This window comes from Saccopteryx leptura, chromosome 2, assembly GCF_036850995.1.
Source record: "Saccopteryx leptura isolate mSacLep1 chromosome 2, mSacLep1_pri_phased_curated, whole genome shotgun sequence".
Lineage (NCBI taxonomy): Eukaryota > Metazoa > Chordata > Mammalia > Chiroptera > Emballonuridae > Saccopteryx > Saccopteryx leptura.
Genome location: NC_089504.1, coordinates 254259093 through 254402023, shown reverse-complemented (window position 1 = coordinate 254402023; position 142931 = coordinate 254259093). Strand labels below are relative to the sequence as shown.

Here is a 142931-nt window from a genome sequence, read left to right as displayed (position 1 = left end):
AACACATTAACAACGACTGTTCCTTATTATTCATGACTACGTGACAGGCATTGTGCTAAATACACATCATTGGATCTTCGTAACAACTCACAGAGTAGGTATTTTTTTTCATTTTTATTACATGCATTGGGGTGACATTGGGTTAATAAGATTATATAGGTGTCAAGTGTCAATTCCCAGGGAATATGATCTGTCTGTTGCATTGTGTGACCCCTACCGTCACTTTCGGGTGAGAAAATGGATGGTCAAAGGAGTCAAGTGATTTGCCATGGCTCACAGAGCACTGGAGATGGGGTCGACCCCTGGGGTTGTCTCAGACCAAGTCCTGGCATCAGGCTCAGAGTTAAAATTTAAAATGAAGTCGTTCGCATCTCTCCGACCGGCTGTACGTGACCTCACAGAACCTTGCATGAGAATTTAATCCAATAACAGACGGTGTGTGGCGGAGGTCCTCCTGTGAATAAAGCACCCGGCAATGCAGAGATGGACTGACCCAGCCCCGTGAGGGCTCTTCGGAGGGCCTGACGGGGTTGCAGGAAAGAGGGACGGGAGCGTTTCCTGTTCAGAGGAAGCAGAACAGGAAAATGGGTGAAACAGAAAGGCTGCCTGAGCTCGGAGGGAGGAAGCAGTGACTTCCGGCAGAGCCACGAGGGGAGTCCCCGGGAGAAGTCAGCAATGAGCCTCTGTGCCCGAAGGCGGCAGGACTTTGATTCGTGGAGGAAGTCACGGGCTTCCAGGGGCTGTCGGGGTAAAAGGGCGAGTGCCCTGCATGCTGGGGGATCCAGCCCATGACCGGGGAGGCAGACTATAGAACACACGAACAGATATCATGGAAAACAAGGCTAGTACACCAGCAGGGAGTTCGAGCAGATCATGAGGCCCCAGAATGCCTGTTTGGAAGGATGACCTTTATTAAGAGGTCAACTGGGAGCCACTGAACATTTTATGAAGACACCTCGAGCGGCTGACTCAGACAGAGATGGGCCGGTAAAGAGGGTGACGAGGCCGGAGGGGTGAAGCCAGAGGACAGAGGCTCCCAACGGACAGGCCACTTCCTTCTTCCAGAAAGCTCTGCTCTAAGCCAGCCGGCCCCAAACACATTCGTGTGCCCTTGTGAAATGAAAGTTCTTTCCGTGACTCCCTCAAGGGGAGATGCCGGGGATGGAAGTGGAGAAGCAGGCAGGTGTCCGTGTCCCCGCTAAAAGCCTCCGGGGTGGAGATTTCCGCGATGCTTAGTGGCCAAGGCCAAGGGCGGGCACCCTGAGCATCCCATCCGCCCCCCAGCAGCCTCCGATGACGGAACGGGGCGGGGGGCTTGTGCTCACCGCTGCGCCCTAACGTCAGCACCCAGCGGAAGCTCAGTCTTCGTTAACGAGTCGACGGAGGCATGGAATGCCCTGGGAGACTTGATTAGGAAACAAGTATTCCACAGAAAGAAGAACAGGGAGGAAGAGAAAGGTCTGCAGTGCCTCTCCTGAGCGAACACGCTCGCCAACTCTCCAGAGATCCCATGAGAGTTTTGAACAAACCCGAGAGAGAGAGAGAGCGAGAGAGAGCGAGAGAGAGAGCTTTCTTGTATCTGACCTACATGTTTTATTCAGTAGCATCGGGCTCTTTCTTCCTCCCACTGCCATTGGTAAAAATATAAAGCAGAATGTATCGCTGTCACCTTCTGATGATTATTGGAGGCAAATACAAAACCCTGTTTCTTGCCGCTGCTGTGTCTGGGCCCTCATCAGACACTATGCCCCAGAATGGCACACCATACGCTGTGGGTGTAACGGTTTTCTCCGGGACAACGTGTTGGGAGGGCCACAGGGCTGGCGGTATCCTGGAAACCGGCCCAATCGAGACATCAAGGTGACACAGAACTCGTGGCCCTTCCGTGTCCTCTGCCTCTCCCAGTGCCCTCCTGACCCTGTGAAGGCTGGCATGTTTGAAAAGCAGCTGCAGGGTCAGGCTTCCTGTCTCCCCTGCTGGAGAAGACACTGGTCAGACTGTCCTAGACCCGCCTGCTGGTCCCCGGGGGGTGGGGGGCAACAGAGGACAGAAAACAAAGCTGGCCCCACTGATCTCCTGTGTGAAGGAGACTAACAACTGAAATTGACGTGGTCACCCTGCCGATGTCATAGTTAAATATCATAAAGAGCCGGCTGTTGTCCGCAAAAGTTGAGAGAGGAGTTATAATCACGGTAACCTGGATATAGATGACATAGCTGACTGAAAGAGATGTAGATAGAGATGATAGAGATATAGATTATATAGCTGGTATGGTTAGAGATATATCAACATATAGATGTAGGTATAAATAGAGATGGTATGCCTTGTAGAAACAGATATATAGGTGATATATAGATATAGATATATAGACATAGATATGTAATAGATACCCATGTACACCTGCTGTCCCACCCCACCACCATCTTCAGCCTAGGGGACACTAACAGGTCCATGAGGAGGTATCTCCCGCATCTCAGAGGCTCTTTTTAGGCCGAGAAGAGAGGCTTGGTCATCACAAGTAGAAAGCCCCTCCCTCCACAACCCTTTCTGCAGGACATCCGCTTTGTCAGCACAAGGCTGCCCTGTGTGGCCCGATTTGCCCCAGTTTATATACTGTGCTGGGTTGTAGGGTGCCAGCCGGGTAGCTCACACGCCCCGCTCCCCATGTGTCGGGTGAGCTATGTGTGCTCCCTACACAGGCACCGGCCTGCTGGCTGGGGGCCCTCCTCCGATGAGTTCTACTGCAGCACCTTATACACACCCTGTGACCATCCACAGCTATTGGCCCTGTCATTTGAGGCTCACAGGCTTCTGTCCACATGCATCCATGAGCTCAGTGACAGCCGCTCCTGCGTCTGCCTTACTAAAAGCTGAGTCCCCAGGGTGGACCCATACCACCTGACCACCAGCAGGTGCTCCACAAAACACTGGCGAAGGCAATGGGTGTGGGTGGAGTTTCTGAAGGCCCCAGCGTCAGTCTGAGTCTTCTTCTCCTTGTGAGTAGCTCGCTTGTTCAGAGTCAACCGATTGTTCCAGAGAACATGGCCCGGTGACTCCTGAAGTGACCTCACACAACTTTCCCCAGAGGAAGCCTCACGATTTAGCAGACCTCTTTTTTTTTTTTTTTTGTATTTTTCCGAAGTGAGAAGCAAGGAGGCAGTCAGACTGGGATCCACCCGGCATGCCCACCAGGGGCCGATGCTCTGCCCATCTGGAGTGTTACTCCATTGCAGCCAGAGCCATTCTAGCGCCTGAGGCAAAGGCCATGGAGCCGTCCTCAGTGCCTAGGCCAACTTTGCTCCAATGGAGCCTTGGCTGCAGGAGGGAAAGAGAGAGAGGAAGGAGAGGGGGAAGGGTGGAGAAGCAGATGGGTGCTTCTCCTGTGTACCCTGATGACCGGGAATCAAACCTGGGACTTCCACACGCCGGTTGACACTTTACTTCTGAGCCAACTGGCCAGGCTTGGCCAGGAAGCCTTCACTTGTGTGGAATCCAATTATCACCCAATGCCAGGGTGATAATCGCTTGCAGGAGTCATGCCCTCATTCAGAGTGCCTCCCCGCCCTTTCCAACGGTTCTCAAGCAGCTGGCGCACATAGAAGTAGAATCAGCAGTGGGGAGGGGTCTGTTCAAGATACATTTCAGGGAAAGTGGGCTGAGCACCATCAGGAGATAGGTGCGCAGTGTGGGGAATACAAAACTCTGGCATCTCCCACTGAGCCAGCCAGGTGACCGACTTGGGAGATGCTCCAGGGACTGGGTCTCTCCCCATAAAATATGGGTGACTGTTGTCCTCTGTCTTAAGGTACTTTTAAAGGTTCAGTTTACCAATCGACAGTAGCACTTTAGCATCAAGGGGGCCGTGCATCCAGATGTTCAGCAAATATGTTATGGCTAACATCATTGCTGTGCAGATATAAAATGTAACATAGCATCTGTCCCTGCTCCCTTCCTACGCCCCTCTGAGTGACACGTCTGTCTGTCAGTTACAGCAGTGGTCCCCAATCCCCGGGCCGCGGACTGGTACTGGTCCGCAGAGAAAGAATAAATAACTTACATTATTTCCGTTTTATTTATATTTAAGTCTGAAAGATGTTTTATTTTTTAAAAATGACCAGATTCCCTCTGTTACATCCGTCTAAGACTCACAATTGACGCTTGTCTCAGTCACGTGATACATTTATCCGTCCCACCCTAAAGGCCGGTCCATGAAAATATTTTCTGACATTAAACCGGTCCGTGGCTCAAAAAAGGTTGGAGACCACTGAGTTACAGGACGTCCACCTCACAGACAGAACTGGATGAACCCTTTCTGCCCACCTGCCTCCTGCACCTGCCATGCAGACGGGCCCCTGCCCTCGGGTGACAGTGGAAACGACCCTTCCTGAGTGTGCACACCTGCCCGTCTCACAGAGATGGCCCTGCCACCCGGACCGCATCAGGCATCTGCTGGTCACCCGTCGGCAATACACTCACAGATCATCTCTCAGGGAGCGCTCTTCTGTCAAAGCTTGCCTTCCACTGATTTTTAGCTAGGTTTCACTTTCTAAGTGAGGTCTCTGCTAGCCTTGTTCCCTTTGGGGGTGGATGAAATCAGACTGCAACCATGACTCAAAACTTTCCAGTTCAAGGGTAGCTTTTTCTCTCCCCGCTCCACCCCCTACCCGACCCTGCGATCCTTCAAGGAGTGCACAGACTGGCAATCAGCTGACCGCTCTTCCGTGCAGGGCATAAATCTTGCTCTCCTCGATGACCAGATTGCTTTACTCAGCAGGAAACCCTGGGCTGGGTGATTTATAGACCAAAAGATGCTCTGAAGCCTTTGTCTGCTTTTTATCTGATTTCCCAGGTCGACATCGTTTCGGTCTTTGTCCCCTCTGCAGAATTCAGTGCACACAGCCGGACGGACAGAGGTGGCTCACGACACCGGTCCCGTGGGAAAAGGCATCGAAGTGCCCGAGAATGAGCTTTGAGGCCTTCACAGAGGCTGTGTCCTCTTCCAGAAAGACTCTCTGTTACTCAGCAATCTGACGGCGGGGCCAACAACGTTCGTCCACTGCACATGCCGGACCAAAGGGCTCATTCGCTGAGTCAACTAAACTCTCAGGCCTCTCAGTGCCAAGAGGGGTCACCTGAGAAGGAAAGAGCTGACAGGCTCTTTGTGTGAGTGGGGGTGATTTTTTTTTTTAGTGGCTGTGGGGTTTTTAGCAGCATGGAGGAGGCCTGGGTGCAGCCTGGCTGGGGACTCCTGGGTTCTCAATATCAGGGACCCGCCTGCCTACGCTGACATCACCAGGGAGCAGGTCAAAAGGCAGTTCCCTGGACACCCCCAAACCCCCTATTAGATGTTGAGTTAGTGGGTCCAGATTGGTCCCTGGAATTTGTATCTTCTACACGTTCCCCAGGCTCTTGGAACAGACAGCCAGGTTTGGAACCAAGGTATCTAACCGAAACCTCTCGGATCGCCAAGGAGACCACCGGCCGTGGAGGTGATGATTTAGGCACCATGAGCCTTGAGAGGAAGAGGCAGCCAGTCTGACCAAACTAGTGCCCCCAGCCGAGGCATCCACATAACCGTCCCCCAAATCACCAGAAAAGAATGCTCGTGTGGTGGGCTCATGGGGACACAATGACTCAGAAAGGTCGGCCACCCGCATCCAGGCTCAGGCCACATTTCAAGCCTCACAAGCCCCGAAGACTAAGGGGAGTCCGACTCTGTCCATGTGCAGGGGCAGAGATCCGTCCTGCCGACTTCTTTAAATGCTTCCCTGTCCCGAGCTGCTCCTCTCCCTGTTCTTCAACCACCTCTGGTTCTTGCTGGGGACCAATGAGGAAGAGCTTGGTTGTTGCCATGGTACCCTCCTAGGAAGCCGTTGCCAAGGGTAAAGCGTTCTGAAAGGACAGGCTCTGCTTCGAGAAATAAGAACACCGAAAGGGTTTGGTGAACAGTGCCAACCTTCAGCTCTCAACAGGTTGTCACTGATCAGCAGTGTCACTCCAGCGAGACTTCGTTCCTGAGACTGGAGAACGTCAGTTTTGACCACCTCCCAGTGGGTGTGAGGACAGTTCTGTTTTCGGGCTATGCACACTGCTAAGAGGAGTCAGCCAGGTCGTGACCGTGACCCCTTGGAGTTGCCAGTGGATGTTTATTCTGGGACACGAGGCTGATGTCCTTGGGTCTGGGTCATGGAGAAAGTCCTCGTCCAGTGGAAAATAACCACCCTTTCTTTTCTGTGTTTTTTTTTTTTCTTTTTCTTTTTAGCTTGAATGCATCTCTGCCACCACTGACACAAAAGACAAATGAACTTCAAGCCCTCCATGCCCGGGACAGGATGGACAAATAACACTAAACTCTTAAGACCAGTGTTGTGGGCACGACCTCAGAGCAGTCGAGTTCCTCAGCCACGTCTCTGTTTATCCCCCCATGCCCTGGGGAAAAGTCTTCCTCTTCGCCTAGTAAAGTCCTCAAGGGCGGCGGTGGTCGTGGTGCAAGCAGTCCCCTCCAGTGCCGGGTCTGGCACCTGTTCAGGACTCATGTGTGTTTGTTAGGCTCTGCTGCACTGGGAAGCATCTCCAGGAAAGATTCACTTGAAGGGTGACGGGTGCTTAAAAATGAGGGGATGTGCCTTTCAGTAAAGTTGAGTAGGTGTCAGCAGGTAAAAGCTACACATACCAGGGCATGGCCGGTTGGCTCAGCAGTAGAGTGTCGGCCAGGTGTGTGGAAGTCCCGGGTTCGATTCCTGGCCAGGGCACACAGAAGAAGCACCCATCTGTTTCTCCACCCTTCCCCCTCTCCTTCCTCTCTGTCTCTCTCTTCCCTTCCCGCAGCCAAGGCTCCACTGGAGCAAAGTTGACCCGGGCACTGAGGATAGCTCCATGGCCTCTGCCTCAGGTGCTAGAATGGCTCCGCCTGCAACCCGGCAATGCCCCCTAGTGGGCATGCTGGGTGGGTCCTGGTCTGGTGCATGCAGGAGTCTGTCTCTCTGCCTCCCCGCTTCTCACTTCAGAAAAAAAAAAAAAAAGTTATACATGTCAGACAACCAGGCAGGGAGAGAAACAAAAGAATGGAGTCCACGTTGAGGTGCAGAAAGACCTGCTTCAACCTGAGCCAAATCCACGCTGCACATGAGGGGCCTGGTTGCTGGGGTCCTGCCCCGGGGGGAATCCAGGGGTCCCACAGGAAGAGACGGCGTCGGCGCGAATCAAGTGAGAGAGCCGAATTCTTTTTTTCCTCTTTATTCTCTCGTTAGCATTTACTGCCAGGCATCTCTCCCAATGACTGGTCTAGCTTTCTTTTTATACACACACACTAAGTTACAATCACATGATATTCAGAATACATTGATCAATCATTGTTTTTGTTTCACTATGCTTACATTTTTTAGGTAACAGTTAATTCATTTCTATAAACTATAAATCAGGTGGTAAGTCATTCAAAGTACAGTTATACAATAATTTGAACAGCAATAACAATGTTGGTACAAACTTCTAAAAGGTCAGTACTGATTAACAACTCTACCTTACCTATGATGCTATTGTCTAGTCAAATTTTATTTATTACTATATTCATACACTAATTAAGTTCTAACTCTATTCTTCTCAGAGTGTTCCACCACCTGCAGGTCAGGTATGCAAGAAGAAAGGAAAGTTTCTTTACTCTACTACATGAAAAGGCTAGGGAGGTAAAGTGATGAATTAAGTGAAGGCTGAAAGGTGCTCTATGTATAGTTACTGTTTCCTACCTATTCATAAGTCACAATCTATTCTTTCTAACATGATTAATAAGAAGAAGTTCTCCTACTAACTTAACCCTTTACGAGGGATATCATAGCCAGCCTCTTATGTCTATGAGCCCAGCTCAAGGGGCTTACAGGCTTTTCTGTGGAACTTACACCCTCTGTCTCATTTCCAAAGACATTACTACGAATCTATAGGGAAAGCACGGTACTATTATCCCTGTGCCATAAATGATAGCACACACCCAGAAAAGGGGGGATATAAGGCCAGATTAATTCAAGAAGGTCAAAGGGGGAAGTATCATTGTGCCTTTCCTTTGCGGTGACTTTGTCAACCCGCAGCCATTAGTCTTCACTGTGGTGACTTTATCAACCAGCAGCCATTGGTCTTCTCTGCTGTGATTTTGTCAATCAGCAGTTTTTGATCTTCTTCTGCTGTGACCTTGTTAGCCAGCATTAGTGGATCGGCTCCCAACACCTGGTGGTTCTCAGACACCCTCCTGGAGGACTTCAGGAGAGGTGGGACTTGAAAATGGGTCTTTCGTGGAGAGGAGAACTTTTCTGGGCAGAGATGGAAGGGTCATGTCTGGACAACAGTTCCTTAAATCCACCGCCCTATGAAACTGTGGAAGGTCTATGAGCTAGACTGCAACTTGGGGATGCACCAGACAAGAAATGACATCCTGTCCTGCTCCTGACCCCAACCTGGGCGTGAGGGGTCTGCCTGTTTGGCGCCTGCATGCTGATTTCTGAACAGTCACCATCCCCCCAACCCCCACAGTTCCCTCCCAGGCTGCCGTTTCGCCACGTCAACCGAAGTCTGACGGCGACAGACGGGTGGATGCAGGCAGAGACATACATGCCGATGGCCGTGGAACAGACGTTGGTACTAATAAGGTGACCAACTTTTTTACAATGAAAAGGAGGACATAAGTAAATTGAAGAAAATAATATTGTAAATAAAAGAAACATTTTATTCATTGCAACAATAATACACTATAATATGATAAATTCATAATAAAAACACTTGTAATATTTTATATTGTAATTATGCTTACATGCTTATAAATTTTTAATAATTGTAAGAAAAAAGTACTCATTTAGATACAAGTATGTCACATCACACGCAATGGATCGACTCTGCATCAATCGAATACAGACATTTACAGATTAGTCTTCCAATATCAAAAAGGAGGACATGTAGGAGGACACTTTTCAAGGGAAGACAGAACTTACAAAAGAAGGACTGTCCTCCCTAAAGGAGGACAACTGGTCACCTTAGCACTAAGCGCCCCGTTCAAAGGGAAGCGGCCTTTGTGCACCTTCGTTCCATTCCTGACCATCCTCGAAGGCTGGTCCCTTGGGGCTGAACCCAAGGAATTCTTTTCAAATGGCCGTCAGGGGACAGGAAGCAGGAGCACAAGACCAGAAGCAACCTGTCTGGCCTTCTAAACACCACAACAGCCTCAGATGTCGAGGGGTCAAACAACCATTTATGCCTGGCGAAATCGGAGAGAGCAGGGTAAGAATCTGCCGCGTCTGGGAAAAGCTTGCTCCCACCTGCCACCGCCTGCCACAGCTCGGAGGAAGATAAGGAGAGGAGAGAGAGGCTCAGGAGGGATTAGGAGAGCAATAAGGGTTATTTTATAGAGAAGAAAAAAGCAGCGCAGACCTAAATCCACTGACAAACGGGAGGTGTATTAAATAAACAATTAGCACAGAAGTATCCACATGCCAAGCGTTACCCAGAAAAAAGACAGACAAGGAGCCAGCCGTGTGGGCAATTAAGAGCTACTCTGATGTGATCAGAAGGCCGTGGGGGCAGCGGCTGCCAGAAAACAGGGTGGGAGGGTGGGGGCTTGGACAGCTGGGATGCAGGCAAATTAGCAGCCCCTCACCCTCCGCCCTGATCTCCAGAGAGTCCAGGGACTCGGTAATGAACCTGGACCTGTCAAAGCTGGCTCATCAGAGCAAATGAGGAGGAGAGGTGGGGTCCCGGGGACGGGGACTGCAAAGAGCATCATCACGACTCCAGATATTCCCCCAGAGACCCCAGGAAATTCAGGGCCAGGGCCAGGAAACCGTGGTGTCCAGCGGCATCATTAGGCACAGCAAGTCCACGGCCACTTCGTGTGACGGCACCTCCTCTCCGCAAGTAGATGCTCCCAAAATCAAGGCTGGCCTGCCTAAGTTCCCAGAGAAAAGTAGACCAGCCACGAGGCTGGTAGGTTTCTGTCCTTGGGCTCGAGCACCAACCAACAGGAGCGAGTCCTTTATCAGAAGTCAGGGGGCGAGGTTGCATTTCCTTGTGATCCTCCCCCACATTACTGAAAACAACTACATCTAAGTCACCACTTACCACGGGCCGGGCACTAGAGCTAAAAGCCCTCTACATGGAACAAGCTCCTCGAACCCTCAGAGCAACAGCCTTATGATCAAGTTTATTCTCATTTTACGAATAAGAAAACTAAAGCTCCCAGAGATGGAGTCCATTTCTAAACTCGCGACACAGCAAAGGGACAGCCCATCTCCATCTGCCCTCGTCCAGCCTGACGGCAGCTGAGAGTAGAACCCTGACCGGGGGTTGGGGTGGGGGTACCTTTGCCTCCAAATATCCTTGGTTTTTCTCACCTGTGTCATGGGGTGGAGGTGGGGGGTGGTCCCACTAGAAGTCCTTTAATAGTAAGAGGGTGGTACCCATGGTAGAAAGAACAAAGTCTTAGAATTTGAATAGAGCTAGGCTTAAGTCCTCCTACCGCCAGGGTAATGTCTCAGCGCCTCAGTTTCCTCATTAATAAATAAGGAAAGTCACACCTAACTAGTAGGGCTCTTGAAGGATCTAGTAAGATGCTAGGCTTTCTAGTCTATTATTTTACTCTAGTTGTAAACTGACCTGTAACTACAGGTAGACCTAAGATATGAGATGGTAATTCATGGAAGAAAAACCTTTTTAAAAAAAAAATTAGTGTAATGTAAGACCAGGAGCCGCCATTGTGGCCATTCACATGCAGGTTTGCATTGGATTCGGACAGATGGTAATGAAACAATGGAACCAAAAACTGGTGGGCCATCATCTTTAATCCTAGCTTGCACCCGGCTGGCAAGTAAAACACACACTGGGCTCCAAAACCCACTCATTCAGTGCTCACAAAGCTACTGACTTATCCGAGTTTCCTAGAATCAAAGGTTTCTAGCTCACCAGACTTATTCACCTCTGTTCCCCATCTCCTTCCTTCTCCCTGCACAAACTCTGCACAAACTGGCTTTTCCTTCAGCACTCCACCATCTTGGCTGCTTCTCCTGTCCTCCTCAAGGTGGCCTTTCTCTGCTCTCCTCTCTAATGCTAATCTCAGGAACCGAGAGAGAGCAAGCTCCCGGTCCGCCCCACTTTATAGTGCAGAAATCAAAACCTTTAATCCAATATACAAAATAGGGAAGTCTGTAATACAAAGTCAATTATCTGAGGCATGATGGGATTGCACCACCCCACATCAAAAAGAGTGGGAAAGGCTTACTCCTAAAACTAAAAACCAAGCCCCAGGCTACAAGGATCCTGCCTGCCCACAGCCCACCCCCAACACACATTAATATCACCTGGGCGATGGCTTCCACATGGGCAGCACCATCTTTAACAAAGTGAGCATAATATATTTTATCTGCCCAACATGTAATAAATTTATTGCATAATGAATAGTTTATAAATGTGGTATATAGTGCTATGCAGTGAGAGGTTATAATAAATTTTATTTATTATTTATTTTTAGGTAAGAGGAGGGGAGATAGTGAGGCAGACTCCCACATGCGCCCCAACCAGGATCCACCTGGCAACCCCAGTCTGGGCCTGATGCTCGAGTCCCAAGCTGCTTTTAGTGCCTGAGGCTGATATGCTCCAACAGAGCTGTCCTCAGCAACCGGGGCCACGCTGGAACAAATCCAGCCACTGGGGTGGGAGGAGAAGTGGGAGAGAAGGGGGAGGGAGCAGGGGAAAAGCAGATAGTTGCTACCTATGTGCCCTGACTAGGGATTGAACCCAGGATGTCCATACGCTGGGTTGATGCTCTATCCACTGAAACACCAACCAGGGCTGTAAATTATTTAAAAGGGAATGTTCAGCCTTTGCTCTTCCATAATTTGAAAAGAAGAGTGATAAGGGCTTTATCTCTGTAAGTCCCTCAAAATTGAATTCTTAATCTAATAGCTGATTCCAGAGCCTCTGAGGATAACGAAGAAATCATCTTCTAAAGAGAATTTGTTTCCAATGAAGTGCCATATCATGTTACCCACTCCCTTCCAATAAAGGTGTGCATTTACGACGTAACAGAAATATTTGAGGACATTTATTATGCCTCTTTTTTTTTGTCTTAAGACAGTGAACTCTTCTTGTTTTTAGCTGCAGCAAAACTGTATCTTTCTTCACGTCTTCCCCGTATCCACTTACACCCTCCATCAGCCCTCATCTTCTCTGAGTGAGCAGACTACATGACAAATTGAATTTAAGTAGTTTCCTGATGTCCCTTATTAGACTCAATTTGGTCAAAATCAGTTGTCTTCCCCTTCATCAGTTTTTGTGGGATCCTTGTAAGGAGACAAACAGAAATTGCCAGACAGAAGCCCTGGCAAATGAAGGGACTGTGGTGGGGACTAAGACCGCCGTCCCCGAGGGTGGTGTCTTCTGCTCCCTTGTATCAAGCAGTCCAAGAGTGTGACAAGGACCACTAGGACTACTGAGCTCTCCCTGTGTGGAAGTTTTTCAATGACTAAGAATTCATGGGGCTGTTGTGTCACCACCTCTGATGCTCAGAACAACCCCACGAGGCGAGGGCCATCTGTTACCCTCACTCTGCAGCTGAGGAGACTGAAGTGCAGACAGGTACCAGCTTCCCAGGCCTCACAGGCAGTCAGGGACAGACAGGGATTGTCACCCAGGCGGTTTTGCCCTGGAGGCCAAGCTTCCAGCCACCGTGCCATGCCTGGGCCACCTCCAGAGTACTCAGAGCTAGCTCCTGGCCTGGCTCAGCCACAGACACCATGAGTCTTCTAAAGGTCCCCTGCCACAATTCTAATTACCATTGTATCACATACTATTTTTTTTTTTTTTTGTATTTTTCTGAAGTGAGAAACAGGGAGGCAGAGAGACAGACTCCTACATGCGCCCGACCGGGATCCACCCGGCATGCCAACCAGGGGGTGATGTTCTGCCCATCTGGGGCATTGCTCCGTTATAACCGGAGCCATTCTAGCACCTGATGTGGAGGCCATGGAGCCATCCTCAGCACCCGAGCCAACTTTGCTCCAGTGGAGCCTTGATTGCAGGAGGAGAAGAGAGAGACAGAGAGAAAGGGTAGAGAAGCAGATGGGCTCTTTTCCTGTGTGCCCTGGCTAGGAATAGAACCCAGGACTTCCACACACCAGGCTGATGCTCTACCGCTGAGCCATCCAGCCAGGGCCTCACATAATATTTTTATTAACACTAACAATGCTCGTATTTGTGTCTTGTCTTATGACTCACAAAGCAGTTAATATGCACCCATTTCCTGGGACCCCCACGACACTGGCAGGTACAGACACTGACCATTCAGATGAAGAAACACTCTCAGAGGGCCGGCCGGACTTGCCCGTGTCAGCCAGCTGGCCAGTGGCGCAGAGAGAATAAACCCTGGACTCCCAGTCCAGTGCTCCTTCTATGACAACAGCTTCCCTGGTAGAAGCCAAACCTTGGACTTGGCTGGTGGCTCTGCACCTGGGACCCAGCCGTTCACCGTGTAGAACATCATCCCCTGGTGGGCATGCTGGGTGGATCCCGATCGGGCGCATGTAGGAGTCTGTCTCTCTGGGGCAGGGAGGCAGATCCTGAGCACTTACTGTCCACCAGGGACTACGGGAAACATTTTATTTCAGTCCTGTCTCTGAAGCCACTTCCTCCACCCTAGATCGTGAGTCCAGTTAACAATTATATTTTAAAAGTAAGGGAATTGGACCTCAGGTAAATGAAGCAACTCACTCCAGGCTGCACAGCTCTTTGTTGACCCAAGAACTACAGAACCCGAGAACCAGGCTGGACCTGGTGTTGGGAACACATGTCCACCGCATCGCAAAGCCAGCAATGAGCCTTCCACACTGAGCTATGAGCCTGATGCAGACAGATGTGGCCCTGTCCTCACAGAAGCTACACAGAGCTGCTGGCCACAGTCTGTTTCCAACACAGCCCTGGCCATCTCTGTTGGTTAATGTCTGATGAGTGACATCACCACGAACTTAGCCACTCAAACAACACACACCTGTCGTCTCACGGTGTCTGTGCTCAGAAATCTGGGTACAGGTTGGCTGGGTCCCCTGCAAGGTTGCAGTTAAGATGTCATCCAGAGCCATGGTCTCATCTCAACACGTGACTGGGGAGAGAGCCACGTCCAGGTTCAGGGGTGGTTGGCAGGATTCAGGACCTTCTGGGCTATAGGATCTAGGGGCTCTGTTCCTCACCAGCTGCTGGCCCGAAGTTGCTGTCAGTTCCCGAACAGTTTTTAGCCAAAGCCATCCTCCATCCCTGACATGGACTTCGGCCACTTGGCCAGCAGCTGCATCAAACACTGCAAGAGGCTCTGGAGTGACAGGTGACAACTCTGTGCAACATAATCTTGAGAATAACATCCCATCCTCCTCGCCACATTCTTTTGGGAGGAAATAAGCCACAGGTCCCACCCACACCAAAAGGCTAGGGGGACGGGGTTCCACAGCTCAGGACCCACCCCCCGTGGAGGCCAACCGCAGCCTGTGCTGCTACGAAGAACAGATTTCTGCTTTGAGCGTGCTCCCCCGAACCACAAGATAGAGGCCAGTCCCCAAATTACAGTACAGGTCTCCAAGGGGGTGCATGACTGCCATGATGGTGCCCACAGCTTTAGAGTTTAGACAGACCTAGCAGCAATGAGTTCCTGATACAGGGACACACCACCAGGAGCAGAACCCCGGGTGGTTGGTGCCGGAACTTCCCATCGATCCTCGCCAGCACAAATCCTTGGGGAGGTAGGGAGTGGAACCACATGGGAACTCACCCTGACAAGCCACGTCCGCCAGGACAGGAGCAGTCTCTTGGGATGGCAGGAGGGAAGACAGAGACCTCAGACTGGGGACATGCTGTGCCCACCTGCTCCGGCTGGGAGAAAGGGAGCCCGGGGGAGGGCACTCACCAGAAGACGGTTCTCCTCCTATGGATCAGTGAAAGGCCAGCACCCCAGTAACCCAATTTCTTAGAAGAGAGAAGCCAGGCTCTCCACACAATGATGATGTTGGGCAGATAAAATGTATTATGCTCACTTTGTTAAAGATTACGCTGCCCACGAGGAGGCCGTCGCCCAGGTGATATTAATGTGTGTCTCTGTGGGCAGATAGAATCCTTGTAGCCTGGGGCTTGGTTTTGGGATTAAGCCTTTCCCACCCGTTTTGATGTGGGGCGGTACAATCCAATCATGCCTCAGAAGTGACTTTGTATTAGAGACTTCCCTATTTTGTATATTGGATTAGAGGTTGTGAAGCTACAATATAAAATGGGGGTAGACTACACGAGGGGTGGCGCTCTTGGTTCCTGGGATGATTAGCATGAGAGAGTAGAGCCAGCAGCGGAAGGAGGCCACGTGGAGGAGGCCAGGAGAAGCAGCTAAGATGGCGGAGTGCTGAGTGAGATGCCAGTTTGTGTAGAGTTTGTATCTGAGATAAGGAAGGAGATGGGGAACAGAGGAGAATAAGTCTGGTGAGCTAGAAACCTTTGATTCTAGGAAACTCGGATAAGTCAGTAGCTTTGTGAGCACTGAATGTGACTGGGTTTTGGAGCCCAGTGTGTGTTTTTACTTGCCCGCCTGGTGCAAGCTAGAATTAAAGACTATGGCCCATCAGTTTTTGGCTCCGCTGTTTCTTTACCGACTGTCTGAATCCAATGCGAACCTGCATGGGCTGGGCTGCTGTGACAGTGGCCTTGGCCCTGCCTACTGACTTTACAGATGACGTCTGACATTGTTCTCATGAAGGAAGGAGACAGTGAATGCTGGACCTTCCGGGCCACAGAGCTGATGTAAATATGCAAGTGGTGCCAGCTGCAGCATTCATTATCACACCACTATATTGCCATACAGATCACTCGTTGATCGGTGATCATATACCAGTAACCATTTTTCATGGCGTCTGCTACATAAAGGTTGACATGGACATTCATGAGAATTGGGAAGAAGAGCCCGCATCAGACAACGTGCCTCGACTGTTGCTTTGAACCACAGCCAGTGTGGTCATAATTCTGACACACACACATACACCCGTGTTGGGCTTGTATTCGCGGTCTCCATCACAGCCGCCTGGCCAACGCAGGTTCGCATTTGATTCAGACTAATGGTAAGGAATCAACAGAGCCAAAAACTAGTGGTCCATTTTCCTTTAATTCTAGCTCACACCTGGCAGGCGAGTAAATACACACAGCAGGAAACACTTCCCTTTCCATTCAGGGCTCCCAAAGCCACTGACTCATCCGAGTTTTTCTAGAATCAAAGGCTCCCACCTCACCAGCCTTATTCACCTCTATTCCCATCTCCTTCTCTGTACAAACTGGCTTTTTCTTCCCCATTCTGCCATTTTGAGTGCCTCCTCCACGTGACTTCCCAGCCCTGCCATACCAGGGGCTCATCCTGCCTACAAGAACAAGATCACTTTCCCAAATGGCCTCCTAGCTCCTCTTTTTAAAACCTTTTGGTGTGAAAGCCCTCCCTCAACATATATTAGCATAACCACACCCCTTCCAAGTAAGAAGGGCAACTAGCTGTGTCATGTGAGGGCAGTGGCCATCTTTAACAATAAGGGTGAGAAAAAAATAACTTGATCTGCCCAACACCCAGTGTAAAGCCAGGAGCCGGGGCCAGGGCCACTACCAAAGCAGCCGCCTGGCCCGTGCAGGTTCGCATTGGATTCAGACAGTCGGTAAAGAAACAGCGGAGCCAAAAACTGATGGGCCATAGTCTTTCATTGTAGCTTGCACCCAGCGGGCAAGTAAAAACACACACTGGGCTCCAAAACCCAGTCACATTTAGTGCTCACAAAGCCACTGACTTATCCGAGTTTCCTAGAACCAAAGGTTTCTAGCTCACCAGCCTTATTCTCCTCAGTTCCCCATCTCCTTCCTTATCCCAGATACAAACTCTGCACAAACTGGCATCTCACTCAGCACTCTGCCATCTTGGCTGCTTCTCCTGGCCTCCTCCACGTGGCCTTTCTCTGCTCTCCTCTAATGATAATCTCAGGAACTAAGAGTGCAAACTCCCGCTCCGTCCCTATTTTATAGTGTAGAAATCCAAACCCTTAATCCAATATACACAATAGGGAAGTCTCTAATACAAAGTCACTTCTCTGAGGCATGATAGGATTGTACCACCTCACACCAAAAAGGGTGGGACAGGCTTAATCCCAAAACCAAGCCTCAGGCTACAACAATTCTCAACACACATTAATATCACCTGGGCAACGGCCTCTTTAACAAAGTGAGCATAATACATTTTATCTGCCCAACACCCAGTTTATACAAATCGGGATTTCCAGTGGCCAAGACCATTGTACGTCACCAGCTTGCAGAAGCCTTGGAGAGGGAGGTTGCTGGGGCCAACAGCCCAGACAGGGAGTCCCCAGGGAAACCCTTCTGCACCCACAGGTGAGGGGCACAGCCTGCAATGAGGGGGGAGGGGGAGTCAGCCTCGGGCCTTATTCTAGCCTTATCAGAGGGACAGAACAAGTTCTGCTGTTTAATGCTGTGTCCCTGAGGGCTTGAGAACATTTGTAATCAACAAACAAATCCAAAGGCTCAGGGCTACCCTGCGACTCCCAGGAGGGGCCCTTTCCTCCATAAAAGAGAAAAAGAATTTTAAATTACATTTTATGCATTGGTATAAAGATGAGTATATTCATACTGTCTATTAAAACATTTTCTTTGGCCTCAAAGTCCTTTTTCTTTTTTTCTCTCTTCTGATTTTAAAAAGGAAATTAAAACAGTTCTGGGGGCCCCAGGCACTGCACCTACTGTGCTCACTGAATAATTCAGCCCCCCCTCCCATAGGGTGAGAATCAGACTTAAGAGGTGATGACAGGGAGCAAAGAATTGGAAATAGAAAGAAAATAAACATCTCACTGGGAACCACAGGGTGGCGAGTGAGACAAAGCAGCAAATAAGTGACTTTCATTCTGTCAAGGTCCCCGAAAGCAGTCTCCGTTTCTCAGAGGTTAAAATCTGCAGGTCTCTGAGAATTCTGCTTGCTCCATAGTCAGGCCAACTGCTGCTTAATGCAAACCACCGCGGTGATCACTTTTCAGAGGCAAATGTGTTTCCTGACTACTTTGCATTGGTGTGTCTGAAACTGGTCTTCCAACCAAACCGCTAACCACCGCAATTTTGAGTTCACTATTGAATTGTCAAGCGGTGACTTTGTTCTCTCTTGTCACTTTCCATGTCACGTGGTAAACGTTCTTCCGCTTTTTTTTTTTCCTTTCCAGAAATACCCATGTGTGTTTAGAAGCTGCCAACGGACCCAGAGGGGGCTCCACGAAGAGCCAGGTTGGGGGGTCACAGAAACCTCAGACAGCGCAGTGAGAAATTCTACTCTTCGTCTGTCCATCCACCTGGCCTCTTCCAGCCCGAGAAGTTAAAACAGCCAACACCCTGGCCCTCTCACCTGCCAGACTGAGTCACACCAGGACCTCCCTGGAAATGCTTAGTAACCCTACAATGTGGGCAACCCAGCCACCAGCCAGGAAGGGGAGCTCCCACCTGAGATGCTCCTTCTCCGTTGGGTTACAAAGGGAAATAATTTTCCTAACAGCCTCAGAGTTCATATGGAACAGGCTTCCCCCACATCCAAGTCCAAATGGAGCAGGATGTCGCTTCCCAGAAAGAAGGAAGACGTGCTCCCAATATACAAGCGTGCGCCAGTCTCTGACCCTGTGAGAGGGCACTCCTGCCCCCTGCTGCCACCTCTGTGTCAGGGCACCTGCTCTGAACTGCTTCCCCAATTGTGAGACAAAGTAACACAGGGACAATCCCCTCTCTTTTCACCAGTTCATACACCTATGGCATCTGGATTTTTTTTTTTCCTTTGAGGACAGAGACTGATACTTTGTGCTTACTATTGGCTACTCAGAGGTGGAAGTACCAGTCCTTTACAGATGGGGAAGCTGAGACTCAGGAAGTAAAGAAATGGAGAGAACTCAACCATAGATGGGAAAGGAAAGAAAGGAGTGAATGACTAAATGAGCCAGACAACTAAAGACAGGATTCTGGCCAGGCTATTGCAATAAGAATGGTCATCAATGAGGAAGACAAAGAATGGGGCCCAGGGTTTTGCAGAATCAAGTCGACAAGAGAATCACCTAAGAGTCTGATGGAAGTCCAGAGGAAGGATGCGTCTTAGAAAACAGAAGGCTATGGTGGCCCTTTGGGGTTAGTTGCTCCTGGAACACAAACGGATCGGGGATTTCCTAACTGTTGCAATTTTCGGGAGTGCAACACTAAAAAAAACCCAAAAAAACATTCAACATCATCAGCCCCACTCCCTTTGTTCAAGACGAATGTCATTCATTGCTGGACAATGCAGAGGTGATCAGAAACCTGCCAAGAGGGTGAAGCGGGTCTAAAAGACAGTCTCCCAAGGACTCTTGTTCGGGCTGCTCCTGCAAAAACTAGCCAGATCACCTGTTTGGAGGTGGCAGCAAAGATGAGTTGTTTTAGGGTTCTTAAAAGAGGAATGCCTACAATGCAAAAGAAATATTAACGTGAAAGGTTATATTAAAAAGTAAAAAGCCAGGAGCTAAATCCAGAAAGTGACCCGTCCAATGGATTGCATGGTTGACGAAGGACATCCTTGCTTATTCACACCACCTGCTGAGTTTCTTGAAGTTTTCCAGCTCAGATGTAGACACTCTTGGCCATTTCCTCCACTATCTCTGTTACCTCTAGGAAAAGAGCTTGTATGAGCTGGCAGTTTGCGGGGTTCCCTCAGCGGTGCAGACACAGCTTGTCCAGGGACAGGGCCGGCCTGGGCACAGTCTGCTGCCCCTGGGGTTTATACCAGGTTGTTGGGCAACCGCAAGGTAACCTAGAGTCCTGCCTGATAGGGACTCGAGCAGGCTGGTGGCAGTGCTCGGGGACACTAAGTCAGGTGGGAGGGACAGAACATGGAAATGTTTGTTTGGAGGATTGTCTCCAGATAGTAAAGAAAACTAAAAAGATTTTCAAATTTGGTAAACATGGGTCATTTGATCAAATCTGTAGGATCCAGTCAGTTTCGGTCAAGTTTTCTCAGGAAGGTAGGGGGAAAGCTGATGAATGCCACCCAGACAAGGCCAAGTTCGCATATCTACCATTTACTTGCTGTTTTCAAAAGTGAAAGATTTGATCAGTGTTTGTGCATGGATGATGCAACTGAGAGAGAATCAGTTTCTGTGCCAAATAAAAATAAAATTCAACCCCAAAGAGCTTAGAGGCAATATCTCTGAATATAATGATTAACCCCATTTTCAAAGAGCAGATATTATATTTAATTCCTGAACATAGACAAACATAATTTTTACAGAGAAAAAAAAAATCTTCATGTTTAGCATACTACAATTCTAAAACATAGGATACCATGAAAATATCAAGCAGACAGTCAGAAAATACCAAGACTACATCATGAACACCAAGCAAAGAGATTCTGTAAGCCTGGAGTCGGTCCTAAATATCTCTAGGTTAATGAAACTCCATAGGTAATGACACCCTACTTGGAATTATGAAACTGCTGCCCTAGAAGATGCCACATTCAAGTTAAAGTAATAAAGTGGCAACAAAGTTAACATTAAAAAAAAATTACTGACTAGTGCTACCCTTTTGTTGTGTACTCTAAGGCAAAGCATCACCAGTATTCTGATAAATAGGAACACGTTACAGACAAGTGAGGGCACTGACAAGCTTCTAGGAACTACCCACATGACACGCAATGCTGAAATATTTGTGCTAATAACGTTACCCATGCTACTAATTACCAAGGGCCTTCATTTGTATTCATAACCATCAGCCTAGGGAAGGCTAAGCCTCCCTTCTGACTTGACAGCTCTTCCTTGCAATTTGTCAATAGTAGCATACCAAGGAAACCTCATTATTTCTAACACCTCTCCTTCTCAAAGGCGCCAGAATGAATTCTCTGTAGTTTCCAGGGGCCCTCTGGGGGAATCTCAAAGGCAGTTTTAGGTACAAAAGAGATAATGTGGAATTGGATGTTGGGAAGGCAAAATATCAGAAGTTGTTAGGAGGTTCGGACACCGAAGATAGGAACTAGATGATGAGCACCTGAGACACCTTCTTCAAAGTGACAATAAAATAGCACAAGCTTGTTTTCTTAAATCATCAAGGGTGTAACAGCATCAATATAAAGCATGAGAAGTTCCTCTGTGAAGACACAGACTCTTTACTCTCTCAGCAGATCATATAGAAAGTGAAGAATCACATTGTATCACCACATATCATGAGCAGACCAATGATCCAAGAAGGGTTTGTGATTGGAACAGAGAGCAAAACAAATGCTGGTTCTGCGTCAGCACCGGAGTTGATACCAAAGTCCTTTTCAGACGCTGACAAACCCATCCAAACCTTAGTGAGCTTTGACCACCACAAGTAAAATTCCCTTTCCACAAATCCTCTGTGAGATTTAATATCCCTCATGCTTGGTCCTCTTCATTCCTCATGTTTTAGCCACCAGTCATTTTCATTTAGGACAAAACTACTCTCTCTCTCTTTCATTAAAAAAAGCACATCCTGCCTGCTTGGCATACCAGGTTGTTTTTCTCTGCCATCTCATTTGCATATATTGATTATAACTTTCAACTATGTCTATTCCACAGAGAACATTAGGAGACTAGAAACAGGGAACAGTCTGTCCGACACCAGCGTTTTGAACAAATCAGCAGAACTCACGACCTCCTATAGCACACACATCCCTAGTAGCACAGTGTCTTATTAACATGCTCACTAGCAGACCCCAAATATACAGCCTCTCTTCAGCATAAAAAATACTAGACAAATGGATATAAACCTAAGATTATGGTTAGCCATTAACGTTTCAGCACTGTCTCCTATTTAGAGGTGACATATGTCTCCAACAGATATCCATTAATTAACTCAATTTAGTAGCAGTATAAGGTTTTGAGTTACCTAAAGATATTGGAAATGACCTTCAAATTCACATGCTATAAAACATAGTTACTGATGAGATCAAGTTTCCAGAATAATGATTCAATTCTGCTAAATACAAATTTACATTTTTCATAATCTTAAACATTAAGTAGAAGTAATGAGAGCTTATTTGATAAATGAACCTGAATCTGTTTAGGGAACTCAAGTAGAGTAAAAATGTATGTTTTGATTATACTTAATGCCAACGCAGAGGAAACATTGCTGTTTTTATTAAACCAAATTTACTGAACTATTCTTGGGTGCCAAAGATTTACCTAAATGATGTGAATGTGAATTATTAAAACATTATTTTGGGATGATATCAGAGTAATGATGCTGTGAGAAATACCCTTGATCTCTCCCCTTGAAATTTCAACAAATTAAACAGCTATAATGCAGTAAATAAAAACCCTAGCTGGGCCCACAGGCATGCCTGAAAAGATGCATGCTTGGAATTGACTAAAGGTAAGGGAAGCATTGAGAAGGGGGTTGGAAGATAAGACACTCATGCCATTGGTTCCAGAGAGGGGAGAAAGCTGGAGTGACTAGGTCTCTTTCTGCCGGGAGGAGTGGAGAGATTGAGGGACAACGAAGGAAATACTAAACCAAGTGGCGGCGGAACAAGGGGTCCTGGCCAGTGTTCCTGCAGTCTGCTGGCAGCCTGTGCTCTGCTCAGAGATGGAGAAAATCAAAGTGTGGGCCACCTGCCTCCCAGATCCTCCTGCCTCCCTTCTCTCAGGGGTGGTACAGAGATTGACAGAGACTTACCCCACAGCTAGCTCTCCAGAGCTACTTTCTCCTCTGAAGAACAGAGGTGCACCATGTCTGGTTCCCTGGTCTGTTGAGATGTTGGGAGGAGCGACAGGAGGCCTAGGGTTGCCATTGCTAAAGCCGTAAACCTTACAGCATGCCACTCATCATCACAACAGCTGTGTCTCAGCAGAGGGCTGCCCAGATATTTCACAGAGCTAAAACTTGTGATACAGCACCACCTACTTGAAGAAAACAAAAAAGCTCTCAAAATTGAAATCTTTTTGTCTTTTGAATTTTATTTTCTTTAATTTTTATATTTTTATTCTTATTTTTCTATAGATAATTTGTTTCTGATTATATTTTTAGTTTTTACTCTTTGTGGTTTTTGTTTTTTACTTTTCATTATTTTAAATTTTTTCTACTCATTGTATTTTTATTTATTCGTTTGTTTTATAGTTGTCTTTTTTGTTAGATTTCTTAACACTCCCACTCTCAAATGCCAACAAGGAAGAATAAAATGAATACCATGGCTACACAAGAAAGGGATGTAGCTCAGAAAGAAAATGAAAAGACTCCAGAAAGCAATCTCAACCACATGGAAACCTTGGAGTTAAACGATAGAGAATTCAAAACTAAAGTCCTGAAAATACTCAACAAGATGTGAGAAAACACTGATAGGCAATTTAATGAGTTTAAAAAACAAATTAATGAACAAAATGAGTACTTCACCAAGGAGGTTGAAACTTTAAAAAAGAAACAAAGATGAAGAACTCTATATATGAACTGAGAAATGAGCTAGCGAGTTTAGCTGATAGAACACGCCAGAGAGAGAATAGAATCAGTGACATCAAGACAGGCAACTAGAGGCGCTACAGAGAGAAGAAGAGAGAGACTCGTGCATTTAAAAAACTGATAGAGCAGAACTAAATGAACTAGAGAGAAAAAACTATAGAAAATATTAATACAACAAAGAGCTGGTTCTTTGAAAAGATCAATAAAATTGACAAACCACTGGCTAGATTCAGTAAGGAAAAAAAGAGAAAGGACTCATATAAACAAAATCTGAAATAAAAGAGGAGAAATTACCACAGACGTCATAGATAGACAAAGGATCATACTAGAATACTATGAAAGATTATATGCCACCAAATTTAACAATCTAGAAGAAATGGGTAAGTTCCTAGAACTATACAATCTTTCTAGACTGAGTCATAAAGAAGTGGAAAACCTAAATAGACCTATAAGCAGGGAGGAAAGAGAAACAACTATCAAAAACCTCCCCCAAAATAAAAGTCCAGGACCAGATGGCTACATTAGTGAATTTTACCAAACATTCAAAGATTTGATACTTATCCTTCTCAAAGTCTTCCAAAATATTGAAGAAGAAGCAATATTCTCTAACACATTTTATGAGTTTAACATAACCCTGATACCAAAATCTGGCAAGGACAACACAAAAAAAGAAAACTATAGACCAATATCTCTAATGAATACCAATACAAAAATCCTAAACAAAATACTAACAAATTGAATACAACAATACATTAAAAAATATTACATCGGCCCTGGCCGGTTTGCTCAGTGGTAGAACGTCGGCCTGGCATACAGAAGTCCCGGGTTTGATTCCCAGCCAGGGCACACAGGAGAAGCGCCCATCTGCTTCTCCACCCTTCCCCCTCTCCTTCCTCTCTGTCTCTCTCTTCCTCTCCCGCAGCCAAGGCTCCATTGGAGCAAAGATGGCCCGGGCGCTGGGGATGGCTCCTTGGCCTCTGCCCCAGGCGCTAGAGTGGCTCTGGTTGCAACAGAGCGACGCCCCGGAGGGGCAGATCATCGCCCCCTGGTGGGCAGAGCATCGCCCCCTGGTGGGTGTGCCGGGTGAATCCCGGTTGGGCGCATGCGGGAGTCTGTCAGACTGTCTCTCCCCGTTTCCAACTTCAGAAAAATACAAAAAAAAAAAAAAATTACATCACAATAAGGTGAGATTCATTCCAGGAGCACAAGGATGATTCAACATATGTAAATCAATCCACATAATACACCCTACTGACAAAACAACAGACAAAAATCATATGATCTTGTTAATAGATGTGGAAAAGGCATTCTATAAGATACAACATCCATTTGTTTAAAACACTCAATAAAATGGCTATAGAAGGAAAATATTCAACATAATAAAAGTCATATATGACAAAGCATCAGCCAATATTATACTTAATGGTGAAAAACTATTTAGTTATATACTAAAGCAGGAACAAGACATGGCTGCCCCCTCTCTCCACTCTTATTCAACATAGTTCTAGAGTTTTAGCCAGAGCAATTAGACAAGAGAAAGAAATAAAAAGCATCCATATTTGGAAAGAAGGAGTTAGGGTATCACTTTTTACAGATGACATGACCCTGTATACAGAAAACCCCAAAGATTCCACTGAAAAATTATTAGAAATAATAAACCAATACAGTAAAGTTGCAGGATACAAAATCAATATACAAAAATTTACAGCTTTCCTATACACCAGAAATGAAATTTCAGAAAATGAACTCAGAAAAACAATTCCTCTTATAATTGCAACAACAAAAAATAAAATACCTAGGAATAAACTTAAAGGATGTGAAGGACTTATATACTGAAAACTAAAAAGCTTTATTGAAAGAAATTGAAAAAGACACAATGAAATGGAAAATATTGCATGTTCAAGGATTGGAAGAATCAACATAGCTAAAATGGCCATATTACCCAGTGCAACATACAAATTTAATGCAATTCCCATTAAAATCACAATGTCATTTTTAAAAGAAATAAAACAAAAAAAAAATCACCAGGTTTGTAAGGAACCATAAAAACCTCTGAATAGCCAAAGCAATCCTGAAGAAAAAGAATGAAGTCAGAGGTATCACACTACCTGACCTCAAATTATACTACAGAGCCATGATAATGAAAACAGCATGGTAGCAGCAGAAAAACAGACATACAAACCAGGAGAACAGAATCAAGAGCCCAGAAATAAAACCACATATATATGGACAAATAATCTTTGACAAAGGAGCCAAAAACACATAATGGAGAAAAGAAAGCCTCTTTAATGAATGGTGCTGGGAAAATTGGAAAGCCACATGCAAAAGAATGAACTTGACTATAGTTTGTCCCCCTGTACAAAAATTAATTCAAAATGGATCGAAGACCTAAGTATAAGATCTGAAACAATAAATTATGTAGAGGAAAACATAGGTACTAAATTCATGGACCTTGGCTGTAGAGAATATGTTATGAATTTGACCCCAAAGGCAAGGGAAGTAAAAAAAAAATAAATGAATGGGCCTATATCACACTAAAAAGTTTCTGCACAACAACAAAAAAAGACTAACAACAAAACAAAAAGGCAGCCAATCAAATGGGAAATGATTTTTGCAAACAACAGCTCTGATAAGGGGTTAATATCCAAAATATATAAAAACTCACAAAGCTCAGCAACAAACAAGCAAACAATCCAATTAAAAATGGGGAGAGGACCTGAACAGACACTTCTCCCAAGAGGACATACAAATGGTCGGCAGATATATGAAAAGATGCTCATCTTCACTAACTATTAGAGAAATGCAAATCAAAACTACAATGAGATACCACCTCATACCTGTTAGATTGGCTATTATCAAGACAGGTAATAACAAGTGATGGAGAGGCTGTGGAGAAAAAGAAGCCCTCATTCATTGTTGGTGGAAATGTACACTGGTACAGCCATTATGGAAGAAAGTACAGTGGTTCCTCAAAAAATTAAGAATAGAGCCCCTGGCATTGGGCGAAGAGGCACCTGATTGGTGGTGTTGCTCTTATATCAGTCAGGGGCAAAGCAGATGTTTAGCCCTAGTTCATCCTAGCTTGATGCCTGTATTGGTGGCCAGAGCTGTTTCATGCCTAAGGCACAAAAAAAAAAAAAAGAGTAGAACTGCCGTATGACTCAGCAATCCCTTTACTGGGTATCTACCAAAACAACTCAAAAACATTGGTACAAGAAGACACATGTATCCCCATGTTTATCACAGCGTTATTCGCGGTGGCCAAGACCAGAAAACAACCAAAGTGTCCCTCAATAGAGGATTGGATAAAGAAGATGTGGTACATATATACAATGAAATATGACTCAGCCATAAGAAACGATGTCATGTTGCCATTTGTGGCAGCATGGATGGACCTTGAGAACATTATACTAAGGGAAGTAAGTAAATCAGAAAAAGCCAAGAATGATATGATTTCACACATAGGTGGGATATAAAACTGAGACTCATGGACATTGATCAAAGTGCAGTGGTTACTAGGGGAATGGGATTAGGGGGTAGGGGTGGGAGTTGGATGCGGCTACAAAAGGGATTACAGAGGGATCCTTGTGACGTGGAGCTGTCTGGCGTCTTGACTGTCGTGCTGGGTCCACAAACTTGCCCCACTGATAAAACTACACCCAACTAACCAAGCTCACAAGTGTGTGCAAGTAAAACTCAGGACATTTGCAAAAAATAAAAATAAAAAATAAAAGAAAGAAGGAAGGAAGGAAGGAGGGGACAAATAAGAAAGAAGGAAGAAAGGAGGGGATGAATGTGGGGGACGGCCAGCAGTCCCTGCCGCCACGTGATTGTGCTCGTGCTGGGATGAGAGAGGGAGGAGTGGTTTTCTCACGCTGACCTCACTTCTGCCCGTTTCCTCCCAAAGTTTGCTACACAGAACGGGAACGCTTGAGTGGAACAGATGGTCTTGCTCCCTCCCAATGTACCCCAAACAGGACTAAAGATGAGAGCAATCAGTTTCTCTGCGGGCTCAGTAAGGAATTTTTATCATCCCACAAGAACTCCCACGGAAAGATTAGAGAACTAGAGAAAGACTCCCGCTTTTTACCAGACAACACAATAATACACCGAATGCTACAAGGCTTCCCTGGGGCAGATAACAGTGGGGCTGCCCCCCCCCCACACACACACACCTGCCCCATGGAACTTGGGTGCCTGACTCATCGAAATTGCAGGAGGGTCCTGGAAGCAGCTATTGTAAACTCTTAATCACCTGAGCTCTCCAAGGCAACGGGAACCGCATAACGTCCGGTGAGGAAGGGATCCAAGTCTGATGGCCAGACCAGAAAAGATTCCTTGTGCTCTGGAAACGGGGACAGGTACCTGTCTGCCCCAGGGCCACCTGTGCTGCTTGGAAAGGATCCATTCAACTGCTCGCATGTGGGTCAGGCACATTGCCGCGTGGTTTTCCTTGTTATTTCCAATATGGTGTAAGGGGGAGGAGTTCCTGGCCGAGGCCTTGGGTAGGAGACTGGCCAGGGGGGAGGGGCTGGACCTGCTCCAGAAGCCTACATCGGGGCCGCAGGGGACAGAGACGGGCTCCGCAGGCTCTTGAATGGCACTGGTCCCTGCTCTGTGGCTTCTCTCGGAACTTGCTCCTCACTGGACGCCACACCTCTGATGTTTGAAAGATTCCTGCCATGGTAGAGGACTGTCCTCTCTCTCAACCAGGGTGGCCTTCTCTCTGAAGGAGGCTGAGAAGAGAACTCCAACCCTAGGGCCCTGACTCAGGAGACTGTGTCCCTGGTCATACCTGAGAGGACTGCTTCGTTCCCGCATCCCTCAAATATCCCTTGAACACCCGCTGTGTGGCAGGCTGCGTGGCAGGGAGGAGACTAGGCAGGAGTTAAATCCCACCGTGACCTTGACACCCTCCAGTCACAGGTTCCCTGACCTTCCTGTCCCCGGGGCCTCTGAGAGCCTGAAAGTGGCTGATCACTGTGCCCGGCCAAGCTCTGCGCCCTTTGTGATATCCTTCAGAACAATGGTTTCGGGGTCTGTCATGCATCAGAACCACCTGGAGGGCTGGTGACATGTGGTCTCTGACCCAGGAGATCCTGGGTGGGCCGGCAAATTCCCATTTCTCCCAAGTTCCCAGACACTGGTGCTGTTGGGGACCACGCCGTGCAAACCACGGACAACTGTCTCTCCCAAAGGGCCTCCCTCGATGCCCTTCCTCACTCTCGGCCGTGCCAGCTGCAATGTTGGTCAAGCTGGGGAACTCAGCAGGGCTTCTTTATGGGGGTGAAGTCAGCGAGCTGGTTCCACGCAGAAGTTTATTAGAGAAGAATCTTGATCTCTTGGAATGAGCCTCTGGGTGATGTCACACTGAAACCAGAAGGCACCCAGGAGAAAAAGATGACAAAAGGACTTTGTGGCTAGATGTCCCCCCCCTCGCCCTCCCCGGGTCTTCTGGGGAGGGGGGTGCACAGCCCTGGGGAGGATTTACAAGAGAAGCTGGGGGGGGGGTCTGCTGTGTGGGAGGAACAGTGACCCCCACCCCACCTGTAGCAGTTTGCTTTGCCGCATAACTGGTTATCCAGAATTTAGCAGCCTCAACCCTCACCCACTGATTATCTGTGGTTTCTGTACACAGACAGCTGCACGTGGCCAAGCTGGGCGCTCTGCCCCAGGGGCTGAAGTGCTGCATTCCTTCCCAGAGCATGGGGTTCCTCCTCCTCCCTCCCCAGCCCTGCAGGCACCTAACTTTCATCAGTGACACTGATTGTGGACAGAGGGCCTCCAGATCTCAAGAACAAGAAATCTGCACTGTGTTTGAGCCACCTGGGTTTGTGGTAATTTGCTAGAGCAGTGATAAAGAATGGACACACACTCCTTCGGCGGTCCAGCATCCAAGCCCCCTCCTTCTGCTTCTGTTGGGGGCCGCCGGCCATGGGTTCTAAGCCTTTCTTCCTCTCGCTGTGAATGACACACATGTAGAGAATTATGCCCTTCATCTTCGCGTTCCTCATGCCCCACCAAGTGCCTGGACATAGTAGTCCCTCAGTCATAGTCAAAGAAAGGGATGGAAGGGAGGAGTCAAAATAAGAAACAGTGTCCCACTGGGCACCCCTCTCCACTATGTGTGCATCCCCCCCCACCACCACCACCACTTTCTGCCAGGTTCTGCGGCTTCTTTCAGACCCATGACAGTCAACTGTCCCACATACAAATTGGGGAAGCTCTGCACTGAGGAAGGGAGGAAAAAACCCGGCCAAGGAGATGCTCTCCTCCCTCCTGGGTCACAACTTCATCCCCAAGGAAACTGGATAATAGAGTTCATGGCCAAACTCTGTCCTGGGGGACAGAACCACCCCCAGCTGAGAACCACGGGTCTTGAGGGATGCTCCCATCAGACAATGCACAATGTGCACCAAAACAGCAATTTTCTGAGGACCCACATTGTTATGGCTGCCGTTGAGGGGGTCCCAGTACTGGCCGGTGCTGGTGAGATGCGACAGCCCTCCCCCTGCCTCCCGGGTCCAGCCCTGCCTCCTCACCTCGCCAGACTGACCACTCCTTCTAAAGGATCACTATACAAATCTTTCCTGCAGTGTAAGTCAAGCCTAAGGACGCACCCTCAGCAGTCCTGAACATTTCCTCCATCTGCGCGGGCAGCACATTGACTAAGCACTTCTCAGAGCAGCAGCACCTGGCACGGCCCAGGGCATTCACGTCTGGGGAGTCATTCTGCTGGGCTGCTGACCTCATATGCCCCACTCTTGAGGCAGCTCCCTGTAGACTGCAGCGTTCTGCTCCTGGACAGTGGAGCCTGGCCAGCACGGGGCTCAGAATGCCAGAGGCACACAGGTCTGCCAGGCACCATGGGGCAGACTTTCCGGGGTCCACTCATTGGCTAGTGTGCTTGGTTATAAGCGTATTTCCTATCTCAATGCTGAGACATTTCAAAGGCGCGCGCGCTCTCGTGTGTGTGTGTGTGTGTGTGTGTGTGTGTGTGTGTGTGTGTGTGTGGTGTTGCCTTTCTTTAACGGGGAAGCGGGTCCAAATGAGGGGAGTCGTGGAATTAATGGAGTATTTGGTTTGGATGGGCCAGCTGATGGGACAGCAGCAAGTTCTGCAGAAGGATGCTGGCCCTACATGAGACGAGAGCTTGGCAACCCAATGGAGGGCATCGACTCCTGGACCAACAGAAAAGGGCCATTGGCAGAGCTGGAACCAAAGACATGAGATCGAGCCAAGGCCTCAGAGTTTCGCAGCCAAAGCTGAGGGTGTGAGAGGCCCCCCCTGATGTCCAGGGCTGATGTGACTCTTGCTCAGGGTCTGACAGTTTGCAGCATGGAGTTCCCTGTTCCCCGTGGATGCTCAGCGGACAGACACCATTGCATTTCTCTTACAGTCTTCCTTTCAGCCAGCTGGGCGCAGAGGTGGTCCCTGAGTGCTGATGGCTACTCTTTCATGGAACCATGATGCCAACATAAGACAGTTGTTATCTAGAAGATGGGGAAACTGAGCCTCAGATTTGCTAGCAGACCGAGGGGCCAAGCCAGGACTCAGCTCACACTCCGGCCTCACGGCCCTAAATTCGTTTTCCTTGCCCACGCAGACCGATGGGACGCACGTGTGTGCCCTCTCCTCCATTTTGGTTCTTCCTTTCGCATTATGCCGTCCTCGGTCATTTTCCTGGAGCTAACGGCAAGTAGTCAAACGAGTACATTTCATTCTCTGTACCTTCCTCCAAGGAGAAGCCACAGGTTCAAAAGGAACGAGGCTAGACCACTAAATGAATGGTCAGGAGATGGATTTCCCCAGAAGACCCACCAATGTATGAAACTAGGTCAAAATACCCACGTTCTAACTTAGCTTCCAGGTGAGCACCGACCAGCACAAGTCTGGTCCCCTGAAGCCCAAGCCCATGGGACCCTCTATGTCAGAGACAGCCAGCCTGGTGGGCAGGGGAACAGCCACCCTGGAGAACGAAGGTGTGAGTTGGATCCTGTTTCTGGGTCCTGAACCTTAGTCGGCCCGTTTCCTTAACTCTGAGACTGTACTTCCCGGGACTGGGATGTGCGTGCGCTTCCCGAGAGCAAGGGGCTTCTGTCTGCTCTGTACCAGGCACATAGTAGGTGCTCGATCAACACCTGTGAAGCATGAATGGCTGCGTGTCCTTACAAGAGCTCTTATAATAGCAAGGGGCAAACAGTCGTGACCAGAGATGTCCATTTTCACACAATACTGGTGGACGTGGATTCCAGCTACACATTGGTCTTTCCCTCTCTGGCTCACCTCACTTGGCGTTGGGTCCTCCAGGTCCATCCACATGGTCACAGTGGCAGGCTTCCCTTTGTCTCGGGGCTGTGACTACTATTTCATTATATGCACACATATTTATATATATATAGCACACTTTTTTTTTTTTGATATTTTTCCAAAGTTAGAGGCGGGGAGGCAGTCAGACAGACTCCTGCATGTGCCTGACCAGGATTCCACCTGGCATGCCCACCAGGGGGTGATGTTCTGCCCATCTGGGGTGTTGCTCCATTGCAACCAGAGCCATTCTAGCGCCTGAGGCAGAGGCCATGGAGCCATCCTCAGCGCCCAGGCCAACTTTGCTCCAGTGGAGCCTTGGCTGTGGGAGGGGAAGAGAGAGACAGAGAGGAAGAGAGGGGAAGGGAGAAGAAGCATATGGGTGTGCCCTGACCAGGAATTGAACCTCGGGACTTCCACACACCGGGCCAACGCTCTACTGCTGAGCCAACCGGCCAGGGCCTATATCACACCTTCTTGATCTGCTCGTCTGAGGTTGTTTCTGTAACCCAGTGATCACGAATAGATGGGGCTGCAGCAAACATAGGGGTGTGGATACTCACGAGCCAGAGAACATGGGTGGCCTCTAGGAGTGGACACAGCCTCCGTCTGGAAGCCAGCAAGGACCCTGGGAGCTCAGCTCTCCTGCTATCAGGTACTAAATGCTGCCAGCTACCTGAATGAGCCTGAAGCAGATTCTCTCCGCCGCCCCCCCACCCGATCCTCCAGGTAGGAGCCCCACCTGGCCACCACCTCGATTTTGACCTTGTGAGCTCGTGAGCTGCGAACGCACTGGAGGCCCCCTTGACTCCGGCCTAAACTGTAAGATAAGGAATGGGCATTGTTTGAAGCTGCAGTTTGTAACAATTGGGTAAGACAGCAATGAAAAAGCTAATGCCCCAGGTGGCTGACTGTCACCCACCAATCAGGGACCCTGACACATCAGCAATGAGAGTTCCACCCAGGAATCAGCTCCCCCCACCCGCCCTTGAGAAACCTGGGTTCTCAAGGCCTCCCAACGAGGGGTGAGGGGAGGTTGTCCTACATCGATTTTTAGGTTGTGGGGGAAACACCTGAGACCTTCTCTTCCTCATGGCTGGTCTGCCTTTTTAGCTAATGGTCTGATTTCCTAGTAAGCTTTAGGGGACACGAGGAATGGCTGCTTTTATAGAATTAGTTATACCACCAAACCAAAGGTCAAACCACACTGACACGAAATACAGTATTTCTGGGGCGGGGGGTTGGGGGGCAATGCAGGGGGCTTGGGAGAGCAGTTCCCACAGCTCCGCCACTCCCCCCCCCCCCGCACCTCTTTCCTATGTGGGTTCTAAGCACTCATGGGATCCATTTGAGCCCTTTGTCCATCCCCCGCCCTCCCCACCTGCGCCCTACATTAGATACAATAGGTCTGTTTCCACAGACAAAGACCCCTTGGTGGGTCTGGTTGCATACTGCAGATGTCACATTCACTTATGCAGGTGTCACAGGGATTCCCCCCTCCCATTCTGTGTCCTCTCACATGGCTTTGGAGGACAGAAACAAAGGAGTCTGGGTTCAGGGCAGGTTCCAGCTGAGCCCCGTTTGCACAGGAAACTCAAGCTTAAATGAGGCCCCTGGTCACCTGGGGCCGTCCAGAAGCCGAGAAAGGCAGGCTCATAGAGGGAACATGGCAGCCTTAGGAACCAGGCAACCGCAGGGTGAATTCCGGCCCCACCCCTTATGAGCTATGTGTCCTTAGATATGGTTTCAACCTCTCTGAGCCTCAATTGCCTCATCTGTAAGATGGGGATAATATTAGCTTAGAAATATGATACATGAAGATGTGTACCCTCCCTATTTCAGTATTTCTAGTGCCCTAACCCTGCTGCGTTTTTGTCCCTGGCTCTCAGCACCGCTGAACGTGAACATACCGGCACGTTCTTGCCGCATGTCTGCTTTCCCCTTCCACTGAACGCCAGTCGCACGAGGGCAGGGCCCTGCTGGTACATAGCTGCGTCCATGATATCTGGACGCAACAAGAGGCAGGACGGGCTCATGGTTAAGGGCGCGGGCTTCAGGACCAGCTTGTTGGGGTTCCGTGTGGGCCTGCAAACTACTAGCTGTGTGAACCCAGAAAATTATTTAACCTCTCAATTCCTTAGTTTCCCCACCCATAAAAATTAGGATTATAGAACTTCTTTCAAAGGTTATCCCAAGGACTGGGCAGCTAATACATACATAGTACTTAGAAGAACGCCAGGCACACACAGTAAGTACTCAGCAAATGTCAAATAATAATAATAACAACAACAAGAACAGCAATGGACTCTGACGTATTGTAGGTAACGAATCAGTATGGTTGAATGGATGAAAAATATTCCCCAAGCTCTTAGACCTGTGCCTAGGGGCCCAGTGAAGGATAAGAGGACACAGTAGTGTGGGTGCTATACTTTTCACAGCTGGTGTCAGACAGCAGGAGGTTGCTTTGTGGTATTTGCTGGTGCCTGTGGTGTAAACACCCCCATCCCAGCTGATTTCTGCTCCCAACCTGACACTGGGGGGGGGGGGATGTCCAATGGCACTGGGTCTAGGTGAAGTGTGCAGGTGCAGTTAATACACATCATCTTGAGAACATAGAAATAATTAGGAAGGAATGAGTTTGGAGACTGTTATCTTATTTCAATGCCGTTTCATTGTAACTCCGTACAATGCAATAGTTACAACTGCTCCTTCTAATTTTCAGTAACAGGCTCCTGAGTTTTCTGAGACTGTAAAAGCTGGCTATTCTGAGCCAGCAGGAGCTACTCCCACACACAGCTGGCTGGGACACGCGACTCTCCCCACCTCTGCTCAGGGCCTTTCCCCTCCCCAAAACGAAGAAAGGAAGCACAGCAAAAAGGCGGGTGCAGCGATCCAGGGCAGATCTCATCCGCAGGTGACAGGTGGAGTCAGGTCCCCGAGGGGAAATTAATTGATTGATCCTCATTCAAACGTTTGGGCCTGACCTGGTGAACCAGGGCAAGTCCTACTCCACTCTCCTCGAGGGACGGCGGAGACTCCCTGACGAGGCTAGAATGTCATTGTCCCAAATAGGCTGGACATAAATGGGCCATGAGCCTGGACTTGGGTACACGTTCGGGTTACGTGCTCATTTATTTTAGAGACTGGACCTCAGGGATGTGTCTGGAGGAACGAGTCCAGCAGCGACTGTGAGAGTCCCAGCTGTGTTGGTCACTATCACATCCTTCCGCTGGTCAGCTCTCTCACCACCCCCCAGCTTTTCACTGAGGAAAAGGAAAAATATTCAATGCAGAGAAGCCTCAGTTGGTCTAGCCTGGTAATGTCCCTTCACTGCACAGATGACATCCCCCAAATAAGCCGCTCAGTCACCCTGGACCATCTCTTGCATATGCAGCCATACGCCTGGCCAACTCTATCACCACGGAGGAAGGAAAGTAAAGTGTATTCGGTGGGCAGTGGGTCTTGGCACGGTGTTTCGGAGACAAGTGTTATGATGGATCCCCCCCCATTTCCTGTGCGACCTCAATTAACCGCTATGTGCCTCTATTTTCTCATCGCAGCTGATTCCCTGGGGGCAGCCATACTCCCTGATTCCCTGGCCGGTGGGGATGGTAATACAGTGAAGTTCTTATAACAGTTCTTGGCACACGGCAAGGACTCAGAATTGTTACAGCTGTAAAGACTCTTATTTTATAGTCTTTTTTTATTTTTTTATTTTTTTACAGTATCTGGTTTCTCTCATTCTTAGGGGTATTAATTTGACTACATCCTGCCTCAGACCCCTCTCTGCTGGGGACTTGTTTCCCAGTGGGGCCTGAACGTTTTCCTTCGAGCGTGCTGGCTGCAGGGATAGTTCCTGTGGCACCTCGGGCACCCAGGATCAGGAGTTTATCCCTCGAGGCTCATGGAGGCCCCTGCCAGGACCCGAATCTTTCTACTGGTTGGAGGAGCATCTTCCTGGTACCACACAGGGAAGGTAGAAATCTGACTGCATATCCATCCTCCGTGCGTCATGCCTGCCTAAGGAGACTTCGGAATTCTCTAAGGCGACCTGATTCCCACGCCCTGTCTCCAGCAGATGGAGACCCCCACCCCTTCCCGCCCCCAGACTCTCAGAGGTCTTCCTGTCTTCTCTTCAAAGAACGGGCAGCCCTGGGCGGTGCCCAGCTGGATGCGGGAGGTTCCCTTTCAACTCCCCGCCTTCTGCAGGCATGAGGTCTCATTTCCTGTTCCCAGATGGACAGCAACATCTGTGCCAGTCCCCTGAGGGCCTTTATTTGGGTCCTGTCCGCTCCCCCCGTCCTCCCCCACCCCTCCTCTCCCCTCCCCCTCGTCCCTGATCAACTCCCAACCACCACTCCTGCTTCCTGTTCCTCTTCTTTCCTGGCACCTGAGAATTTTCTTCTCTTCCTTTAATATGCAACTTCTTTAAATATAGAGCTCAGCTACGTATTGAAACAAAATGTAACGTTTTACTGGGCGTTTCTGCCAGCTGAAAGGGGGCTGGGCTGACAGCATCTGCTCTGTCTGCCACCTTCTGCACAAGTCTGCTCTGTGCCTAATGAGATGGGGGGGCTCCCTTTGGGGGGAGCGCTGTGTTGGTTTTTGAAGAAATATGTTAAGTTGTTACATGGGGTGAGTGAGATAAGAAGAAAAAAGGTAATTCTGACCTCCTACCCCCCATTGGGGGTCCTGCAGAGGGGGCTACCCATAAAGAAAATAAGAAAAGAGGTCTCAGTGTCTGAGGGTCAGACACTGGATAGAATGCAGAAGTGCCAGAGGGAGTGACCAGAGGAGCACCCAGTGGCCCACCCAGCGCTAGGGCCTGAGACCAGGTCCAGGAGGGGCTCCTCGCCCTGCATGGGCTCAGGGCCTTGCAATCGGCCTCAGCAGCACCAGCCTGCATTCCACCGGGAGCAACCCAGCCCCTGAGCTCTGGGAGTCCTCCGTCTCTCTCTGGGAGTGCCACAGGCCAGACAGGGATGAGTGGACACCTGCTACGCTTCTTGTTGATAACACCAGTTACCACAACCCATGTAGCACATCACGACGCACAAACACTGTATAGTTAAACGAGTATTTGACAACAATTCTGTGGGGTAGTATTCTGAGTTTCATTTTACTAATTGCCTCAAATTTCACACACACACCCGCCCACTGCGAAACAAATATATATTTGGATTTATTGGGGTGGTATTAGCAAATAAAATTGTATACGTTTCAGGTGTAAAGTTCTTTGCTGCATCATCTATTGTACTATGTGTTCACCACCCTAAGTCAAGTTTCCCCCATCAGCATGTACTCCCCTTTACCTTCTTCTACCTCCCTCGACTCCCTTTCCCGCCTGTAATCACCAGGCTGTTGTCCGTGACTATGAGCTTTCTTTATATTTTATTAAATGTATTGGGGTGACATTGGTTAACAACATCACATAGGTCTCAAGAGCACAATTCTATGATGCATCATCTGTATATTGATTGTATTGTGTGTGTTTTTTTTTACTTTTCCGAAGTTAGAAGCAGGGAGGCAGACTGACTCCCGCATGCGCCTGACCAGGATCCACCCCAGAAGCCATTCTAGAGCCTGAGGCGGAGGCCATGGAGTCATCCTCAGCGCCCGGGCCAACTTTGCTCCAATGGAGCCTCGGCTGCAGGAAGGGAAGAGACAGAGATAGAGAGGAAGGAGAAGGGGAAGGGTGGAGAAGCAGTTGGGCGCTTCTTCTGTGTGCCCTGACTGAGAATCGAACCTGGGACTTCCACACATGGCCGATCTACCACTGAGCAAACCAACCAGCGCTGTATTGTGTGCTTTTTTTTCCTCTTTGCTTAATCCCTTCACTGTTTTCACCAGCCCCCACCCCCTCCCCTCTGACTACTGTCAGTCTGTGTTCCGTATCTGTGAGTCTGTTTCTACTTCGTTTGTTAGTTTATTTTGCTCATTAGATTCCACATAGACATGAAATCATATGGTACTTGTCTTTCTCTGCCTGGCTTATGTCGCTTAAATATATATTTGTATGAAGTTGCACCCCTTCCCTGTACACATCATTAACTGTATAAGATTTTACACGATTGAAAGTATTCAAATCCCAGTCTAATATGTTTGCACTTGATTTACGTTCACAAACTTTGGAGTAAGTCTTTAAAAAAATGAGGCCCTGGCCGGTTGGCTCAGCGGTAGAGCGTCGGCCTGGCATGCGGGGGACCCGGGGTTCGATTCCCGGCCAGGGCACATAGAAGAAGCACCCATTTGCTTCTCCACCCCCTCCCCTCCTTCCTCTCTGTCTCTCTCTTCCCCTCCCGCAGCCAAGGCTCCATTGGAGCAAAGATGGCCCGGGCGCTGGGGATGGCTCCTTGGCCTCTGCCCCAGGCGCTAGAGTGGCTCTGGTCACGGCAGAGCGACGCCCCGGAGGGGCAGAGCATCGCCCCCTGGTGGGCAGAGCGTCGCCCCTGGTGGGCGTGCCAGGTGGATCCCGGTCGGGCGCATGCAGGAGTCTGTCTGACTGTCTCTCCCCATTTCCAGCTTCAGAAAAATACAAAAAAACAAACAAACAAACAAACAAAAAAATGAAAAGCTACTTGGCTTATCTGCATCTAAATAACCCCCCCCGCCCCTGGGGCTGTTTCTTCCAGAACCCAGACTCTGCCTGAAGGCCAACGCCCACCTTCTCCCTCTGAGTTAAGGGGAACAAAAATGTCCGTAGCCTCAGGAAAAAAAAAATCTCAGGGTTTTTTTTGTCTCTAATTCAAGCCAAAAGGGTTCCAATATTCTGACATGAAATTCAAAGCACCTCACTTTGCACTCAAGAATTTTAGAGTGTCCAGTGACGGGCAGTTATATAATCCGTTTCGTTTATTGTTATTTTCATTTTATAATTCGAAAAACCGAAACTCCAAAGTTTCCATTTCGATAGTGAACATTGGCCGGTGCCCATTTAAAAAATGGTCACTTATATTTATAAAACTGAGGCTCAGAGAGGTTAAATGGCTCACCGAGGTCACACGTAAAGTGAGCGAGGGGCTGGACCTGAGCCTAGTCAGACCTGCCTGCCGCTCCAGCACGAAGAGCTGATTCTGCGCTAAGTCGAAGGATGACTTCGAGGACCATCTGCACATGACGGGTTCCTGTCTTCTTGAACCAAGCCTGGAACAGTGACTTTTCCAATGTTTGCAGATAAAGGATACAGGAACAGGGACGCCTTCTCTGCCAAGCAATGGCAGACCACACCCACGCCCCCCACCATCCAGACAGCTGGTGCCGGTTCTCCCCTCCCACGTCCAGACCCTGGTTCCTGGACTTAGTTTTGTGGTTCTAGTCTGTGGTTCTGGTTTGTAGCTGAGGGAACCCTGGTTCCGGCAGGCTGTGCCAACCTGTGGTTCTTAAACCGGGCCAAAGTGACCTGAGACTTGACTCACTTCCCAAACCCTCCAAGGAGGTAAGCAGTCTGTGGTCCAATACTTAACAAAGTGCTGCTTAGGCACCAACCCGGGCTCCACGCTGGGGGAATCGGAGGGCAGGGGGGTAGCAGGGACTTTTCTAGGAAAGAAATGAACTGGATGACACTTCACTTTTATCTTAAAAATGAAGCTCACTGTTCGGCTGGGGAGAGGAGATAACTGAGGAGTGATATTTAATAAGACGCAAGTGTCAAAGGCTGCACTTGGTGGGTGAGGGCTGCCAAGGTGGCTCACAGGGGGACAGAAGACAACGGGCGGACGGAGCGGTGTGTCAGACAATGGCTAGGAGCCCAGCCGAAGGACAGTTCTCCTCTCGCCGTCAGAGATGGGCCTTCCCATGGGCCCGTCCAGAGATCTCTTCTCGGTCGGCAGTTTCCAGAGAAGGAGAGAAGGCTGAGCTCATCATGTTCCACGAGCGACAAAAGGAACGTTCCAAACAAACAAAAAATAAAAACAGAAAAGAACGTTCAAGCTCAGGGTCACTCGGCTTGGGTATGACGTGTGGGTGGATGACTAGTTTCCCAGAATGAGTCATTAACCCCTTTTGGTCCCCTCCCCCCAAAAGTTAAACATTTTATCAGGAATGCGGACTTCTTTCTAGAACCAGTTTCTGAACTTCATCTCATAAAAATTCCTGTCCCAGTCAATTTTTTTTAGGACAATTTTATTTTATTTTTTTAGACAGTTATATCTGTGCCTTTTATGGCTTTGTCAGCCCCCCTGCGAGGCAACCAAGACCACAGAACTCTGGTTGATAGTGTGTGGCCTTTCTGTCCGAGGCCAGCTCGGGAACTGAACATGCATTCACTCTCGGAAGGAGAACGGTGACCCCCAATTAGCTTATTCCTCATGAGAGAAACAGCGTTGGACCTAGGGGTAGTTGTAGCTAAAGCTTGTATCATTTAAGAAAAAAAGAAATACAAAAATGTGAATATAAAATTAGCTGTAATTCCTGGCTGCTTAGAGACTCAGGTCCTATTCTGCAGATGCCTTATTGCCTAACAGAGGTTACACAGTAATGCTTTCCAACTGTATTCCCCTCTGAGCTGTCCCCTCGGCTAGCTGACCTCTGTCTCTCAGCACCCAGCAGCTCCAGGCCACTCCTCTCGTGTGTGCCTCCCTGCGCGCGCGCGCGCGCGCACACACACACACACACACACACACACACACACACACACAAGTCTTCCTTCGAGCAGTAGGCACTGAGCCACCCCACCCTGACTTCACTCATGGACCATCAATGACAATTTTCTAGAAAGCCAACCGTTTCACCTCCGCACAGATTCCACCAACATCGGTGGACCACGTTGCTGTGTCAGGTAGGTGCGGGGGTGGGAAGGAGCCCCCTGTGAACATAACACCTGAGGATATTCGGAGCAAATGGCTTTTCATTTTTGTTTGTTTTGTTTTTTTTAATTTTTCTGAAGCTGGAAACAGGGAGAGACAGTCAGACAGACTCCCGCATGTGCCCGACTGGGATCCACCCGGCACTCCCACCATGGGGCGACGCTCTGCCCACCAGGAGGCGATGCTCTGCCCATCCTGGGCATCGCCATGTTGCGACCAGAGCCACTCTAGCGCCTGAGGCAGAGGCCAAGGAGCCATCCCCAGCGCCCGGGCCATCTTTGCTCCAATGGTGCCTTGGCTGCGGGAGGGGAAGAGAGAGACAGAGAGGAAAGCGCGGCGGAGGGGTGGAGAAGCAGATGGGCGCTTCTCCTGTGTGCCCTGGCCGGGAATCGAACCCGGGTCCTCTGCACGCTAGGCTGACGCTCTACCATTGAGCCAACTGGCCAGGGTGGCTTTTCATTTTTGCATTTATTTCACAGTATTTACTGAGCACGGCTTGCAAGCTGAGGTGGGCACAATTGTCGTTCCCATTGAGCAGACGAGAAAACTGGCTCGGAGACATTCATCGTTGGTTTGATGGTGGAGTGTGTGTGTGTGTGTGGGGGGGGTTTCTCAGTTGGGATCATGGCTTTACACAAAGTTCTGTGAGTAGAGGGCCTTAAAGAGACAGAGGGCGTCACAGCCGGACATGGCCCCCGCCACCTGCTGGCCCAGGGACTGTCTCTGTCATGGTCTCAACACCACCATGGAGAGAGAGATCCTGACCTACTAACACAAGACCTGGCCCTGGACGGTGGGGCGAGCATGGGGTGGGGTTGATGACTGACAGAGGAGGCCAGGTGTGAAACGACTGCCATAGTTTTCGCTCCATAAGATGTACCTGACCATAAGTCACACCTAGGGTTTTAAGGAGGAAAATAAGAAAAAAAAATATTCTGAACCAAATGGTGTCTTAAAATATTTAATAAAGGCCCTGGCAGGTTGGCTCAGTGATAGAGCATCGGCCTGGCGTGCAGGAGTCCTGGGTTCGATTCCCGGCCAGGGCACACAGGAGAAGCGCCCATCTGCTTCTCCACCCCTCCCCCTCCTTCCTCTCTGTCTCTCTCTTCCCCTCCCGCAGCCCAGGCTCCACTGGAGCAAAGATGGTCCAGGCACTGGGGATGGCTCCTCGGCCTCTGCCCCAGGCGCTAGAGTGGCTCTGGTTGCAACAGAGCGACGCCCCGGAGGGGCAGAGCATCGCCCCCTGGTGGGCAGAGCATCGCCCCCTGGTGGGCGTGCCGGGTGGATCCCGGTCGGGCGCATGCGGGAGTCTGTCTGACTGTCTCTTCCCGTTTCCGGCTTCAGAAAAATACAGGAAAAAAAAATTAAATAAAATACTGCATTTTTTGCTCCATAAGACGCACGGGCATTTCCCCCTTCGCTTTTGGGGAGCGAAAAATATGGTAGCTAGAAAGGGGGTGCTGGGTGATAGGGGACAGGACAGAGAGCCAATGAGAGAGAAGGAGGCACTCTCATTAAAGCTGAGCCTGCCAAATCACAAGAGAACGTACAACAGAGAAAATGGCTTAGCAAGGGTAATGCTGAGAAGACAAATTTCTATTCAGGAAAAGGAGGGACATGCCAGGTCACTCTCGACTCTGTGAGAAAAATTTACACCTCAGTTGGTATTTTAGATGCTTTCTGAATAACCACCCAAAGAATATAAACATAATCCCCATTTTCCTAACCAGCAGAGACAAGAGGGAAAGGGAAAAGGTCACTCCACCATGAAGAAGGAAAATGAAAAATGAAAGAGAGAGAGGAAAACAAGAAAGAAAACACTGGACAATGAAAAAATATTTCTTAGCCCTGGCTGGCTGGCTCAGTGGATAGTGCGTCAGCCTGGCATATGGACATCCCAGGTTTGATTCCTGGTCAGGGCACATAGGCGAAGTGACATCTGCTTTTCTTCCCCTCCTTCTCCCATTTCTCTCCCTCTTCCCCTCCTGCAGTTAGTGGCTCGGTTGGTTGGAGCATCAGCCCTGGGTGTTGAGGATAGCTTGGTTAGTTTGAGCATTGGCCTCAGATGTTAAAAATAGCTTGGTTGATTCGAGCATCGGCTCCAGACAGGGGTAGTCAGGTGGATCCCGGTCGGGGCACATGCAAGAGTTTATCTCACTATCTTTCCTCCTCTCACTTAAAAAAAAAGATATATATATGATATAATATTTCCTGTGTGTTCCCAATTTTCAAGATGCTCACCCAAAACCCAAGCTTACCAGTTTCATGACCTTTCTCAAGGTCAGCGAGAAGCTGTAACAGAATAGCCCACAGAGTCTACACTGGAATCTATGTGGGAGGAGAGGTCTTCCTTTTCCCACCTTGGGAAGCCAAATGTTTGCTCATTGCCTGAAGCCCACCACACAGGACGCGTCCACCCTCAGACCACCAGTTCCTGTCACTGTGCCTCACAGGGGACACCTTGTTTGATTATAAAACTCAGGGACAGTCTCAGGAATGCAAAGCCATAACACCCAGACAGCCAGTTCTGCCAAAGCATGCCAAGGGCACTGTGGGCCAAAGGCCCTGGAACAGACCTGCCCACCTGCCGCTTGGACAGAAAGACTTCCTCTCGCTGCCAGCCCCACTTCCTGTCAGGTACCCTTAGGATTCTGGAGACTGGCCTCCAAGCACACGTGCCCTCCCTTCCGTGCTGTGATCTGAACTGCGGCAAGGGGTTTGTTCATTTTCTGAAAAGCTCCGGATTGGCCAGGTCGGCTCGGTTTCCCGGACCTGGGAAGAAAGCACCAAGGGCAGCATGCCCTGGCGTCCTGGGAGGCAGGTGTCGCCAAGTGCCCTGTGCCGGGAGCCAGAAATGGAGAGCAGATAAGGTAAATTGCATTGTTGTTCTGGTTTGGACCTGAGAGGCAGACATCCAATTTGGGAGCAAATAAATGGATTTCTGGGCCCGAGTTAAGATTTTAAAATAGGACTCCCTTTGCAGCCGTCTGAAAATTATTAAGAAACTCTGCCTGTACTTCTTAGGCTAAAAGAGGGAGCCCACCAAGGAGGGGGGGGACCCGCCTGTACCAGACACTGTACTATGTTTAGCAGAGGACAGAAACAAGCTTTGGGAATGGGGAAGCCTCTCTGACGATCTTGACTTGGGCAGGCGAGGATAAACAGAATTTGAATTTACAGCACCAATGTGATATGAATAAAAGCAACTAGCTTTTGTTGCATGTTTCCTATGTGCCTGACTCTGTTCCAGGCACTTAGTAATTGCACAATAGTACCAACTCCCTATTTGCACATATAACAATAAGTCCCCCCAAAACGATGAGGTAGGGATTGTACTATTACTAGCGCCAATGTATCAGATGAGAAAACTGAGTAAGACCTAACACGTGCTGTGGCCAAGATGCAAACCAGGGCCGTTGGCCCCTGAGCCAGATGTGCTTAACAGCTAGGAAATATTCTTACAATGTATTATTCCAACAGAATTTGGGGACCTGAGTCACCACCTGTGATGCAGCCGACATCATTTCCCCGTCCCGATAGCTGTTCTGAACCGCATGCTCAGGTTATAGAATTTCCCATTGTCTGAGAAGCAGCCTCTCAAAGAAAGGGGGACCCTCTGTCCGACCCGGGGGGGGGGTGAACTACGCGTGGCCTGAGCCACCCAGGGCTTGTCTTTGCTGGGATCGGCAGACACGTGATGCAGGTCTGTCTGACTGTCAGAATGGGCAAACCAGCAGCGGCGGTGGCAGATGGCAAGGCGGCATTGTTCTTTCTGGCTGAGTCATGTTCCATTGTGTGTGTGCACCACGCCTTCTGTATCCATTCTCCCGACTCTCGTTTTAACGTGTGATCACCCTTAGGACGTGGTATTCCTGGTCCTCGAGTTCTGAGCCCTGTGAGTTTAAAAAACGCGCTGGTCAGTGTCACGCAGCTCAGAAGGTGTCCCCCAGAGAGTCCCACGGGCCTCCGAGCCTGCATGTCTTCTGTAGGTGATTTTATGAGAAAATAGACGTCGAAGTCTCACCAGAGCTGCCAAGGACTCCTTCTCTCTGAGTTTGGCCAAGGGGAGACCCTGGCCTTGACCCCCCCCCCTCCTTCTGGGGGCAAGGCGGGGCGGGGTGCAGTGACAGAAGGAGGAGGTTAGATGGTGATGAGAAAGCCGGGAGCTTGGGGGAAGACGCTGGAAAGGGTGGGAGCCCTCCACAGCACCCCCGGAGAGCAGCCCACAGCGAGGAGGGGATGCAAACACAGGGTTTCCACAGGGAGGGGCCTCAGCTGTGTCTCCCTCCAGGGTCAGGTCTCTGAGTTGAGGGGGAGCAGGTGGTCTGGGCTGAGGGGCACCTGTAGGGAGGTGTGGGGGAGGGCTCACAGGCACAGATTCCTCAGGCCATGGCCAGGATGAGGGGCAGGCGCAGGCCTGGCCTGAGGGCAAGCTTTCTGTGCAGCCAGAGCTCACAGCAGGGGTCCCTCTCCTGAATCCCTGAAGACCCCAGCCTCCTCGGAAGGAACTGCAGCACCCGGAGGTCCAATGTTGGATCCCTGCAAGGAATGTAGCCTCTGGAGAAAGCACCCAACCCCCCTCCCCCACCCCACCCTTTACAAGGTGGTCTTAGCGGCCGGAGTCCGGAGACAGTCCCTTTCAGAGTGTGGGCCAGTGCATTTTGATGGGCAGCCATTCTGGTAATGAACATTTATCAGATAACTGACTGATGCGCTCGGCCCGGGACACACGGGCACAAGGGAATGGAGCCTTTGGCAGAGCATTGCGTACCAGAAACGAGAACACACGACTGACTAGTGCAGGGGTCGAAACCTATGATTTGCAAGCCAGATGTGGCTCTTTTGATGGCTGCATCTGGCTTGCAGACAAATCTTTAATAAAAAAATAATAACGTTAAAAATATAAAACATTTTCATGTATTACAATCCATTCATTTCCTACCACTCATGTTCATGGTTGCGGGTGGCTAGAGCCAATCACAGCTGTCCTCCGGGACAACACCAAATTTTTATTGGATAATGCATAACGTACATGGGCCGTTGTATGGCTCTCACGGAATTACATTTTAAAATATGTGGCGTTTATGGCTCTCTCAGCCAAAAAGGTTCCCGTCCCCTGGACTAGCGCAACTGTCCCTGGGCATCTGCCAGGACAGAAAATCTGAATACAGGACTGCTTCAGACAAGCTGAGACATGTGCTTGCTCAGGGGGGATAAAAGGGGGTGGGGGCTGGACGGGTCCCTGGGATTGTTGATCAAAACAGTCCCTCGGTCCTGCACACGTGTGGTCACATCCAATGTGATATCAACCCGAGTTCTGATCCAACGACAAGCATGACATCAGCCCTTCCCTGTACGGCTTCCACAGGGCAGGGCAGGGCAGACAGTGCTCAAGGTGGTGGCCTCTCTGGTTGGCTGCAGGGACATGTACACAGGTAACTGTTCTGTAACCTCATGCTCCCCCAGGTCTCAAATATACAAGGTAAATAAAGTAATGGATCCCACCTTTGGTCTTGTTTTGAATGGACTGGCATGGTCCCTCATTGCTAATGGTGGTTTGCCGAGTTACTTTGGACAGTGGAATCCTTTTAGCAAAATAAACCTGCCACGCAGCTGCAGTATTTGAAACACATAAACAGAGATTTCTGAGTCTGTCCTCCCCACCCTTCCGCAGACCTCCCCAGCCTCAGGGGCAACCCCGGAGTCTCAGGAACACGGCGGTGGCCCCAGTGTTTGCCTCTGAGGCTGACAATGCAAACTGCTGTTCCCATATCCCGTTCCCCTTCTTTTCTTAGCAACAGAATTCTAATGAGGGTGGGAAGGAAACCAAGTAAAAGACAACCTTTTCCAGCCTGTCTTGCTGCTCAGTAAAGCCAGTACCGTGACAAAAGTCTAGCCAGTAATATGTAAATGGACGTGTTAAGCGAAACTCCCAGGCAGACTCCTTAACCTAGGAGTTGTGCCTTTTCTAGCTTTCTGTTCTTCCTCCATGCAGCTGTCTGGAATATGAGTATGATAGCTGGAGCTCCAGCAGCTATGTTGGACCCTTAGGAGACTTTGGAGTTGGTAGCTATGCTCTAGGGACAGTGGGGCAGAAAAGACATATGAAGCCTGGGTCTGAACAACTTCATGGTGTTGCACAACCAGTTCTGCATCACTGTCCCTGGACTTTCTTTTATCAGAGACAATAAGCCCTGTATGTCTAATGCAATGCTGGTTAGGTTTCTCTATAATTTGCAGCTATATCAAGTCCTCACTGATGCAGAATCTGCCTATAGTTCACTTTTCTAGCACAAACATCCACTATGGGTCTATTCTTTGTACTATGTTTGGAAATTACACAGAGAATGAGGTAGGATAAGGCCAGACAGCCATATAGGTGTGGGTCAGACTTATTACAAAATTAGTAATAGCAGCTGCATTTACTGAGTGTTCACTGCTGAGCACGTGTGCCTACATTATTTCATTTACTCTCCAAGTCAACTGCCTAAAGTAGGTAATATATTGAGTTTTCAGATAAAAAAAAAATTGAGGCTGAGTCTGACCAGGCGGTGGCACAGTGGATACAGTGTCAGCCTGGGACACAGAGGACCCAGGTTTGAAACCCCAAGGTCACCAGCTTGAGCTCGGGCTCACCAGCTTGAATGTGGGGTTGCTGGCTTGAGCGTGGGATGATAGACATGACCCCAAGGTCATTGGCTTGAGCCCAAAGGTCGCTGGCTTGAGAAAGGGGTCACTCACTCTTCTGTAGACCCCTGATCAAGGCACATATGAAAGAGCAATCAATAAACAACTAAGGTGCCTCAATGAAGAATTGATGCTTCTCATCTCACTTCCTGTTTGTCTGTCTCTTTCTCTCTCTGTCTCTCTTGCAAAAATAAAAAATAAAAAAAGAGGAAATTGAGGCAGAGAGTTTCCGACTTGCCTAAAGTCACACAGCTCGTTCCTTGAGGTGCAGAGTTTTTATACGAGTCTCTCTTCTGTAATGAACTTGAAATGCAAGGGGACTTCAAGTCCAAGCAAAATGAGTGGGTCAGTAAGAGCGTCCTTTGAGTCTCCTCATAACAAAGCCAGTTTAAGCAGCATGTGTCTGGTCCTTCAGGGGGGGATTTGACTCATGTTCCCTTTTGTGATCTGAACTTGAGCCGTCTCTGGGGTCAGACTGGCGTGGGGCAGAGCCTCACTCTCTCTCTTTCCAAGGGTGGGATCTTGGGTAGATTACAGCTGCAGGCTGCCTTGCACAGTGCAGTGTGGACCAAGGAGCCGAGGAGTGTGATGTTTACGACCTGAGCCTGCACAAGGCGGGTCTGCGAATCAATTCTGCGACTCAGCGCTGGGAGAAATGAGGGGAATGAGGTCAGAGGCAACGCACTTGTTTTCAGAAGGACTGGAGAACAGCTCCTTGGCAATCTGTCACGGAACAGAAGACTGTGACGGTGTTGGCGTGCGTACTGACGGCGTCGAGGTGAGGCAGTCCCTCACTTTCTCCTCAGTGTTCTCAGCTGTAACACGGGACCAGCAGTTTCTTTCACACACAGTCACTGGAAGGAAGGGGTGAAGGGGCCACAGGAGGCTTCACGGTGCTCCTGATCGTTATTCGAGTCGGCCCTCACGAGCCCTGACCGTTCCGTAATCTTTCCAAACAAAGTGAGAGGCCACATACCCACTTTCCTATTTTCTTGTTTTAAGCTGCCATAGGGATTTCTTTCGTATTGTGGGAGCTGATTACAACAGTTACGATTCAGGAACTCTGTCCCTGATAAGGGCAGAGAGTCAGAATCGGATGATAGAGAGGAAAAGACTGGCAAGCACCCCACGCAGAGGAGATTTCAAAAAGGGAAACGTGATCATCTCCCAAACTCCTGAAACTCTGTAGGAAATGATGTCAACATTGAAACTTCTGTACATCAAACGGCACAATCAACGGAGTGAAAAGGCAATGTATGTGACAGGAGAAAATACAACTCTATATCTGATAAAAGATTAACATCCAGAATATGTAAATAACTCCTCAAGCTGAACAACAAAAGTAACTTGATTTTTATTATTATTATTATTATTATTATTATTATTATTAAGTGAGAGGTGGGGAGGCAGAGAGACAGACTCCCACATAAACCCTGACCAGGATCCATCCAGCAAGCCCCCTGCCAGATGATGCTTTGCCCATTTGGGGCTGTTGCTCAGCAACTGAACTACTTTAGCACCTGAGGTGAGGTCATGGAACCATTCTCAGCACCAAGAGCCAACTTGCTTGAATGAGCCATGGTTGCAGGAGGGGGAGAGAAAGAGTGAGAGATAGAGGTGTGGGGAGTGGTAAAGAAGCAGGTGGTTGCTTCTCTTGTGTGCCCTGACCCATAATTGAACCCAGGACTTCCACACACTGGGCCAACGCTCTACTGCTGAGCCAACTGGCATGGTCATAACCTGATTTTTTTTAAATGGGCAAAGGACTTAAAATAGACACATCTCCAGAGAAGATATACAAATGGTCTCGCAGTATATGATAGATGTTCAACATCACTAATTATTGGGGAGATGCAAAACAAAACTACAACGAGATATCACCTCACACGCATTAGGATGGCCAGTATTAAGAAAGAAGAAAAGAAGGAAAGAAAGAAAGAAAGAAAGAAAGAAAGAAAGAAAGAAAGAAAGAAAGAAAGAAAGAAAGAAAGAAAGAAAGAAAGAAAGAAAGGAAGAAAAAGAGAGAAAAGAAAAGAACACTTGTCAGTGAGAGTGTGGACAAAGTGGAAACTTGGTGCCCTGTTGGTGAGAATATAAAATGGTGCAGCCACCACGGAAAATGGTCTGGTGATTCCTCAAAAGATTAGAAAACAGAACGACCGTAGAATCCAGCCATTCTGCTTGTGGGTATAGAGCCAAAAGAATTGAAATTGGGGTCCCAAAGAGATATTAGCCTACGCACGTTCACAGCGGCAACATTCACAATAGCTAAAGAGTGGAAGCAACCCAGGTGTCCATCACAGATGAATGTATAAACACAACGGGGCGGGGGTGGGGGGTGGTGTCTATCCAGACAATGGAATATTATTCAGCCATAAAAAAGGAAGGTGTTCCTGCCAGATGCCACAACATGGATGAACCTGGAAGACATCCTGCCCAGTGGAGTAATCCAATCACCAAAGGGAGACGTCCTGCATGTTTTCACGTATGTGAGGTCCCCAGAGTCTCCACAATCACAGAAACAGGAAATAGACGACTGGCTATTGGGGGGGGGGGGGTGGGGAGGAGAAAACAGGGAGCTATTGTTTAATGGAGACAAAGTTTCAGTTTTGCAAGATAAAAAAGAAAAAAGAAAAGAAAATAGTCCTGGGATGGGTGGCCCAACCACATGACAGTCCTTAAAGCCGCTAAACTGATTACTCAAAACATAGTGAAGAGGATACATTTTATGTTATATGTGGTGTTGTTGTTTTTTATGGCAATAAAACAGCTCTGCGGGGAGAAGAGCCAGGGGGCGAGGGGCGGGGGACTACAAAAGAGACCCAACGGCAGAGTGCTGGGTGACGGAGGCCAGCGACATGAGGTGGGCGTCAGTGACTCATTTGGCAATGACGCCCGCCCGGGGAAGCTGTGCTCAGGATGAACTTGGCCCGCCCCTGCATGCCCTCATGTAGCTGGAATGCGGGCCGGGAGGGTGCGCACAGTCCCTCCCGTCAGGGGTAAATGGGGACCGGGTCTGGTTGGAATGAAAAGGCCCACTGGGGCATGTCAGAGGCTGCTGCCGGAGCTGGCCTTGTTTGACAAGCTCATTAATGACCTGGAAAAAAAACACACAGACATCACCGCAGCTAATGAAATTTGCAAAGATGCGCCGCTGGCCAGGCCCTGAACTTGGCCGTCCCGGTGTACCCACGGCTGGGAAGGATGGAGAGAGATTTTTCCCCTCGGGAGTTAATTGGATTAAACCAATGACTTCCTGGGGTAAATCATTCCGGGGTCGACGCTCCTCTCCAGGGCAGAGAGCAGGTTTGGGGGCTGATTCTGAAATGCAGGGCCTTTTGTGAGACCAGACGTGGTCAACGCCAGTGGGAGAAGAGTGATCTCCTGAGCACAACTCTGCTTTTGTCCTTTTACCTCTTGGTCAAACACAGCGGAATCTCCACGTTAAGATGTGAACAAGGAGAAGGTGGGAGAGGCAGGGGAGAGGGTACCTCTCCCCTGGAGGGAAGTCTAGCAACATCCCACTATACCTACATGTGCAAAAGTCCTGTGGTTTGGGTGCAGATGTTTCACCCTCTCCCCCTGCTGGACACTTGCCCGTGGTTCCTCAGGGCACTGAAGTCTAAACTCTCTGGCAAGGCCCTGAGTGATCGGGACCTGCTTCCTCGTCCCTGCCCTTCCCATCCATGTTGTGGTCATCGGCTACTTTGCAAATTCACTGCTTCCCAGCTCTGAGTCACCACTCCCGTTTCAGACACTTGCTGGGTTCAGATGCGGACAGAGAACTCAAGCTGTCCAATCTGGTTCCACCGAGGACTTTTGAGCATTGGTTGCTAAGGAGTAGCTCTCTGATGAGTTTGGCTGCCCCGGAGCTGAACTTCAGCCTCCACTGTGTCCCAGGTGAAGCTGCCGTGGATGTTTTGAGCAGGACAGCTCTTGGCTAGGCAGAGCCGTCTTCCACATTTAGCATCTCTGCGTCTGTGCACACATGTCTAGTAGGACCCTCTGAATCACTGTGTAACAGAATGCAGCCCTCCCCCAATCCCACTCACAGCGGAAGACACCGTAGAACTTTTCGCCAAGAGACGGGAGTCTGAGAACGAGACACTTTGCTCAGGCACTTTCTACCCATCACTGAGGGGTTCGACTTACCTCTCCCTTCCTCAGGGAGGCCTTTCCCTGTCTCTCCTGTCTAAATCGAGTCCGTGTTGTGACACTCACTACTTTTATGGAGAGGGCTGAACCAGTTTGCAAATCTGTACTTGGTTGTGTGGTCATTTGTCCCATGTCTGTTCCCTAGCCTCACTGGGCTGTAAGTTCCGTGAAGAGAGATTCTATGATGGTTCCGATGACTGACATTCAGTAACACTGGCAGAGAGAAGCAGGAAGGAAGGTGGCTCGGTGACTAGCGACACTTAGTGACTAGGATCTCAAACCAACCCACAAAAGCCTGTTTCCTCTTAGCACCTGAGAGTGGTGTCCTGCACGGTGTTTATGAGGGACAGGGAGGGCCTGGGTTGACTGCAGGGTCCCAGGAGCCCATCTGCCTCTTCATCCATAGGTCCAGTTCTGGGAACTGTCCTGGCTCCCAAAGGGACAGGTCCCGCTTCAGAACGGCAGGGGCTAGGAGACGGAAGGGGAGGGGAGGAATCCGGGGGCAGTTCCATCAGCCCCCACCTGTCTCCTGCCTCCCCCCGCCCCCCGCCCCCAGCAGTGGTGTCAGGAGCTCCAACAGCAAGGAGAAGGTGTGGGGGCAGAGCGGGATCACTTGTCCCGCTTTGGAAAGCACAGACCTGTCTTCAAAGACCCGCTCGGCGGAAACAGACGCTGTTTCGTGATCACCGAGCCTGATTGCCCCCTTCCTAACACAGACACAGTCCTGTACTGTTTAAGGTGGCAATTTTCCTCCAATGGATCCACACGTCCAATGCAATCTTTATATATATATAAAAAAAAATCCCAGCTGCCTTCAGTGTAAAATTTATTTTAGGATTACAGTATTTTCCTTTTCTTTTTTTAGGGAGAGAGATGAGAAGCATCAATTCTTTATTGCAGCACCTTAATTATTCATTGACGGCTTTCTCATATGTGCCTTGACTGAGGGGCTACAGCAGAGTGAGTGACCCCTTGCTCAAGCCAGTGACCTTGGGCTTCAAGCCAGCAACCTTTGGGCTCAAGCCAGTGACCATGGGGTCATGTCTCTGATCCTACGCTCAAGCCAGCAACCCCGGGCTCAAGGTGGTGAGCCCGTGCTCAAGCCAACAACCTTGGGTTTCAAATCTGGGTCCTGTGTGTCCCAGTCTGACACTCTATCCACTGCCCACTGCCTGATCAGCCAGGATTATGTTAATTCTGTGGATCAAGGGATCCAAAATGTGGGGGACTCAGAATAGCCAATCAATCTTGGAAAAAGAAGAACAAAGTTGTGGGAGTCACCATCCACTCTCTTCAGAACTTATGCAACACTGTAGTCGCCAAGATGCTGTTGTACAGACACAGGGCTTGACACAGAGATCAACAGAACAGAACTGAGAATTCAGAAAAGCAAAGCCGCAAATGTAGTGTCAGTTGACTCTCAACAAAGACACTCAAACAATTCAGTGGGGAGAGAATGGCCTTACTCATGCAGGACCCCGAACTCCCTCGACAGGAAAAGGAAGTCAAAATAAAGCCCTGAGTGAGCGTCAGCACTGAAGCTATGAAACTCTTACAAGATGACCCAGGAGTAATTCTGTACAGCCTGGGCTAGGCGAGCCTTCTTAGACACAGCACCAAAAGCACAAGCGACCAAAGGATAAGAGAGATCCATCACATCCAAAATTCATCAGATTAAAATTTTTTCATTTTTCAAAGGACATCATCAAACCACAAGAAGACAACGCCCAGGATGGGAGATGGAAGTATAGGGATTAAGTGCAAGAAAGGAAGTTCAACGGCCTGACCTGTTGTGGCGCAGTGGAATAAAGCATCAACCTGGAACGCTGAGGTCACCGGTTCGAAACCCTGGGCTTACCTGGACAAGGCACATATGGGAGTTGATGCTTCCTGTTCCTCCTCCTTCTCTCTCTCTGTCTCTGTCTCTGTCTCTCTCTCTCTCTCTCTAAAATGAATAAATAAAAATCTTAAAAAAAATAGAAAAAAGTAGTTCAACTAGCTTGAGGGACCCGACGGGACCTGACACTGTCATACACACAGTGGGACAGCTGTGTGACAGAAAGCAGTGAGTGTCCGGGGGTGGAGGGGGGGACATGAAGAAGTCAGAGCCCCCGTTCACTGCTGGCGTGAATGTAAAATGGCATCGTATCTTTGGAAAATCATCTGGAAGTTTCTAAAATAAATAAACAGAGTTGCTTTATGACCGAGTCATTCCACTCCTGGGTGTAGGTGTTGGTTAATTTTCTGAGTCAACTTGGCTGGGCCATGGGTCACCCAGAACACTGGGAAAATCTTTAGTCTGGGTGTGTCTGTGAAGAGACTCGCTTTTGAATCTGGTGGACCCAGCAAAGCGGGGGGTAGGGGGGTGGAGGGTGTTCCCTAATGTGGGTAGATGTCATTCAATCCTGTGAGGTCCTGAGTAGATCCCCCACCCCCGCCCCAACACACACATATGCTGTACACGATCATCTGGGCACAAATAGAAGTGTGGGAGAACGCCTTGGGGGCTGGTTAATCGTTGGAATTCAGGAGAGATGACACAGGATGGGTTTTCCAAGCAGATACTGAACTCAGCCATGTGTCTGACACCTGAGCTTAAAAAACTGAACATTCTAAAGCCACGGAAATTTGAGATCTGTATAATTTATATGTTAGCATCACTGGGTCCAGTCTCTGTCCCTTGTTAGTTGTGTTATCCTAACTTATCTTGGGCACATGAGCCTTTCTGTGCCTCAGTTTCCCCTGCCAACAGGGAGATGATCATTGTACCTACTTCAGAGGGTGGTTGTGAAGATTGAAGAAGTTTGTATTTATAAAACACTCAAATCATGTAGTTTGCCACTATTACAATCTGTGTGGCTGGTTCTTTTTTTTTTAATATTTATTTTATTGATTTTTAGAGAGAGAGAAAAAGAGAGATAGAAACATTAATCTGTTCCTGTATATGCCCTGACCAGGGATCGAACTGGTAACTTCTATGCTCTAACCAACTGAGATATGCGGCCAGGGCTCTGTGGCTGGTTCATTATGGCACATTTTGTGCAAAACCACAGCCTCTTCCTGTCCGGTGGGTAAATGAATAGTTGTTTTTCTTATTGGCTCTCTCTTCCTCCCCACCTTTCCTCCTGATGGAAGGCAGTATGTTCCTGGGTGTCTGTGGCCACCTCAGAATTCATGGCCACACAAATTGAGAAATAGGCCAAGTGTCTGCCAAGGTCACAGAAATGAACTTGGGCAGATTAGAAATCCGCACGGCACATAACGAAACAAGATTTCTCTTGGGAGGACCGTGCAAATGAGTTTATCTGAGAAGAAACAGTTTGGTGCGTGCTCAACCTGGAAGGGACAAAGCATGTATCTCAGGGAGAGTGAAGGGGCAAGAGGCAGCCAGGTGGCCAGGGGGCCCTTGCTCTGTGCAGCATGACCCCAGGAGGAGGAGAAGGTCATTCCTCATGCCAGGCCCACTGATGAATAGCCCTTCGGCCGAAGGCCTGTTAGAAGTCAGAGTTAGGGTTGAAGCTGTCCCAGAGGCTGAGGGTCAGGCAGCTGATGTCATCGGGCACCAGAAGCCCTTCCATCAGCTGCGTGACTCATCATTTGGGCAGTTTTCATGATCAAATGGAAACAATCACGGGCAGCCCAAACTGTGGCTGGGTACGGTGCCCTCGTGACAAGAGCAAATACCAAATCAATGGCAGAGACAGGTCTCAGTCACATTGCACAGACCCAGCCTTGGGTGCAAAGCTATGGTCCAGAACCACACTCGAGTGCAGAGCAGGTACCAGTGCTGAGGACCTGGGCTATGGCTGCATCTACACAGTGGTAGCAAGAGCCAGCCTGTCCCCTTCCATGAACCAGGTCACCTCTGGGGGTCTTCCAACAGGAGACAAGAACAGTGAGCTCCTCTTAAGTAACAATCAGGACTTCAGGATGGAGTTGGTCAATAAAGAGATAATCCTATGTGAAATCCTGGCCCATCTTTTATTTATTTGTTTGTTGTTTATTATTTTTCCAAATTGAGAAGCAGGGTGGGGAGGCAGACAGACAGACTCCCGCATGTGCCCGACCGGGATCCACCTGGCAAGCCCACCAGGGGGTGATGCTCGGCCCATCTAGGGCATTGCTCCGCTGCCACCAGAGCCATTCTAGCACCTGAGACAGAGGCCATGGAGCCATCCTCAGCGCCTGGGCCAATTTTCCTCTAATAAAGTCTTGGCTGCAGGAGGAGAAAAGAGAAAGAGAAAGGAGAGGGGGAAGGGTGGAGAAGCAGATGAGCGCTTCTCCTGTGTGCCCTGGCAGGAATCAAACCTGAGATTTCCACACGCTGGGCCGATGCTCTACCACTGAGCCAGGCCCATCTTTTTTTCTTTTTCTTTTCTTTTTTTTTACAGGGACAGTCAGGGAGAGGGATAGATAGGGACAGACAGACAGGAACGAAGTGAGATGAGAAGCATCAATCATCAGTTTTTCGTTGGGACTCCTTAGTTGTTCATTGATTGCTTTCTCATATGTGCCTTGACCACAGGCCTTCAGCAGACCAAGTAACCCCTTGCTCGAGCCAGTGACCTTGGGTCCAAGCTGGTGAGCTTTGCTCAAACCAGATGAGCCCGCGCTCAAGCTGGCGACCTCGGGGTCTCGAACCTGGGTCCTTCTGCATCTTAGTCTGACGCTCTATCCACTGCACCACTGCCTGGTCAGGCACCTGGCCCATATTAATTGGCTTAAAGCTCACATCAGTGGAGAAAACAGACATCCAAAGATAATTCTCCCCTTGAACGGGGCTGTTAGGACCCAGAATGCAGAGGATTGGCCAAGGCTTTTGGGGACTGGATGGGGGGACCAGGCTGCTCACACTTTTATCACATTCCTCCCGAAATGCGGACCCCTTGGAGGAAGGGCGTCAGCCTGGAGAGACCCACGTAACCCGGACAGGTGACTTCCTGCTGCCTGACCGTGACAGAGAGCTGGTTGACCCCTAGAGCAGACAGGCCAATCCATTCTCTCGGTTCTCCCTTCAGAATATCTCCTCGATTCATCCCCTCTCTCCAACACCACTCCTGGTCCCTTAGCTCAAACTCCCACACATCTGCCTGCCTCTTTGCCACAAAGACCTATGTCCTTCGACACCTCCGCCAGCTTCACGTGTCCTTTGCACGATGAGATGCACAAAGCCCAAGTGATCAAGCTAAAGCACAGGTCTGGCTCAGGCAGCCCATCACCCCCCGACTTAAAAACACCCCATCATTTATGTAACAAATGTTTTCTGTGCACATGCGTGTACCAGGCGCTGAGCATACGATGAGAAAAATAAAGCAAAGAAGCCCAGCCCTCATGGAGCTTGGAATCTAGTGGAGAAAAAAGATGACAGACAAAAAACTGAAAACACACACACACATTGTAAATAAGAGGGGCTGTGAGAATTGCTCTCAGGGGCTCAACCCAGCCTGCAGTTTTAGGAGGAGACCTTCCTGAAGGAGCCACACAGGAGCCAGAATCTGGGATGGGAAGGATCCCACAAGGCCGGTGCTTCTTGTAACCTGTTAGGTAGAACAAGGAAATGAACTACCGCGTCACAACCGGCGTCCTTTGCAATCAAACAACAGACTGGACGACAGTTCGGTAGAAAGGAGAGGAAGAAAGTAGAAAACAGACCCGAGTTTTTGCGGGCAGCACTGGTTAGTGTTATTCCGTGCCATGTTTCTATTTCCCACGTGGGCCGTGGATGAGACAGCAGGAAGCACACCCCAGGAAGGGAACAGCCTCTGCAAAGGCTCTGTGGTGAGGGAGGTGTGGGGTGTTTCCTCTCCTTCGGAAGCTGGGAGAGACCCCAGGAAGCTCCTCATGCAGTCAGCCAGCACGTGCTTCCTGAGCTCTCTCTCAAAGCGGTGGGCGCAGTGAGAGCCACAGAGAAGGGCCAGGTGTGGGTCCTTCCAAAAGAGGCACACCCAGGCATGTAAATAAATATCAGACAAAATGTGAGAGAAACACAGGAATAAAATCAAATGTAACACGGAGAGAGAGATTGTGAGGAATTTCCTTCCAGCTAGGGAAGATCTCAGAGAGCTTCATGGAAGAGGAGGCTTTTTCTGGAGGCCTCTGAGGACAGGTGGGAATCCAGGCAGCGAAAATGTTGCAGGGAAGGGGTGATACAGCAATGGGAACATTTCAGGATGAGGAATGCCAGGAACAGAGGCACGGTTGGGGAAGGGTTGGGCTGGAGCAACGGGTCTGGGAGCGGAGAGTGTGTCATGGAAAGAACATGGGTGGTAGACCCAGATTTCACCTCGACTTTGCTTGGCTGGCAGCAGGAACCAGTGGAGGTTTATGGTCCAGGGAGGAGCATGCACACTGCCAGGCAGCGGCAGGACTCCTCTGGCAGCCACGTTCCGTGGAGCAGGCCGTGGACGTGGCAGTGACCGGGCCACTAGGAGGTAATCACAAAGCCCGAGTTACATGGATCGGGGCCTCAGCCAGGGCTGGGAAGTGGGGGTGTGGGGGAGACAGCCTGGGGCACATCGGCCAGGTGTGGGATGGGAACGGCGGGGACGACAGGATCAGAGTGAGTCCGCGTCTGTCTCAACCTGTAACTGTGACAACTCAGACAAGCACCATCATCTTTTTAGCTTTGCTTTTTCTCTTTGGGAACCAGAAAACTATAACTCTGGCCCCTGATACCATCAACAGAGACTCAGGAAAATAAAAATGCACTCAGCCACAGGAGTGTGTTTACAGCTCACTGAAGAAAGGGGGCCTTGAGTCTACAACCATCTCAACAGCAACACAACCCCCCCCCCCAAAAAGAGAACCCGGTCGTTTTAGAGTAATGGAATTAATGGGTGGCATTTTTCAGTGTTGATGACCTTCTTATTTGTCGAGTGGCCTCAATTTCCTTTGTAAGGAAACTTTTCAAGGCTGAGAACAAAAAGATCTGAGGGTCATCGTAGGCAAAGATGAACATCAAAGTAAAATGCTCCTGTGATGAGAGTGTCGTCGACACACCTTGGACATCCTGGGACCTACCGCCAGGTGCTTCTGCACATCAGCAAGAGGCTTCGTTGTCAAAATCTGCTGACTTCCTTTGTCTTTTGTGGGTCCAGGGGCCTTAATTCACTAAAATCTGTTAGAGCATCCTCTCCATTCAGGAAAAAAGACACAGCTGTCTTGTTCACCTGACACATCCTATCACCTAGCGCAGGCAGGCACCCGGTCACTGAATGAAGGCGTGAACTACAAGGCGTGCCCAGTACACAGCACATTCTCCCACCGGTGAGATGTCACAGCATTATTCCCGCCAGACCTCTCTAACACCAGAGGGGGAAATGACCAATAAACTCAAGCACTACTTTTTCTATTTATGTGTATACATTTCTAAAATTTGGAATTTTATTATGTGCAGACCGACTTCTTTCTTCCTCATTCTAATTTTTCTTACGGCTACATACCCGTGGGACACGCCAAGGCAGAAAGCTATTGTGTGTGGCATCATCATTCGGGTCAGGACGCTAGGTTACAGGCTACAAAAAAAAAAAAAAAAATATATATATATATATATATATTCATATATATATATATATATTCAGACTGGCTCATGTCATAGAAAAATACAGGATGAGGCTAGTCTTCAGGTATGACTGAATCCACATAGTCTAACAATGCCAGCAGGGGTCGGTCTCTCTCCACCTCTGGCTCTCTCCTTTCTTCTGTGTGGGCTTCATTTTCGGCTGGGCTCTCCTTGATTGGTGACAAAGAAACCAGACACTCTAGGATGAATGTTGCACTCATCTGAAATCCCCAGAGGAACAAGAGAGCTTCTCTTTCCCAGGCATTCCTACTAAAGTCCCAGAGCTTCCTTTCATTGGCCCAGTGTGGTGTCATGTGCCCCTCCCTGAACCGATCACTGGGATGCTCACTGTGCAAGGCCTGCCCTGGAGCTAAGGGACCTGAGAGCCATTGGAATAGGCAGAGAAGGAGTGGGGGGAGGGATAGCCCCCCTCCCCAACATCAGGTGCTATCACCAAGAAGGATAAATGGATGCTGGGAGGACTAGATGGGCAGATATCATCCTCTCCATCTGTCTAGAGTGAGGTTGAATAGGGCCACTTTGCCACTGTGGATGCTGTGCGTGCGCTTAATGAGAACAGATGAGACCCAAGCACCAGGGAGCAGCTGCGGAAAGGAAGCCAGAGGGCCCGGGCATGGAAGCCAGTCAGCAATCCATCTCGCCAAGTGCTCCCCCAAGTCTGTTTCATGACGTGCAATGCCCAGACCGACTCGGGCGCCTTTGCAAGTGGCAAAACTTGCTCCCGTGCTCAGCAGATATATTCGAAGCCATTTTATGACCCACAGTTACACGGGAGGAAATTAAGGGAGAAACGCCAAGGGTGCCTAACGCTTCTGGCATAAAGCTCAGCCCCACAGTTAGCAGAGCCTGGGCTGATCACTCAATCACTTGGCAGTGAGATCTCATGGGGTTGGTAGATATCCATAGGCAGAAATGGGCCAATAGGTAAAGCAGGTTGATGCCCCATAACAGGGCCCCTACTATTAATGAAGCGAGTGATCACTCTCTGTTGTGGCCTTTGCGTGAATTTGATAATTACGTTTTCTGAGTGCTTCTCTCCACCACCCCACCCCCCTCCAGCTCTTTATAACACCCAGCATTCCTTTATCTGAGCATTCCAGTGGAAGAGGAGATGTGTCTTTAATAATAATAAAACCCTTGTGTTTGTAGCTCACTCTGTACTTGATAAAATGGCTCACCGGAGTCTTCCCGCAGCCTTTGCCGATAAGCAGGACAAATAGTATTCTCCCCAGTAACTACCCGAGCAGGACTGGCTTGGAGTCAGACTTGAAAAATGCCACAGGACCCAACTCTCTTGCAGGCAGAGTTAGGGGATCCTCTCATCCTGCTGGCGGTGGAGCTGGAGCATAGGGAGCCTTGGTCACGGGGTCAGACCCAGACAGGGGGAGCCAGCTAGTCAGAACAGAATCACCCTCAGGATTCACGGTGCCGGGGGTCATGCACGAATCAGCCCTACACAACTGCACGGGCATCCAATCCACCTGGACTTTGAAAGAACGCTTCCCAAGCCTAGAAACAATCATTCTACAGAGAGGGAAGGAAGAAAAGCAATTAGGTAGAAAACCTGAATAGCTGCATTTCATAAGAGAATTTTTTTAAAAAAGTGCCTTAATGATCCTCTCACTTGCATTGTGGTTAAGAATTCTTCATCTCCCCTTGAAAGGCATTATCCCTTGTAGTCTGCAGTCTCAATAGGAGTACCCGCATCCATCTGCCTTTGAGAAACCTATAGAGGAAAAAGGCAGGGTCCCGCACCTCCGGGAGACGGCTCAGCTCTCTTAGACGGCTCTTTCTCGGGGCTGCTAATATAGGAACTGTATTCAGGAACGCGGCTCTTTGTTTAGGAAGAGAAGTACAGGCTCATTGAATTAATGCTGGTTAGCTTTTCACACGACTTCGTGGCTCATTCTTGGAACTGCAGTCGCTAAAAAAAGGATAATTATATAAAAGAAAAACTAAGGCAGCTGAACTCAGCCTTGAAGGGTTTCGCTTGCAGGTACGTTTAGTCAACCCAGTGTCAAGTTCCACAGGGGCACAGGGGATGTGACAGTGAAAAGCCACAGGCTCTCCCTTCAGTGGTAGAGGTCACCACAAATGACAGTTGATGTTTCTGAGCACCAACTGTAGTCCAGGCACCGTGCCGAGGGCCTTCCTTGGGGTTGGTATTATTACAAATGCCATTTTACATATGAGTAAACTGAGGCTCACTGTGGTTAAGTGACTTGCCCACACATGGCCAGATACAAGCTCAGACAGTCTGACCCCCCTTCACATACTCCGAACCTCACACTGGGGGGGGGGGGGGTGTCACTAGTCAGGGTATGGACGTAATCTAGTGTTGACACAAGGAAGGAAGCAAGTAGATACCCATGAAGGACTTGGTATCCCAGGAGAGAGAGCTTTTGAGCTGAGAGCTGACGGATTTGTAGCATGTTTCAGGCTATCGAGCTTGAAAAGGACATTCCAAGCAAAGGGGACAGTATGGCCAAAGCACCAAGGCAGGGGCATTTTTGGACATCCAACCAGATCACAATGGCGTGGGCATTGAGCAGAAGTTGGAGGGGAGGGGGAGACCAGTGAGGAAGGCAGGTCTGAATAAGGAATCTATGTCATTGTTCTCAGATATGAAACCAATATGCCATTTAATTTGGCAATTAATAGCTCTTGCTGCCTGATTAATATCCGTGTGAACTTGGCATTTGTTTGCTGCTGGGTCTAGTCTCCCTGAGGAACAGGCTACCTTTACTGTTCCGGTTGAATGCCAAAGGTCTCTTCGCAGAAAGAGTTTAGCACGGTGTTTGTTTTGGTCTTGTTTTCACTCCCAAGGGAGACTTTAAAATGATACAAAGTATCTGTGGCATCGAAAACAATCAGTTTGCATTCACAAGTTTGAATTCATCAAAATGTATCCTTAGTTCACATTGTTGCAAAGGTGTAGGAACATAATCCATAAAAAAAAAAAAGACTAGAAGAAAAATACACCAATATTTTATGAGTTGCCTTTCAATACTGGAAAATTTACCATCGTTTTCATATTTCTCATAATGAGCATGCATGACTTTTAGGAGTAGAAAACTACGTTTTTTCCAGTGTGGAAACCATTTTTTAAAAATATCAAAGTAATGCATGCATGACGTTCAAAGTTAAAATTTTTCTCAAAGGACTAAAAATGAAAACAATATTTTGCCCTTCCCTCCTCCCTCCTTAACCTGACCCCCTCCCAAAAGTCTACGCTCCAACTCTGTAATGTGTTTATTCTGTAGTGATAGAGACAAACTGTCATTCTATCGCAATTCTATAGTGAGTTTAGTGCCATCTCTGAATGTGTCCGCTTTAGACATCCAGCTTCCCACTGTAAGAGCTAGCTCCCTTCATCACCTCCCACCTGTCTCTCTCTTAAACCTCCAACTTCCCCATAGAGTTACAACACATATTTAGTTTCCCAGTTTTTTGGTTGCCCTTGAAATTTGTCTCTCTCAACATCCCCTGGGCCAAGAACACTGCTGCTCCTGGCCTTGACTTTGGCTCTTCTGTCTACCTCCTTCAGCATTCCAACCTTGAGGTTGATAACATTTACATTTGGTTCTGGACTTACAATGAGATCTTCTGTGCTTTCTCTATCAGCACATTCTAAAATTTGAAAGCTAATGGTAGAATCTCCACGTTTGTGACTCTGTTATTCATGGAGGAGCCAAGTAGTTCTGGGAGTATCATTTCTCCCTTAGACATGTTTCTGTCCTTTCCACCCCCACCTAGTTCTAACACTCTTCACTATTGTGAAATCCTCCACTGCGTCAGGTATTCTACAAAGTCTCCTTTTCTCCCAGGAGACCTCCCTCCCCGGGCCCTTGTTCTCCCGCTTCTGGAATGGGCAGCCCTTCTGGGCCAGTCTGGGGTGAGGAGCTGTGAGGAGGTACGTGCTTGGAAAGGAGAAGTCGGTCTCTCCTGTTAGGTCTGAACAAGGGAGCACAGGTTCGGGTGGCTTCTGGCAGCCACCTTAGCACCAGGAGGGAAGGCAGCTTTCAGCAGAAGCCAATAGCAGAGGTGACCGTGCAGGAAGATGGTAAAAGCCAGGGTCTTTGTGGACCTAGGAAACCACTAAGTCTGAGAGACAGCCTGACCTCTGGTTACTGTTTAAGCGGTTGGAGTTGGATTTTCTCTAACTTGCAGTCAGAGGAACTCACCTGTTGGATTGGTCTGCTGAACACCTGCTATTTTAGGAACCTCTTCACCTGCCCCCCCCTCCCCACCACTGCCTTTTGAACCTGAGTCACACTTCACATCTTCCTCTTTTAGTTTAGTTTCTTATTTTTTTGGAACACATGCTGGACAACTCCCTGAGAAGCCTTTTTATTTCCCCCCCTAAGTCCTTGAATGTCTTAAAAATGGTTTAATGTCTTTTAAAAAAAGAAAAACTAAACTAAAAGGTTGTTTGGTTTTTTTTGGTCTTAAAATATTTTAATACTTCGTTGATGATTGGGGTAGGTATAGAACTCTAGATCAAAAATTATATCTCGGGATGTTGAGAACATCACTCAGTCTGCCTTTTACCATCCGTTGGGTGACCTCGCTTTACTCTGAGATGTAAGATGGGACGGCCACGTTTAGTAAGTGAAAATACAGGCAACCCACTGAAACCTGCACTGCAGACAAACAAGGAAATACTTGGAACATGCTGCCATTTTTTAAAAATTATCTATTGTTTATATGAGCTTCAAATCTGACTGGGTGTCCTGTATTCTAGCTGTTAACCCTATTGGGAAAATTGCAGGATATTCTCTTCCTCCTTAATGTTCTGAAATTTTATAGTGTTTCCATTTGTGAGTCTTTTAAAACAACAACTCACTATGTGAGTGCTAGTTGAACCGCAAGAAAGAGGACATAATTCCTGTCGACATGGTGAACAGGTGAGTCATCGTGGCTTCCTGATCCCAGCCCTCGACCTTGGGCTTGAAGAACAGAAGCCGGGGGGGGGGGGGGGGGAGAGCAGGGAGAGTTTTGTCAACCTCAGAGTTTAAAAATATTTTAAAGAAAGCAATGGTCAGAGCACAGGAAGACCATAGTCTACTCCACATGTGGGCCGGTCCCCTAGCTGAACTGTCTGGTCACCCGGCCGGTGTTCTGTACACACATCAGAGAACCATCTTGGGAAAGGACCCATGTGCAGCCCGGAGAGGCTCGCTTGGTCAGAGAGACTATTCTAGGCACGTCCTGTAATTGCCACTCTAGGAATAGAGCCTAGAGATACACTATCTGAGCAGGAGAAGAGGGTTGGCTCGGGAGATACATATTTCCTGGGGTTATCTCTGAGCCGACCAGCCAGAAAGTAAGAGAAGAGGCAGAGAGATAAGAAGTCATCACCATGGAATGCCGCAGGAAGATCAGGAGAGGCAGAAACAGGTTAAAGAAATCAGGAGAGCTGCACCATCCAGAGAGAGGAGATTTTTTGGGGTTTTTTTTTTTTCCAATGACTTGAACTAGAAATAACCTTAGAAATCATCCAAGCCAGCCCCTCCCGTGCCTGGTGGCAATGTCCAGGCTCAGAGAGTGAAAGAGCCTCGCCCAAAGTCCCAAGAGCAGACCGGGCCAGCTCCCTGTTCCCAGGACGCTGTGTCTTCCGCCACACGGCTGCCTAGTTAATCATCCTGACAGCCTCGGAGAGCGATCAACTTTCCCCACAGTGATGATCTGACTCAGCTCAGGGCAGCAGCCTCACCAGACGCTCTCCTGTGAAAATGCCGTTGACTCTGGAAGTTGGGAGTGGGGTTAGGGGTGGGGTAGCTTTCAGGGGCCTGGGGAAACATTCCCCTGACCAAGAAGAATGCCTGCTGCATCCACCTGCCTGTGTATCTGACACCGCACCTGTGCAATGTATGTTGTCATGTAAATGGCCGCCCTTAACATTCTGCTTGGCCAGGACAAATGCATTTTGATTGGACAAGGGTGGGATGATTAGATGGGTACTCTGGAAACGTACCAGGACCCACAGGGCCCCGGTGGTAGCCAGTGCCCCCTTCCCGGAACCTCACCTTCCCTTCCACATCAGAACAAAGATGCAGATTGCTTTCTGCCCTCATCATTTCCCTGTCATCAGACTTCACTCTGAGTGTCTGATATATCGCAGTAAGATTGGTAAGGAGGCCTCGTTTCCTTGATTAGGTGAATAATTCACTTTTTTTTTCTGAACTAAGAAGTGGGGGGCGGCAGATGTGACTCCCACATGCGCCCAACCGGGATCCACCTAGCATGCCCACCAGGGGGCGATGTTCTGCCCATCTGGGGTATTGCTCCATTGCAACCAGAGCCATTCTAGCGCCTAAGGCAGAGGCCACAGAGCCATCCTCAGCGCCTGGGCCAACTTTGCTCCAATGGAGCCTTGGCTGCGGGAGGGGAAGAAAGAGACAGAGAGAAAGGAGAGGGGAAAGGATGGAGAAGCAGATGGGCGCTTCTCCTGTGTGTCCTGGCCGGGAATCAAACCTGGGACATCCACATGCTGGGCCAACTCTCTACTGCTGAGCCAACCAGCCAGAGCCAATAATTCACATTTTGTATCTGCATAAGGGGAGGCTTGTGGCAGAAACAGAGTCCTCCATGGGGCAGTTTTGATTTTGGGCATCAAGAATGGCTCCGTCCGGACTCCAACTTGCAAGTGTATTTCCCACACGTGAAGGTCGCTGGCCAATAGTTTCAAAAAGAGGAAGATCCAAAGACTGCCATTGGTTTGTATCAGTGAAGAGGCCATTTGAGCCAAAGCAGGTACAATAGGGACAGAAGCCAAGGAGAGATGGCCATGCTTTCGTTCAGAAGTAAATGCAGGTTAAAAAAAAAAAGTGGGAGAAATTCATGTAAACAGCCTTATAAGGGATTTGACTATGGCCCGAAATAGAACATCTTTTACTGAAATGCGTAGTTGGCTATTGGCTGGTTGGTGTCAGAGATGGGAGAGACAGGAGCATCTCTATCGTCCTGGGGGTATGAGTCAGGCCCCAGCTTCTTCATCTGGATTTTGTAAAAATGCTAAAACGACCTCGAACTGAGTCTGGCCAAGATCACCTGGCCAGTTGGCCAACATATCAGAATTGAAATCGGGGTCCTTTGACGGCTTGTTCTCTTTGGTCGCACAAACGCTTCCCCTTTTGGCAAACGTCTTTGGCTTCTGGTGGGTCGTGGGCAGAGATAGGAGGGTCCTCTCTGTACGAATATACTTGGTGAGAGCTGGAAGCTCCACCATTGATGTGGCGGGGCGAGGAGAAGCACTCAAGTCACCAGCTCCCATGTGCCAGACACGAGGCTACGTACCTTACCTGTAAGTCACTCAACCCTCCCAGCAACTGCACGAAGCAGGTCAAGTTCACATCTCATTTCCCAGTGACAGAAATCGAGGCTGGAAAGAGGACGTAACTGACCCCAGATCACACAACCTAAGAGACGCCACACTGCAATGCCTGAGGCTTTGGACCGCTGAGTTACACAGTCTCTCACAGGAGGGCACAGCGAGGTTGACTGAAAACCATGGGTTAATTAATGATGTTTTTAAATGTCACGACTCATTTTTGTCTTTCCCTCCAGGCACAGTCCTAGTTACGGTCTTATTTTATCTTACTACATTCAGAACAACCAACCCTGTGAGACGGCCAGGGTAGAGGAACCCATTTCCGTGTGAGAATCGGGACGTTGAAGCACATTCTCTCTGTCCCCCCCCCCCACCCCCGCACACACACCCGAGAGGGAGGGAAGCCCATCAGGGAAGGAGCTGACAGAGCCTGGACCAGCTCAGTGGCCCAATTTGCTGCAGAGCTGCCGGAACCCTTAAGGGACGAGAGTCTGTCCTCCCCCATTTTTAGCGCATTGCCCCTGGCGTCCAGGGTGCAGAAGATAAACCCCTTCCATCAAAATGCCAGGACACAGACAGGCCCACGCACGAGCTGCTTCACCAGAGGACCAAGTAAGAGGGTTCATAAGCAATCACCAGGGGAACTGTTTCTAAGTGGAGCAAACTTTTTAAAAAAAAATAAATAAGTGGATCAGGTCTTGACCCCTTCCAGACCTCTCTCTCCTTCCACGTGGCCGACAGTGAGTCTCTGGGCATCCCAGGGTTCACTGGTTATTCCTCACGGGCACAGTGTCGTGATGGGAAGGGAGGTCAGCTCGACCCCAAAGCCTGTGCTCCCCAACAACACAGGGAAAGATTGGTAATAGATCCCAGCTTCTGGCCCCAACTGCCCAAGGCCACCTGGCTAGACAGACAACTGTCCCTAAAACGCGAACACAAGACATCTCACCAGTGTTGCTAGACTCCAGAAGAACCCTGAAGGAAGTATTCGTGTCAGTGAGCCTTTGCTACCTCCCAAACCACCTCAGAAGCAAGTGGCTTACATCGGCAACAACAAAAAAAGGAAAAAGAATAAAGGGGAAACGCTATTTTAGCTCACACTTTGGAGAGTCCGCCCTCCGCAGCAGAGCGGTTCCCGCAGCCCGGGGCTAGCCTGGGCGCACAGAGACCCATGATCGGCGGAGTTGGCTGGTGGCAAGGTAGTCTAAGACGACTCAGCTGGGGAGGCTTATCCCCACTCCATGCGGTGTCATCTCCTCCAGCAAGCAGGTGGCCCAAGCTTGATACTTTGGTGGCAGTGGCAGAGGTTTCAAGAGCAGCAGAAGGACAAGTACTTTCCAGCTGCTCCCTTTGGCCAAATCAAGGCACATGGCTGGACCACATGTCCTCATGGGAAGGTACTACCAAATGCTTGGATACAGGAGGTAGAACCAATTGTAGTCGTTTCTGCAATCTACCCCAACGTCCAGGGATCCCTGTGTGGGGATCACAGTACAGAACAAACCTGTCCCAGACTCGAAGACTCCTCAAGTCATTTCTTCCCACCTCGGACCCCGCCTCCAGCCATCCATCCAAGCTAGGGGACAACGAGGCGTCACTGGCTTTTTGGGGAGTTCATTGGAAAGCACACTTGGGGGGAAATGACCGATGCCTCCCTCCTCGTTCCTGTGTCTGGTTTGGCAGAACTGTAGAAGCAGAGAATTGCCTCTGTGTGACAGAAGGACGGTTCTTCTGGGTGTGAGAAATCTTCTTCCCATAGAAAGTGACTCACGGCGAGAACCAATTGCCAGACCTCCCTCGTACTCCTCAGGGTGGCAGTGTGCATGTGACTGAAACTCGGAAGGCCACACCCTTTCCAATGAGGGAAGAGACCAAAGAAGCAGGAAGAGACTGTTTCTGGAGCTGCTGCCCAGCCTGCTCCCTGCTCGGGTCCCTTCCATCTTGATGTCTCTGTCCCTCCCTGATCATCTCTCGGTGATTTGCTCTTATGTTTATACAACCACCTTCCCCTTGGCCACACATTAGCCAAGAAGAGCAAAATACTTAATGAGATAACAAACAAACAAACAAAAATGGCCCTGGCCGGTTTGCTCAGTGGTAGAGCATCGGCCCAGTGTATGGAAGTCCCAGGTTTGATTCCTGGCCAGGGCACACAGGAGAGGCACCCATCTGCTTCTCCACCCTTCTCCCTTTCCTTTCTCTCTGTCTCTCTTCCCTCCCACAGCCAAGGCTCCACTGGAGAAAAGTTGGCCCAGGCACTGAGGATGGCTCCATGGCCTCTGCCTCAGGCAACAGAATGGCTCCCGTTGCAGCTTGTTCCCAGATGGGCAGAGCATCACCCCCTGGTGGGCATGCCAGGTGGATCCTAGTTGGGCTCATACAGGTGTCTGTCTCTCTGCCTCCCTGCTTCTCACTTCGGAAAAATACAAAAACAAAAAAACACAACTTGCCTGCCATTTCAGTGACATAAGGTCAGACCAATAATGAATTGTTACCGGTGGAATTCTGTGGCCTCAAAATTCATGTTTTGAAGTTCTCACCTATAGAACCTCAGAATGGAAGCTTATTGGGAGGCAGGGTCACTGCAGACATAGTTGGTTAAGATGGGTTAGTACTCAGCCTGCAGACAGAAAGATGGCCTGAAGGAGATGGAGGCTGAGAAGTGGGGTCATGCAGTGGAAGTCAAGGCACACCAACGACCGTGTCAAACCAGGGAAGCCAGGAGGGGGGCAGAACCAGCCCCACCCACCAACCCCTGGGTCTCGGACTAGTGGCCTCTGGAACCATGAGACAATGAATTGCTGTTGCTGAAGCCCCTTTCCACTGTGGTCCCTATGGTTACAGCAGCCTCAGGAAGCTAACACAGGAGGGACCAGCCCCCTGTGTCATGGGCCATTTCACACTTCTTTTCTTTTTTCCCTCCTGGCCTCCAAGACAATCAGTCCCCATTCCAGGTGAGAAGACCAAGGCTGAGCCAGCAGCAGGTCCCAAAGCCAGATCCAAGCCCAGTCCCTGCCCCATCTGTGCATGCATTCCCCTTTACACGGCATTCCCCGAGCAGCGGTGGCTGACCCAGGGCCGCAGCAAGACAAAGGCGGGAGCCCCGGTTCTGAAGGTCGCCAGACCCCCGTGGGGCAATAGATTGGTTTCTGAGAGGATTTGTTTATCATCGATTCCTTATCAACTCAGGATATTTAAAGTTCTGCCCATGAACTCCCTATTTCAAGGAGCCTTGTGGAAGAAGACCGTCTTGTGGACCCAAGGGGTCTTTTTGGATTTTGAAAGATCAGCTGTCTCCCTCAAAATTCACCTGCTTTGTAAACTTGATTTGTTTTTGCATGAAGAGGTTTCTGGGAGAGTGACTGCCTCCCATACCGGGTACTCAGTCGATGTCCTCTGTTCCCACTGTGGTGAGTGACAGCAATGGCGGACGCCCACAGGTAGCACTGCCTTTTAAATACATGTGGTGTCTGGGATGATATCCCCCCTCCCCCATTTCAAGCCATTTTTGAGCATCTTTAACTTAAAATCATTGCTTGGGTAGAAAAAAGGAAAACCATTTTGTTAAATGCCAACTGTTAGCTACTAATTACTCCCTAACTCTTAGCTTTGCAGTAATCACCACTCCAAATCCCTAGGTGTTTGTACCTCAGTGGGTCCTTCGTTTCATCTTGGGGGGGGGTGTTTTTATGCTGCCCCTTGGGGTCTATGGGTGGCGACCCTGAAGAGGGACGGCTGTGGACACAGTGATGGCAATCTTACCATTTTAACGACAGCCTCTGTTTGGGAATGCAGGCAGCCAATGTTTTAGGTTCGTTCCAAGGGTCTTTCCTGCCATTGCTCTTTATTATTAAAAAACTAGTTAATTTCACAAGCATAGGACCAGCATCTACTGGGTGCCGGGCACTGTCCTTGATCCTGAAGACGCAGAGATGAAGAGGATTCCCGCGGCACCCCTCACTCCTCGAGTCTGGTGGGAAGATACACGTGGGAGTCAATAATGACAAAGTGCTCTGTCAGGAGGATGGACAAAGGCACTCTGGGAGCCCAGGATAAGAAGCGCTACACTTTGCTAGAAATGGCAGAAACCATTTCCCAGGGTTGGTGGCATTCTCACAAAACCTGGCAGGATGAGTAGGAGTATGCCAAATGCATAATGTGACAAAGGACATTTCAAAGAAGAGAGAGAAGTGTGTGCTTAAGATGCAGCGATGAGAACCTGGTGTTTGGAGGTGGGTGGGTGGCTAGACACAGGAGAGGAGGGAGTTGCAGAAAGTGAGCTTCCAACAGATCAAAGGTAGCTTGGGCATTGGTTGACGAGGAACAGGGAACCCCTGGAGAGTTTTTACCCTAGAAGGATGGAGGGCTGGTTAAATTTGAGGGCACGGACAGCAGATGAAAGTCTGAGCCAGGGGAAGCAGCAGTGCAGGTGGAGAGGGGGCAATACTGTAAGAAACGGCAACAAGGTCAGATGCTAAACGTGGGTCCCTGGGCGTTGAGAGAGAGCATGAGCCTGGGATAACTGCACACCCCTGGCTTGTGCATCCGGGCGATGCTAGTAGCCAAAACGGATGCTACAGGTGGAAGAGCATTCCTTCAGAGAGCAGACGTTGCCAGCAAGCTTCCAGAAGTGAGCTCTGTGCTCACTCTTTCAAAGGTGGTTTGGGACCGGCTTGCTCATACTGACCCAGGAAGTCGTGCCTGAGCCCACAGACCATGAGGCTTCCATCAGCAGGCACACGCACGGGAAGCATCGGCCCTTACCGACCACAGTGATGAGGTTTTCTTGTTATGTTCTTGGTCAGATTCTCAGTTACACATAAAAGAATCCCCTTGGTCCCCCTTAAGCAGAAAGAAAAGTAATTTATTTAAAAATATGGGGTTAACTCAGAAAACCTCCAGAAGGCCAGGCTGGGAGGGGACATAACCAGGGACAAGGTTTGGACTACTTTGTAAATGGCTTCTGCAGGGACCCCTCTGCAGGGGGGTGACAGCTCGCAGTTTATAACCCTGGGAGCCCAAAACTCTGCCTTCGCTGCCCAATGCCAACAGCCAAAGTGCCCTGTGGCCTCCCTCATCGGAAAGCGGGTACAGCTCCTGCTTCCGACTCTGCCGATGTCCTAATGCAAGTCTCCCAGAAACATGTCCGACAGAACCTGGACCTGTGGCCACACCCAGCTGCTTAGGAAGGCTTGGAATGTCAGGGTCTGGCTTTCCTCTTAGGGAGGGGACACTTATAGTGAAGAAAATGCCCCAAACATGGAAGGGTTTTAGGACATCTGATTAGAAAATAAAAGAAACAAAAACAGACATATATTAGTTTCGGAGAGCTACTGTTTAAAAAAACAAGCTAGAATTAAGTGACCTGGTCCTCCGGGGGTTTGTGAATCACCATTTTGTGGACATCACAATTTTTTACTTTGCACTGTGGTCCCTTCCGCAGACTGCAGCACTCCCTGTGGTGGGGGAGGTCTCATTTTTGGTTTTGTGGCACACGGCTGATGTCTCACTTTCCCGGCGGGAGGCTCAGTAAATGTGTCTGTCTCCAAGCCCATGGCAGCTACGGGCCTCTCTCTCTCTGCTGCTGTTTATTCAGTGAGTGTTTACTGTGCACCTACTGGGTGTCCTAACCTGGGGTGGGCATGGCAGGTGCTTCAGGAGGATGTGTTGGACACACACAGGTTCACACCCTGCAGTCAGCAAGGCCCTCTATGCCCAGTGCACACAGGATGCCTGGCGTTTGCGTCACTGGGACAATCAAGCGTCCTTACGGCAGCGATCTCAGTTTGCCTTGACCACAGTTTGCCCAGGAAGGCGAGAGCTTCCCTTGGCCGGGCCACCCTGGCTTCTTCTCCTCCTCCTGAGCATTGTTGGTGTCCATGAACTCCTCCTGAATAAAAAGAAACCAGAAGGAAAATGGTGCCAAGTTCCAAGGAGATTAAGAAGATCTTTTAGGTCATGGAGCCCAGAGTCTTTGAAGTAAAGATTCTAGGCCTGAGAGAGAGGCTTAACCTGCAGATCACTCTGTTTCCATCTGTCTTATCCTGGGTTGGGGGGGGGGCATCCTCAGGGATGCTCACCCATCCAGGACACCAGTTCCCCTGCAGCACAGGGAGCTGCCTGGCTCATTTTTCATCCCAGCAGAGGTCTGACTTACCGTGAGGAGAGAGTCATTTATCGTAATTGTGCCAAGGAGTTTCATCTTGAGCCCAAGGAGCAGAAGGGAGGCCCTGGGAGGATGGCTTCGGAGCTCAGTCCTGGGTTTTGGTGCTGAGAGGTTAGGAGGCCCCATGGGGCTCAGGCTTGTTTCCCTGGAAACACAGGCAGGCATCATCTTCAAGGAAGCCAGGCAAATTCACTGTGACCAGGGGCCAGACCCAGCCCTGCCTGCTGATGTCGGCAACTTCCCGCAGATGGGGCAGTGGCTTCTAAACTAAAGGTGAGGTCACTGCCATGGCACCCAGTGCCAATGGGGGGAGAGGCTTCTGTGACTTGCTCCAGTAGAGCTTTCAGGAGGTCGAGTGTGAATGGGTTTTTGCTCTGAGGCCAGGTAGAGCGGATCATACACTGAGACCAGCCTCTTGCTCGCTGCCATGTCCAGGTTCCCCCACACGAGGTGGTCAGGACCACGGCGCCATTCCTTTGGGTTTCAAGCTTCTCTAAAAGCCAAATCTCTAAGCCATTTCCTCTTAAGTTACTTTATGTCTCTACCCACTTCCAACCAAGATGGAGTAACAATGGTTAATGTTTCTCTCTTGAAAACAGCATTAAAAAAAACACTAAGCAGCATATATGAAACAGCAGGTTTCAGACATTGGACAACAGGCAGGAAAGGACAGAGGTCCCTGAGAGAGAAGAAACAAATGTCATGTGTCCCCTTACGTGGCCAAAGGGACTTTGTAGGAGTGACTAAACTACAGTTCTTGCAATGGGGAGATAGTCCTGCATTATCCCAGTGCAATCACAGGAGCCCTTCTTGGTGAAAGAGGGAGGCAGGAGCATGGGAATGAGAGGGATTGGAAGAACCACGCCACTGGCTTGAACGTGGAAGGAGGGGCTGCAAGCCAAGGACTGCAGGCAGCTGTGGAAGCCAGAAATGGTAGGAAGCCGATTTCTCCTCCCCCGGCTGCTGAGAGCCTCCAGGAATAAGTCAGCCTGGCCAACACTTGTTAGCCCGATAAGATTCATTTTGGACTTTTGACCTCCAGAACTGCAAGCTCGTAAATTTGAGTAATTGGAAGCCACTTCATTTGTGCTCATTTTTCCGGCCGCCATGGACAACGAACCCCCAAAAGGAAACACGTCCAACTCATTTCGTGACGCCCGCACTATCCCAACACTATAGGCAGACCTCGGCGTCCCAATAAAAGGACCACAAAATAGGAATGTGAAATAGCATTACCACATGTTAACAAAGCCGGTTGTACGCCATAGAAAGGAGCTAATGCAACAGGACAAACAGGGCTATCACCCGGGAGAAATTATTGTGGTTTAATACTCCATGGTTGTGCCAACGTGCTCCAAATTCCTTTAACGGACCTGGGCTCCAGCAACCAACCCTATTTCCTCTTCCATTGTTCTCTACTCCAACTTTAAGTCAGGGTTTATCTCCACCGGCCTCTTCTCCACTCCCTAAATGTATAATTGGCCTCCATATGCTCATGCGAGTCCTCTGCAAGCGCTGTCTTCAGGTGCCCTCTCACTGGGGCGAATCCTCTGTCCAAGCAGATGATCAAGGTGTTTCCCAAAACAAAAACAAGGATAAACCTGGGGACAGCCACGAAGATGAACTGTGGGCGTTACAAACGGGGAAACCAAGGCACAAATGCTTCCTGTGACCTGCCCAAGGCCGGGGAGTTGCTATCACCTCCGATCCTTTGTGAACTCAAAGGCACGGTGCCTCCTCGGAGACATAACTTTCCCAGAAAATCACCGGGGCCCAAGCTGCGGATGGGTCTATTTTAAGCTAGGATCGCTTGTGCTTCCAACACTTTAGAGACATAGCCCAGCCCTTCGGCACCCAGCCCCGTGGGGGCTGTGAAACCGAATGGCAAGGGGTGACCTGCCTCCCTGCTTGTCTTCTGTTGGGACAGGACAGGTGGGTGTTGCCCTGTTGGCCTCGGGAGGTGAGAACATGAATGCTCCCACTGTATGTGATGCTTACTGAGCAGTACAGGCAAAATGAGTCTCCATTCCAGGAAACACAATACCCCCTCTAAAGGGATCCTTGGGTTTTCTCCTTCCCTGTTGGACCGATTTCTTCCTGTCCTGTTCACTTTCGTCACGATAATGTGATTTGGACTTGCTTTCCATTCATAAACAACAATGTCCAGCAGTAATAGAAATGAGCACTTAGTCCTGTGATCAATGCTCACGAAGATGTCTGCCCTGGTGTGGTGTTGGCTAAGCCTGGACTGATGCCCATGTGGGATCGGGGAAATGAACACAGCATGTACTCACGCTCCCCATGCAATAGTCCCTGGAGACATGGGGCCTGGCCCTCACGTGCAGATCCCCAAGCCGGCGCTGAGAGAAATGCGTCTGATTCATGAGGACACACGGTGGCAGGAAGGCCTGGCCTCCGTGTCACAGCCTCCTGTGGAGTGATGGCATGTCCCAGCAGGGGCAGAGTGGAGGGCCCAGGAGCCGAGAGAAGGTAGGCAGCATGAAGGGAGTCTGCGGACAAGCAGCCGGAACGGGACAGTCACCACGGCGGAGTTTGAGGACCTCTCTCTCCCGCCCAGGGTGAGACAGGCCCACAGCTCTAGAAGGACTGAGGGACTGCTCCAGGCACCATGACGAGATCCCCAACTCGTTCCACAAGTATTTTGTGAATGACCCCTGTGAACGGGGCATGGTTTTGATGGCTGGAGAAACAGCAGTGGAAAAGCTTAGCCTCACTCCTACGCTTATGGGACTTATAACCTAGCAAGGAAGGCAGATCACCATAATCCCAGAAATGATTGATTGATTAATTACTAAAATGACAAGAACTGTGAGGAGGAGGTACGGGGGCTCGGCGAGTCCCCAGCTGGGTCTGGGAGGTCAGCAGCATTGCTGAGGAAGGGACATTCAGCAGAGCCCCAAAGAGTGAGCCGGCATGGAAGACAGTCACGCCTTCCGTAACTGACGGGGTGACTGAGTGCCCACTCCCTTCTGGGGACGGCACTTTGCGTTTGCCATTAAAAAGAAACGCCTTGCTTTATGAACGAAATGGATGCGAATGAACAAGAAGGCAAAGGGCTGCCCTGACCGGGTTGCTGGGTTGGTCAGAGAATCGTCCAGTTACACAGAGGTCACCAGTTCAGTCCTCGGTCAGGGCAAGCGCAGAAACAGATGGATGTTTCTGGCTCTCTTTCCTGTCCTCTCTCTCTAAAATTAATAAACATATTAAAAGAAAAAAGACAAAGAGTCTGCCCTCGTGAAGCTTACATGTTTGTAGGATGTGAACATGAAAAGCACACAGGGTTCAAAACCAGGCCGTGCTAAGCATCTCAACTACAGTTAAACGGGAGCAGGATGACCTAGGTTTGCAGCAGCAGCGTAGGGAGGGGCCAGATGACGAAGTCGTCTTCCTCGCACAGAGCACGCACGAGATGACAAGGAGCCCCTTCTCCTGGACTCTGGAAAGGCAAGGGCAGCATCTCCCTCTCCTCTGTCTCCAGGGGGCAGCTGCTCCGCGCATGAATGAATGAATGAATGAATGGGTCTAGACCCGCCTGTGAACAATGAGAAGTGTGTTTTAGAAAGATCATTCTCAGCAGCCCGGATAAGGAAGATCTGAGACAAGGAGTCCAGCCAGAAGGAATCGCAGTGCCAAGATTCCCATGATTGCCTTGTAGGTCTGCTTGTTCGTTTATTTATAAATTATATATGTTGCTACCACGGTGCTGATCTATTCCTTGATAAGACGTACATAAAGACATAAATATTAACAGGAAGAATGGAAAGGGGGAATTCTGTTTTTTGTTCTCCACCCCAGGGGAGCTCACTTTGGAGGCCAGCACTCCACCTTGATGTGTTGGATGGCAGTGGCGAGGGTGGAGGAGTCTCCAGCCAGAAACAGGTTGGCCGAGAGGACACACCAGCTTGAAGGAAGGAGGCATCCAGTCATTGAGACGAAGAGGATGGCGACTCATCCAGATGGAAACATCTAGTGGGCAGTGGGACAGCTGGCCTTGAGTTCAGGACAGAGGTGGGGCTGGAGGGGCAAACATGAAAGCCAGGACAGAAAACAATAGTTAAAATCCAGAGCCTGGGTAAGTAGCCTGAGGGAGTCCAGTAGGAAGGAGAGACCCTTAGGAACATCAATCACTGTGGGGGACAGGAGCTTGGAAAATCAGGATTTGCAGAACTGTGAATTAAAAGAGCATCAGATCCTACAGATAAGAATGGAAGTAAGGACTCAATGTCTCAGGGATGGCACAGGTGACCTTGGCAAGGACTCAGTGTGTCAGGGACGGGGCAGGTGACCTTCATGAAGACAGCTGAGGAACTAGAGCATACTTCTTCGGAGTCGGCAGCCTACGGTAATGGGAGGCTGGTGGGAAAAGCTCGGGAAAACCTGGCTCCTGGAAGCGGCCACCACGTCTTGGGCTGGAGTCCATTGCCACAGTCCCCTCCTGTTGAGTTTATGGGCCTGGCCTGGAAGGGAAATGGTTCACTCTGACTTGAAGTGGTAACAGGGAAAGTTCACAACCAAAATGAATTGTTTCTTTAGTCCTATGCTCTTGGGCCTCAAAGATTCATTGAGCCTCTAGCCTGTCTTGAGACTAGAAACCCATCTCCATGTTGAACAAGCTGCATGGGGCAATTCCTCAACAGCAGTTGGTAGCCTGGCTTCCGGCATCCAACAACCCGTGCCAAGGTCAACTGGAAAATAGACCCTTGTGACCCAGAGTTTCTGAAAAGCTCAGTTGACAAAGTTGAGTCCTGAGTCGATTAACAGGAAAAATAAAGTCAGAGATGGCCCTGCTTCTGGAAAGACCCAGCGCAGGGTCACGGGAGGCTGAGCGAGCAGCCTGTCAGGGAGGTGAGGGACCAGCTTCCCGACCATGCCCCAGGGCCCTGGCTCGGGGAACTGAGGGGCTCTGTTATGCATGGAGCCATCAAAAGCATGAAGGACAAAGGAGCATTTGTGCTGAGCCCCGGGAATAAACTCGAATGAAGTTACTCACAAGGAATGATTGTCATCGAGATCTTGTCCTTGAAGTGTGTTTCCATTCCTCGGAGCCCAGGACAGATAACCCTCGAGATGGTGCAGAAGGCTCCAAGACAAAGGGCATCTCTTAACCTTAAGACCTCCAGGTGGCACGTTGGGGAGCAGGAGAGGGCAAGGAGGTGCCGTGCTGAGGGAACTGGAGCAAACGCAGAGGCTCGCTCACTGTCGGTGAGGAGACCGAGCTCAGAGCTAAGGGATGGGAAATATTATTGCATCAGATTTGAAGAAAAAATAGAGTTGTTCAAACATTCATTGAGCAGCTCCTAGGTGCCCAGCTGGGCAACAGGACCTGATGACACAGTCCCATGGGGAGTGAACTGCCAACTGAGGAGGACAGGTGTGAACCAACAGCCGTGGGACAGCATGGCAGGTGCTAACAGAGGGGCAGGTGCAAGACACTAAGAAGCACAGGGGATGCACCTTGCCAAAAGAGACAAGCTTATGAGAGCAGCACAGAGACATCGTCACACTTAGGAGGACTTTCATTTGAGCTACAGGTAAGTGGCCCACTGGCATTTGTAGACTGAATATTCCAGGATGAAAACAGTATCCACTGAATAGTCTGAGAGATCCCTGCCAGGAGTTAATTTGCTGAGACACAAATCTGAGTGGCCTGAGAGGAGGCCAGAGTGTGCTGGCCAGCCACTTAGCCAGTGAATGGACCATGCCCAACATCTGGCATTCCCGCCACAGCCTAGCTCTTCTTGACGACATCTATGGAGTAATTCTCATACTGGGATTAACATCATGTTTGTTTGGGTTTTTTTCTTTGTAGAGTCAGGGGACTATGGAGTTAATAAGGTACAGATGTCATAAGGAAAAGAGTTTATTTTAATGGCAAATTTTATTTAAGTACCTTTACAAATGACCTTGGCCCCATATTTATGGAACCATTAAAGAATCCCTTACACTTTTCAGTTACACTTTACTGCTTTTTATAGTGGAAATTGTATGTCATGGGTGACATTCATGATTTTGGAGACGCGGGAAGGTCATGGGTGAACCCTTTGAAAATGTCAAGGGTTCCAGTCTGTGAATAATGAGTTACATTTTATTGGCACTCTACTGGATAGAATGTGGTCTTAAAATAATGAAAGATTTATTTTCCTTTATCGAATTTTCCTATAATCTGGGGAAGGCGATGGTGGCTTGACCCCACTTATGAAGGCTTGGCATGTGTTACCGGAAGACACAGGTTGCTATTCATGCACAACATTGCAGCCTGACAAGTAACTCAAATCAAGAAAGACAACTAAATTCCCCCAATTGAATGTTTTTCTCTTGGTCTATTTCCTGGAACCTCTGAAACTCAAACTCTGCCCGTCCCCAAAATACGCTCCAAGAACCTCAAAACTTAATAAGACAACACACAGCCTCAATCAGCTTACCCTCCTGTCTCCTTATTTTGACAATCAGGTTTGCACGAATTTCTTCGCTGAAGCCAAAAAAATTCAGAGTCAGGCCCTGGCCAGTTGGCTCAGCAGTAGAGCGTTGGCCCAGTGTGTGGAAGTCTCAGGTTCGATTCCTGGTCAAGGCACACAGGAGAAGCCCCCATCTGCTTCTTCAACCTTCCCCCTCTCCTTCCTCTCTGTCTCTCTCTTCCCCTCCTGTAGCCAAGGCTCCATTGGAGCAAAGTCGGCTCAGGTGCTGATGACGGCCTCACCGCCTCCACCTCAGGCCCTAGAATGGCTCCAGTTGCAATGGAGCAATGCCCCAGATGGACAGAGCATCGGCCCCTGGTGGGCATGCCAGTGGATCCCAGTCAGGTGCATGCAAGAGTCTGTCTATCTGCCCCCCCTTCTCACTTCAGAAAAATACAAAACAATTAAGTAATTAATTTAAAAAAGAACACTGTACCCAAAAACAATACCATAAACATAGCTTCACAAGTGAATTCTACCAAACATTTAATAAATAATTAATACAAAAAAATTTCAGAGTCAGCCAGACACTTCCCCAACAACTAGTCAGCCACCAAGTCCATCGATTTTCCCTCTTAAATGACTCTAGCATGCATGCCAGGCCTCTCCAACCCCACGGCGCTGCCCTTGCTCTGGGCACCTGTCATCACAACATCCTGACACCCTGCCTGTAACCACCTCGCTTTCTCCTCCAAACTGATTGAGAGTGATGTTTCTCAAAATGCACAACTTGCATCTACTGGCTTCCCCGGGTGATCAGGATATGGTCCTACCAGTGACCAGCTGGGATTCTGACTGCCGTGGTCCACACGGAACACCTTGACTGTGACCTGCTTTTCTCTCTCTCACACCTCCGTGCATGTTGCACTTGCCCTAACTCTTGTCCTCCACCGTCCTTTCTTCTCTCCTTGGCGAGCCTCTGTCAGTATCTTGAGGACCCACTCCGAGTGTCACCACTTCAAGATAGCCATCTGTGACTCTCTGGGAGTCTCCCATCCGGGCATAGAACTAGGCACATGCCACTGCCGAAGCACATGTCATGGTTTATGGGGACAGCTTGTTAACAGGTTTCTCTTCTGCAACCCCTGAGCTCTCAGTCATCTTTGAGTCCTAGTCATAGCCCTGGGCGTGGCCTCTGTGGGCAGTCAGTGTTTGCTGAATAGCAGGACCGTGATGGACATTTGTGGCTACTTAGTAAAGTGAGAAAAGCATGTGATCAAAGGGCCCCAACTGTTTTTTTTGTTAACTGGAGTAAATCAAGGTGCCAGAAAAGTTAAAACAAGGATGAAGAGTGCTTAGATCTCAACCAATTTTTTAAATTACTCATCACATCTGTTCTAGCTACAGACTAATTTTAGCCAGCCCCCTGCGGCCCGTTAGTCAGAGTATTTCACACTTGGGCACTCACAAATGTCCCATAATCACAGGAAACACAGAGCAGCTATTAGCTTTGAAAATATAAATGTAAAAAGATGCCAGGAAGAGCATTTGCTAAATAGTTTTTTTCTTTTCTGTTTAGCACATTCAACCCCAGTATCAGACATGGGTCAGCCTGCGTGCAGTGGCCAATGTCTGTGGTGGCACTCCCTACTGGACAATGACAGCAAGGCTGTTCTTGTTCCTGATTCGTTTGCTCACACACAACTAGGGTCGGCCACCATGGGCAGAGACAATGATGGGTCCCTGACATTCCAGGCTTTCTACGGGGTAGATGGGTACATACACACTACAAGCGGTGGGAGTAAAGGACAGTTATACTTAAGTCCAGCCTGGTTCCAAAATGCGCTCAAGTCTCCCACGTTCTCAGCAAGTCACAGGGTGACCTGGAGAAGGGGGCTAATCCAGCGAGGGGCTCCTGCTAGGCACCACCCATAGCTAGGAGGCAGCTTCGTTGGCCACGTGGCACTTTGGCTAAGCCCACTGAGGTTTTGTTGGAAGAGCCTTTTCTCAGAAGGAAAAGGTCTGGATGAAGGCAGGCAGTGAGCAGGAGCTGAGCTCCTGCTCCAACCAACCCTGCTGGGCTTCTGGTGACTTGCTGTTAGGGACCCTGCCCTCCAGGCCGAAGCGGGAGGAAAACTTCCAGAGCAAATCCAGGGAAGGCGTCATTCACTCTGCCTTTGGGACCTTGACCTGAGCCCCAACTTCAGCGTCTTCAAAGGGGGGTACGGGGGATGGGGGGGGGGTGGGAGCTCAAGTCCAAAGTGACAAACGACATTATAAATAACGCATGTCAGCCACAGCAGCACCACTAACCCTCGCTGTCCCCAACGTTCACTGCGGGTCCCTACTCTGACTCCACACAGAGCTGCGCCTCTCTGGGGCCCACCCTGGCCCATCACCAGCCCACGCGGGCCTGGTCCCCACGCCTCCTCTCATTCTTCCCACACTAGTCCCCATCAGACCCACCCACCCTCGGCTGGGCCAGATCCCCACACCCCACGCCCCTCGCCCACGCCAGCACCCCTCCAGCTGGGTCCCCATACCCCTCGCCCACCCCCCCTGGCACCGCCCACCGCAGCCACGCCCCTCCGGGCCCGGCCCACGTGTCCGGCCCCACCCGGTGCCCGCGGCCCTTTAAACACCCCCCCACACACACTCTCTACATAGTACCCCCCCCCCCCGCACCCGGACGGCAGCCGGAGAGGGACAAAACTCATGGCGTACAGCCAGTTTCCTCCGCGATCACGTCCCGGCTGCCCGGCCCACCGGCCCTTCGCCCGGGCCACCGCCCCCTGGTGCCCCCCAGCCCGGCGGGGAGTGTCCGCGCAGCCGCTGCGGGCGGGGCCGGGTGAGCGCCATGTCCTCCGCCGCCGCCTCCGCCCGCCGCCCGGCCGCCCGCCGCTGGGTGCGCTGCTCGCGGGGGGCGGCCGCGGTGCAGAGGTTCATGCAGCGGCGGCGGCGGCGGCGGCAGACGGCCCGGGCTCCATGCGGCCGCCGCCGCCTCTCCGGCGAGGGGCGGGGGGCTCCGGCCTGCGGTGGGCGCCCCTCCTCGCAGCGCCGCTCCCCTCTCTGCCCTCCGCGCGGGCGCTGGAGCCGGCAGGGGCGCCCAACCCCTCCTAGGAGCGCACGCTCCGCGCGCCCTGCGGGAGAGGAGCGGGCGTGGCGGGGGCGGGGGTGGGGGCGGGCAGCCGGGACCCGGCGCGGCTGCTAGAGGAGGGGGCTTCCCCGGAGGATGCCCGGCGGCGGCGCCCGGTTCCTAGGCACGAGCTGAGCCGCCCCGGGTGCGGGCGGCGCGTCGCCATGCCGGCGTGACGGGCGCCCCCGGCTGCCCGCGCGGCCCGCGTGCCCCGCGCCGCGCCGGCCGGGCGGCAGGATGGGCTGCATCCAGAGCATCACCTGCAAGGCGCGGATACGGCGTGAGAACATCGTGGTGTACGATGTGAGCGCCACCATCGACCAGTGCCCCACGCGCATCGAGGAGAGCTCGCCCATCGTCCTGCGCTACAAGACCCCCTACTTCAAAGCCTCGGCCCGTGTGGTCATGCCCCCCATCCCCCGCCACGAGACCTGGGTGGTAGGCTGGATCCAAGCGTGCAACCAGATGGAGTTCTTCAACACCTACAGCGACCTGGGCATGTAAGCGACCGGCCGCGCAGGGCTGGAGCGGGTCTCCCTTCGGCCCTGTCTCTGCTCCCACCCCGACCTCTTCCCCAGCTCCTTCTCTCCGCTCTCCCCATCCTCTCTCTAAACCTTCCTCCCGCCTCCCCATCCACCTCCCTCCTCCCTGCGCTTTTGTTTCAGTGACAGGGCGGGCGTAGGGAGGCTCCTCGCGAAGCATTTTCTCGTGGTTTGCGTCTGACTCCCCGCAAACGCGAGGAGGCTGTGTGGGGCGGAGAGAACGCGACAAGGAGGGTTCGAGAGACTCAGGTGGGGGTGATTGGCCAGTGTCCTGGGAATTTAGGGGCGTCGACTGTGCTTTAGGGGTCTTTCTGGGAAGAGTTTTGGGGGACCTGTGGAGAAAGAAGAGGAGTGGAGTGCGGGGGCGCATTGGCTGTGCCGCGCGTCCTTTGGAGAAACCCGAGCGGGCTTGGCGAAGCAGGTCCCGAACGTCCGAGCGGGACTGAGTGGTTCTGCCCATGTTCCCTTTGACTGTTGAATTCTAGCCCTTGTCCTCCAGGCCAGGAAGCCTGGAGGCGTTTCCATCCGGAACCGCAAACCCAGCAGAGCCGCCCGTCTGGCTGGGCGCCCTCTGGACGAGTTCCGGACAGTGAGAGCGGAGGCACTGGGCGCGTCCAGCCGAGCCGGGCTGGTGGCCTGTGCAAGCGGCTCGGGCTGGCACGGTGCACTGTGCTTTCTTGTGCTCCGGGGTCTCTCTTTACCCCAGAACTTGCTTAATTGCGGCACTGGGAGGGTTCCAGGGCGCCCACCGCGGAATCTGGGAGCTCTCCAACTCCTTTCAGCAGCGCCTCTCGGTGCGCGCTGGGTTGGGCGCGGCGGCCACGGTGGCGACCCAGCCTGGAGAAGACTCCTGGCCACCAGGGGCCGACAACCTGCCCGGAACCGCAGGCTGGGGCGGTGGCGTCCAGGACTCTCTTATTTACTAGATTTTCATAATTCCCCGCCAACCTCCTTTCTTAACGAAGTTAGACTCTGAACGAATTGCAACTTCAGTGGCTGAAGGGTTTGGGGGCTGCGTTCTACCTGCTGTTTCAGTGCAGGTCCAGGGCCCTAATTAGTCTACAGCCTATAGGGAAACCCTTTTCTGGAAAGTCAGCCTCGTTTCATGTATTAATCTGAGATTCCAGAACCCCCAGGGTTCATCCAGTGAATGTGGGTCAAACCATCTTTCAAGCAATAGTTTGTAGACTTTTTATTGCACTCTTGAGAGCTTGTAAGTTAACACGAGTTGTAGGTGCTAAAAGGAATGTTGACAGGTCGCTTTCCTCCCAGAGAGAGTTTGCACTGTTCATGCATAGACGCTTAATCGGGAGAAAGCCCACTCCTGTGAAGGTGTGTGAGAGTTGGGGTCCTCCGTGCCCCCCCCAGCTCTTGTCTTTCTCATAGGCAGCTGGATATGAGAGAAGGGGGTCATATTATTTTGGGTAAATCACAGACACACTCTTGAAAGAATGACTTTATCTGCACATGTGTTTCTTAAAGCTGATTTTTTTGTGTTTTGTTTTTGTGTGTGTGTGTGTGTGTGTGTGCACGCGCATGTGTTTGTTTTTAGAAACCCACTATCTCCAGCCAAGTCAGAGAAAGATCCAGACAGGGCAAGGGTGCCCCCCCTTCTGTCTCCCTGGCCTGGCCCTGATGGCAGTGTGACCTTGATAGAGGGTTGTGGAGGGGCAGTGATTGCAGCCTGGGGCCCCTGTGGAGGAGACCAGAGGGACAGAACGGAAGCAACCTCCCTTTTCCCAAGACCACAACTCTGGGTTGCCTTGTGCTCTTGTAAATAAGCAAATCAAAAGCAAATAAAGAATTCTTTCCGTAAAAGAAAACACCTCCGACCCTCTGGAGAAGCTGAGGGGAGAGGTCAAGAGGCAGGGGAGTTGAATGTCCTGGCATCTGTGGGAGAGTGTGGCCACCCTGGGACCAACTTGACTGGGCGCGGGTCGGTGCCAGGTCTCAGGCTTCTGGGGGCCACGGATTCCCTGACCCGTCATGTGGGGTTCTCTCCCTCGGGATGGGGGGAAACATTGGCCTTGACACCGTTCCTTTCAGGATGTTAAAATTCTTGGTTTTCAAGTTGTTTGTGTAAAGGAGAGCAAGAATAGTCCCCGAGAAGCCGTAAAGCCTGTTATTATAGATCTGTGTCCGGATTCTACCTGTTTTCTGTGGCTGCAGTAATGGCTTGTGTTTAGGCCACTTTGGAGCCCAGAGTTGATTGAACCAATTTCCACAAAATGCTGATGCCCTGAAAACTTGGCTGGTGTCAACTTTTTGACGGGAGTGTGCCCTGCAAGTGGCCGCAGTCTGCTGGTCAGCGTGTCCACGTCAGACAGTGCCCTGCATGGAAAAATACAAAACGCTACACACCCCAGTTTCACCCATGGGCATTCAGCTTGCTTGTTGTTAACATGAAGCGTGAGAGGATGAGAGGATGAGAGGATTCGGGCTGGAAAGCTGCCTCTTCCACAATGTTGACAGGGACTGTGACAGAGGAAACCCACAGCTCAGAATGGTAAGACAGCTCTGTTATGGGCATAACAGAAACTGTGAACTTTTGTGAATTTAAATTTTTATCATTTCCAAGAAGGGTAGGCGTCTGAAATAGTTGGTGACCAGGGTGGTCAGAGCTGAACTCGATGCCCCTGTGGAAGCTGGGATGGGGAGCCCTCGTGCGCAGTTCATCTGTCTGTCCATCTCCCGTTTGGCCCGATGAACCCTGCTGCTGCTGCTGCAGCTGCAGCTCTAACGATGCTGCAGGTCTCAGCCTTCAGGGAGGAAGAGCCACTGCCCATCTCAGTCCACCCACCGATAGACATGTATTTACCAGGGGCCTCCGACATGCAGAGAGAAGACAGGAACAAGCGGGCAGCTTCCCTGTTCCTCAGAGTGGTAGATGTGAACACGTGCAGGGCAAACCAGGCTCCCAAACTGTGCGGGGGTCAGGGGACGGGGACTGAAGCTGGTAAGGGGTGGGGGGGGGCAGGGTTTTCTATAGGTGTAAGGCTGGAGCTGGAATTGAAGACTGGTTGAGATTCAGCTGGGCAAGGAGGAGGACTGATTCTGAAGGGGAAGACAGCCCCTGCGTGGAGGTGGGGAAAAAAGAGGGTGCGGAAGCTGGGGTGGAGCTTCCAAGTGGAGAACGGTGGGAGATGAGGTCCAAAAGAAGGACAGAGTGATCTGGAAAAGACTGGGTTGAGGTCAGAGTATCATGAGGGCCTCCATGCCTTCTTCAGACGTCTTGGACACACACAGAGGCTTTCCAGTGGGACGTAAGACCTTCAGGTCCTGTTGGAGTTTTGGATGCTAGAGGCCAGCACTCAAGAGGTTTCCTGAGTGAGGTTGGAACCAGACATGGGGTCGTGTGTCCAGGATGGAAAAAATATGAAGCTGAGGGGAGGGAGGGGGGTAGCGAGCCACAGCTAAAGGCCCAGGTGCATTGTCTTCCAGAGCTGAAAGGGAACTCTGGTCAGCCCAGGGGTGACAATGTGGGAACCGCTTCAACTGCCAATGTGGAGAGCGTTGGCCTGGGTGGAACTTTAGGAGTCGGGAGGTCCTAGCTCAGCTGCTGCCTGTCTCCGTGCCTCCCTCAGAGCCAACGTCATTGAGGATCTGACTCGACCCCTCCCCCTCGGTTGCCTATTCGGTTCGATCCAAAAATGGTTCTTGCTCAGTTTGTCCATGGTATCCGTGTTGCCAACTGCAGGAGAGATGCTCATCTTTCCAGCACCATTCCACGTAGTTGACAGCTGCCCTCACCCCCACCGCCATCTTGACCCCTGCCATCCTTCCGTCTCCATGCTGCATGTTCAGCTGCTCTTGTCTTTCTGTCTTACCTGAAAACACAGTTCATCGGGACCCTTTCCATTCCGCACTCTCCCTGGGACATGGCGTCCATCCCAGGGGCAGCCGCTGCCCTCTATGGTAAGTGGTCACCCGCAGCCAAGGTGTGCGCATGTCTACCCAGAATTTCCACTTGTCTGTCAGGGTGACATCTCAAGCTCCGCGTAACCAAACCTGCGCTCTTGACCTCTACTGCAGCGCCCACCCCAGACCTGCAGGTGGGTGTCTGCCCCCATCCTTCCCCACGTCCTTCCCCGCATGTCCAACCCGTCCTCAAGTCCTATTGGTCCCGTCTCTGGGACAGCTCTGTCTGGCCACCACTCCCTTCCACCACCACAGTCACCGGCTCTGACAGAGACTTTCTAACCAAAGACGCCACCTCCAGACTCTTCCTCTGCACGGCAGCCGGAATGATGTTTTAAAACTATAAATGCTACCACTGTTTTTTCGTCTGGTTGTTTAAACCCCTCTAATGACTATGCAGTCGGATCAACCTGGAAGATGTCTTCCCACACTCTGGATTTCTTTTCCTGAGCTGTGTCAGCCTTTTTCTCTTTGTCCAAAGGAACCATCTCCTCCCCAATCCAGGACCTGTCCATGGGCCTCTGTCTATCTGTCTGTCTGTAGCATCCATCTTGCCCACCCACTTCCGGCAGACCCTGGCTCCTCCACTGGGCTCAGCAGTCAGTGCCGTAGGGAGGCCACCCCTGGCTTCACGGCGTGAGGTGCTTCTGTCCCCTTTAGGGGAGAACCGGATGCTGACTGAACGGCCCACGCGTCTCCTAGAACATGTGCTCTATTGTATCCTTCAGGAACCCGCAGGGCCCTGCCCGCAGCACAGGTTCAATAAACGTCAGATGAAGATAAATAAATGAGCTGCTCTCTGACCTCAAATCTTCTCTCCTCTTCATCCAATCACGTCTCTCTCCAACATTAGCTTTTCACGTTAAACCTGAGGTTGACCCCACTGAACTCCTGAACCCCGGGCCCGCCAGTCATTGCTTCGTGCGTGGGGAAGGCCGCTCGCTGAGCGTTGTGCCGCTGTGTGTTTCGCGTTGTGTCCTCAGGACGGGCTTCTGTCCTTTATGTTCTCTGTCCCCATGGCCTTCTGTGCGCCAGGAGTGGTGGTCAGCAAACACCGAGGCCTCCTTTTCACATCCCCAAGAAGACGTGGCGCAGAGCTTGTCCTGGTCTTGTTCCACCTGCAACTTGTGGACGTGTGGCATTAGCCATTGCGGAAATGCCTGCCCTGCTTGGTCACTGGTGCCCCCAAAGCTAACCTGCCCTCGCTCTCAGCTGCCTGCATGGGCGATGTGACTAGGAGTGTGTCGGTCACTAGTCGCCCAGACGCCTCCTCCAGGCGTTTTGCTCTTGAAGCTTAGCTCTGTTCCTGTGCAGGGAGGAGCCCAATGGTCCAGACCCATCCCCCCACTCCCACTCTGTCCCCAGTTGTGGCTGGGTGGGGGGCGTTCCTGATCGGGAAGTAACCCGAGCTGCTCCTCACTGGAAATGCTGGGGATCCCCCCCACTTCGGTGGAGAGCCTCAGGAGGAGACGCAGGGTCCAGTCCCCAAGGAAAGTCCTGAATGCCCTTGACGGGGAGCTGGCCTGACCCTGAGCCTCTAATCATCTCCATCTGGGGGAGAGAAGCAGCAGAGGATTAGCAGGTCTTATCAGAAGCGTTAAAGCTACCTGCAGAGAGAGCACAACTCTGTCAGAGCGGGTGGGGTGGGAGACAAATGACGGGGAAAGAGTTCAGGGGAGAAATCAATGGAGACTTAAAAACAACACAGGCTTGGGGAGCCTGGGACTCTAAAACCCACTGCATTGGTGCCGAGTGGGACGCAGAAGCCGGGGCAGAGTGTGGGCCACAGGGTGCCCGTGACCTTCCCCGTGGCAGCGAGGCAGTGCCATCGGGGCCAGGGCTGTGGAAACTTCCTGTTCTGGGTGAAGGAAGAGGCTGGCACCTTGTGCAGCAACGCAGGGCCTGGTGCAGGGTGCAGGACCCCGGGATCCCCTCTCTCCATTGGCACAGCACTGCAGGCTTGTCTGACTCTCCCTGCGACCCAGTGAGTTAAATGCTGTTAGTCTGCCCGTCTTACCGATGGGGAAACTGAGGCTCAGGGAGGCAGAGGATTGGCCCAAGGCCACACATCTAGGGAGTGCCCTGGCTGGGACACTCTGACCCCGTATTCTGCCTGTTCGTACGCGTACTGCCGCGGCTTGGCCCGGCTGTGTTGGGGACAGTTAGCATTCCACTCGTATCAGGACTGGAAACCTTGTGGCAAAGGCTGCTGCTGTCACCAGCCCCGCTTCTCCCTGGGCACTTCTGGAGGGGACGCTGTGGCCTGTCCCCAGGACGTATGGAGGTGGCTCTGTAGATTCTGTCTCAGCCAGCCACTTCGGTCCACTGATGCTGACAGAGGAGCACTGTTTCTGTCGGGTGGACACTGCACTGACCAGAGGAAGGGGCTGTGGTTTGAAAACTGGTTGTGACAAGACGAGAGGGGATCTGAAGTCAGCAGTCAGAGCCGTACGGGGACCACATGGAGGCGGGGCCCGCCTGGCGCCAGGGTCCCTGGGAGGGCTGGACCCCCACACCCACGGCAGAGATGCCACCAGGTGGGACGTCCCCACCAGGAGAGAGCCGTGGGCGAGTCCCCTGTTCTCACTTGTCCAGATCAGTGCAGTGTTTGGGTTCTTAAACAGGGTGGGTCATTGCGCAGGTGGGGGGACAGTGCCCACGTCAAGGGATGCCTGTGGGTCTGGGAGGACCTGTGACGAGAAAGGGAAGAAAAGGATGGTCAAGGTCTGTGTGCTGGGTGCTCTCCATATGTGGCCTCGCGGACACCTCCAGTGAGGGATGATTCTCAGCGGTGGGAGGAGGGCCCCCTCAGCTCAGGGGCCCCATGCCGGCTGGGCTCCTCCTCCAGAGCTGTCGGCCCTGAAGGCAGGTAGCCCTGGGCCCCAGCAGACAGTCACCTGTTTACCCCTCCCAATTTTCCTTGCTGTTTGGGCAGATGCTCTGGAGGAGAGAGGCCCCCGTGGGGGAGAACCCCTGGCTCCGCTGTCACCTCCTCGGACGGACCGCTGGCTCTGGGAGTTCTTGCCTTGTCGTTCCTTTTTCAAGGTCCCTGCACCACCATGTGGGCCACCACATGGGCCACGGGACCCTACCCCTCAGGTGCTGGGATCCAAGCCAGTGGAGATGCTGACAGTACCCGCTGAGGACACAGCTGCTGGCTCCCGGCATGGGGACGCGAGTCAGAGCGCCAGTGGCGTGACCTCTGCCATCCCCTTTGACAGTTCCGTGTCTCATCTCGTTCATGTGCCCGTAAATGGGCAGTGAGCTCTGTCCTGTCTCCTTCAGGAGCCAAGTGAGATGACAACTGTGGAAGGGCTCTCCAAACTGTCAAGCGCTGTGTGCACACGCCCTTCTTGTCTTTATCGAGTGTGACTGCTGCTACTAGAGGGTGGCTCTGGGTCAGCGTGAAGGAACAGGGAGGGTGCGGCGGTGGCCCTTGGGCTGCCCAGGCACAGAAGCACCAGGCTCCAGAGGGGTCCCCGACCGCTCAGCCCTGCTCCCCCCAGCTCCACTCAGAGCCAGAGGGGAGGAGAAAGCTCGTGTCCCCGCCGGGGCCGTCCTCCACACAGACTCGGAGGTGGGTGGGTGGGTGGCGGTTCCCAGACCTGCTCCGAGCTGTGGGTTCCAGGGCACAGCGAGAGCCTGTAAACCGTGCCGTTCGTGTTTGGGGCACAGCATGTTTGGGGTTGTGGGGCTTCAGCCTGGGTGGGCAGATGAGACCAATGCTGCAAATAATGTGTGTCCAAAACTACTTTTAATATATTCTCCCTGATATCTTTTTAATGATATACGTATTCACGGTTGTGTCTCTTTGACAAGGGGACCTCACGTCATTAACCTCACAGTAATCACAAAACCTATTCAAGGCAACTGTTTCTCCCATTTTAGATAAAAGAACGTGCTTTCAGTTACTCTAGTAGGCAGTGGTCAAATCAGACCTGGTGTCCAGGCCACCCACCTCCTGCCCTAGTGCCCTCATGTGCCAAGTGCACGGTCAGCAAACCAGGATAGGAGCCGTGTACGTGAAGCACCTCCGGGTGGATCAGCACCTGGACGCTTTGGAGGCACCCCTGGTGGCCTCTGAAGACAAGAAAGGGTAGACAGGAACATCTAAATGTCTTCAACAGACGCAAAGAGAAATTTCAGGCTGTCGGGTTAAAGCAAAATAAATGAGATCCTGTGCTGTCCAAGGGCACTTCCGTGGGGTTACGGTGACAGCATGCCCCTGGCCGGGTCCCTCTCCTGGGGCCTGACCTTCCCAGGCGGGCTCCTGGGACCCTGTGCTGGGCTGGCGCTCAGAAGCTGTCAGGGGTCTGACTAATGGGAGGCGATAAACCACTTCCTCCATCAGCCCCGCAGTGTAGCATTCTGAAGGGGCGGGCAGGCCCAGGAGGCTGGGCTCCTGGGCACACATGGTGGTGGGACCGGGCTTTGGCAAAACTGGATATTACCAGAAACAGGCCAATGGGAGGTCGCTTTGCCCCAGCATTGGGGATTTGGAGGGGTCAGGGTCTGGGATATGTGGGAAGGGCAAGGCTTGTGGGGATTCAGACGTTCTCTCCTGGGAGAGGAATGTTGCCTTCTCCTCCCTCCTCCTCCTCCTCGTCCTAGAAGCCACCAAGCGGAGCCTCCATTGCAAAATGGCAGCCTCTGCCCCTGAGCCCGGGGGAGGGAGGCTCCAGACCAGATGTTTGGAGTGACTCAAATCCCAGAGCATCTGTTTCAAACTTTCATGAAAACAACCTTTTATGTTTTTTTAGGAAGGATAAAGAGATAGGTGACCCCAAATGAAACCCACGCTCCTGTGGAAGATATCTTCTCACCCTTTGGAGCCAGGAAGCCTGTCTTTGGCTGGGACGGGTGTCCACTTGAAGGAATGGGCAGATGCATGCTGATAGTCTGTCTGTGTCCCCATGAGGCCGTAAGCCACTTATTCAAGGACAATCACAAGCACCCTGTGTTGAGCCCTGAATCCAGTGCTGAATGTTTCCCCTCCACGGTCGGTAGAATTGGCGCCGCTGCCCTGCCCATAGTAGAGATAGTAAAACCGAGACCTGAAGAGGTTGGGTAAGCTTGTCCAGCACTGTCCGGCTCCTAAGTGACAGAGCCAGGATTAGACGCCAGGGTTCCAGTGACTCTTTATTATGAGGTTGAACGGATGAAGGACAGAGCAGATGAATGAACAGATCTGCGAGGTTTGTCCTCACTGAGGAGGCCTGAGAAATGACAAGTTTCCTTCGCATTGGAGAGAGTCAGCTCCGCAGTGGATAGGGCATCGACCTGGAACACTGAGGTCGCCAGTTCGAAACACCGGGCTTACCTCGTCAAGGCACATATGGGAGTTGATGCTTCCTGCTCCTCCCCCCCCCTCTCTTTTCCCTTCTAAAATGCATAAAAATCTAAAAGAAAGAAAGAAAGAAAGAAAGAAAGAAAGAAAGAAAGAAGGAAGGAAGGAAGGAAGGAAGGAAGGAAGGAAGGAAGGAAGGAAGGAAGGAAGAAAAGAAAAGAAAAGAAAAGAAAAGAAAAGAAAAGAAAAAGGAAAAGGAAAAGGAAAAGGAAAAGGAAAAGGAAAAGGAAAAGGAAAAGGAAAAGGAAAAGAAAAGAAAAAAGAAAAGAAAGAGAAAGAGCCATCTCCTCACCTCTCAACTGGTTCCCTTAGCTGGTCAAGGACGTGGTGTCCCTGAGGCCAAGGTCAGACGCTAGGGTCCGTCCCAGCACCCGGGTCAGTGCTTGTTAGCCTTCCAGTTACCTCGACAAGTGACTGCTACCTGCTACCAGTCAGCCCAGAGTCTCTGTGAGAGAAACATGTGAAGAATGCAGCTGTTGGGGGGGGGGGGGGGCGGGGTCAACAGAATCCCCCTTGACTTGCGGGTTGTAGAGTGGTCACTGGAAGGCCCAACTGCTCATTAGCTCAACTGCCCATGGAGATGGGAGCATCGAAGCCCAGAGAGGGGCAGTGACACAGCCAGAGAGGGGTAGGACCGTTCTCTGACCCAGGCCCACCAACTCCATAGCCAGAGATGCCCACCACTGGCCACGCCAGGTGCACCTGTCGCACTGGGCCCGGCAGGAGTGGGTGGCTCATTCCTGGGCCCAGGCTGGGCCCCCCGAGTCCATAAAGCAGTGAGTGGGCATTACCACCTCCCATTTTTGTCACCCCTGTCCCCACCCTGTTTGATGAGGGTCCAGGTCAGTGGGTAGGCAGAGATGGCCACCTGCGTGGGGTGCAGCCTCTGGCGCCCCAAGGGATGTCTCCACACTTGCCGGGAACAGAGAGACCAGCCTGTTCCCAGCGTCCATGAACACAGAAAAGGAGAGTCTCCCCAGAGACGCCCGTTGCAGATGGCAGGAAACGGGAAAGGGCTTGACAGCCCGAGGGAGAGAGGCGGATGTGCGGACACACTGGGATTCACTCTGGTCCACGACACCCAGAATCCTTTTCCTCCCAGGCACAGATGCTGCTGCCATACGTGGGCCCCTGGCCCCCTGCCCACAGATGGGAAAGGGAGCTCCGTGGCTCCTGGCAGCCCCGGCAGAAATGGGATCCAAGCGGTGTCAAAGATGACAGATTGTGCGGAGGCCAGGGGCCCTCCCGGACAGCAGGGCTCAGCTGGGAGGCCCCGGTGGCTTAGAGCAGATGGGGGAAGCCCGGGAGCGGCGGCCTAGCAGCCCGGAGCCTCTGTGTTGTGGGTTTTAACTTGGGTTTCTCTTTATTTTATTTTATTTTATTTTATTTTATTTTATTTTATTTTATTTTATTTTGGGGAGGGAACTGGAGGCATTTTAGCAGAAGGGTGAGATCTAACTGCCACGGCTGCTTTCTGTAAAAGAGGAGGTTGGGGGGAGCAGGAACATCTGGTGGGGGGCCAGTGCAGCTTGCTTGGCCCTGGTTGGATTTAAGGGGTGGGGGGTGGCGTGGCTGCAGGAAGGGGTCACACTGAAAGCAAAGCGTCAGACCAGCTGAGACCTTCAAAGGATTGAGGTTATTTGAAAGCAAGTCTGTGTTTTTTAAATAACTATTCAAGTCGGTGAATTTCTGGAGTTTTGTTTTTGTTTGTTTTTTTGTTCTATGAAAGCGTATCATTTTTCAGATGAACACATGTCAGGAGTGACCCAGCCTGAACAGATAGATGTACGTGGGGCTGGGGGGGGGGGGGTAAGGGTCAGAACGCCACCATCCCATCGGCTGGGTCTTCCGACTCCCAGTGGCAGAGCGAGCTGTGCCTCCCGGTCCTCCTAGTGCCCGTCAGAAATCCGAGCCGCACCCTCACCCCCCTCACTGTCAGGTGATCCCCTTCCCAACCCAGATAGTCATCGTCGATCCCATCCGTCCGTCGCCTGACAGCCTGGGACAGACGTGAGATGTGAGGTGTTGTGCACAAATTACATCTCCCTGAAGGCTGGTTTCAACGTACGCCATCCCCGTTTCACTAAAGAAACTGAGGCTTCTGGAAGATCGCGTTCCCGGCCTCAGCTCCCTGTTCCCGAGCCGGAATTGAACGACACCGGGTTCAAAAGACTCTTGATCTAGATCTCAGCATCTCTAGGCGCTTCTGGTCATCGTGGAGACTATATCCTCGCTTCACTGAAAGGAGAAAAATTAACCTCAGAGAAGGCTGGGAATGGCCAATAATTCGGACATCTGATAACAAAACTATGACAGACATTCTTGCCAGACTGCACGCGTACGGAAGGTATTTCAAGATTTATCTGTAAGCCCAGAAAACACGCTCTTTTAAAATGCATCTCTATATATAATCAGAGATCAGAGTTCCTTGTGTTCGCTGCCTTCTGGACCCCTGACATCTTGCCTTTCCCATGCGTCGGCGGGTTCCATGTGGGTGGGTCACAGACCTGGAGGGACATTGTCCCTGCTTGTAAAAGATGAGTCACAAGCAGGAAGTGTCCCATGGTGAGGAGGCCTGGGCTTCCCCACTGCCACCACTGCCACCCTGTCAGTTTTACTCCTCTTGGACTGGAAGTGACATCCTGTTCAACAGCACAGACTATGCCACTCACTCTGTAGGTTCCATAGGTTCAAATCCTGCCTCCCCCACCGACCACCAGCTGTGTGACTCGGGCAGCTTCCCCATCCATCAAAGGGGGTGTTAACATACCCTGTACTTCGTAAAGGTGTTAGGAAAGTGAGACGAGCTCCCATTTTATAAAGTGCCTAGAGCAGTGTCTGGGGCATTGCAGGAACTTTATGTTTGGGTTTTTTTTTTTTGTTTTGTTATTTTTTTCTGAAGCTGGAAACGGGGAGAGACAGTCAGACAGACTCCTGCATGCGCCCAACCGGGATCCACCCAGCACGCCCACCAGGGGCTACGCTCTGCCCACCAGGGGGCGATGCTCTGCCCCTCCGGGGCATCGCTCTGCCGTGACCAGAGCCACTCTAGCGCCTGGGACAGAGGCCAAGGAGCCATCCCCAGCGCCCGGGCCATCTTTGCTCCAATGGAGCCTTGGCTGCGGGAGGGGAAGAGAGAGACAGAGAGGAAGGAGGAGGTGGGGGTGGAGAAGCAAATGGACGCTTCTCCTATGTGCCCTGGCCGGGAATCGAACCCCGGTCCCCCACACGCCAGGCCGACGCTCTACCGCTGAGCCAACCGGCCAGGGCCTATTTGGGTTTTTAAACAAAAATATTCTTTTAATGGATGAAGAAATAACTTCAATGGGCAAATGTTTATCACAAAGTCATAAACTGAATTGTGCCATGTGGTATGTGCCAAGAAAGGCCAGGAGAATTTTCATACGATATAGAAGACCTCGCCGTGAGCATGTCAAAGCCCTTTGTACAGCAGAACCCTAGCCGGTGTTTATTCAGAGCCTCGATGCTGTGCACGGGCACTGTGCCGGGCCACCACGGGCTCAGCGGCAAGGGAGGCACCCCCCCCCAGAGGAGGGCAACCCCACAGACTCGCACAGAGCCCTTGATGAGCACCAAATGTTGTTGCCTTCTCTGGGCAGAACTGTGCCAGCTCTCTAACGCATCCTACGGGTTCTGTGCTGCTTGCTTATCCTGGGACCCACTTCCCAGAGGAGGTCTGGCTTGGGCCGGCAGCAGCCCTGCAAAGATGCCCCATCCGTCCTGTTTCCCAAGGCCCATCAGGCACTGTGCTCCCAGCCGCCGTGCCCACTCTTGGTCTCCGAAACCACAGCATGCCCGTCAGACATGGCCGCTCTTCTCACCATCAGCCTGAGGATGCTTCTGGCTGCCCTCCCCGCTCACAGAGTCAGCCCTTCCTGTCCTGGCGGCAAGCACGTCTCCCTCCTGTGTCCTTCACGGCAGCCGCTGCGCTGCTCCTTCCTGCCACCCTTCCTAGGCGAGGTCCTCTCTGACCATCTCATAACCTGGTCTTTCCTGAACCCCGGGACCCAGGACTCAGAGCCCTGGAATTAGGTTAGCAGCTCAGAATTTTCCGAGAACCCTTGCTGTGTGTGTGTGTGTGTGTGTGTGTGTGTGCGCGCGCGCGCACTCCATAGCCAGTGATGAGACCTGCAAAGACAGATGAGAGGGTGTCATCATCAAGTCGCAAACTGAGTGTGGGCACTGGGGACTGAGGAAGGCCAGAGGACATGAAGCTCTTGGGAAAGGGAGTCAGGATCATTCCGGGTCCCGGGAGCCAAAGTGAAACAAACGCTAATGCTCAGGAGGCCAGTCACCTTTGCGGAGAGGTTGGTGGAAATGCCACACACACACCGCGCCTCCCCGGGACTCGTTCTCCGCTGTTTGTCCTCTTCACCGTCTGGCTGGCCTTCTGGGTTCTGAACCCTAGCATCCTCAGCCCCGACAAGCCACCCCTGACCTGACAATCCATCATTTTAACTCAGAGGTAGGAAGAGTGACGCAGATAGGATCCTAAGTACCTGTCATGCTTGGCGGCCCCAGACGCCATAAAACCCTGGATGGGAGAAGGTAGGGACTGGCCCCCAAGGTCAGGAGCCTTTCAGCAAAATGGGAAGAGCAGTGACTCAGAATCATCAGGCCACTGAACTGCTGGCCTGACCCCTGTCCTCAGGGAGGAGTCCAGACCCTCCAGGCCATGTTAGTAACCATCTTTCAACTCGGCAATAGAAGCTCACAGCATGCTTTGGCTCGTAACATTTCTTCCCCTGCACACGGTGGCTAGGAGAGGAAGGTGGGGAAGGTCTGGCTTCTCTTGCAAATGGAGAATCCAAGAACTCCGGAGGAGATGCCCGCATCGATGAAAAGGTGTCTTCTGGCTCCTTCTCTGCTCTGTCTGCTCTGCTGTCCTGATGTCCTCCTGGGTCCTGAATGTGAATGTCAGCTTAATGCGTAGTCAGTCATCAAAAAGAGGCAGTCGCCTTCCCTTGGGATACTTACCGGGATGGGGCTCCATCAGGTGCCGAAATCGTGCCTGACTTGTGCTTGTCTTGGATGATGAACAGACCCAAGACTGAACATTCTGCTGACTCTTGCTGAGACGAGGCTCTCTGGCCTCTCTTAACATCAGAGAACAGGTGGAGGGGGGTTCCCTCCCCGCTCACAGGGTCAGCCCTTGACTCACTATCTGACTCACTCCTCCCCCCCCCCCCCGCCCGCCGCCTAGCGCCACAGATCCCAGAACAAGTGAATGTGCCGTGTGGGCCCCTCCGCACCCCCCCCCCTCCGGCCCATCGAGAAACCCTCATTCCCTTTGTGAGCACAGGCAGTGACCGGCCAGTGCCAGGGTGGCATCTGGTTGCAGCCTGCGAGATGCCAGACGCGCTTCGACAGGTTGGGCAGGTGGAAGAACGTCCAAAAGGTGAAGTCTTGTCTTGGTTCCATGCCCAGAGGCACCCCCGCCTTGGCAAGGTGGACCTCGTACATGCAACCTTGATGGAAAAGATAGGAGTCTGAGGAGCCAGGCAGGAGTGGCGGTTCCCACAGACCATGTGCTCCCCAGTCTGCAGGTGTCGGATGGAGCTGCCACACCCTTCACTCGGATGAGAATGGACTTCAGCCCAGCTTGAGGGCATCCCACCACCGACTGTATTCCTTGGCAGAGTTGGAGATTCAAGGAACCCAGGGCTGAAATGTGCCTTTCAAACGGTAGTGGAGTATTATAGGTGGCGCTGAGTCCGCCCAGCAAGGCCCTACCTACTGGCTTTGTCAAGGAAACCCCAAACTACTCTCTTTCACCGGCAGGAGGCTGGACCAGAGAGGGTTGCTGCTACTTTTTGGGAAAGATGAGGGAATTGATGGGGAAGACTGGGGGAGGTACCAGGTGGGACACAGAAGGGCTTCCTCTGGCAGGTTGCCTTCCCCCGCGGGCTCTGGACTTTTTCCGTGGCTTCTCCCCTTTGGAGCTGAAGGTTTGCCCCAAGGAAAATGTGTTTAAGCCTTGTTGCTGAAGAAACAAGAGGAAGGGTGGGTGTTGGGAGTTGGAAAATAAGCTACCACCCACTCCCTGTCTGTCAAGAGCCACTGCAGCTGCAAATGAATAGAAGACCTCTCTCTGCCCCTCTCGGCTGGCCCGCCGGCTGCCTGGCCGCCTGATTGCTCTGGTTCTCCCTGCTGGGGGAGCCCCGGACATACAGCTCCTCCTCCCGACAGGCAGGGACGGGAGCTCATCCTGGGGGAAATGCGTCATGTTCTCGGGCCTCCCTCCCCTTGAGGCAGCTGAAGAATTGCCCGTGATCCTGGAGTTAAATCTGTCTCTCCAGTTTTCTACAAATGTATCGCCATCTGTTGATTCTATGCCTGTGACACCCACATCCAGATCATTCATAAAGAAGATCAGACCCGTTCCTAGACCCCACCCTGACGCACAGCCTCTCCTGCATGCACCCGAATGCCGGGGCGTGCATGGATCCAGGACATCTCTCTCTCATATTCGTACTCATACTCGTACATACACACACATGCACACAGGCGCGTGCATTGGGCGGACCATCAGACAGTTCTGAGTGTTGGTATCTATTTCCTGCACAATTAGGCACCCAATCCCTTTATCTGCTGGAACCCCGGGTACCGGACCGACCCCTTCCTTCAGGGTCAGGATTTCTTTGGTGCCTTTTGTCATCTGTTTCCTCTGCCTCCTCCTTACTCCCTCTCTGATGAAACCTCCTTCCTTTTTTTATTCTCACCCAAGGCGAGTGAGCGGTCCTGTCTCTGCCATCCTCCAGCCCCCACGGGCATCTGTTTCCTCCCTACCTTGTTCGCACAGCGCTGCCCCACCCCACGAGGTGTGTAGGGTATCAGTGAGGACCGGGCAAGACGAGACGACCGTGCCAGGTTCTTGGCACGGGGCCTGATGGGCGGTGAGGGGCTCGGGACCGTGGCGATTGTCGGGCGGCTGTCGTGTCTTTAACCTGCTCCTCCTTCCCGGAGTCTGCCCTCCTCTCTCCAGTCCTTCACCTTCGTGCTGGCCTCACCTGGTCACATCTGTGTCACTGCTACGGCCTCCTGACTGGCCTCCCCGCCCACCCCACCCCCCATCCACAGTGTGCCCCCTCTCCTCTGCCTCAGGGCCAGAGTGGGCATCTCAGGACATAAAGTTGATGGCGTCACCCCCTCCTGCTCAAAAGCCTCCCGAGGTTCAAACTCCTTAATGAGTTAATGCCAAACCTCTGGTGCCCTGCCCAGCCCTGCCCTGTCCTGCCCAAGGGACGATGGGCATCCCTAACCTGTCTCACCTGCCAGTCCCTCCACGATGCCTCAGCCATGGTCAGTCCCCAGCCGTGACTCCTCCAGCCTCTCTCCGCACTTCCCCAGCAGGGGTCACCCTCCCTTCTCCCAGAGGGAGAGTCTCCACCAGCCCTCCCCAAGCCCAGCTCGGTGTCCCAGCCTCCACCGCCTATTAGTAACTAACTCTTTCACATGGTGAAATACTTCACGTCTTAACTCATTCGATCCCCACACCGACCCTGTGAACGAGGTACCGTTATTATCCTGGCCACTTTGCAGGTGACAGAATGGAGACGGTGAACATCAGTGAGTAACTCAAGATGACTCTCTGCTCTTTCAAGCTAGGATTTGAACCCAAATGATCTGGCTCCAGGGTCTACAGTCATAACCACCGGGCTGTACAGCCTCTTGTGCTGTTGCCCAAACCCTGGTCCTCCCTGGAGTCGGCTCCTAGACCGGAGAAGCCCTGTGCGGTGTGTGTTCGAATCCTGGACGCTGTCGCGTAGCCCTGCCCAGGGTAGGTAGGGCACAATTCCTTTTCAGTTAACTCTGCAGTGCATCCACTGTACTAGGCCTGTAGACTGGGGAGATTTGAGATGAACTTACCTCATGCATCACTCATTCCACAAAAACAGGTCCAGGGTGTCTTCTCCCTGCTAGAACCCTCAGGGGTCAGAGACGGGCAAGACAAGGTCGCACCCAGGAACCTATAATTTGGTCGCAATCAACATGATTATACGCAAACCTAAAGTAAAGATACTGACTCCTGAAGTCACGAACGAAACCAGTTTCTATATTTCATGGTCAGTCCTGATATGAACTATCCCCCTCTTATCACAGTGGGACCCCCCCCCAGCCCCTTGAAGACAGGGAACATGTGTGTACCACTCGGTGAGTGCCTCTCTGGAAACGCAAGACTTCTGCTGCCCCCTGCCCTAGCCTCAGTGTCAGGTAGGAAAGGTCACTCAAAAGGTTCAGGCATCTGGGAATTCCAGATTGGACGTGGGTTCTGGGGACAGAGCCCCAAGCAGCAACAGACCCATGTTGTCAGGACACTGGAACTTTTTTTTAGGTGAGAGGAGTGGAGATAGAAAGACTCCCACACGCACCTCGACAGGGATCCACCTGGCCACCCCTGTCTGGGGCGGATGCTCAAATCAACTGAGGTATCCTGAATGCCCAGGGCTGACGCTCGAACCAGCCAAGCCACTTGCTGAGAGAGAGAGAGAGAGAGGAGAGGGGGAAGGGTGAGAAGCAGATGGTCACTTCTCCTGTGTGCCCTGACCGGGAATCGAACTGGGGACTTCCACACGCCAGGCCGATGCTCTTTTCCACTGAGCCAACCAGCCAGGGCCTGGAACCTTGTTTAAGTGCAATCTGACGTGCCCACCCCCTAACAAGGATTGTCCATTGCTCAGTATCCTTAGCAGCCTAAGTATAAAACCTTGGCAAGACAGCTATCGCCTTCAATGCAGACACGTCCTAGGTCCGAGCCGGGCTTTAAGATCGTCTGTCTCAGACCAAAGGGTTCCACAGCTGGGTGGAAAACGCGCAGATGGCAACATTACCCTCTCTTCTTCAGGTCAGTTAACACTTAGGATGCCCAGGGAGGGGATGGTCTTGCTTGATAACTAGAGGAAAGGCTGCAGAGATTTCCACGTCCCCAGCAGTGCACTCACGATGGGGCCAGCCTGCCGCTGGCCAGCCATCAGCTGACCTGCCCCACACCCTCTGCCTGCGGCTCCGGCTCTCCATGCCCCAGGCTCTGGGAAGACAAATGTGACACTTCTTAGAAACAGCCACGCTGTGAATGCAGACGATGGCGTAAGATTGAACTCTCTCTTACTAAAGCCTCTGACACCCTCCACCACCCGTTGGAATTCTCCCAGTCTCGTTCTGTCACATTCTCTGTATTCTTTGCGAGAACCTGCTCCCCCGCCCCCCAATCTGGTCCCACAGACAAACAAATTAGTGGCTGAGTTTGGTTATAAGATACTGTGTGCTTTAGTCGGCTCACCTGAAAAGACCGGTGAGTGACAAGTCTCTGTCAAAGGGGCTGTGGGAACGATTTAGCGTCAGGGTCACGTGTCTGCATCCCTTCTGCGCTCGGCTTGTGAATGCAGGAAGCTTGGGGGAGTTTCCCGGGTCTTGGGAGACTTCCTCTCTTCTTCATCTTATCAAAACCCAACCTTGAGAGCGAGTGGGTTCCATCTGTGCTGATTCTAAACTGCCTCGGGTTTTGGTTAACCTTTGTCCTGTCTCCGCAGAGTACACACAGGATGCAGGTGGCTGTTCAGAGGAGACGGGGAGGGGCCGCCCCTCTGCACGGGGCAGACACCACAACAACATTGCCTGGGGCTGGATCCCAGAACCCTGAGACCAGAGGTGGAAACTGTTCCATTTGGAGTTCTCTCTGGGTGGCTTTCTTCTCCATTCCTTTCCTCCCTGGGCGGCAAACGGGGCCCAGAGAGTGCAGTCTCTGCCCCTCCACTGCTTCTTTGAGGAGAAGGTCTTCACCCAGGACATCTTATGCTATGGGACCAAATAGCAAAGCAACAGAGGCGTATCCCTGTTGCTAGTGAGACAGGTCACACATGCCGTCGTTTAGAACCGTGATCCAGGAGCATTCAGGTCATGCAGCCTGAATCATCGTCGAGATGGGGGTCTCCTGGGTCCTGCTTCCCCCCACCTGGCTTTAGGGATTGGAGCCGGTTAACCATCCCTGACCTACCCTTTGCTCACCAAGGAATAGTTTCCTGGGTTTGGGGCTTGAACACTTGTGCGTGCACTTGCAAAACCAAAGACTGTGTGGAAGATCTTAGTTTTAGGTGACACAGTCCTGCTCAGACTCACCTCTTCGTTTTCCTTCCGGGACAGACATCAACCATGTCTGTCTGTCTAGGTGCCTCAAGAAAAGGCCAACCAAACTAGGTTCTACCTGGCAGGCATCTGGAGGAGGGGCGCGCCCCTGGAGGAGGACTGAACTCTTTTTCAGGGAACTGGTAGAAACCTCAAAATTGGCCTAATTAATGTTTCTGCACAGTAACCTACCTGTTTTATTGTAGACTTAATTGGCTTCTTTAAAAATAATTCCTGGCCCTGGCCAGTTGGCTCAGTGGTAAAGCATCAGCCCGGTGTGTGGAAGTCCCGGGTTCGATTCCCAGCCAGGGCACACAGGAGAAGCGCCCATCTGCTTCTCCACTCTTCCCCTGCTCTTTTCTCTGTGTCTCTCTTTTCCCTCCTACAGTCAAGGCTCCATTGGAGCAAAGTTGCCTTGGGCACTGAGGATGGCTCTGTGGCCTCTGCCTCAGGCACTAGAATGGCTCCAGTCACAACAGAGCAACGCCCCAGATGGCCAGAGCATCGCCCCCTGCTGGATATGCCGGGTGGATCCCAGTTGGGCGCATGTGGGAGTCTGTCTCTCTGCCTCCCCGCTTCTAACTTCAGAAAAATACAATAATAATAAATAAATAATCCTTCAGGTGACAGATGTTAATGGCATCTCCTCCTGCCCTGCTGAGTCATTGCGATTATTGTAGGTCACATAAAAGGAAGTTGTACGTACTTGGTGCTGTCCGTAGTCCATGTTGAAAATCATTAGCCCAAGAAACTGTGGGCTGAAATCATACATACGCTCCCAGAACCAACTTTCAGAGAGTCATGGATGGCTGATACAAATTGGGTTGTTAGAGGGAAGTTAGGGGACACTGCCTAAATGTTTAATATCATAGATGGGTCCCTGTATTCCCCATCCCTCCGAGGGCACAAATGGGACAGTGGACAGTCCCACAGACTGCCCTGACTTCATTCATTGTAGGTCATCTCGGGGAGCCAGTGGATACCAACCATGAGGCGTGTTTCGTCACTCTGGTGTGCTGGCTGCGTCACCCAGGGCACTTTATCTGACAGCACCTGAGGGCAGGTAGCTGCCCTGCCCGGTTCACATCGTTGATGCAGTGTGGGCATATTTGTACAGTGCTTCATTCGCAGAAAGCAGCTGGAAGCAAGTGGCTTTTGAACGTGGTGCCTTCATCCCAACATGAGAGTCTTTGTCTGATTAGAACAGTTTGGCAATAAGCACGGAATCCTGCACGGGAGGGACTTGGGGGGGGGGGGTCACCCGCCACTGCACCTTGTGGGAAGGGAGGTGACGTGTGGACACGCCCTTTGTCGTGACATTCACCAGCCATTCCCTGTGCCCACGCCTGTTTCATGCACATGTCCCATTGAATCCTCAACAGGGACCCCATCAAGTGGTTGTAGGATCCCCCGTTGGACTGAGGCAGGAGCAGCAACGTGAAGTTCAGTGACTTGCCCACGGTCACACCATTCAGTTGCAGTGACAGATGTGGAACTGAGGCGGTGCCAGTGGGCTTGGGAGTGCTGAACTGTCCGCCCTGTGCGTGCTGGGGCGGAGGAGGGGTTTGGAACCACTGCTGACGTAACAGCAGGAGGGCAGAAACACCGACCGCCGTTCAGTCCTCTGTGAACCGCGTGATCCTCACGTGACATGGCAGCAATGCTCTATTTCATCGTAGGTCTTCCACACGGCTCCCGCGTCCCCGTCTGCCTAGCCTGCTGCTCTCACAAATGTCAGATGCTGGATAAAGTCGTGCTCAGGTGAGCCTGTCTGGCATTCCCAGTTTTCGGCCTCAGATTGAAGCAGGACTCTTTTTCTCAGGTGAAGTCCGCAGCTTCGATCAGAGCGAGAGCAATAACGCGTGGGTCCTCCTCAATTTGAGACCTAGGTCCTCGGCGTTCAGGTGACCTCTCCTGCCTCGTGGCCGTGGGGCTCTTCCGGGTCTCCGGGTGCCGAGATCCTGGCTCAGGAGACCCACAGTCGGCATGTGGCCTTGTCACCTTGGTTTTTCTTTCCTGAAACCGGAGGATCCCATTAGGAACTCACTCAGCATTGCTCAGCTGTCCCTGCTCCCCCTGGACCCATGAACTCATGCGTTTCATACAGTTTTCCTCATTCTTCCTCCTTTAAGCCCAGACCTGTTTGATGTTCACCTCTCCTTGAACCATGAGACACCCCCCCCCCCCAGGATAAGTCTCCTGTGTCCTCCCAGAGGCACCTGGCTGCCTCTCAGGCACTAGAAGTGCTCCAGCCTCCCCGGTCCCCCGCCCTCCCCCTCTGGTGCTCTCCTGCAGAGCGTGGGTCTCAGGATGTGGCCAAAATGCTCAGGAAGGACGGCCTATGTGTCCCCGCCCCTCCCTCTGCCAGAATGCCCCCCCCTTGTGAGTCAAAGAATTCAGGGACCCAGGCTCAGTGTAGTGTTTCCCAGCAAGGCACTTCTGTCGCGGGGTAGTGACTCTCCTGGGACGCCTTCCCTGGCTTGTCACAGCTGTGGGAGCAAGGAACCTGACCCCGCTGCTGCCTGGTGTGGCCACACCACCACCGCCTGCTGGAGGGTTCAGTCACCCAGGGAGGGAGGGGGAACTTCTCTGTCCTGACGCCCCTCCCTGCCTGGCCAGGTGGGGCGGCTTCAACCCCAGAGCAGGCTGGCCCTGCCCACAGGGCTTCTGGCATCGCCTTCCACCGTCTTGTTTCATTTGGGGGGACTCTAGAAAAGCACGCCGGCCCAGGAGAGGGGTGGTGGACCATGTTGTCCTGCTGGAACCCTGTGATGCTGGTGGCCGAGGCCAGGCAGGTCCACACGGGATTCGGGCAGACGGTAGAGGGAGTGTGGAGCCGGAAAGCGGTGGGCCATTCCCACCAATCAGAGTCTCACAACGGCGGGCAAACAAACAGGCAGGGTGAAAGCGAGTCTCACGGCAGCAGGCGAACCAGCAGAAAAACCACCCCTCGTGGTGGCAGGCAGGCATTCTGCACGAAGGGAAAGCACCATAGCCTTACACAGGGTACACACACACATGTGTGCGCACATGACCCTGCCACATGCTCACGCACTGATCATACAAACTACCAGCCAGTGAGTGAGCCTAACACAGCTGTTTCCCCAACGGGCCCTCATCCTTGTTGTCACCTTGACACCTACCAGACTCAGCACAGTGTTATCCGTTGGGTCTGCTGGGGCTTATGTGTGCCTGCCGTGGGGTTGGCCGTGCAGAGGGAGATGTACTCTGAGAGAGAGGGAGAGAGAACCCACATCTGAGGCTCTGGGAACCCGGGGCTCTGGCCTGCTCCTGCCATCTGAACGGCTGTGTCATCTCGGGAGTGTCACCTGGCTGGGCTGGGGCCTCAAGCCCCTTTGTCTCGATCACAGGGTTAATACTAATTGACACTAATTAAGGGCCGTGTTCAAGGGGCTGTTTGGTGGTAGTTTCTGGAGTGGATTAGAGTGAGGAGGGACCACATACAAGATGACGGGGACCTGAACTGGTTTGAGGGGGGCGGGGGTCAGCGGGAAATGAGATTGTGTCAGAGAAAGGACAGAGGAAGAAGCAATAGGAGGAGCGGGTGCAGGGGGACTACAGTTTTTAATGTGTCCCCAAGAAAGAGGTTTCCATGAAGGGAACAGGAGGAGACAAGATGGAACACCTGCCTTGGCTGGTTGGCTCAGTGGTAGAGCGTCGCCTGGCATGCGGAAGTCCCAGATTAGATTTCTGGTCAGGACATGTGGAGACTAAGAAACGGGAACAGGGGAGCTGGGCCAACAACTCACATTTTATCATCCTGTTTATACCTGTTAGACCTGTTAACAGGACCCAAACTTCTCTGCATCTCCTCTGTTTCTCTCCCTCCAGTTCAATTATTTATTCATTTCTCAATCCCTGATCTAGTTCTCATTGTTTCCATTCGTTTCTTGCTCTCTCACTTTGCTGCTCCCTCCCTGCCCCCTCACTCTAGAAGCACCCATCTGCTTCTCCACCCTTCCCTCTCTCCTTTCTCTCTATCTCTCTCTTCCCCTCCCGCAGCCAAGGCTTCATTGGAGCAAAGTTGGCCCAGGTGCTGAGGACAGCTCCATGGCCTCCACTTTAGGTGCTAGAATGGCTCTGGCCGCAATGGAGCAACGCCCCCTGGTGGGCATGCCGGGTGGTCCTGGTCAGGCACATGCGGGAGTCTGTCTCTCTGTCTCCCCACTTCTCACTTCAGAAAAATTAAAAAAATTAAAAAAAAAAAATAAGACAGAAAACCAGTAACCAGGAGTTTGGGGCACTGCAGAGTGTCCAGGGAAAAAGCACTATATCGGGGCCTTTTCCAGACATTCCCACATCCGTGCCCGCCGTGGCCTCACACGCGTCCTGTGGGGAAAGGCGCTCGACAGTTTGCTCAATGTGGTGTTTGTTCAGCAGAGATGGGGCTTCTCAAATCCATTCATCTTTTTTTTTGCAATGATTCATGTGACCCTCCAAAGGTAACACGCATTGAGAAGAAAGAACAAGAGCTCAACCTGGGGCCTTCATTCCCGGGGCAGAGCCCCTTATTGGGAGCAGAAAGAGTCCGAGTTTGGAACTGATAGTCAACAGCAGGAGCAGGACTACACGGAAAATGGACCCTTATGCTGTTTTTTCCTAAGAGTCGGACAGTACATGGGGACACTCAGACTCTGTACACACACAGGGCTCAGCCCAGCTGGGGCTCTGAGCCCGAATTGCTACCCGTGGGCCTCCTGGCACCGTTCACACAGCCAGTGGGAAAAACGGAGCCCAGACCCAAGGGGGTGAGTGGGTCCCACAAAAGCCTCTGCCCTTCCTGGGGACACCCACCACCAGCATTCACACCTTGTCCCCTCCCCTCCGCAGGTGGTCAGACGTGGGTTTAGTCCTCCTCCCATGAAATTGCTTTATTCCCTCCCCCAACTGCTCGTATTACTTCCTTCCAGCACCATCTGTCTGCACTTGTGATGTTGGGACCCTTAGATGCATATGAGAAAGGACTATCGCAGTGATGGTTCCTGGGACACCCATCATTCCCCGCCCCCCACTACATACTTATTTAGTCATTAATATTTAGCGGTTAAGCGGCCAGAGAGAGGCTGGCCGAATCTCTGGGTCTGCCCTGGCCACTGGTCACTGAGCCCCATGCCAGATTTGCTCTCGGGCAAAGTGAAGTGACATGGCCCAGGGCCTCCTGGCTCGCATGTGTGGCTGTTGGCGGCGGTCACCAGCTGTGAGACTGCTCCCCTCTGGCCTCTAGCTGATACAGACAGCGATGTATCTGTGTGTGGCTATCGCTTCTCAGCCTTTGGCTGAGATCAAGCGTACATGTGTGTAGCTATTCACAGTCCACCAAACCCGGTGAGCTGTCAGGTGGACAGGACCCCAGGTATGAACCCCCCTGCTTATCGGAGATGGGGGTACAGGAGGTACGGACTCGCCCAAGGCCACACAACTCCTGGGCGCCAGTGTGGGGCCGATCCCCAACTTGTCTGCCTGTTGTCCAGGCTCCTGCCTCCCGGTGACTCCTGTCACAGCCCTCTGCTCCCTTCCTCCTGCCACTGGCTTCCTGTGCCTAGAGTGAGGGGGCAGGGAGGGAGCAGCAAAGTGAGAGAGCAAGAAACGAATGGAAACAATGAGAACTAGATCAGGGAATGAGAAATGAATAAATAATTGAACTGGAGGAAGGAAGGAGATGCAGAGAAGTTTGGGTCCTGTTAACAGGTCTAACAGGTATAAACAGGATGATAAAATGCGAGTTGTTGGCCCAGCTTCCCCGTTCCCGTTTCTTAGTCTCCACATGTCCTTCAGTCCCCATGTCCAAGGGTTATATTTTATATACATTTCCAAGCTTTTGACACAAACACTTCTACCCCAGCCAAGCCGGCTTCACAGGTGGTTTTTATCCAATAGCAGAATGCCGACACAGTGACTCTACAGTGTCACCGTTGATTTCTAAGATAACCACGGCGCAGGCGAAGGAATCCTGTGTGGATCCGTTTGCCACCTGGCAGCTGGGGCCGTGCCAGGTGAGGTGTGGCCTTGGTACCGTCCTTAGCCCGCGGGTTCACCGGGGCAGGCGTCCGTGTGCTGTCTGGGCTCAGTGAGGTTGTCTCTCTGGCGTGGCCAGCCAGCAGATGCTGCGAGAGGTAGTCTCACGGTGTGTTGGGAAAAGCACACAGGCACACCCGAGATCAAAGCCCAGCTCCTCCACTTCTGTGCTGTGTGTCTTTGGACCTGTTCCTTAACATCTCTGAAATGTGGGTGCTGCATGTATTAAGTGAGGACGGCGATGCTGACTTTGCGGCTGTGTGAGGATTTACAGAGATGGCCTATGGGAAATGTGGGCAGGCCCCAGCACGGACAGGTTCTCAGAGGTGAAGACCAGGACCTTGTCTCTCTCTGAATCCCAGAAGTCTACCTGGTACCTGACACAGTGCATGTCCGCTCCACTTCCAGCCAGGAGGGACTGAGCCACCAGGAGGGGCTGCTCTAGGCAGGTCGGTGCCCCGGGTGGGTCCATGCCCTGGGAGGGTCCATGCCCCCTGGTGGATCTTCTGTGCCCTTGGCAGCAGAAGGAAAATGTGGCAGCCCCAGCTTTCTCCCTCTCTCCTGCTGTTCTCATCTGTGGATTGGGGGCAGGGGGCTATGCACGTACTCACAGGGATGTGGCAGAGAAGAAATGAGGATGTAACAGCTGTCTGCCTCAGTTTGCCCTATGTGATTGTCTCTGGGCTGCTAGGAGCTGAGCCAAAGGCACAGTAGGAAGGAGGTGAAGGTTCACCTTTCCACCTTCTGCAGGTTCCCCCGTGTCCCAGAGAGACCACACCCATGACACAGACGACCTCTTCTCTCTCAGGCCGCAGGACCCTCTGGCCTCCACAGCCAGTCTCTTCCAAAAGATGCAGTTGCTGTACTTTTAGTTTTTAATTAGAAAATGGATTTTTTTTTTTATCTCTCTTCTCTCTAACTTAAGCCAATTCAGCCCAGTGTACTTGAAGTGGACTTTCTAAGAGAATACAGTCTTTAAAGACTCAGACCCCAGCTCAGGCACTTAGTAGGAATGCAGCTTTGGGTCAGTTACCTAACCTTTGTGGGTCTCAGTTTCCACAACTGTAAAATGGGGTTGACCCACAGGATGGTTTCAAAGATGAAATGAGGTGACTGGAGAGGGGACGCACCCAGGGGACCAGAGGTGGTCGGGGGCTTCGTCGTACCTGGCCTGCTGGTTGGGGGGCAGGAGCTCAGACCACGCCTGCCCCTTGGAGCGACAGAGCACCCAGTGTGTCCTGCAGAGAGCAGTGGCTGGAGTGGGGATGTGCTCTGCTCTTCATCACTGAAACCCAAGAAGGCAGATGTTCGTCCCAGCTTTTCCGGGGACGTCTGTCTCATTGGAGGAAGGCGGGCCAGAGCTGGTCTCTTCGGCATTTAGAGGAGGACTCCAAGGCAAGGCGCTGTCCTCTCAGGTGCCAGAAGGTTCTCTCCTAGGTCCAGCCCAGGCCGCTGACCCGAAACACCAGCTTGGTGCTTTTATATCAGTTGGGTGAAGGGAGGTAAGGATCAGAAGCTATGGGCCAGGCTCCACAGAACCTTGCTTTGGCCACGCACCTACATTTCTCTCAACCGGGGCTGTGAGAACAATTAGGACAGGAACGTGGAAATCTGGGCAGAAGGTGGGGGCCACCAAGCTGAAGGGCAGGGCAAGGCTGGGCCAGGGGCGAGCGCCCCACTCCCAGGGTTGACAAGAAGCAGCAGTCTGGCCAAGACCCAGCCGCTGCCAGAGACGAGCTGGCGGACTCACAGCCCAGGCAGGCCCTGGTGCGGTGCGGTGTGGTGTGGTGCGCTGAGTCATGCCTCCTGGCGTTAGTCAGACCTTTAAGAACCTGGACCGTGCCACCTGCTGAATTCAATTTACATTCTCTCGGGCGAAATGGAGAGCTGCTGGTCATGAGCCAGCCCTTGGGAAGCCAGGGACATGTTCCTGGCTTTAGATTTTAAATCTTACAGGAAATTAGACAACAGTGAGCATTTATGGGGTGACTCTGATGTACCCGGAACTGATGACCCCCCTTCATTGCACCCCTCGGAAGCCCGGTGTGGGAGGCATCCTCGGTCAAGAACGTCCCAGTTTTCTATTATAGAGACATACCCTTGGACCTTGTGGGTGTGACTTCCTTTCCACGTCAGTTGGCCATAAAGGAGTCATAGTCCCAGTGACTCGTAGCCAATATGAGGGACGTATCGCGTTTCCCAGCCAGACCATAGGTGTAGCCGGGACGCGGTACGTGAGCCACCATCAGAGGGTCCGTGGTGGGTGGGAGCCATTCCAGCCCCTCATAGGCGGCCTTGACACACCTGAGATTCTAGCGTCCTGCGTCAGCACAGCTATTCACGTGAAGCGTCTTGACTCCGAAAGTGAAGGCTCGGCACTGGCCGGTTGGCTCAGCGGTAGAGTGTCGGCCTGGCGTGCAGGGGACCCGGGTTCGATTCCCAGCCAGGGCACATAGGAGAAGCGCCCATTTGCTTCTCCACCTCCCCCCCTCCTTCCTCTCTGTCTCTCTCTTCCCCTCCCGCAGCCAAGGCTCCATTGGAGCAAAGATGGCCCGGGCGCTGGGGATGGCTCCTTGGCCTCTGCCCCAGGCACTAGAGTGGCTCTGGTCGCGGCAGAGCGACGCCCCGGAGGGGCAGAGCATCGCCCCCTGGTGGGCAGAGCGTCGCCCCTGGTGGGCGTGCCGGGTGGATCCTGGTCGGGCGCATGTGGGAGTCTGTCTGACTGTCTCTCCCCGTTTCCGGCTTCAGAAAAATACAAAAAAAAAAAAAGAAAAGAAAATGAAGGCTCGTTCGTTGGGGTGCGGAGAACAAACACGAGACCCAGTATCACCTGCCCTTCCTATTTCTGCCCACCGCTTTGGAGAGAGTCCCCTGTTTCCAGCAAGCTCCCCTTAGTCAGTTTGCTCGGCAAGGTCCCTTCAGACCCTCCCCTGGCGTGACTATATGTGCCCATTCATGCCCATACTGACACCTCCTTGATCCCCAGCCCTGTGTACAGGGGGACCCTGGGCTTAGCCGATCCTGAAACCCTTTGATGCCATTACCGCTGCTGTCACTCCTCACAGACCCCAAAGCATGCAGCTTCCCAGAGCTCTGCCACATGAGGGGCCACATGCCCCAATCCCCCAAACTGGGGACACTGCAGCTTTCTCTGTGTGGCTTGGTTACAATTTTCATGGTGTCCGAAGAAACCAGCGCCAGCCTAGTCCCCAGCCAGTGTGCACGGGAGGTGCACTCACCATGTCGGTGACAGAGAGCAGGCTCGTGGAGGTCACAGGCATGGGGAGACGCCTGTGATGCCCACCGCGTGCGTCGGCTCAGCCCTGGGGAGAGAAGATAATGAACGGTATCCCAGGGCAGAGCCAGCTGCAGCCATGGTTCCGACTGCCTGACTCTTCAAAGGTGCCCAGCTGTGCGGAGGGAGGCTGTGAAGTCAGGACTTGGTGGCGGCCCAGGGTCAGGGCCAGTGACGAATCCCTTTTGAAGAGAGCACTTCATCATCTCCTGATGCTGGGACTCCAGCCTGGTCTCCCGGGCAACCAGGCTGGCTTCCTGAGGCCCACAGGCCAGGGTGCAGAGGGGGGTGCAGGCTGGCCTGTCACCATGGGTGTGCCAGGAGGAAGGCCTCCTGGGTGAGGAGAGGCGGCCAAGGCGTCAGGGCATGTCTCCTCATGACTGCAGGACAGTGGAGATAGCCTTGTCCTTATTCCCATCTGAGACGAGGACACTGAGGCATGCAGTAGTCACATGGCTAGAATGTGGGGGGACTGGGAATGAGGGCCACCATGGGAGGCATTTCCATCAAGTCATCTCCCTGGGGAGATGCAGGATGTGGGGCTCTCCGGGCTGCGTGGCCAGCTACCGCCCGTCCCCCGCCACGGCTCCTGGCTGAGGACGGGGACCCAGAGGCCCCTAGAGGAGCTGGAGATGTACCCTTGTGTTCTCCATACGTCAGAGCCCCCGAGGACAATCCTTGCTGGCAGTGTGGGTTTCTCAGAGATAGAGAGTATGTTGGGACCAGATGTCATTTTCAGCTGAAAACCTGTGGTTAGGCTGCTTAGCCGATTGTCTGTATTTACGCCAACCCATGATCCTGAAGCCATTCTGAATGAACTGCGGGCGGGGCGGGGGGTGGGGGGTTCCTGCCAGGGCGCAGCTCAGGGCCGGGCTGTTCCCAGCGGGAATCACACTGCTGTCTGCTACCTGCTGCCTTCACTGCCCCTGGTCTCGGTGTATCTCCTGTCACTGGGCCTGGGGACCCAGCACCAGGCTTCTCTCTGCCCCCTAAGTGGTTCCTGGTTTGCTCACCTCCAGCCCCAAGGGTGGTGAGAGGGATGGCTGAAGAGGCCTGGGGTCCCAGCAGGCTCAGGAAGGCGGGCAGAGGCAGGAGTGAGCATTCTTAGCAGGGCAGGGCCTGACAGCCGGGCGTGGAGATGCCGTCTCTACAGCTCCTGATGGAGAGGGATGTGTCCCCCCACCCCTGTAGCCCTCCCCTCCCCTCCCCTCCCCTCCCCTCCCCTCCCCCCCTCCTTTCTCCTGGTGCGTCTGAGCAGCACAGCCCACAGAATCAGAAGCTAGGAAGAGTGTCTGCGTCCCCACATGCGGGGACACTCAAGCCAGCACGCGTCTGCCTGGTGTGTGTATATAAGTGTATATATTTTTGTGCGTATGTGTACATGTATGTGTGCATAGGCACAGGCACCGTCCCGGGTACAGTCTCCCTCCAGTGGCTGCTGCTCAGGGTGGCATTCGGTGCTTCCCGCCTTTCACTTCCGGGACCCCTGGCGCTGGGGAGAGCCACGAACTCAACACACGCAAGCACACACCTGCACACACAAACGCACACTCCCCACGTCCCCTGCCCCGCCACCGCACCCCTGTGCACAGTCACCCACCCCAGGATGAGGCTGTCCCCCCTGGAAGCAGCCCTGCAGGATGCCGGCCTGACCCCCAGCCCCTAAGCCGTATCTACTCGTTTTGTTGCTTTCTTTAAAAATGAAATGGCACATTCCATGTCCCCTGCCTGCCTGCCTGCCTCCCACTCATGGGACCAGAGAGGCCTCTGCTCTTCTGTTCTGCAAAGCATTGTGCGGACACGCTTTTCTCCATGAGGCTGTCCTCCGTTAGCATGGCACAGGCCTGGTGTTGTAGTGCCTGGGCACGTGGAGAAGGTGTTCTGTAGAGAGGAAGGTGTTAACAAGGGTCTGTGAGCTCTGGGTCAGGTAGGTCACCTGGCAGGGGAGGGCAGTGACATTTCAGTCTCTTCTCTCCTGCTTTTGACCTGGGAGAAAAGGCAATAAAAGGTGACAAATGCCCCGTCAGGCCCCTTTTTCCTTGGTGATGGTAATGGGCAGAGGAGCAACTTGGAATACCTGCTTGCACATTAAGATTCACGATGATCATCGGCGTGTCTCACCTGCCGTTCATGACCCCCTGTTCACAACAAGACATGAGGTGTGTCCTTGACCGTGTCCACCGGCCACCTTTCTGCCCGGTACCTGGTCTGGGTCACTTCTCACCAATGGCCACGTCCACTTGAAGAAACTGGATGCGTATTTCAAAGAAACTTGCCAAACGGGGGAACACAAACTTTCCTGGTCCAGAAACACTCCTTGAGGAAGCAGCTACCCCTCCCATAGGTGTAAAATGTGTCTTCACCTCCCGAACTCCCCGGAATTACAGTGCATTTGAGAGTGTGGCTCCAGGGATCAAGCTGCACCCAGGCGGCATTCCAGCCTGGCCAGGTCGCGGCGAGTTAGGTCTCTGAGGCCTGGTGTGCTGTCTGTGACGTGGGCATCGTGGGAGAGTTCAAGTTACCTACTCCTCTTTTCCTACAGAACCACGCAAAATAATTAGATGGTACCCCATTTCAGGGGCTTTGTTTGGACTGAACTGAGAGGTATGGTCCATACCCAAAATCCACTTCAGGGAGCCCCATGCCCAGGGGCCGGTGGGTCCTAAGGATCAGGGATGGATTCCTGGGTGGGCAAGGCTGGCTGGCAGCTTCAGAGCACGGGGTAAAGGGAAACCAAAATCTGCATCCCAGTGACAGAAACAGGCTTATGGAAGCTGGATGCCCACCAGGCAGGGACGAGGTGCAGAACCAGACCTGAGCCTAGGTGGGGTGAGGTCAGGTGGGACCAACTCCTCAGGCCGGCAACGGAGGCGGCAAAGAGCACCCGACACCTGGAGGGGTCCCACTACACAAGCCCCTGGCGGCAGGTGGGGAGAGAACACCAGGCAGATGTGTGCATGGGGCGGGCCAGCATCGAAGGGACCAGGTTTCCTCTGCTTTCTATTCTCCACCTACCCGCTCGCCTCCATTGGCAGAGATAATTAGCATCGATGGTAGCTCATTAGCTAATTATTTTTGGCTCATGTTTCCCAAGGCTGTTACAGGCAGTTTGGATAGCTCTTTCCCCCAGTGAGCCAAGTTCTGGAAAATTCTTGAGAAAAATAGGCTCTGGATACTGATGGCCCCCATCTTTTTTAATTAATTAATTTATTTTTATTTATTTATTTTTTTCCAGAAAAGTGATAGCTCTGCCCCGGTGACCTCCCCAGTTTCTGCATCCTGCCACAGGATGTGGGGGAGACCATGTTAGAAACAGGATGTGGATGGAGGTTCAGGACCTGGTCCCGTCACGCCCTCGCTGGCGGCCCTTGAGGAAGCTCACTTAGCCTTTCGGAGCATTGGTTTGCTTGTCTTAAAAAAAATAATAAGGCCCTGGCCAGTTGGCTCAGTGGTAGAGCGTCGGCCTGGCGTGCAGAAGTCCCGGGTTCGATTCCTGGCAAGGGCACACAGGAGAAGCGCCCATCTGCTTCTCCAACCCTCCCCCTCTCCTTCCTCTCTGTCTCTCTCTTCCCCTCCCGCAGCCGAGGCTCCATTGGAGCAAAGATGGCCCGGGCGCTGGGGATGGCTCCTTGGCCTCTGCCCCAGGCGCTAGAGTGGCTCTGGTTGTGACAGAGCATCGCCCCCTGGTGGGCATGCCTGGTGGATCCTGGTCGGGCACATGCAGGAGTCTGTCTGACTGTCTCTCCCCGTTTCCAGCTTCAGAAAAATACAAAAATACAAAATAATAATAATAATAATAATAATAATAAAATAAAACCTAGTGTCTTCATAAAATTATTGTGAAGATTAAGAGAGAGCGTTTAAAAGAGGGATGTGCTGTGACATGTGACGCGCTAAGCCGGCGGCCCTTTTCCTGTTCCTTCCGTCACCACCTCAGTGAGTATCTCCACGGCAGCGGGAGGGGTCAGGACCCACGAAGTGATATACTGAAACCCCTGCACCAGCCCAGCCACACGGCCACGGGGGAGTGGTCCAGGCCACCACCGCCCCTCCGCTCCCTCACCCTCACTCTTGGCCTGACTCTCCATCCAGGTGACTCTGCCCGTACCTGGAGCCGTCAGCCATGCCACTGCCTCCTCTCCTTCTCTGTCCAGGACTCCACTCAGGGGCCAGGTGGCTGGTGTCAGGTCCCACCTTACCAGTGGCTCGCTGATGTACCTGCCCAGACCTCAGTTCCTCCCACTTCCTACGGGGATGATGCCAGTTCCGGCCGCGCTGGGTGTTTGTGAGGGTTACTATAGGTGAACACGGGTGAAGATGCCGGGCGGCGTGGGCTGTTGTTATCCCCGCCCTCCTGTCCCGAGCTGGCTCAGGCGCTTTGCCTGCGGCCCCCACGGTGACATGTGTCGATCCCCAGATGTCCCCCATCACACCAAAGTGGTCTGCCTCTCTCGGTCTGTGCTCCCCAAATCATGATGCCATTCCCCAGGGGCAGCGACCTTATCTTATGAGTCTTGGTGTCCCCTGCAGACAGTGCCAGGCGCATGGTAAATGTTCAAGAAATCATGAAACTAATTTAAAATTAGCCATATCTCCAACGGGGCTTTTCTTTACTCTTAATTTTGGGTGGGACCACATTCCCTTCAGTGGGGTGTCACTGCCACAAGAGGGTGAACTTAACCCATCGTCCCCAGAGAGAAGACCTCTTCCTTTGGCTGATGGCACCTCCTTCCTGGCAACATAGCCTTTTTCTTCTGCAGACTTCCTGTTGTGTAAGGGGTCAGTTTCAGGGGCAGGGCATCGGTCTGCTTGTCCAGGGCAGGTTCATGTGTGGGTAGATGGGCAGATGGTTGGAAGTCCTGCCTTAGAAAATGGAGAGTTATCCCTGCGGCTGTGAGCTCAGGGGCCACGAAGAGTGGCGTGTGCAGATAGGGCTTCCTGTAGACATCTTTCAACCCACCTAAGAGCCCAGCGTCAGAGAGTGGACACAGGGAAGAAGGGTCGTAGGGGTGGGACAGGTGGGGCATTGTCTACCTGACCCGAGTACGAATCTTTTTTATTTCAAAAGAGCTACTTTTGTTTGGGGTTGCTGGCCTGCACGGAGCCTAGGGCCTTGGAGATGGTGTGGGGAGGTGGGGAGGACCCAGCCGTGCACCATGGTGTTTGTAAGTGTGCAGAGGCTGGCGTGGGTTCTCAGTGAGATTGATTTACGTTCTGAAAGGCGACATGTGCAGCTTGTGGGGCCCAGCAAGGAGAGCACTGCAGTGACCTGGAGAGAGCAGGGTGGCGGCCCTGCAGACCGAGACAGATTCTGGCATCCGACCCCACGAGAGGCCCTCTGACCCGTCACCTTGGAGAGGCTATGAGCTCGAGGCCATGTCCAGCACAGGGCACACTTAGGGACACTGCCTTTTTCTGCACAGGGGTGGGGGTGACACTTCATTCCAAGAAGCTCAGAAGTGGAGTCGGAGGCAGACCACCCTCAGACCCCATCCACCCGAGACCTCGGGGCCGCCCATGGGAACAGGCTGATGAAGGCCTCTAACAGCCCACCTGGGACAGGGGTCCAAGAGGACTGAGCTCTGACTTGTGGAGGGTGAATCTGTAGTGAGCAGGTGTCCCCGAGGCTAGAGAGACCCCGTCCAGATGGAGCAGGAGGGCCCTGGCTAGAAAGGCCTTCACCTCCACCTGGGGCCGCTCCCCAAACGGAGGGTCTGGGTACGGTCTTTCCGCTGTGGGAAAACGGGCCTCGCCAAGGGGCGGAAAGGACAGGATGCGGTCGGAAGGGAAGAGGGCGGAGGGGAGGTGGGAGGCTGGTAGTTCCAGGCTTCCCGGAGTCTGACATAAACAGTGCAGAATGAGGAAAACCTAATTTTAAAACTTACTCTGTAATCATGGTGCAAACCATCTGAGGAGCAGGACCTGGGCCAGCGCCAGGCCCGGCATTGGCGTCTGCGTGGGCTGACAGGCTGCCCAGAGGCTGTGGCTTCGCGACTCACCGGGGGACATGGGGCACTGGTGTCCCCCACTCCTGCCCCCCACCTCCCAGCACAGCCCTCTCCCCGGCCCTGAGCTGTGTGCCCCTGTCCTGTCTTGTCTATTGACCTCTCATCCTGGGCTCTTATTTCCAGCTCCTTCCCGGCAGGGTTTGGGGGACAGAAAGGTGCGGAGTGCTGTGTTTGCCAAGTCCAAGTGACACTGAGCAGGGAGCCGGCTGGCAGGTGGGCTCATGGCTGTGGAGGAGAGCCTGGGTCCTCAGAATGTGGAGTTTCGCTAGCTCAACTTCCCACATTCCTGAGTGGGGACTTCGCCAGGGTGAGCCATGGAGATGAAGAGAGAAGGGGAGCCCCTCCCCCCACCTTCTCAGTGTAGTAGAGGTAACCCAGCCGCTGTGGCCGCCCCGTGAGCCCAGGGTGCACACCCAGGTGGAATGGACTGCCCTTGGGAAGACAGACCAGGGAAAAGGCCTGCACAGGCCCTGGAGGCAAGTTTTGGGTAGGAGTACTGAGGTCCTGGGCATCGGTCCTCACAGCCCCATGGACCCCTTGCCCATTGTAGCCAGAAGATACCTGAGTGGCTGTCCCAGCCCCTTTAGAATGTAGGACCAGGCAGGGACTTCTGTCACCTGGGCCTGGGGGCAGCACTGTCGTGAATCTCTCAGCCTCCCCTAGGAGCTCTGTGTGCACCCTTCATGTGTGGTCACCCCGACCCCAATCCCACACGCCATCAGGATGTTAGGGTCGGCAGTGCCCCTGCACCCACCAGCCCACCCCTTGCCTTCACGAATGGCAGTGCTGTCCCCATCTCCTTGATGACCACTGGGCTACAGGGGAGCCAAGTGGGGCTCTTCGGAGAGGTGTCTGTGACCTGGTGGGCTTTGGAGAACTGGTTGGTCTGGGTGGCATCTGGACCCCCACCCAGGGACCCCTTATTTGAATGGAATTCCTCCTGTGAGCTTGTTCAATTAAGATTTGCCTCTCCTAAAAATGAGAGGCAGAAAGCCTGAAGGCGGCAGTAATCGATGTTTTCATTATTAGCTCCATCGGCGGGTCCATTAGCTGTGAGCGCTGGGTCAATGGCAGGCTGTCTGAAATGCAAACACTGTTTATCACAGCGAGGCAAAGAGGGCCGTGGGAGGAGATAATAACTAACAGTGACCTGGCGGGGTATGCTTTCCCTGAGCACCTGCAGGCACCCTCCCTTCGCTCAGCCCTGGGGACGGCAGCTCGGAGATGCAGAGAGGCCTCCAGCTGCTTCTAGTCCCATTTTATACAGGAGGCGCTGCTGTTCATTGTGGGAATGGCGTCGAATGACCCCTACCTCCAACAGGTGTGCCCAGTGCCTGCCCCGGGATGACCGGACGACGCTCTCGCTGTTGTCTTCCTTCTCTCCTTGCCCCTCCCCTCCAGTGTCACTTGCTTTGTGCCCCCCACTGTGCCAAGTGCTTCCCCTTCATTATCTCATTAGATTCTCACCCCAAGCTCATCGTAGCCAATTCATTCATTTCTATTTTTGTGCCTTGTCTGTTTCCCCCTTAAGCAGAAATACCTTCCAGTGTTAGGTACGGGTGCTATTCTAATCATAGATCCTAAATGAATAGTAGATGTTCAGTTTTTGTTTTTGATTTTGTTTTTAAGGTGAATGACTATATAAAGTGTAAAACTGTGGGGCAAAGTCTTGTGTCAGATACAAGCTCTACCAAGCTACAGGTGTACAGGCGTGAAAATGGTTCTAAAACCAAATATTTACTTATTCCTTTGATGAAGATTTCTTAAGATGCAGTGATACAGTAGGTGTGGCAATCTAGGAGAGGGCAGAGGAGCAGCCAAAGATGACCCTCACTTCTGGCCTGGAAGACAGTTAGCACTGGGCCACTGCTGTAGCAGAAACAGGAGAAAGAGCCAGCTTTGCCATGGACAAGGTGATTCTGGTTTGGCCCACCCAGAATTTGAAGTGTCTCCATCCTCTCTCATGTAAAATGGAAAGAAAAATTCATTTATCTTGTAGTCTGTTTTGAGCGTTAACTAAGAAAGCATAAAGTACTTAGCACAGTGGTTGGAGCAGAGACTCAGTAAGTATCAGCCATGGTGATGGTGATGGTGATGGTGGTGATGGTGCTGGTGGTGATGATGGTGGTGATGGTGGTGATGGTGGTGGTGATGGTGATGGTGGTGATGATGGTGGTGATGGTGGTGGTGATGATGGTGGTGATGGTGGTGGTGATGGTGGTGATGGTGGTGGTGGTGGTGGTGATGGTGATGGTGGTGGTGGTGGTGGTGATGGTGATGGTGGTGATGGTGGTGGTGGTGATGGTGATGGTGATGGTGGTGGTGATGATGGTGGTAGTGGTGGTGGTGGTGGTGGTGATGGTGGTAGTGATGATGGTAGTGATGATGATGATGGTGGTGATGGTGGTGGTGGTGATGGTGATGATGGTGGTGATGATGGTGGTGATGGTGGTGGTGGTGATGGTGATGGTGATGGTGGTGATGATGATAGTGATGGTGATGATGGTGGTGGTGCTTGTGATGATGGTAGTGATGGTGATGATGGTGGTGATGGTGGTAGTGGTGGTGGTGATGGTGATGGTGATGATGGTGGTGGTGATGGTGATGGTGGTAATTATGGTGATGGTGATGGTGATGGTGATGGTGGTAATGTTGGTGATGGTGGTGATGGTGATGGTGGTGGTGGTGGTAATAGTGATGGTGATGGTGATGGTGGTAGAGATGGTGATGGTAGTGGTAGTGGTGGTGATGGTAATGGTGATGGTGGTAGAGATGGTGATGGTAGAGGTAGTGGTGATGATGGTGATGGTGGTGGTGATGGTGGTAGTGATGGTGATGGTGGTGATGATGGTGGTGATGGTAATGGTGATGGTGGTAGAGATGGTGATAGTAGAGGTAGTGGTGGTGATGGTGATGATGGTGGTGGTGGTGGTGATGGTGGTAGTGATGGTGATGGTGGTGATGGTGGTGGTGATGGTGGGTATGATGGTGGTGATGATTGTGATGGTGGTGATGATGGTGATGGTGATGATGGTGGTAGTGGTGGTGGTGATGGTGATGGTGATGATGGTGGTGGTGATGGTGATGGTGATGGTGGTAATTGTGATGGTGATGGTGATGGTGATGGTGGTAATGTTGGTGATGGTGGTGATGGTGTTGGTGGTGGTGGTGGTAATAGTGATGGTGATGGTGATGGTGGTAGAGATGGTGATGGTAGTGGTAGTGGTGGTGATGGTAATGGTGATGGTGGTAGAGATGGTGATGGTAGAGGTAGTGGTGATGATGGTGATGGTGGTGGTGATGGTGGTAGTGATGGTGATGGTGGTGATGATGGTGGTGATGGTAATGGTGATGGTGGTAGAGATGGTGATAGTAGAGGTAGTGGTGGTGATGGTGATGATGGTGATGGTGGTGGTGATGGTGGTAGTGATGGTGATGGTGGTGATGGTGGGTATGATGGTGGTGATGATTGTGATGGTGGTGATGATGGTGATGGTGATGATGGTGGTAGTGGTGGTGGTGATGGTGATGGTGATGGTGGTAATTGTGATGGTGATGGTGATGGTGATGGTGGTAATGTTGGTGATGGTGGTGATGGTGATGGTGGTGGTGGTGGTAATAGTGATGGTGATGGTGATGGTGGTAGAGATGGTGATGGTAGTGGTAGTGGTGGTGATGGTAATGGTGATGGTGGTAGAGATGGTGATGGTAGAGGTAGTGGTGATGATGGTGATGGTGGTGGTGATGGTGGTAGTGATGGTGATGGTGGTGATGATGGTGGTGATGGTAATGGTGATGGTGGTAGAGATGGTGATAGTAGAGGTAGTGGTGGTGATGGTGATGATGGTGGTGGTGGTGGTGATGGTGGTAGTGATGGTGATGGTGGTGATGGTGGTGGTGATGGTGGGTATGATGGTGGTGATGATTGTGATGGTGGTGATGATGGTGATGGTGATGATGGTGGTGGTGATGGTGATGATGGTGGTGATGGTGGGGATGTAGATGATGGTGATGGTGGGGATGGTGATGGTGGGGATGGTGATGATGGTGGTGATAGTGGTGGTAATGATGATGGTGATGTGGTGGTGGTGGTGGTGATGGTGATGGTGATGGTGATGGTGGTGATGATGGTGGTGGTGATGGTGATGGTGGTGATGGTGGTGATGGTGGTGATGGTGATGGTGGTGGTGGTGGTGGTGATGGTGGTAGTGATTGATGGTGGTGATGATGGTGGTGATGATGATGTTGATGGTGGTGGTGGTGGTGATCATGGTAGTGATGGTGATGATGGTGGTGATGGTGGTGGTGGTGATGGTGGTGATGATGATGATGTTGATGGTGGTGATGATGGTGGTGATGAGTCCATGGCAGGGGAGAGAGACATGCTCTAAGAGTTGGGCACATTATCCTCCCACTTTCTGTACAAGGTTGAGGGCAGCCAGGAGAAGTAGCAAAATGCCAGGAAGCAAGTTTGCTAAACTAAGCAAGTAGACTTGCAAGCTGGACTTGAAGACAGTGGGAGAACAGCTGTGAGACACCATGTCTGCCAGCCTGCAGCACAGGTTTCACACTGAGGTGGTCCCAGAAGGTGACCACTAGCTCCTTGTGTTACCAGTTTCTTTGTGTTGGATAAGTGTTGGATTGGCAGTGACTGGGATTTTAAACAGCCTTCTTTGTTGAGTAGAAATTCTACTGATTACCTAGAAGTTAGTGTAATCTCTAACTTCACCTTCTTTTGCCTCTTACAACCTGATGGTTCCTTCTGAGTACATCAAACTTTAACCACCCTCACTTTCCAATGAACGCACCTTACACACCCTCATACTTCCCCCAAGAGTGGTTTTTACAGTGATTATAATTATAAACACGTGATTATAATTCCACTATCCTAAGTCATTGATGCCTTCTCCTGGTGGGTCTCGCTAATGCCTAGTTTTCTGCTTCCATTTGGACCAGCTCTGGTTGTTGTTGTTTTTTAACTTGTTTTGGTGTTGCTTTTTTATTTTTGTTTTGCTTTGTTTCTGTTTAATCCTGAGACAGCACCACATAGAACATTTTGACCTGAAATGCCCTCTGAATGTCCCCTTGTGCCCACATTAGGGCTGTGTTAGGAAGTAGCGGGCACCTCTCCAGCTTTTGAAAAATTCATTCAGCCTCTTCTCTTCTTCTGCATGTCTTCTGCTTTGCCAGGTCAAGCTGGGAACTGCCTGACTTAAGGGAAGGGCGAGTAAAAGCCATCAGTGACTCGGACGGGGTGAGCTACCCTTGGTACGGGAACACCACAGAAACTGTGACCCTGGTCGGCCCCACCAACAAGATCTCCAGATTCTCCGTCAGCATGAATGACAACTTCTACCCGAGTGTGACGTGGGCAGTGCCAGTGAGTGACAGCAATGTGCCTCTGCTCACCAGGATCAAGCGGGACCAAAGTTTCACCACCTGGCTGGTGGCCATGAACACGACCACGAAAGAGAAGATCATTCTGCAGACCATTAAGTGGAGGATGAGGGTGGACATTGAAGTGGACCCTCTTCAGCTCTTGGGCCAGCGGGCCCGGCTGGTGGGCAGGACTCAGCAGGAGCAACCCCGGATCCTGAGCAGGATGGAACCCATCCCCCCCAACGCACTAGTGAAACCCAATGCCAATGATGCCCAGGTCCTCATGTGGAGGCCCAAGCGGGGGCCACCTCTGGTGGTGATCCCTCCCAAGTAGATGCTGACTGGCCTGACTGTGTGTGGAGCACATGCCGCAAAGATGCGCAGGGAGGTTGCCGGGGCCGGCAGCGGCCAAACTGAGTTTCTGAGCCAAAGCAGACCTCTTGGTTTGCCTGCCTTTGCAGCCACGTGTGGAGAGCGAGGCTGCTCCTTGGGTGGTAGAACCATAATCCTTAGGGGAAAAAAAAAAACACAAAAAACCCTTCCTCTTAGGAATAAAGAAATCCCTGAGCTGACAGACTTGCTGTGATTACCATGCAAGTAGCCATATTTTGGAGCTGACTGGGATGATTCTTTTATCCGAACTATTGACCATTTCCCTCCTGTGAGATGCAGGGGGGTGGAAATTAAATTAAACCGTGCCTGTGGCAAGTGCTGCTTTCCAACCAATGAGAAGCAGAAGTGAAAACATCCACACCAGGCGTCTGTAAGACACAGCCCCACTGTCTGATGGGGGTGGGGGGTGGGGTTGGCAGAGAGGGGGCGGAATGACGTCAGGTGGTGAGCAGAATGGGCAGTGGGGAGAGGGAGGAAGGAGTCAGTTATTATTGCAAATTCACTGTTGTGCATTTATGAGTTGGTTATCAGATCATCACTCTTCGCACTGGAATGTAAGGACCACTTAGAAAACTGCAGGCAATAGAGGATTTGCTCTATTCTGAGAGGGGAGCCCTAGGCGCTGTCCAAGGTGCTGATGTGAACTCCCCGATGGGGACTCCCGAGTTCCAGCTACCTCCCTCTTCAAAGAAGTGTCCGAGTATTCAGAGTATTTGGATAGATCACACACAGTATTTGGACAGATCGTTTCTAACACAGGCTGCAGTGTGCTGTGATATTTGGGGCCTTGACCGTGTTTTTAGTGCAACCTGAATCGTGACTCTGGTTTACCAGCTGCTCAGCCTGTTCCCCTTGCCAGTCCTAAATTTACAAAAAGGTCATGTATATGCGCCATGGCTCCACATAGGAGGGCTTCAAGAACAGGTCAAGGTCAACAAAGAAGAATTGTATTTTTCACTTTTTGTTGGTTTGGGTTTGTTTAGTTTCTGAATGATCTGGACATGTAGAACGCATGTGAGCATGCAAGCACGCACAGCAGGCTCCACATGGCGTAGGGACTAGATCGGCTGGGAAGTCCTTGTTGTGCCCCGTGCAGCTGCAACGCACACACAGAAATGCACTATGTGTCTGTCTGGGCTTATTTTAGTGCCACTTCACCGAAGCTCAACTCTTACCCACCTGAGCCATTGCGAGGACGGGCTTCATAAGTCTTAAAATTGGAGCTCCGTCATGAAAATCTGAGCAGCTCACATTAAGGCAGCCAATGAAAAGGAGAAACCGCCTTTCTTTGGGTCAGGCCAAATAGCAAACTTTTTTTTTTTTTTTTTTTAGGTTTCTAATTTTTGCAGTAAGGATTTTTTCCAGCTCTTCGATGAGCGACTCTGCCCCAAAAAGAGCTTTTTCCTTTGTTCTCATTCGTGCAAACTGTGATATAGAAATATGGTGCCTTATTCAACACCCCCACCCTGCTCAAGCAAAGTAATTATGAAACTCTCACGGTGTCGCTGTGGGTTTTATGCATGGACAGGCCAGCCTTATTTCAGGGGAGAGAGGGTTTAGGTGCAGAGCTGTTATGACAGCCCTCTGGTTAGCTCCAAAGATATTGTCCACTACCACAGTTTGAGGGTGGAGCGGGAGAAGCAGGAGGACCTTTTTTAAGTGACTTTTATTAAAAAATGCAACTTAACTGACTTTGTTTCGGGTTCTAGTCCCAAAGGATGGTGCTTGCTTATTCACACAAGAGGGTTAACCGATCCATGCCAAATGATGTAGCATGAACCAACCACACACCCCAGTCACGAGCTACCCCCCATAGATGAGTTATCGATTACAGGCTGAGCTATTTAGAACAGCCCATTAATGACACATCAGTGACTCCTGGAAGACCCAGAGACATTTCACTGAGAAATAATTCAGCTGTTCCATTGGGGTGCCTCGGTCCCTTCCCATGTTCCTTGGGGTTTTTTTATTTGTTTGTTTTGCTTTGTTTTGTTTTGGTGAGAGGAAGGCCCAAAACGTTCCATGGCTGAAATATCAAGCTGCTGAGACGGTTCACCCTGCCTGTCAGAAAAGTGTCTCCCTTTAACTGAATTAGATTCTGGAGAGTGGCTACTGACCCTGGAGTCTAACCTGTGTGGCCTCACTTTAAGAAAACCTGTTCCTTAAAAAAAAAAAGACCAGGTGGTGGTGCAGTGGATAGAGCATCGGACTGTGATGCAGAGGACCCAGATTAGAAACCCCAAGGTTGCTGGCTTGAACTCAGGCTCATCTGGTTTGAGTACAGCTCACCAGCTTGAGCCCAAGGTCACTGGCTTCAGCAAGGGGTCACTAGGTCTGCTGTAGCCCCCTGGTCAGGCACACATGAAAAAGCAATCAATAAACCTCCTCCGAAATTTTTTTTTTTAATAGGAGCGAGAAAGGATTATTTATATTACAGAATCCTATACAAGAGCACTGTATTCAAATTCCCCTGGCTCGTGAAAATAAGATGCAACAACCACGGTTATATTTACATAGAGCTTTTCCAAGGGCACAGCTGTAGTTGTAAAGCAAAGTGCTGCATCCTTAGCTGGACTTGTTCCTACTAAGAACATTCACACTTCTCAGAATTTTAAAAGAAATGACCGCCACCCCACCCCACCCCACCCTGGCCCAGTTGTCTGGAAAATGACATGGTGACAAAATGAGACACATTGGAAACGTGCCTCTAAAGGACACATGCCCTGTGCAAATAGACACGATGATGATGGTCAGCGATACTATAGTGAATGCCGTGGTTGGGTCTCTTGATTCGGAAATCACTTCCCAGAATGCTCCAGTGCTGGGCAGCCCACGGTGTTCAAGTTATGGTTGTTTTACGAGAAAACCGTTCCCCCTTCCTGTCAGTGACCCTCCGATCATGACCTCTCAACTCAGTTAGGATGTTGCCAAGTGAGAGGTGCTTCAGCGGGAGAGAATTCTCCTTAAAGTCACCTCCCTCCCTTTCTCCCATCAGGCCATTGTCCCTGAGAGTCCCAGGGTCTGATGCCAGATGCCATCAGTTCAAAGGGACTCATCCGGTGCCTTGATTAGGTGTTAGTTGGATGGTCTCAGGATTATATTTGGATTCTACACACACATGCGCGCGCGCGCACACACACACACACACACACACGAGTCTGGAAAAGACCATTTCATAAATACCAGGTTCTTGAATACCCTGTCACCAATAAAATCTTTTACTCCAGGATCCCAATGACATTGAGGTCCAGTGGCATCAGCTCATCTACTCAGGGCCATGTACCTACTTAGCAGCAGAGCCCAAGGAAGAGCCTGGGTCTCCCAAATCTCACATCACAGCACGGTCACACTGACCTGAGCCCCACACACCCCTCCTCCTTGTCTCCAGCCAAAACATTGTCACCGTCCCTCAGCTCATCACCCTCTGAGCACTAGAGACAGTTGGATCCATCCTTGAAAGAAGGGGAGGAGTCCTTGTTACAATTATGTCAAAGAAAATGAAATGTCCCAGATTCCCTCTGGCCTATGGCTTGGGGCCCTTTGCATCCTGCACTTTTCTTCCCCGGGTCACAGTTTTTGGTCCACAGCCTAGAGGGCAGTAGGAGGCTGTTCCCCTTCTCCAGGCCCATCCCGGGGCCTTTTCATGGCTCCTCTCTGTCCTGGTGCTAGGAGTGGGTCCCTCCTAGGTCAACATTATGTTCTCAGCAACCATCCTAAGCAGTAAAATAAAAGAACTGTGGCTTTCTATTTTACAAAAGGCTTCCATATGCATTTTATCACCACCTCCAGCCCCCTCCTCCCCAACAGTCTTGGAAGCATGGACTGCTGTTCTTATTACCCTGTGTCACCAACATGGCAGAGAGTTGAAGCGACGTATTCCCTGACACCAACAGGAAACGTCAGGAGCTTGGGTTCAGGCTGGGCCCTTTGTCTCCCAAATCCCAGGTTCTTTCCCAGTCCTGTGCCCCGTCCCCAGGTACTTTGCTGCCAGGGAGGGGGGCTGGGGGGGACACAAACACAAATGGGAAGGACAGGAAGGGGAAAGCCAGGCGTTGGCTCCTACACAGCCGCGCAGCCCCTCCCAGTTTACGAAGTGAACATGTTAAAACCAGGAGAAGGAACAAGTGTATTTCTTATGCAGAGAACCCTGTGATCACCCGGGGAGGGGGAGACTGGCCCCGAAGAGCAGAGCGCCTGCCAGGTGCAGTGTGGGTGAGCTGTCACTTGGCAGCTCTGCGCGGCACTGGTAATTAGTGGAGGAGCAGCTCTGCTCTCCGGGTCTCCAAATCCCCGAAGCGCCATCCGGGCAGGAGGAGGAAGGACTCGGGCATCCCGCAGCAGTGGAGGTCCCAGTTGAGCGAGGCCCTGCCCCCCACCCCCGCCATTCTCTCATCCGGCAGGAGCAGCCCATGGGGCGGGGGCCATGCAAACAATGGCCTACCAAGCTCCGGGTGGCACATCGAACGCTCTTGTTAGAACCACAGGCACAATTAAGCATTGCCGGAGCCAGCTCCCAACTGAATTGCATTGCAAAGAAAGATGTAAACACACACGTACACACACACACACACACACACACACACACACACACACACACGAGACCCACAACACTCACACACCCTTCAAGCTGAAAGGAAAATTAATCAAAAACCCAATGAATGCCTGAGCGCTATAATTAAGCCTAAATGATCCTCAGATAGAAAGGGAGCCAAACGAGCCAGCTCAGGGCACACAGATATTTTTACCCCCACGTCTTACTGCCTGCCATTCATTTCTTTTGGGAGCCTGAGGACATCTGGTTCCAGTTGCCTTGCTGAGATGTCGGCCTAGGGAGGCAGCTCAGTGGCCAGAGGACAGCCAAGGTCACTTGGCCATTCCCAAAAGCTTTATAGGAATGCACCTGGGAAGACGGAGTTGCCCACCTGCTACTGTGCTACTCACCTTGGGCCTACTGACAATTCTTTTTTTTTTTTTTTTTGTATTTTTCTGAAGTGAGAAGCAGGGAGGCAGAGAGACAGACTCCCACATGAGCCCAACTGGGATCCACCCGGCACGCCCACCAAGGGGCGATGCTCTGCCCATCTGGGCCGTTGCTCTGCTGCAACCGGAGCCATTCTAGCACCTGACATGAAGGCCATGGAACCGTCCTCAGCACCTGGGCCAACTTTGCTCCAATGGAGTCTTGGCTGCGGGAGGAGAAGAGAGAGACAGAGAGGAAGGAGAGGGGGAGGGGTGGAGAAGCAGATGGGCGCTTCTCCTGTGTGCCCTGGCCGGGAATCAAACCTGAGACTTCCACACACCGGGCTGATGCTTGATGATTCCTTTGACCGGTGCAGTGCTTTCCAGTTTGTGGCAGGTTTCGACTTTCCTTCACAGAGAGTAACAGATGTCTCCGTGCAAGGTGGGAAACCTCAGTGTTGGCCTCATTTTCTTGTTATTATTAATAACAGGAACTCCCACTAATTAGTATGTTACAGTTTGCACGGCACACAGATGTGTTGTCATGTTCTTCTCAACAGTCCTACAGCGTGCCCATTTTGTAGATAAGGGATGTGAGGAATAAGGTCACATAATATTAGTGGTGCTCTGAGGACTTGGCCTCCAGCTTCTCTGTCCACACTGGTACTGGATGCTCACAGGACATTCTCTCCCTGGTTAAATGCCAGCGCCCTTCTTTGCTCCTCGGGGAAGGATGACTGAACAGGATGACCCGGACATTGCTCCCTGGACGTGCTCTGACATGTCCAGCTCCCTAAGGAGATTGGGTCCAGCCATCCCAATCTCTGTGCCTTCCGGTGGTGATGTCTCTCCTAACCCACATTGGAAGGGAGGCCCACTTGGGTGCTCTGAGGTCAGAACCCAGAGCCCAGGACCTCAACATGCCTTGAGGTTACCTGGACCTAGCTGGTGAACAGACCATACGCCAATCATTCCTCTGAGCCTCGGTTTCTTCCTCTGTTACCTGAGCCTCTGATGCAGCCCAGCCCCTGTCACAGTCAGGAAGACACCGTGGGATGATGTCTAGAACCCCCCGGAATGTCTACAGTATGGTCACATCGGTGCAGTCACAGGGTCCAGGGCTAGTGGCCAGCCCACAAACCCCCACATATCTACTTTGAAGCCCAAAGCCCTTCCAGGGAGACTCACTCTCCCTGCCAAGAGAGCCAGGCCAGACCGAGGGGCAGCCACCCCCGGCCCCTTGCTAGAGAGCTCGGACCCCCGAACCCAAGAACAGAAAGGAGACTACCGCTCGGTGCTCTAGCAGTTGCCCCTGGGCAGCATTTTCCACCAGAACTCCAGGGGGCCTTCTGGGAAGGAGAGGGGGCTGAACGTCATGGGCAGGACTTGAATTCCCAGCACAGTTTGCCTAGTTTAAGCCGACGACAGGAGCCAGCCAGGGACAGCCACGCATCTCCTGTCGTGGGCTCAAGCGGGAGATACAGCGGAGGGAAAAAAATAATAAAGACAGATGGATGGATAGATAGATAGATAGATAGATAGATAGATAGATAGATAGATACAGAGACATAGAGATACAGACCTATCTACTGATCCCCCTTTCTGTGGCTCTCCAGAGGCCTGTCTGTCCCTACAGGGAGAGTTCCTGATGCCCCAGACCTCAGCTAGGACGCCACCGTGTGGAGGCAGTGTTACAGACTCGGTTCTCCGCGTGCACAGTGAGGGAGGAAAGACCTCTTCCTCCACTGCTCCCTACTGGCTGTCTCAACAGACTGCAGCCATATTGCTTATGGCCCCTCTCTCTGCCCTCCACGCCAGCTGTGGCCCCGTTCACTGGGGACCAGCCACACAGCTATGCTGTTTGTCTCTGGGCTGCTTCACATGTCCCCCTCCCTGTCCCCAAACCCCAAACTGTGCCTCTCCTGGAGCTGGGCCTCCACCACAGGTTCTCTGAGGGGAAAGGAGTTTTTACCCAACTGGGGAGTGGTCCTGAAGAGACCCTACCAGCTCTTCTCAGCCGGCCCAGAGCGAGCCGGACCCGCATGAGCCGGGCCACCTGGATGCAGGCCGCGTGGCCACACCCAGAAGCTCTCCCCTGCCTCTGGGCGCCCATTTCTACGCTAACCCAGAAGATGCTTAAAACGGCTGAATGTGCCAGGCCAGGAACACCAGAGAGAAGGGACGTGGACCGCGGAAGCAGAGCAGGCAGGCCCACGGCCCAGCTGGACTGGACCCCCGGGTGTCAGAGCGTCCTGACAGTGTGGTGAAGCCCTGCTGAGTGTGGGCTGGTCTCAGGCTTCTGGGGGCCCCACATCCCAGGCAGGAAGGAGGGTGGGATGCTTTGCTGCAGGCCAGGCCCAAGACTAGGGTGACCCAGCCAGGCCCTGGGGTGCACAGTTTAGGAGACACCCACCGTGCACTTGCCGCCTGAGCCCCTTGTATCTGCCCTGCTTTCTGCCCACGTCTATGCGCTGTTCTCTTCTCCAGGAGAACAGGTGAGGGGAGTCTCGTGAGACCCTCTGCACTCATCCTTTCGGTGAGTGCTCAGATGAAGTGTTGACGGTGTGATGGGCTGAGCAGAGTCCCTGTCTGCAGGGCCACGTTGCCCACAGGAACTCTGGGAGACCACAGCCCAGGGACCCAGACCCCGGGCCAGTGCTCCCTGAGTCTTCTGTCTGTCCAGCGCATCAGCCTGCCAGCCAGTGATGGGGGACATCGCCCCTCTGGTCAAGGACTCGATGAGGACCGAGGAGGTGACAGGACAGCACCGTGTCTGAGCTCTGCCAAGGAAAGGCAGCAGGAAACCAACAGGCGCGTCCCTCAGAACATGGGCACTGGGGTTATCTCCCCGCCCCCTCCCATCCTGTCACTGTCACTCCTCAAACCAATTAGAATGTCCCACACAGACGTGATCCAATGAACTGTTCATTGGAAAAATAACAGGAGAGATAACACACGCACTTCAGGCTGAGAACTATTTCATTAAACTGGGCTTAGAAAGCAAGACAGCCAATTAAATTACTTCCCACTTCACTCCCTCATGTACCAGCAACTACAGAAAGCTATTACTCGTAATTAATTAGGACAGAAAGGACCGTGCATGTGCATCGAAAGTGAAGAGGGGCTAAGGCTCACCCCCCCTTAGTGCACAGTGTACACGCTCACACATGCACATGCTCACGCAATGCGCATGCATGCACACAAACACATGCACACATGCACACACACGCATCAGGGACTAAAGACTCATCCACGTGTCTCACCTAAAGAATTTCCTCTGAACTCGCCAAAAAACACCTGCTCCTGGAAACCACTCACAAGACCAAACAAAGTCCAAGGCCCTCTTTGGGGCACATGCCTCAGAGAAGTAAACGGGGATTTGCTGTGAGACACAAGCAGACTCGAATATTTCTGCAGCACAAATGACCTTTTCTCTTCCTCCCCCATGAAGAAGTGGGCGCCTCCCAACCAGCTCTCCTCTCAGATGCTCAGGGCGGGGGTGGGGTCTCATGGGCCAGGAGACCTGAGACCCGGAGGCCTGATTTGGAGTTGACCTGAACACGCAGTTCTCAGACAGGGACAGGCCCCCTTCATGTTTCCACCTGTCACATGGGAAGGAGGCCCATTCTCAGTGCCATCATCACCCCTACAGAGTTTTAAGGCTTTTTTCTTTACCTTGGAGTAAAAAAAAAAAAAAAAAAAAAAACACTAATGGATAAAATTCAACTGTGCAGCTAAAATAGCTCCTGTGCAAAAATCAGGCCAGCCCAAAGGCACCCTTATTGGATAGTAAATGGAATGTGTTGTAGTAATATAATAGGAATAAAGGTGATAGGGAAGACAACAGTCAGGTCAAGCAGCCATTGGGATTCTGTGGTCCTGCACACAAGCCTCTGTCTGCCTCTCTTCAGGGGTCCACGGGCAGCAGGCAGACTCAAGGGTCATCCCCAGGCCTCTGCAAACTGCAAACAGTTGCAACAAGTTTCCTTGACCACCTGATAACAGGAATCTGGGCTTTGTTTTCTTCCGGAAAGCAACAGCATGCATAAAATCTGAAAACACAACAGTGTTCATTTGTAACCAAAAAACCTGCCCGTGCAGTGGTTCGGCCCTGTCAACAGACCCATATACCAAAAACCCAGAGCTAACAAAACACACACACACACACACACACACACACACACACACACACAAGAAATGACCAGGGGAGAAAGAGGAGGCCTAATGCTCGGGTTTATCTCAAAACTATTCTTTATGTTTTAAAAATCCAGTTCACCCATTTCTTTCTAGTCACAGCCTTACAAAAAGCAATGTGGACTAAGTACCCACAAAAGAAACAGTGGCAACAAGTTTTCTTTTTTAAAAAAATAAAAACAAACAAAAAAAAACCTGATTGACAACTTCCAGTTGAATAACATAGACTCACATTCAAGAGGTACTCAGCCTGTTGGCAGGTGATCCCCTGTGCAGGAATTGCAGCTGAGCCACGGTACCCAGGGATTCCTGCAAATCGCCTTGTGCCTTTAGACGCTAAGAAACAAGGTCTGAAATGGCCACCCATCTGTGCCCATCCTTTTGAGCCTGGCTGCTGGGTTCCCCCTACAGACAATCTGGAGTCCCTTCATATCATTTTAGTTTTTTTGTGTGTGTGCGTGTGTGTGGGGGGGTTGTTTTTGTATTTTTTCGAAGTTAGAAGCAGGGAGGCAGAGAGACAGACTCCTGCATGTGCCTGACTGGGATACACCAGGCATGTCCACTAGGGGGCAATGCTCGGCCCCTCTGGGGCGTTGTTCCGCTGCATTTGGAGCCATTCTAGCGCCTGAGGTGGAGGCCATGGAGCCATCCTCAGTGCCTGGGCCAACTTTGCTCCAATGGAGCCTTGGCTGTGGGAGGGGAAGAGAGAGATGGAGAGGGAGAGGGGGAAGGGTGAAGAAGCAGATGGGTGCTTCTCCTGTGTGCCCTGACTGGGAATCGAACCCAAGACTTTCACACGCTGGGCGGATGCTCTACCACTGAGCCAAACAACCAGGGCCTCATTTTAGTTTTTAAATCATTTTTTTAAAAGAACCACATAAATGCCACAGGCCCCCTTTACAGAGAACTGCATGTGTCAACAACCCTTAACTTGGCACAAAATGTCAGGGTCTTGGTCCCCTTGACACCTATCTATTTACGGTGTCCAGACTATAAATATCTGCTTTTAAGGAATGAAATTCTTTGGCCACTGTCTTAATGCCCATTTTATTTGCATGTTCTCTGTCCACATACAGGTGACCTGGCAGGACAAGGCACGCCCGGCCCACAGAACCACATGGTGGAGACGAGAGGTGAGCCAGGCTAGCTGCCCCAGAAGCTGAAACCCTGGACCGCTGGTTCCCCATTGAAATGAGTGCCATGCTACCTGTCTGCTCGCCACCCTCCTGTCCACTGACCCGTCCCCTCCCACCTACTGTGTGCTGTGCAGCTCCCCGTGGGCTGGCAGGGCTGCTGGTTGGCTCCTGGGGAGCTGTGTCGAAGTCAGGGTTGTGCCTGCCCTGTCTTTGTGTGTGCAGAGATTGGGTCCAGCCAGACCTCCAGTCCAACCCTGACCCACCATGTGAAGCTGCCCAGGGACAAAGAGCTGGTCAGCCTGGACTTCAGCTACCTGACGTGGCCCAGCCTCAGCCCAAACCCTGCCTCCCCTGGGTGGAACACGGAGGGAATGGGTGTCATCCCTCTTTCTCCCTTCTCCATGTGGGTGGCCAAGGCCACTCTGGGGATCGCGCTGACCCCTTGGAGAGCCAGGGCCAAAGCATCCTGTTTCTCCTACATGGCCAGGCTGGTGTCCACAGGTGACTAAGGGCAACATGTATGCCCCCAGGATCCAGGGGAGAGGGGAGAACCACCCTAAGAGAGGAACAAGGGTGTGCATCACTTGACTTACCAGTTTCTTCACTGGCTTCCTTACTGACTTACTTATGAAATATGTATCTATTACACAGCAGAAAATCCAGTCCCTCCTTTGAAGTGTCCAGCCCCAGAATTTATCTTCTTGGCCCGATAGAGCACAGTGACTTATTCTACTTGGCAGCCACAGAAAAGGGGGGGGGGGATTCTCTCCTTGTTGCCCAAACACCCAGACCCCAACCAGACTTTCACCCAGAAATGGGTCAGAAACCACCAGCTGCTGAGGCTGTAAATCAGCAGATGCTCGACTGTCTAAACAGAAGCCCCCAGAACGTCCCCTTCCCCACGCCCACCCACCCCCACCCCTGGCACCAGGCCCCCACTCTCCTCCCCACATGTGCAGTGGGGACTGGCCACTCAGCCCCAGCCTGCCCATCTCAGAACTGAGTTTCTCCTTCTGCTCTGGGGCTGTCCTCTAAGCTCCACCTGCACCTCAGAGACCCCGAGGAGCTCGGTCCCCTCCCCGGCTCATCTGTGAGTGTCGGGGGTGGAGCCCAGCACTGTGTTTCTCAACAGCAACCCAGATGATTCTAAAGTGAGGCTGGGGTTGAGAAGCACTTCCTGCACCTTCTGTCCTCTGCCGCTCCCCACCTCCCACATCCTCGTCCTTCCCACCCAGGAAAGACAGCATTCTCCTCCCATCCTCCAGCCAGGGCCATTCTCCTCCCTGAACCATCCCAGCGGGCAGCCTCCCTGAGCAGAGGCCAGTCCCACCACTGTCCCCTGAGGCTGGTTTCTGTACCCAGCCCAGGACGGCTCCCACACAAAGACGTCCAGCCTTTCCAGGAGCCAGAGCCTGACCCTTGCCAGAGTCTCCCTACACTTGCACCTCCCCAGGCTCCGGAACTCCAACAGTTTAAAGGGCACTTGGGTGACATTCATGTGTCTCCAAATCCCAATCCTGGTGAGAAGTGCCACGCTCGGTCTTTACAGCCCAACCCTTGGCCGTTTCTGATGAGCCACCTGAACTGAACGAGGGTCTCCTAGTGATGGAGGGAGGAGTCACATGGTTCCCAAGGGGGTCCTTCCCCAACATCTCCCACTTCGCACTTACAGGACCTCCACTGCTGAGTGTGTGTGTGTGTGTGTGTGTGTGTGAATGTGTATATGTGTGTGTGCACATGCATATGCTATATCCAAATCATCACCACACACAGAGGTGTGCCACACTCGTAATGGGCCCGAGAGAATTCCATATTAACTGTTTACATAGAATGTTGTGATCTGTACACCCTGTCACACACACAGCCTAGGAAACCTGTGATGTGGGAAGACTTGTTTTGCTACCCAGCTTCCCCATCTGAGTACCTCCCGGAACCAGAAAGTAGTATTTTACACACGCCCTCAGCTGCCCGGCCCAGCCTTCTCCCCCATAATCACAGTGTCCTTGCCCTGGGTCCCATCGCCAGGGTCCTGCTCTCTGACAAGTGGCAGACAGTTCAGGAGTGGGTGGTAAGAATTGAGTGTCTCCCCCCCCCCCCGGTGACATTTATGTTGTAATAGGGGGCTATAGACAATGCCTTAATCCACAGGAGTGGCTCGAAGGGTGGGAATTTCGGGCACAGTCGTGGGCCAGGAAGAGAGAGGATTCTTTTTATGGGGGGGGGGGTATTTTTGAGAGCTCCCAAATCATTCTTATCTCTGCGGTCAACCCTGTGCGTGAGCACAAGCAAGCACACCTAGCTACACACACACACACACACACACGCGCGCGCGCGCACATGTTCCATCATTGTGAGACACCTCTCTTTCATCGGCCCTAGCTTTAAAAATGGGAAGAAGAAGAGGAAGAAAAAAGAACCAGTTAAATGAATGTAAACCTCACTGGGAAATGCAGCCTAGTTTTCAGCACCAACCAGCCATCTGGTCCACCGCAACCCCCCCCATTCCTCCTGCTCCTCCCCTTTTAGTAAATTTACTCCTCTGTGTCCTCTCTGTGGTCTCCCTGCGCCCCCACCCCCCAAAGTACGTCCTTCCTTTCCTGCTTCCCATTGGAGTTGTGGTGCTTTTCGTGCTGCTGGGACAAAGGGCGGGTTAAAAGCATGCACACGTGTGCACATGGCTTTGACTGGAAGAGGACCCAGGGACCGCGCCGGTTTGGGGGGCAGCCCCGCAGGAGGGAGCGTCGGAGCCGGCTCTGCAGAGTGCCTTACAAATGACTCTCATTAGGAAACTGCGAGTCTTCACAATCTTCGGACAGTTCCCCTAAACTCAAACAGATGTTGCATTTCACTTCTCTGGGATTACAAGTTAAATACAGTATGTATTCAACAGCAGCAAAGTATCTTTTTCTGTTTTCTGAAAAAAAGCCTGGGGAAGGCCCAGGAAGGTGCCTCTGAACACAGGGGGGCAGATGCAGGAACCTTGCCCGGCCAGAAAAGGGTCTTCGCCCGTCCGCTCAATGGGTCATAGGTGACTTAGCCTGTGAACTGGGGGAAGGAGAATATTCTAGAAATGCAGAGGGTAAACCTTACCCTTCCCCCGTCTCCCCACCATCGCACGCCCCGGGGCACCATTTGACCCAGTTTTCCTTCCTTCCTTCCTTCCTTCCTTCCTTCCTTCCTTCCTTCCTTCCTTCCTTCCCTTCCCTTCCCTTCCCTTCCCTTCCCTTCCCTTTCCTTCCTTCCTTCCGTCCTTCCTTCCTTCCTTCCTTCCTTCCTTCCTTCCTTCCTCCCTCCCTCCCTCCCTCCCTCCCTCCTTCCCTCATTCTCTCCCTCTCTTTCTCTCACCTTCATCCTTTTATATTTCTTTCTTTCCTTCTCCATTCTTTCATTCCTTTCAATTTTAAAGGCCATAAAGTCACCCTCCCCCATTCCTTTTCTGTAGCCTGTGTAGACAGCAACATAGCCCAGGCAGCCCTTGGGGCTCTGCCTGACAATAGGACACCTGCGGACCCAGACTCCCAGACTCCCGGACTCCCCAGTAGGAGCAAAGCCTAGCTCCTGTGGGGCCCCTGCCTTTGTTCTGCACACATAGCCCCTGGTGGGCAGAGCCTCCAGGCCATTGTTCTGTATGGGCTTTGGGGCTGGGGGATTATTATTTACAGCTCCTTAATGTCTGCTTTCCATTTCCAGCTTCTTAGGAAGCAATAAAACAGAAGACACACTTGTGCCTCCTCTAATACCTCCCTATGTGGGCAAGGGCTTCTGGGGTTTAGGTCCCAACCTCCCAGTGGGCCTGGGCATGGGGTCCCACGGCCTTGTGATTGTCTGGCCACAGAGGGAGCTGAGGCAGCCCTTTCAAACTATCTAAAAATGGGGTGTGGCCCTGGCCAGTTTGTTCAGTGGTAGAACATTGTCCTGGTGTGTAGAAGTCCCTGGTTTGATTCCCGGCCAGGGCATACAGGAGAGGCGACCATCTGCTTCTCCACCCTTCCCCCTCTCCTTCCTCTCTATCTCTCTCTTCTCCTCCCACAGCCAAGGCTCCTTTGGAGCAAAGTTGGCCTGGGTGCTGAGGATGGCTCCATGGCCTCCACCTCAGGCGCTAAAATGGCTCCAGTTACAGTGGAGCAACGTCCCAGATGGGCAGAGCATCACCCCCTGGTGGGCATGCCAAGTGAATCCCAGTCAGGCACATGCAGGAGTCTATCTGACTGCCTCCCCACAACTAACTTTGGAAAAATACAAAAAGAAAATAAAAATGAGGAGGTGCATTCATGTGTAAGCAAGCCAGGGCAAGCCCACCGCCCCGGGAGGCTCAGGGGGAGAGCAGACACGAATCCGGGAGCCTGGCACTTGGGGCCGGCGGTCATCAGTAAAACCTCCAAGGCCAGCGCCCTTCCAAGAGGCAAAGCGGGACGTTCTATTCACCACTGTGTTTTGAAGAGGCCCGCTCATGACTCACAAATTATTCACGAGCTTCTTTCTCTTTTTTAATGCAAATCACAAGGGTGTTTCCAGGGGTCAGACGTGCTCCGTCCACCCCTAGTGACCGCGCTGGGATGCTTTGGGGAAAGACGGGCCCATCTCAGGGGCAGAGCCTCTACCTTCTAGAGTCCTGTCCCGCAGTGTGGTCACGACGGTTCCTCTCCCGGCCACTTGGAAGGCAGGCCTTCCCACCACCCATTGTTTCAACAGCTCCAAGCCCATCAGAATCCGTGGCTGCCACGGGAGGACAGGGGCCTCCACCTCTTCTCCTGCATGACTGAGGAGCTGAACCCGGGACCTGGAGGCGGAGGCGGGACCTACCAGGGTGCTTGTTAAACAACGATTCCCAGGCCTCTCAGACTTCCTGAGTTGGAACTTCTGAGATGGGTCCAGAGAGCTCCATTCTGAATAAGTTCCCCGAGTGATTCTTATCCAGGGCACCGTTTAAGAAGCACCGAGCTAGCCCGGACCTCAGCGGGTGTCAGGGGCACCTAGACAACTGATGGCTGAGCCCCTCCCTTCCCCCACAGAGCGTCTGATCCAGGGCATCTAGGGCCTGAGAATGTCCAACAACTTCCCAGGTGAAGACGGTGCTCCTGGTCTGGGGTCCACCCTTGGGAATCACTGATCTCGTCTGTGCCCCTCCTGACGACTGTCGGGACCTGGGCTGGATGAAGGCCACACAGCTGGGTAAGGGCGGGGTCTTACCCAGAAGGTCCCCCAGCCCCTAAGCCTCTCCGCCACGATCGATCGCTGTGTCTCATCACATCCCACTCCTCCCGCCGGCTTGCCAGGACGTGGCCAGAGCCCTGACATAATTTCAATACCATAACAGATCTAAGTAAAATGTGCAACGGCCTCCTCTTCGATCCCTCCTTCCAGAATTCTCTACGAGTATCGCAGAGGTGTCTGCGTTATAGAGGACCCTGCCTACATCTCTTTATCCAATAAACACCAATAAAACAACACAGACTGTACACCTAGGTGATGGAGAGACTCTGAGTTCCGGTCCTTCAAAGAGCTCTCTATACACAAGTTCCAAGTACAAGCAGGTCATTTCAATACACTGCAGTTCTGGACAACACTGGTGTTTATGGGGCCACCAAGAGGGGCACATGACCCAGCCGAGGTGGCAGGGAAGGGTCCCTAGGATGGACAGATGTAAAGAGTCAGCCAGTCGAGAGGAGGGAAGCTCAGCTTAGAAAAGCAACCAAGGTGAGGAACAGCGTTGATGACGGACCAGTCCAGGAGCAGGGGATGTGGTCTGCAGTCTATGGGGGCAGCACCTTTGACATCTTAGGGTGACCTGTCCAGCCCTTGGAGAGGGTGCAGTGGGAAGTGAGGAAGAGGGAAAAGTTAGAAGTGGGAGACTTCCTCAGCTTTGTGGAAAGGACCAGAAAAGAGAAGAAAGTGGAGCCTTGAGCTGGTGACAATTCACAAACATGACCATGAGCATCAGCCCGGAGGATCGCTGCTCCGCTTGGCAGGGAGTGAGGACCAGGCTGGCACACGTGAGGTCGGCAAGGTTTCTGAAGTGACCCTGCCGCTGACCTCGAGGAGCGGGGTCCCCCAACTGGTCTTCAGGGGAGCCCTGTTGACCCGTGGACACAGTGGGCTCTTCCACGCCCTGCCTCCTTACGCCCACATCAATCTCACCCTCGGGTCCAGCTTAACCATATCCTTCCCCGGGGAGACTTTTCTGCTTTCCCATTTGTAAGCAAGTTTCCCCTCCTGTCCTGTGATCTCCTGTGGCATTTGGACTGTGCCCCTGTTACAGCTCAGAAGACTGTCCTGTGTGCTCACTAAGTCCTTGACTAGACCAAGGTTATCGAACACAGAGGTTGAGTCTGATTCCTTTGTGAATCAAACACATAGCAGCTGGCGGAATATCTATTCCCTTTAGGGTCTCAAAGATGTTGAACAGAGGAAGGAAGGAACTGAATAAAGAATGAGATGAAATGATTTCCCACGGTAGCCTCCTTCCCGGGGAGCAGGTGGCCGCCATGTGTTTGAAATAAGCCTCCTGGGAAGAGCTAACACTTGATCCCGGGTGTCACGCCTAGGCTTGGTCCCACCCTGAACCTTCCACATGCCAAAACCCGGATCGGGTGATTGATTCAACTCTGTGCGGCAGGGCCCCCAGCACCCACCCACAGACGCGGCCACGGCACCCGGATCCATCAGAAGCTGTCAGGGCCCTGTGCATGCTCGGCAGATAATTAGCTGTGTGCCCTGGGGGACGGCAGGCACTTTGGGAAACTAATTACAACAGGTCAACGGCTCAGCCAAAGCAAAGTCAAGCTGAGATCCCACGGACTGCCGAGGTCAGGGAGGGGCTCTCTAGTCTTGGGCTTTCACCAATGTAATTGGGGGGGGGGGGGATGAGGAGAGAAGGGACAAAAGAAGAGTCACAAAAGTCAGACTGCTGCCCCTGGTTAACTCAGGGGATCTCGAGTGGGTGCGGACCCAGCAGCTCTCCTCAGGTCCATTCTAGCTCTGCGTCCTCACGCAGCTCTGGGGAATGGGGTACAGGGTCTCTCCACAGGCATCACTCCCTCTAGTCATGCACTCGGGAAATGCACAGTTATGTGCGAAGCAGAGATAGCACGCCCAGGCTGGGAGGGTCGGCGAAAACAGAACAACTCATCCCAACACCAACAGTCTCTCCCCGGGCTGGGGAGAGAAGGAAACACATGAAACCATTAGGGAACCCACGGGGGAAGCTCAGAGTCACTGCTGGGCGGCGGCACGCCAAGGGGGTGGGGGACAAGGAGGTGCCTTGTGCATAAGGGATTTAGGAGCAATAGGTGGACTGAAGGTAGGTCTTGTCATTATTGCCACTGCCACAGCCCTATATTATCGGGGGGGGGGGGGGGTGTAGACAGCACCCTACCAGACAGCACCATTGTCTAGATTGATTCCTGAGAAAGGAGAGGCTCACCCAGGTTGATGGTTCAGGAAGACTTCTCAGACGAGGAGGGTCCTCGGGTGAGAAGATTGGATAATGAACCCCAAAGACCTCGCCTGGGTTTGTCCTTCAGTGAGTTGGAGGAGGGAGAAGCCTGTTTCTGGGGCACGTGCCAGGGCGCAGGCAAGATTCCTGGGAGACAAGCTGATTGGGGTCCCAGGGCACGAAAGCCTTTTGAAGAAACAGAACGTGGCATAGACAGCCAAGTTTACTTCCTGAATCCACAGGGCAAGTCACAAAAGTTGAGCTCAGAAGAGAACCTTGTCCTCCTCACTCCAGGGTGAAGGCTCTGTTCTGGTGACAGCTCCACGCTTCTTCGTGAAGCTCAGAAGCACCATCCCTTCTCAGCAGAGGGGACCTAAGAGGGGGCACCAGGTAACTGAAGGGCTGTGAGGAGGGACAGTCTGACTGTACCACTCCAGAGACCAAATTGGATTTCGTGGGTAGGAATTACGGGGAAGCAGGTTTCAACCTAACATGAGCCTGAAGTTTTCTTGTCATCAGGGACATCCCTCAGGAAGGCACACTGCTTGAGAGGTGGCAAGCTTCCCCCGTCACCGTGTGTGAACAAAAAGTAGCTGGACAATCAGGTAGGTGGTGAGCTCCATCCCCTAAATGCCAGTCATGCCCTGTGGTTGCAGGGTCCCCGACCACCAGCAGGGGGAGCCGCCAGGTCTTGCAGGGAGATGTCCAAACCAGGAGGCCTCCTGACAGCAGCACCTCCAACTCTCGCCCCTCCTGGCGACTCAGGACAACCCTATTTATCCGGTGCTTTACGGTTTCCCCACAAAACCTCTGCACGTGTTCATCTCACCCTCCCCCAACACAGGCTCAGATGGGAAAGGTCCCTGGCCCGAGGTTATTCAGCCAGCAAGAAGCAGAGCTGAGCCCAAGACTTCTGTACAAAAGTCACATTCTTGCCCCATCTCCCCACTAGCCGTGATTCCTATGGGCACCGAGGAGACACAGGTGACCCAGCCTGATCTCTGCAGATGATACTTAGTTTCAACAAAGCTTTGTCGACAGAGGGAGGATGTGAGGGGGTCTGTAAAGCCAGTGGCCACGGCCAAGGCCACCATCACGGCAGCCGCCTGGCTCATGCAGGTTCGCATTGGATTCGGACAGTCGGTAAAGAAACAACGGAGCCACAAACTGGTGGGCATAGTCTTTAATTCTAGCTTGCACCCGGCGGGCAAGTAAAAACATACACACTAGGCTCCAAAACCCAGTCACATTCAGTGCTCATAAAGCTACTGACTTATCCGAGTTTCCTAGAATCAAAGGTTTCTAGCTCACCGGCCTTATTCTCCTCAGTTTCCCATCTCCTTCCTTATCCCAGATACAAACTCTACACAAACTGGCACCTCACTCAGCACTCCGCCATCTTGGCTGCTTCTCCTGGCCTCCTCCATGTGGCCTTTCTCTGCTCTCCTCTGCTCTCTCTTCTAATGATAATCTCAGGAGCCAAGAACCCAGTCCCGTTCTGCCCCCATTTTATAGTATAGCTTCACAACCTTTAATCCAATATACAAAATAGGGAAGTCTCTAATACAAAGTCACTTCTCTGAGGCATGATTGGATTGTACCGCCCCACATCAAAACGGGTGGGAAAGGCTTAATCCCAAAACCGAGCCCCAGGCTACAAACACATTAATATCACCTGGCTCCTCGTGGGCAGCGTAATCTTTAACAAAGTGAGCATAATACATTTTATCTGCCCAACAGGGTCCCGGCCAAGTCCAAGTCCAGAGACAGTGTCCCAAAGGAGTGACCTGAGATGGAGGAATGAGGAGGACCGAGGGCCAGGCAGCAGGGCAGGTGTCACGGGATACCCCAAGAAAGCCCCACCGCCAGCCTCGAAAACCCTCCGTCCACAGCCCTTCAGACCAGGAGGACAGCTTGGAGGCAGATGTTGCCTTTGTCCTTGGTCTGTGGAGGCCTCGGAGCCGTCCAGCAGGAAAAGAAAACACACCTTCAGGTGAAAGGAAGGAATGAATGAGGAAGGAAGGAAAGGAGGAAGGAAGAAGGAAAGAAGGAAAG

General features: G+C 51.7%; 1 protein-coding gene, 1 long non-coding RNA gene and 1 pseudogene across 3 annotated transcripts; 2 read left to right on the top strand and 1 right to left on the bottom strand.

Moving 5' to 3' along the window:
• Positions 1 to 26492: 26492 nt before the first annotated feature.
• On the top strand, positions 26493 to 26636 carry LOC136396151 (small nucleolar RNA SNORA48; annotated as a pseudogene).
• Positions 26637 to 76225: 49589 nt separating this feature from the next.
• LOC136395888 (uncharacterized) lies at positions 76226 to 82598 on the bottom strand. Of its 2 annotated transcripts, XR_010749401.1 has the most exons (4): positions 82523 to 82598; positions 77551 to 77783; positions 76880 to 77017; positions 76226 to 76574 (listed from the first exon to the last, which is right to left on the bottom strand). It is a non-coding gene; the product is annotated as an uncharacterized lncRNA (long non-coding RNA). The 2 variants fall into 2 exon arrangements; XR_010749400.1 differs by lacking the exon at positions 76880 to 77017.
• Positions 81701 to 135841, top strand: FAM78B (family with sequence similarity 78 member B). Its single transcript, XM_066371383.1, has 3 exons — positions 81701 to 82591; positions 122571 to 123522; positions 133382 to 135841. Exons 1-2 carry the CDS (start codon positions 82329 to 82331, stop codon positions 123091 to 123093), a joined length of 786 nt encoding a protein of 261 aa, XP_066227480.1. The 5' UTR covers positions 81701 to 82328; the 3' UTR covers positions 123094 to 123522; positions 133382 to 135841.
• Positions 135842 to 142931: the final 7090 nt, after the last annotated feature.

Coding starts and splice junctions, on each gene's coding strand:
- FAM78B (XM_066371383.1), top strand. CDS start 82,329: ATGGGCTGCATCCAGAGCATCACCTGCAAGGCGCGGATACGGCGTGAG. Junction 82,592..122,570: donor ACCTACAGCGACCTGGGCAT/GTAAGCGACCGG, acceptor CTGCTTTGCCAG/GTCAAGCTGGGAACTGCCTG.